Source organism: Antedon mediterranea, chromosome 10, assembly GCF_964355755.1.
Source record: "Antedon mediterranea chromosome 10, ecAntMedi1.1, whole genome shotgun sequence".
In the NCBI taxonomy this organism is placed as follows: domain Eukaryota; kingdom Metazoa; phylum Echinodermata; class Crinoidea; order Comatulida; family Antedonidae; genus Antedon; species Antedon mediterranea.
Window position 1 is genome coordinate 3,249,224 of NC_092679.1, and position 129,024 is coordinate 3,378,247.

The window sequence follows — 129,024 nt, forward strand, 5'->3', positions numbered from 1 at the left end:
GGTAAAGGTGACTTAACTGCTCAAGAGGATTCCATGACCAAGTCTGAATATGACACATCAGTGGATGCATGGAAGAATCTAGACTTGGATGGATGCAACGGGAGCTCATCTCCACCATCGACGCCAACGTCGCCCTCTAACTTAAAAAGCCTTCTTAGAAGGAACCGCAGACGAGCTCATAAATCGGTAAGCTTCTGCGAAGAGGTCGAGGTTGAGACGCTTGTAAAGAAGGGCAAAGGTAAAAAGGGGCAGCAACCTAAAATGAGGCGGGCTTTGTCCTACGAGAGGATCAAAGACAACTCGTGGAATTCTTACAGCGATTCCGAGTTTGTGTTAAACTCTGACAACATCAAAGTGAACATTCTAAAAGCGAGAGAAACAGGTCATAACAAAAGAAGGAATCGGAGAGCTCAGAAATATAATCTTGCTAGAAGCAGTGACTCGGAACTGGTTGACGGAAAAGGGGAATCTCCAAGAGAGAGGCCAAAGGTCAAGTTGTCTAAGAAACAAATGAGAAGGCAGAGAAAGTTGATTAATAAGAACAGTAAGGTTAATGAGAGTGCTAGCGATCGATCAGAAACTTCTGAGGAAGAGACTTCTGGTAACGGAAAAGAGACTGGTAACAGTATGACGGAACCATCAGAAACTTCTGAGGAAGAAAGTTCTGGCAGTGGGAAAGAATTCGGCGAAGAAGACACTTCTGGTATGACGAGTAAAGAGTTTGGTGGAGATGATGGTGCTTTAGAGGTTTTTGAGAATGGCGCAAGTGCAGATTCGGAGCCAAAACACAATAACAATAATGTAGAAAAAACGAAAAGCAAAGAATTTCTTGAAGAAGAAGATGACAAAAATGAAGACAAACCTCTTGAACTTCAAAATCATAACACTACAAGTGCTGTCAGCTTTTCAAATGTTTTAATTCATGAATTGGATTAAAAGAGATATTAAGTTTATTCATTTATGTATAGTTTGTCATGAAGAGAGTAGAGTTGTAAGAGTATACCTTACAGAAAACATTGAATAAAATGGTAACTTCAATCGTATGTATAATTTGACCTTTTCAAAAATACACTATTTTGTGCCTGATAAATTTATTTAGAAAACTATAATATTATGTTTGTCAATATTATCCTGTACTGTAATAAATACTGTGCTGTCCCATGTACTGTTAAATATTAAATATTTTTTTAGATTTATGCATTAAGCATTACTAAGTAATAGTAATTGTGTTATTTTGATTAAATTAATTTATTTGTTAAATATAAAATTGCATTTAACATATATTTCTGTTTTCTCATTTAATGTTTAAATTCAACTATGTGTATATTTCTTTATTGTATAGTATTATTTTCCTGAAATTTAATTTCGTAAAATAGAGATCTCTGTTTAAAAGCTTTAAAATGAATGGTTGACTACTTTATATCTTTTATCATAAGTGTCTTTTCAATTCCGTATTAATTGTACTAACCTTAATTCCGCAGTGCCTCAATTTTAGTTAAGTGCAGGCATCGTTAGCTTGTTGCCTTGGAAACATCTGTTACCTTACAAACAAATTATCATTTGTTATAAAATTCATATTTTAAAGTTTAAAGAAATTTGGGATTGTTTATCAATTTTGAAGCACCTTTGAAATAATTTTTGTAGATTTTTAATGAAAAATCTGAATAATATGTTATTAAAATGTATTTGATCTGCAAATTGGCAGGAAAACCTGTTTGATGGTCTTTTTTCCGTTTTGTAAGTTTTGAGACCAACTATGTTGGTAATACTATAAATCCTTCGTGTGAGGGAGATTTTTTAAATTGTGTAAACTATTAAAAAAATTAAAATTTGCGTTCTGTGATTCCAAAGGCATTGTACTTCAATTTCAAGAATACAATGTAAAACTTCTACCACCAATTAAGCTAGTACTGCATGGAAGTTCTATGTTTCCAATACTATGGCAATACTGACGGCCACCGTCATCGTCCTCCTCAGCAGCTGCTCCCCTCCCTCTCCCCCCTCCCCAAAAAAGAAGGATCGAATGGTTTTTATCAAAGAGTTCTTTGTTTTTATTTGAGGGCTATCGTGTGCTATATACTAGTCTTATTAAGACAGTGCGTTCTTGGGAAAAGTTGACGTGTATTTGTTAAACAATGGGACTATAACAATCGGGGAATTCCCCAGTGTTATAAACGTAACGTATACGTACTTCATAGAAAAAGCCTGAGTCCCCGGTGTATAGGTCATGACTTCTTTCTGTTAGCCCTACTGAACTATTCTATGTTTTTTCCCTCTTACAAAATTGAGGCCGTTCCTATTTTGCGTAAATAAAATTAAAACTCATTATAAAAAAAAGTTTTCGCACTGTAGGCCTATATTTAGTAGGAGAAGAGCGCATGCTTTTAGACCAGAGAGAACTTTATTTCGGTTCGCATTTCTTTGTCTAATTTGTTTGTTTAATATATACGTTGCCTAAGGTAAAAGAAAAAAAAAGTTGGATTTTCCAGTGCGGTTAGTTAACAATAAACATGTTATTTTTAAGTAATCAGATAAGAAAACAAATTAACGTTATTCCCATCATGCTAAGCGCAGCGTGTTCCGGTTGGCAATTTACTAGAAACTTCCAGAAAACATTGTATTACCGCAGAACTATTTCGCGGATTTTACTTTTAATTAGGTGAAAAGTAATATATTGCCAGTTATTTTTTATGATTTCAATTCAGATAGACTATATATAAAATGTATTTATAATAAGGAAAAACAAATTTGTAAATAAATATAGTTAACATCTAATAAATGTACCCAGAGTAATAATATACAAATGTTAGCGTCCTCATGAATATTCATTACATGGTTTTTCTTTTGTCGCAGCACCGGGAAAATTCTCGATCACTTCGTTTGGTCACCCCGGTCTTTTAAATTCGGCGAGATATCGCAATCACTACTCATTTTCACACAAAAGGCAAACAGAACTAATAAACGTAAGTATTCCGAATTAAACTTGACACTTTTTGTAAATACATTCCGTGCTATACGGATTTGGTCTTTTAGGCCGCTTTAAAATCTTATTTTCGAATGTACGACCGAGTTTGGAGTGTATGTTGAGCACATGGCAATTAAGGCCATTTATATACTGTGTATAGTGTGGGGACCACCGGGAAAGGACGCTTTCTTCCTCGTGGTGTGTCCGCCGGGCACACAAGTGGTATTTTAAAAACGCACAGCTAGGCCTAGAATGGGTTCAATGTTATGCGATATATACTAGGGCCTAGAAGTAGGAGGGTAATAATAATAATTTTAATTTTATTTATCTAGGCAAAAAATGGCTGAAACAACAGAAAATGTACAACCAATGGAAGAGGATGCTGAAGTAGAGACCTTTGCATTCCAGGCAGAAATTGCACAATTGATGAGCTTAATCATCAACACTTTCTACTCAAACAAAGAAATCTTTCTCCGAGAACTGATCTCCAACTCATCTGATGTAAGTATGGGCTTGTTAATTTCCTGGTTTCACAAACAAATTTGAACGACGCGCCCATCCATGACGACCACAAACTTGTCTGTGTTGTATAACAAAATGATTTGATTTATATTTATTACATCCTAGGCCTATACTGCCTACCCATATAAACTAAACTACCAAAATTACCAATTTTCAATCAATTCAATTTATCATTTGTTTTTAGGCCCTTGACAAAATCAGATATGAAAGCCTTACAGACCCAAGCAAGTTGGACAACGAAAAGAATCTCAACATCCGAATTATTCCCGACGTTGCCGGCAAAACGCTGACCATCCAAGACACTGGAATTGGAATGACCAAAGCTGACCTCATCAACAACCTCGGAACAATTGCCAAGAGTGGAACTAAGGCTTTTATGGAAGCTCTTCAGGTAATTTAAAGTGTTCAAGATGATATAAATCTGCTTTACAATATTAAAGATGTATTGTCCCCCAAAAAAATAAAAAATGAAGATTAATAAAACCAGACTTTGACTATGCCATTTTGTAGTTTTAACAAAGAAAGAAAAAATAGAACAAAATAATGTTTTCTCATAAAATTCCTAAAAATCCATTGGCTGGCAGCCAATTTGACCATTTTTAATCTTTAAATTACAGTTTTTTAGGTAAATACATTGTTTTTTTATTCAATCTTTGTTCAAAGTGGATAACTATTATTCAACAACAAAAATTTAGAAAAATATTTTTTTCGGGAGACAATACATCTTTAAAAGTTAAAAAACAACTAGTATACAAGGAGTGGGAGTGGAGTTGTGGTCTGGTGGTTATGATGCTTGGCTGCCAGTCCAAGGGTCCTGGGTTCAAGTCCCGTCATATGTCTGGATTTTTCCTAATGACAATTTACAACTCCACTCCCAAAGACTTGTAATAAGACTTTGTTAATGTAGAGCATTGTGTGTATATGTTTGTCTTGTGAACTGGATTGCCACCTCTAAGAAGGATAGTGAATGAATTCGCTTATGGTTATCCTTGGCAATTTGCCTAAATATATAAAAAAAGAAAAAGAAAAAACAAGATTGTGTATTAAAAAATAATTTATCTGCACATATTAGGCTGGTGCAGACATCTCTATGATTGGTCAATTCGGCGTTGGTTTTTATTCGGCTTATTTGGTAGCAGACAAAGTGGTAGTCACCTCCAAGCATAACGATGATGAGTGCTACACTTGGGAGTCCTCAGCTGGTGGTTCCTTTACCATCAGAACATGTTCAGGTAAGCATGACGTTGCCCCTTGAAGGCCACAAAATATTCCACAAAAACTGGTTTCTTTATTACTGTCCCATGGTGGTTGGTAATTACCATACATAGTCCTTAGGGTATGAAATTTATGGAATTGATTGTGCTTGGTTATACAGTATGGCATAGGTTTTTTCTTTTCTACGCATCCAACAGCGAGTAACTCGCCAATTGCAGGGTGGATATTATTTATAATTTGTCAGCTTATAAAGTCTCATTTGAGGCTTAGTGTCTAAAAAGTCATTTACAACCCTGGCACTAGGTCTGGATTGAGCCCCGGACCTTAGTATTGGAAGTTAAGCATGTTAACCACCAAGCTACAGCTCCACTATAGCTGTTGCTTTACCATAAAGGACGTGGTATGTAAAATATAAACTTTTGATTTTTTTTTCTCTGAACAAACAGATGAAACTGTGAAAAGAGGAACACAGATTGTTTTGCACTTCAAGGAAGACCAGGCCGAGTATCTAGAGGAAAAGAAAGTCAAAGAGGTTGTCAAGAAACACAGTCAGTTCATTGGATATCCAATCATCCTACAAGTGAGTGTACATTCTGATGACCCAGCCACTTTCTTAGTTTAGTTTAAAGGCTAGAGCGATAACGATCGACTATAAATTGATATGCATTTTTCATACCTGAAACAAGAAATGAAAACATTTTCTTCCTAGAAGAATAGGATAACCATCTATGCTGCCGTTGATAGAAATAATATTTTCACACATCCAATCAAATCGCGTCATGATTGGTAAGAGCAATAATGTTGTGACAAAACCATTTTATTGTTTTTATTAATCATGTCATGGATTTTTTAGAATATCATTTTATCAAAGACAGCATAAATGATTATCCTATAGTTAAAAAAACACAACACTTTCTAATTTCTATTGTTTTATGCAAGAAAAATATTTCAAATAGCTAATCACTTTTTGTTTTGATTTCAGTGTGAACGAACAAGAGACAAGGAAGTCAGTGATGATGAAGAGGAGGAAGAGGAAGAAGAAAAGAAAGATGAGGAACAGGAAGAAGACAAGGATAAACCAAAAATTGAGGATGTTGATGAAGATGAAGAGGAAGAAAAGAAGAAGGAAAAAAAGAAGAAAACTATCAAGGTAAAGATTTTCTAAAAACCCAATTATTCCACGATTTTATTTTTGGGATATACGGTAGTATCCTACTAGAGACGCAACGCAATGACGCAATACAACTTAAAGGATTTGACCAATCACAAATGATGGATTATATTTGAACTGTCCCTTGTCATTGGTCAACTTGCTTGCGTTGTGTCTAGGTCCTTGCGTCCAAGTAGTAACCAAGCTTTAGGGTCATCTCTATTTAGGGGAAACTTTGTTAAACTTTTACTTTATATATATATCAAAAGTATTCAATTGACTTAGATACAAAATACCTCGCATGTCTATGTAGCAGTGCTTGCTTGGCCAGCAAGTTAACTTTTAAGTATTTTTTTGGATATTGCAGGAAAACTATGTAGAAGACGAGGAATTAAACAAGACCAAACCACTGTGGACACGCAACCCAGAAGACATCAGCACAGAAGAGTACGGTGAATTCTACAAGAGCCTCACCAATGACTGGGAAGATCATCTTGCTGTTAAGGTATGAATACTTGATTGCAAGTTATTGTTCATCTTCTACGTAGACCAATGGTTACTGCTTTACTGTACTCTCCAATGAATTGGTTGTACCAAGGCATTCTAACAACAGGATGCTGAGCTCTGGAGATCAAAGTGTTTATCTGTGGCTGCGACATGATCAGTTTTATGCCCCTTAACAGACACTAACGGAACTAATATTCATTTGTTTAAATTCCAGCATTTCTCAGTTGAGGGACAACTTGAATTCCGAGCACTCTTGTTTGTACCGAAGAGGGCGCCATTTGATTTATTCGAGAACAAGAAAAAGAAGAATAACATCAAATTGTACGTCAGACGTGTGTTTATCATGGACAACTGTGAAGAGATCATGCCAGAGTATCTTAGTAAGTAGATTAAAGACGTCTTAAAATAAGTAGCAAAATGGTTCTTGATGTGATAGTCCCTCTTGCTGCTTGAATGAAGCTATACTAGAATATAGAGCTCAGGTGATAGAAACACGCCCCTGTAACTCTCCCTGTAATAAAAATATAGAATATATGTTAATAATAATATCTATGACCGTGGAGCGCACGGACAGTTTCACTCAGGATAGATAGATTCTATGTGGGACAAGCTACATGGTTTTTTCGCTCACCGTTACAACTTGTCGGTGTAAATTGGCCTTTATAGGCTCCATAAGAAAATTGTTCAAATTGAGTATTTTTGTTTAATCATATGAAGTAGTGTATAAAGTGCAATTGTTTTATTTCAGACTTCGTAAAGGGCGTCGTCGATTCCGAAGACTTGCCGCTCAACATTTCTCGTGAAATGTTGCAACAAAGCAAGATCTTGAAAGTCATTCGTAAAAACATTGTCAAGAAATGCATGGAACTGTTCAACGAGGTCGCCGAGGACAGAGACAACTACAAGAAATTCTACGAGCAGTTCAGCAAGAATTTGAAACTCGGTATTCACGAGGATTCAACGAACCGTAACAAGCTAGCAGAACATCTACGATACTTTACGTCGCATTCTGGAGATGAGATGTCCAGCCTGAAGGAATATGTATCAAGAATGAAGGAAAACCAAACACAGATTTACTACATCACCGGTAATAAATGATATATCAATTAAGATTTCCCCTAACAATAATTTAAATTTGTATTTAAATTAACTCTCCCAATACCCGACTCTCTGAAATATAGAAACACTCCCAATACCAGACTTTTCTTGAGGACCAAAAGGTCCCAAATTCATTTTTACCATTAAAAACACATTTAGAATACCAGACTTTCCGGATAACCAGACATATTTTGTCAGGTCAAAGGTGTTTTGGAAAGTTCACTGTATAGTGATTGAGATTATAAAATAGAAATAATAATAATCATAATGAAATTTATTGTAAGTTTGTTTTTTTTAAATTTTTGCAGGAGAATCAAAGGATCAAGTGAACAACTCGGCATTTGTAGAGAAGGTCAAGAAACGTGGATTTGAGGTCATCTACATGACCGAACCAATCGACGAGTACTGCGTACAACAACTCAAAGAGTACGACGGCAAGACTTTGGTGTCTGTCACAAAGGAAGGCTTGGAGCTACCAGAAGATGAAGAAGAGAAGAAACGACGAGAGGAACAGAGATCTAAATTTGAGAACCTGTGTACCGTCATGAAAGAAATCCTAGATAAGAAAGTAGAAAAGGTACGCTGATTATTTAAGATATATATTTATTCGTTTTATTTTTTGGAAATTTGCTCTTTCTTTGGCATTGACCCATTAAAATACTTAAAATACAGAGCTCATAAAAACAATTATTATACATAAAACAGTAAAAATGATATTGATAATTCATTTGTATTTAAAATTATTGTTACTGTTTTACATCTCCTTTGCATTCCATGTCCCTCTCTGTAGAAAAGAATGCTGTTTTTCCTAAGTGGTTTTGATTTGGTCATTTTAGGTAGCGGTTTCGAGCAGACTCGTAACGTCGCCGTGTTGTATCGTAACAAGTCAGTACGGTTGGTCAGCAAACATGGAGAGAATCATGAAAGCACAGGCGCTGCGAGACAGCAGTACAATGGGTTACATGGCGGCCAAGAAACACCTGGAGATCAACCCCGACCACGCTATCATAGACATGCTGAGAGTAAAAGCTGATGCAGACAAAAACGATAAATCTATGAAAGATTTAGTTATGCTGTTGTTTGAAACATCATTATTGTCATCTGGATTCTCATTGGACGATCCTCATGTTCATGCAGTACGCATCCACAAGATGATCAAACTTGGTCTCGGTAAGTTACATTAGTTCAAACTTGTTTAATTGTGCTCGGCTTGTTTCGTCTGGATTCAACTCGAACAGTACTGACGAGTCAAGGGTTCGTCATACGATTGCTGTCCGAGTTGGCCTTTATGAATATGAATATAACTTGCATACCTATTACAATTGTTTAATTTTCTTGTATAAGGTTATATTTTAACTGTTTGTATTGAGTGCAGAATCTGTTTAGGCTTTTAGCCTATTCTCACTCCTGGTTATTGGTGACCAAATAAATATTATAATTATAGTAAATATATTTAATTTTTTTTCTACCAGGAATTGATGAGGATGAGGCTGCCACAGAAGAAGGAGCAGAAGACGAAGAGTTACCACCACTTGAAGGAGACGAGGATGATTCATCCCGAATGGAAGAGGTCGATTAAACAACTCTTTTTTTCTACACACATTCACCATCCATCCACCACGGCCCCCGCACAGTGTCTGATTTTATTAAATGTTGTTAATACTATATGCACTTGTCTGTAAATGATGACAAAATTATCCGATACTTAGAATATCTTAGCAATTTTGATTGAATTCCATCTCGGTGTTTTCTTTGTATGATGTATAATACTTACATAACATTTACTTTAAAACCAGTCGGACCAGACCTAAAAACACTACCTTTATATAATGTAATTGTAAAAAAATATATAACCGATATGGAATAATTTACTGAAAGATAATGATATCAATTCAAAACAGAATATGAATATACAGTTGAAATGGATATACATAGTGTGGTAATATTAGCTTGTTCGTTCTTTGTGAAACTTTTTCCATATTAAAACAGGCAGATGTTGATGTTTAACGTCTAATGGTTGTATTAAAACTTGAAAATAAAAACATTGCAATAATATACACTGTTATTGTGTTTTAATTAATAACTTGGTTCATATTGTGCAAATTTATCATTATAAATCAATTTCTAACCCATAAAAAATAAAGGGGTTGAAAGATGGCCAAAATATCTACTTTTTAAATTCAATAATATTGCCATATATGCGCATATATTGTGTTATCATCATCTTATAGTACCATAGCCACCAGTTATGTCGAAAAATAAAAGGGTCAAAATTGGCCATTTTTGAAAAAATCCCTGAAATATAGTATAGGGATTTTTTCGAAAAATGGGAAAAATATCCACTTTTTAAAATTCAATAATTATGCCATAATATTGCCATATTTGCGCATATATTGTGTTATAATCTTATAGTACCAGAGACACCAGTTATGTCGAAAAGTAAAAGGGTCGAAAATCTGGTTACTGGTTACTATAGCACAATTGGCATGCGCAGAACCCATTATATTATTCGCATCTGCGCATGTTTATTATGCTATAGTAACCATTTATGTCAGAACTGGTTACTATAGCACATAAAAAAAATCGGCCATTTTTACTAAAGCATAATAAACATGCGCAGAGTGGAATAATGGGTTCTGCGCATGCCAATTGTGCTATAGTAATCAGTTTTATCGAAAAATAAAAAGGTCGAAAATTGGTCCTTTTTTTAAAAAATCCCTGTACTATATTACAGGGAAATTTTCGAAAAATCGCCAATTTTCGACTTTTTTATTTGTTGACTTTAATGGTTACTATATAGCATAATAAACATGCGCAGAGTCGAAAAATGCGTTCTGCGCATGTCAATTGCGCTATAGTAACCATTTTTGACATAAATGGTTACTATAGCATAATAAACATGCGCAGAGTGGAATAATGGGTTCTGCGCATGCCAATTGTGCTATAGTAATCAGTTTTATCGAAAAATAAAAAGGTCGAAAATTGGTCCTTTTTTTAAAAAATCCCTGTACTATAGTACAGGGAAATTTTCGAAAAATCGCCAATTTTCGACTTTTTTATTTGTTGACTTTAATGGTTACTATATAGCATAATAAACATGCGCAGAGTCGAAAAATGCGTTCTGCGCATGTCAATTGCGCTATAGTAACCATTTTTGACATAAATGGTTACTATAGCATAATAAACATGCGCAGAGTGGAATAATGGGTTCTGCGCATGCCAATTGTGCTATAGTAATCAGTTTTATCGAAAAATAAAAAGATCGAAAATTGGTCGTTTTTTGAAAAAATCGCCAATTTTCGACCTTTTTATTTGTTGACATAAATGGTTACTATAGCATAATAAACATGCGCAGAGTCGAATAATGCGTTCTGCGCATGTCAATTGTGCTATAGTAACCACTTTTGACATAAATGGTTACTATAGCATAATAAACATGCGCAGAGTGGAATAATGGGTTCTGCGCATGCCAATTGTGCTATTGTAATCAGTTTTATCGAAAATAAAAAGGTCGAAAATTGGTCCTTTTTTGAAAAAATCCCTGTACTATAGTGCAGAGAAATTTTCGAAAAATCGCCAATTTTCACTTTTTTATTTGTTGACATAAATGGTTACTATAGCATAATAAACATGCGCAGAGTGGAATAATGGGTTCCGCGCATGCCAATTGTGCTATAGTAATCAGTTTTATCGAAAATTAATAAAAAGGTCGAAAATTGGTCCTTTTTGAAAAAATCCCTGTACTATAGTGCAGAGAAATTTTCGAAAAATCGCTAATTTTAACTTTTTTATTTGTTGACATAAATGGTTACTATAGCATAATAAACATGCGCAGAGTGGAATAATGGGTTCTGCGCATGCCAATTGTGCTATAGTAATCAGTTTTATCGAAAAATAAAAAGGTCGAAAATTGGTCCTTTTTGGAAAAAATCGCCAATTTTCGACCTTTTTATTTGTTGACATAAATGGTTACTATAGCATAATAAACATGCGCAGAGTCGAATAATGCGTTCTGCGCATGTCAATTGTGCTATAGTAACCACTTTTGACATAAATGGTTACTATAGCATAATAAACATGCGCAGAGTGGAATAATGGGTTCTGCGCATGCCAATTGTGCTATAGTAATCAGTTTTATCGAAAATAAAAAGGTCGAAAATTGGTCCTTTTTTGAAAAAATCCCTGTACTATAGTACAGGGAAATTTTCGAAAAATCGCCAATTTTCGAACTTTTTATTTGTTGACATAAATGGTTACTATAGCATAATAAACATGCGCAGAGTGGAATAATGGGTTGTGCGCATCCCAATTGTGCTATAGTAATCAGTTTTATCGAAAATTAATAAAAAGGTCGAAAATTGGTCCTTTTTGAAAAAATCCCTGTACTATAGTACAGAGAAATTTTCGAAAAATCGCTAATTTTAACTTTTTTATTTGTTGACTTAAATGGTTACTATATAGCATAATAAACATGCGCAGAGTGGAATAATGGGTTCTGCGCATGCCAATTGTGCTATAGTAATCAGCTTTATCGAAAAATAAAAAGGTCGAAAATTGGTCCTTTTTGAAAAAATCCGTGTACTATAGTACAGGAAAATTTTCGAAAAATAGCCAATTTTCGACCTTTTCATTTGTTGACATAAATGGTTACTAAAGCATAATAAACATGCGCAGAGTCGAATAATGCGTTCTGCACATGTCAATTGTACTATAGTAACCACTTTTGACATAAATGGTTACTATAGCATAATAAACATGCGCAGAGGCGAATAATGGGTTCTGCGTATGTCAATTGTGCTATAGTAACGAGTTTTATCGAAAAATAAAAAGGTCGAAAATTGGTCTTTTTTGAAAAAATCCCTGTACTATAGTACAGGGAAATTATCAAAAAATCGCCAATTTTCGACCTTTTTATTTGTTGACATAAATGGTTACTATAGCATAATAAACATGCACAGAGTCGAATAATGTGTTCTGCGCATGTCAATTGTGCTATAGTAACCACTTTTGACATAAATGGTTACTATAGCATAATAAACATGCGCAGAGTCGAACAATGGGTTCTGCGCATGCCAATTGTGCTATAGTAATCAGTTTTTATAATGATATAAGCAGTGAGTTAGGCAGATCATAAGTCAGCTCTCCTTAATTGCCTAAGTCACACAGCTGATTTAGGCAGAAACACAAAAAATATAGTATATTGATATAAGCAGTGAGTTAGGCAGAAAAAAAAAATTATGACTTAGACAATTATGTTATGAGGCTGTCGATATCATCTATATACAAAAAATGCTACCTTTAAGTAACAAAATGTAATAGCATTAGCTCTTCAGATTAAAATTAACACTGATGATTTTAGAAAAGGAAAGTAGCAATAAAAGAGAAAGAATTTGTAACACATGGGTTAAAAAATATACTATAAAAATGTATTTCTTATTTTATTTAAAAAATCATGAGTCTCCTCTCCTTAATTGCCTAAGTCACACAGCTGACTTAGGCAGAAACAAACGATCTGAGCATGTGCAAATAAAAGCACTCAGATTGTACAGAGGGCAGTATAATGATATAAGCAGTGAGTTAGGCAGATCATAAGTCAGCTCTCCTTAATTGCCTAAGTCACACAGCTGACTTAGGCAGAAACACAACAAATATAGTATATTGATATAAGCAGTGAGTTAGGCAGATCATAAGTCAGCTCTCCTTAATTGCCTAAGTCACATTGCTGATTTTGGCAGAAACACAACAAATATAGTATATTGATATAAGCAGTGAGTGAGGCAGAAAAACAAAAACAAAATTATGACTTAGAAACTTTTGTTATGAGGCTGTCGATATCATCTATATACAAAAAATGCTACCTTTAAGTAACAAAATTTAATAGCATTAGCTCTTCAGATTAAAATTAACACTGATGATTTTAGAAAAGGAAAGTAGCAATAAAAGAGAAAGAATTTGTAACAAATGGGTTAAAAAATATACTATAAAAATGTATTTCTTATTTTATTTAAAAAATCATGAGTCTCCTCTCCTTAATTGCCTAAGTCAGCTGTGTGACTTAGGCAGAAACACAAAAAACGATCTGAGCATGTGCAAATGTATATAAAAGCACTCAGAAAATGTACAGAGGGCAGCTGCAGTATAATGATATAAGCCGTGAGTTAGGTAGATCATAAGTCAGCTCTCCTTAATTGCCTAAGTCACGGAGCTGACTTAGACAGAAAAAAACAAAATATAGTATATTGATATAAGCAGTGAGTTAGGCAGAAAAACAAAAACAAAATTATGATTTAGACACTTTTGTTATGAGGCTGTCGATATCATCTATATACAAAAAATGCTACCTTTTAGTAACAAAATGTAATAGCATTAGATCTTTAGATTAAAATTAACACTGATGATTTTAGAAAAGGAAAGTAGCAATAAAAGAGAAAGAATTAACAAATGGGTTAAAAAATATACTATAAAAATGTATTTCTTATTTTATTAAAAAAATCATGAGTCTCCTCTCCTTAATTGCCTAAGTCACACAGCTGACTTAGCCAGAAACACAAATAACGATCTGAACATGTGCAAATAAAAGCACTCACAGATAATGTACAGAGGGCAGTATAATGATATAAGCAGTGAGTTAGGAAGATCATAAGTCAGCTCTCCTTAATTGCTTAAGTCACACAGCTGATTTTGGCAGAAACACAACAAATATAGTATATTGATATAAGCAGTGAGTTAGGCAGAAAAACAAAAACAAAATTATGACTTAGACACTTTTGTTATGAGGCTGTCGATATCATCTATATACAAAAAATGCTACCTTTAAGTAACAAAATGTAATAGCATTAATAGCTCTTCAGATTAAAATTAACACTGATGATTTTAGAAAAGGTAAGTAGCAATAAAAGAGAAAGAATTTGTAACAAATGGGTTAAAAAATATACTATAAAAATGTATTTCTTATTTTATTTAAAAAATCATGAGTCTCCTCTCCTTAATTGCCTAAGTCACACAGCTGACTTAGGCAGAAACACAAAAAACGATCTGAGCATGTGCAAATGTATATAAAAGCATTCAGATAATGTACAGAGGGCAGTATAATGATATAAGCAGTGAGTTAGGCAGATCATAAGTCAGCTCTCCTTAATTGCCTAAGTCACATAGCTGACTTAGGCAGAAACAAAAAAATATAGTATATTGATATAAGCAGTGAGTTAGGCAGATCATAAGTCAGCTCTCCTTAATTGCCTAAGTCACACAGCTGATTTGGGCAGAAACACAACAAATATAGTATATTGATATAAGCAGTGAGTTAGGAAGAAAAACAAAAACAAAATTATGACTTAGACACTTTTGTTATGAGGCTGTCGATATCATCTATATACAAAAAATGCTACCTTTAAGTAACAAAATTTAATAGCATTAGCGCTTCAGATTAAAATTAACACTATGATTTTAGAAAAGGAAAGTAGCAATAAAAAAGAAAGAATTTGTAACAAATGGGTTAAAAAATATACTATAAAAATGTATTTCTTATTTTATTTAAAAAATCATGAGTCTCCTCTCCTTAATTGCCTAAGTCACACAGCTGACTTAGCCAGAAACACAAATAACGATCTGAGCATGTGCAAATAAAAGCACTCACAGATAATGTACAGAGGGCAGTATAATGATATAAGCAGTGAGTTAGGAAGATCATAAGTCAGCTCTCCTTAATTGCTTAAGTCACACAGCTGATTTTGGCAGAAACACAACAAATATAGTATATTGATATAAGCAGTGAGTTAGGCAGAAAAACAAAAACAAAATTATGACTTAGACACTTTTGTTATGAGGCTGTCGATATCATCTATATACAAAAAATGCTACCTTTAAGTAACAAAATGTAATAGCATTAATAGCTCTTCAGATTAAAATTAACACTGATGATTTTAGAAAAGGTAAGTAGCAATAAAAGAGAAAGAATTTGTAACAAATGGGTTAAAAAATATACTATAAAAATGTATTTCTTATTTTATTTAAAAAATCATGAGTCTCCTCTCCTTAATTGCCTAAGTCACACAGCTGACTTAGGCAGAAACACAAAAAACGATCTGAGCATGTGCAAATGTATATAAAAGCACTCAGATAATGTACAGAGGGCAGTATAATGATATAAGCAGTGAGTTAGGCAGATCATAAGTCAGCTCTCCTTAATTGCCTAAGTCACACAGCTGACTTAGGCAGAAACACAAAAAATAAATATAGTATATTGATATAAGCAGTGAGTTAGGCAGATCATAAGTCAGCTCTCCTTAATTGCCTAAGTCACACAGCTGATTTGGGCAGAAACACAACAAATATAGTATATTGATATAAGCAGTGAGTTAGGCAAAAAAACAAAAACAAAATTATGACTTAGACACTTTTGTTATGAGGCTGTCGATATCATCTATATACAAAAAATGCTACCTTTAAGTAACAAAATTTAATAGCATTAGCTCTTCAGATTAAAATTAACACTTATGATTTTAGAAAAGGAAAGTAGTAATAAAAGAGAAAGAATTTGTAACAAATGGGTTAAAAAATATACTATAAAAATGTATTTCTTATTTTATTTAAAAAATCATGAGTCTCCTCTCCTTAATTGCCTAAGTCACACAGCTGACTTAGGCAGAAACACAAAAAACGATCTGAGCATGTGCAAATAAATGCACTCAGATAATGTACAGAGGGCAGTATAATGATATAAGCAGTGAGTTAGGTAGATCATAAGTCAGCTCTCCTTAATTGCCTAAGTCACACAGCTGACTTAGGCAGAAACACACAAAGTATAGTATATTGATTTAAGCAGTGAGTTCGGCAGATCATAAGTCAGCTCTCCTTAATTGCCTAAGTCACACAGCTGATTTGGGCAGAAACACAACAAATATAGTATATTGATATAAGCAGTGAGTTAGGCAGAAAAACAAAAACAAAATTATGACTTAGACACTTTTGTTATGAGGCTGTCGATATCATCTATATACAAAAAATGCTACCTTTAAGTAACAAAATTTAATAGCATTAGCTCTTCAGATTAAAATTAACACTTATGATTTTAGAAAAGGAAAGTAGCAATAAAAGAGAAAGAATTTGTAACAAATGGGTTAAAAAATATACTATAAAAATGTATTTCTTATTTTATTTCAAAAATCATGAGTCTCCTCTCCTTAATTGCCTAAGTCAGCTGTGTGACTTAGGCAGAAACACAAAAAACGACCTGAGCATGTGCAAATGTATATAAAAGCACTCAGATAATGTACAGAGGGCAGTATAATGATATAAGCAGTGAGTTAGGCAGATCATAAGTCAGCTCTCCTTAATTGCCTAAGTCACACAGCTGACTTAGGCAGAAACACACAAAATATAGTATATTGATTTAAGCAGTGAGTTCGGCAGATCATAAGTCAGCTCTCCTTAATTGCCTAAGTCACACAGCTGACTTAGGCAGAAACACAACAAATATAGTATATTGATATAAGCAGTGAGTTAGGCAGAAAAACAAAAACAAAATTATGATTTAGACACTTTTGTTATGAGGTTGTCGATATCATCTATATACAAAAAATGCTACCTTTAAGTAACAAAATGTAATAGCATTAATAGCTCTTCAGATTAAAATTAACACTGATGATTTTAGAAAAGGTAAGTAGCTATAAAAGAGAAAGAATTTGTAACAAATGGGTTAAAAAATATACTATAAAAATGTATTTCTTATTTTATTTAAAAAATCATGAGTCTCCTCTCCTTAATTGCCTAAGTCACACAGCTGACTTAGGCAGAAACACAAAAAACGATCTGAGCATGTGCAAATGTATATAAAAGCACTCAGAAAATGTACAGAGGGCAGTATAATGATATAAGCAGTGAGTTAGGTAGATCATAAGTCAGCTCTCCTTAATTGCCTAAGTCACACAGCTGACTTGGGCAGAAACACAACAAATATAGTATATTGATTTAAGCAGTGAGTTCGGGAGATCATAAGTCAGCTCTCCTTAATTGCCTAAGTCACACAGCTGACTTAGGCAGAAACACAACAAATATAGTATATTGATATAAGCAGTGAGTTAGGCAGAAAAACAAAAACAAAATTATGATTTAGACACTTTTGTTATGAGGCTGTCGATATCATCTATATACAAAAAATGCTACCTTTAAGTAACAAAATGTAATAGCATTAATAGCTCTTCAGATTAAAATTAACACTGATGATTTTAGAAAAGGTAAGTAGCAATAAAAGAGAAAGAATTTGTAACAAATGGGTTAAAAAATATACTATAAAAATGTATTTCTTATTTTATTTAAAAAATCATGAGTCTCCTCTCCTTAATTGCCTAAGTCACACAGCTGACTTTAGGCAGAAACACAAAAAACGATCTGAGCATGTGCAAATGTATATAAAAGCACTCAGAAAATGTACAGAGGGCAGTATAATGATATAAGCAGTGAGTTAGGTAGATCATAAGTCAGCTCTCCTTAATTGCCTAAGTCACACAGCTGACTTAGGCAGAAACACAACAAATATAGTATATTGATATAAGCAGTGAGTTAGGCAGAAAAACAAAAACAAAATTATGATTTAGACACTTTTGTTATGAGGCTGTCGATATCATCTATATACAAAAAATGCTACCTTTAAGTAACAAAATGTAATAGCATTAATAGCTCTTCAGATTAAAATTAACACTGATGATTTTAGAAAAGGTAAGTAGCAATAAAAGAGAAAGAATTTGTAACAAATGGGTTAAAAAATATACTATAAAAATGTATTTCTTATTTTATTTAAAAAATCATGAGTCTCCTCTCCTTAATTGCCTAAGTCACACAGCTGACTTAGGCAGAAACACAAAAAACGATCTGAGCATGTGCAAATGTATATAAAAGCACTCAGAAAATGTACAGAGGGCAGTATAATGATATAAGCAGTGAGTTAGGTAGATCATAAGTCAGCTCTCCTTAATTGCCTAAGTCACACAGCTGACTTAGGCAGAAACACAACAAATATAGTATATTGATATAAGCAGTGAGTTAGGCAGAAAAACAAAAACAAAATTATGATTTAGACACTTTTGTTATGAGGCTGTCGATATCATCTATATACAAAAAATGCTACCTTTAAGTAACAAAATGTAATAGCATTAATAGCTCTTCAGATTAAAATTAACACTGATGATTTTAGAAAAGGTAAGTAGCAATAAAAGAGAAAGAACTTGTAACAAATGGGTTAAAAAATATACTATAAAAATGTATTTCTTATTTTATTTAAAAAATCATGAGTCTCCTCTCCTTAATTGCCTAAGTCACACAGCTGACTTAGGCAGAAACACAAAAAACGATCTGAGCATGTGCAAATGTATATAAAAGCACTCAGATAATGTACAGAGGGCAGTATAATGATATAAGCAGTGAGTTAGGCAGATCATAAGTAAGCTCTCCTTAATTGCCTAAGTCACACAGCTGACTTAGGCAGAAACACAACAAATATAGTATATTGATATAAGCAGTGAGTTAGGCAAAAAAACAAAAACAAAATTATGATTTAGACACTTTTGTTATGAGGCTGTCGATATCATCTATATACAAAAAATGCTACCTTTAAGTAACAAAATGTAATAGCATTAATAGCTCTTCAGATTAAAATTAACACTGATGATTTTAGAAAAGGTAAGTAGCAATAAAAGAGAAAGAATTTGTAACAAATGGGTTAAAAAATATACTATAAAAATGTATTTCTTATTTTATTTAAAAAATCATGAGTCTCCTCTCCTTAATTGCCTAAGTCACACAGCTGACTTAGGCAGAAACACAAAAAAAGATCTGAACATGTGCAAATGTATATAAAAGCACTCAGATAATGTACAGAGGGCAGTATAATGATATAAGCAGTGAGTTAGGCAGATCATAAGTCAGCTCTCCTTAATTGCCTAAGTCACACAGCTGACTTAGGCAGAAACACAAAAAAATATAGTATATTGATATAAGCAGTGAGTTAGGCAGATCATAAGTCAGCTCTCCTTAATTGCCTAAGTCACACAGCTGATTTGGGCAGAAACACAACAAATATAGTATATTGATATAAGCAATGAGTTAGGCAGAAAAACAAAAACAAAATTATGACTTAGACACTTTTGTTATGAGGCTGTCGATATCATCTATATACAAAAAATGCTACCTTTAAGTAACAAAATTTAATAGCATTAGCTCTTCAGATTAAAATTAACACTTATGATTTTAGAAAAGGAAAGTAGCAATAAAAGAGAAAGAATTTGTAACAAATGGGTTAAAAAATATACTATAAAAATGTATTTCTTATTTTATTTAAAAAATCATGAGTCTCCTCTCCTTAATTGCCTAAGTCACACAGCTGACTTAGGCAGAAACACAAAAAACGATCTGAGCATGTGCAAATAAATGCACTCAGATAATGTACAGAGGGCAGTATAATGATATAAGCAGTGAGTTAGGTAGATCATAAGTCAGCTCTCCTTAATTGCCTAAGTCACACAGCTGACTTAGGCAGAAACACACAAAGTATAGTATATTGATTTAAGCAGTGAGTTCGGCAGATCATAAGTCAGCTCTCCTTAATTGCCTAAGTCACACAGCTGATTTGGGCAGAAACACGACAAATATAGTATATTGATATAAGCAGTGAGTTAGGCAGAAAAACAAAAACAAAATTATGACTTAGACACTTTTGTTATGAGGCTGTCGATATCATCTATATACAAAAAATGCTACCTTTAAGTAACAAAATTTAATAGCATTAGCTCTTCAGAGTCTCCTCTCCTTAATTGCCTAAGTCAGCTGTGTGACTTAGGCAGAAACACAAAAAACGACCTGAGCATGTGCAAATGTATATAAAAGCACTCAGATAATGTACAGAGGGCAGTATAATGATATAAGCAGTGAGTTAAGCAGATCATAAGTCAGCTCTCCTTAATTGCCTAAGTCACACAGCTGACTTAGGCAGAAACACACAAAATATAGTATATTGATTTAAGCAGTGAGTTCGGCAGATCATAAGTCAGCTCTCCTTAATTGCCTAAGTCACACAGCTGACTTAGGCAGAAACACAACAAATATAGTATATTGATATAAGCAGTGAGTTAGGCAGAAAAACAAAAACAAAATTATGATTTGCTGATAACATCTATATACAAAAAATGCTACCTTTAAGTAACAAAATGTAATAGCATTAATAGCTCTTCAGATTAAAATTAACACTGATGATTTTAGAAAAGGTAAGTAGCAATAAAAGAGAAAGAATTTGTAACAAATGGGTTAAAAAATATACTATAAAAATGTATTTCTTATTTTATTTAAAAAATCATGAGTCTCCTCTCCTTAATTGCCTAAGTCACACAGCTGACTTAGGCAGAAACACAAAAAACGATCTGAGCATGTGCAAATGTATATAAAAGCACTCAGAAAATGTACAGAGGGCAGTATAATGATATAAGCAGTGAGTTAGGTAGATCATAAGTCAGCTCTCCTTAATTGCCTAAGTCACACAGCTGACTTAGGCAGAAACACAACAAATATAGTATATTGATATAAGCAGTGAGTTAGGCAGAAAAACAAAAACAAAATTATGATTTAGACACTTTTGTTATGAGGCTGTCGATATCATCTATATACAAAAAATGCTACCTTTAAGTAACAAAATGTAATAGCATTAATAGCTCTTCAGATTAAAATTAACACTTATGATTTTAGAAAAGGTAAGTAGCAATAAAAGAGAAAGAATTTGTAACAAATGGGTTAAAAAATATACTATAAAAATGTATTTCTTATTTTATTTAAAAAATCATGAGTCTCCTCTCCTTAATTGCCTACAGAAACACAAAAAACGATCTGAGCATGTGCAAATGTATATAAAAGCACTCAGATAATGTACAGAGGGCAGTATAATGATATAAGCAGTGAGTTAGGCAGATCATAAGTAAGCTCTCCTTAATTGCCTAAGTCACACAGCTGACTTAGGCAGAAACACAACAAATATAGTATATTGATATAAGCAGTGAGTTAGGCAAAAAAACAAAAACAAAATTATGATTTAGACACTTTTGTTATGAGGCTGTCGATATCATCTATATACAAAAAATGCTACCTTTAAGTAACAAAATGTAATAGCATTAATAGCTCTTCAGATTAAAATTAACACTGATGATTTTAGAAAAGGTAAGTAGCAATAAAAGAGAAAGAATTTGTAACAAATGGGTTAAAAAATATACTATAAAAATGTATTTCTTATTTTATTTAAAAAATCATGAGTCTCCTCTCCTTAATTGCCTAAGTCACACAGCTGACTTAGGCAGAAACACAAAAAACGATCTGAACATGTGCAAATGTATATAAAAGCACTCAGATAATGTACAGAGGGCAGTATAATGATATAAGCAGTGAGTTAGGCAGATCATAAGTCAGCTCTCCTTAATTGCCTAAGTCACACAGCTGACTTAGGCAGAAACACAAAAAATATAGTATATTGATATAAGCAGTGAGTTAGGCAGATCATAAGTCAGCTCTCCTTAATTGCCTAAGTCACACAGCTGATTTGGGCAGAAACACAACAAATATAGTATATTGATATAAGGAGTGAGTTAGGCAGAAAAACAAAAACAAAATTATGACTTAGACACTTTTGTTATGAGGCTGTCGATATCATCTATATACAAAAAATGCTACCTTTAAGTAACAAAATTTAATAGCATTAGCTCTTCAGATTAAAATTAACACTTATGATTTTAGAAAAGGAAAGTAGCAATAAAAGAGAAAGAATTTGTAACAAATGGGTTAAAAAATATACTATAAAAATGTATTTCTTATTTTATTTAAAAAATCATGAGTCTCCTCTCCTTAATTGCCTAAGTCACACAGCTGACTTAGGCAGAAACACAAAAAACGATCTGAGCATGTGCAAATAAATGCACTCAGATAATGTACAGAGGACAGTATAATGATATAAGCAGTGAGTTAGGTAGATCATAAGTCAGCTCTCCTTAATTGCCTAAGTCACACAGCTGACTTAGGCAGAAACACACAAAGTATAGTATATTGATTTAAGCAGTGAGTTCGGCAGATCATAAGTCAGCTCTCCTTAATTGCCTAAGTCACACAGCTGATTTGGGCAGAAACACAACAAATATAGTATATTGATATAAGCAGTGAGTTAGGCAGAAAACAAAAACAAAATTATGATTTAGACACTTTTGTTATGAGGCTGTCGATATCATCTATATACAAAAAATGCTACCTTTAAGTAACAAAATGTAATAGCATTAATAGCTCTTCAGATTAAAATTAACACTGATGATTTTAGAAAAGGTAAGTAGCAATAAAAGAGAAAGAATTTGTAACAAATGGGTTAAAAAATATACTATAAAAATGTATTTCTTATTTTATTTAAAAAATCATGAGTCTCCTCTCCTTAATTGCCTAAGTCACACAGCTGACTTAGGCAGAAACACAAAAAACGATCTGAGCATGTGCAAATGTATATAAAAGCACTCAGAAAATGTACAGAGGGCAGTATAATGATATAAGCAGTGAGTTAGGTAGATCATAAGTCAGCTCTCCTTAATTGCCTAAGTCACACAGCTGACTTAGGCAGAAACACAACAAATATAGTATATTGATATAAGCAGTGAGTTAGGCAGAAAAACAAAAACAAAATTATGATTTAGACACTTTTGTTATGAGGCTGTCGATATCATCTATATACAAAAAATGCTACCTTTAAGTAACAAAATGTAATAGCATTAATAGCTCTTCAGATTAAAATTAACACTGATGATTTTAGAAAAGGTAAGTAGCAATAAAAGAGAAAGAATTTGTAACAAATGGGTTAAAAAATATACTATAAAAATGTATTTCTTATTTTATTTAAAAAATCATGAGTCTCCTCTCCTTAATTGCCTAAGTCACACAGCTGACTTAGGCAGAAACACAAAAAACGATCTGAGCATGTGCAAATGTATATAAAAGCACTCAGAAAATGTACAGAGGGCAGTATAATGATATAAGCAGTGAGTTAGGTAGATCATAAGTCAGCTATCCTTAATTGCCTAAGTCACACAGCTGACTTAGGCAGAAACACAACAAATATAGTATATTGATATAAGCAGTGAGTTAGGCAGAAAAACAAAAACAAAATTATGATTTAGACACTTTTGTTATGAGGCTGTCGATATCATCTATATACAAAAAATGCTACCTTTAAGTAACAAAATGTAATAGCATTAATAGCTCTTCAGATTAAAATTAACACTTATGATTTTAGAAAAGGTAAGTAGCAATAAAAGAGAAAGAATTTGTAACAAATGGGTTAAAAAATATACTATAAAAATGTATTTCTTATTTTATTTAAAAAATCATGAGTCTCCTCTCCTTAATTGCCTAAGTCACACAGCTGACTTAGGCAGAAACACAAAAAACGATCTGAGCATGTGCAAATGTATATAAAAGCACTCGGATAATGTACAGAGGGCAGTATAATGATATAAGCAGTGAGTTAGGCAGATCATAAGTAAGCTCTCCTTAATTGCCTAAGTCACACAGCTGACTTAGGCAGAAACACAACAAATATAGTATATTGATATAAGCAGTGAGTTAGGCAAAAAAACAAAAACAAAATTATGATTTAGACACTTTTGTTATGAGGCTGTCGATATCATCTATATACAAAAAATGCTACCTTTAAGTAACAAAATGTAATAGCATTAATAGCTCTTCAGATTAAAATTAACACTGATGATTTTAGAAAAGGTAAGTAGCAATAAAAGAGAAAGAATTTGTAACAAATGGGTTAAAAAATATACTATAAAAATGTATTTCTTATTTTATTTAAAAAATCATGAGTCTCCTCTCTTTAATTGCCTAAGTCACACAGCTGACTTAGGCAGAAACACAAAAAACGATCTGAACATGTGCAAATGTATATAAAAGCACTCAGATAATGTACAGAGGGCAGTATAATGATATAAGCAGTGAGTTAGGCAGATCATAAGTCAGCTCTCCTTAATTGCCTAAGTCACACAGCTGACTTAGGCAGAAACACAAAAAATATAGTATATTGATATAAGCAGTGAGTTAGGCAGATCATAAGTCAGCTCTCCTTAATTGCCTAAGTCACACAGCTGATTTGGGCAGAAACACAACAAATATAGTATATTGATATAAGCAGTGAGTTAGGCAGAAAAACAAAAACAAAATTATGACTTAGACACTTTTGTTATGAGGCTGTCGATATCATCTATATACAAAAAATGCTACCTTTAAGTAACAAAATTTAATAGCATTAATAGCTCTTCAGATTAAAATTAACACTGATGATTTTAGAAAAGGTAAGTAGCAATAAAAGAGAAAGAATTTGTAACAAATGGGTTAAAAAATATACTATAAAAATGTATTTCTTATTTTATTTAAAAAATCATGAGTCTCCTCTCCTTAATTGCCTAAGTCACACAGCTGACTTAGGCAGAAACACAAAAAACGATCTGAACATGTGCAAATGTATATAAAAGCACTCAGATAATGTACAGAGGGCAGTATAATGATATAAGCAGTGAGTTAGGCAGATCATAAGTCAGCTCTCCTTAATTGCCTAAGTCACACAGCTGACTTAGGCAGAAACACAAAAAATATAGTATATTGATATAAGCAGTGAGTTAGGCAGATCATAAGTCAGCTCTCCTTAATTGCCTAAGTCACACAGCTGATTTGGGCAGAAACACAACAAATATAGTATATTGATATAAGCAGTGAGTTAGGCAGAAAAACAAAAACAAAATTATGACTTAGACACTTTTGTTATGAGGCTGTCGATATCATCTATATACAAAAAATGCTACCTTTAAGTAACAAAATTTAATAGCATTAGCTCTTCAGATTAAAATTAACACTTATGATTTTAGAAAAGGAAAGTAGCAATAAAAGAGAAAGAATTTGTAACAAATGGGTTAAAAAATATACTATAAAAATGTATTTCTTATTTTATTTAAAAAATCATGAGTCTCCTCTCCTTAATTGCCTAAGTCACACAGCTGACTTAGGCAGAAACACAAAAAACGATCTGAGCATGTGCAAATAAATGCACTCAGATAATGTACAGAGGGCAGTATAATGATATAAGCAGTGAGTTAGGTAGATCATAAGTCAGCTCTCCTTAATTGCCTAAGTCACACAGCTGACTTAGGCAGAAACACACAAAGTATAGTATATTGATTTAAGCAGTGAGTTCGGCAGATCATAAGTCAGCTCTCCTTAATTGCCTAAGTCACACAGCTGATTTGGGCAGAAACACAACAAATATAGTATATTGATATAAGCAGTGAGTTAGGCAGAAAAACAAAAACAAAATTATGACTTAGACACTTTTGTTATGAGGCTGTCGATATCATCTATATACAAAAAATGCTACCTTTAAGTAACAAAATTTAATAGCATTAGCTCTTCAGATTAAAATTAACACTTATGATTTTAGAAAAGGAAAGTAGCAATAAAAGAGAAAGAATTTGTAACAAATGGGTTAAAAAATATACTATAAAAATGTATTTCTTATTTTATTTAAAAAATCATGAGTCTCCTCTCCTTAATTGCCTAAGTCACACAGCTGACTTAGGCAGAAACACAAAAAACGATCTGAACATGTGCAAATGTATATAAAAGCACTCAGATAATGTACAGAGGGCAGTATAATGATATAAGCAGTGAGTTAGGCAGATCATAAGTCAGCTCTCCTTAATTGCCTAAGTCACACAGCTGACTTAGGCAGAAACACAAAAAATATAGTATATTGATATAAGCAGTGAGTTAGGCAGATCATAAGTCAGCTCTCCTTAATTGCCTAAGTCACACAGCTGATTTGGGCAGAAACACAACAAATATAGTATATTGATATAAGCAGTGAGTTAGGCAGAAAAACAAAAACAAAATTATGACTTAGACACTTTTGTTATGAGGCTGTCGATATCATCTATATACAAAAAATGCTACCTTTAAGTAACAAAATTTAATAGCATTAGCTCTTCAGATTAAAATTAACACTTATGATTTTAGAAAAGGAAAGTAGCAATAAAAGAGAAAGAATTTGTAACAAATGGGTTAAAAAATATACTATAAAAATGTATTTCTTATTTTATTTAAAAAATCATGAGTCTCCTCTCCTTAATTGCCTAAGTCACACAGCTGACTTAGGCAGAAACACAAAAAACGATCTGAGCATGTGCAAATGTATATAAAAGCACTCAGAAAATGTACAGAGGGCAGTATAATGATATAAGCAGTGAGTTAGGTAGATCATAAGTCAGCTCTCCTTAATTGCCTAAGTCACACAGCTGACTTAGGCAGAAACACAACAAATATAGTATATTGATATAAGCAGTGAGTTAGGCAGAAAAACAAAAACAAAATTATGATTTAGACACTTTTGTTATGAGGCTGTCGATATCATCTATATACAAAAAATGCTACCTTTAAGTAACAAAATGTAATAGCATTAATAGCTCTTCAGATTAAAATTAACACTGATGATTTTAGAAAAGGTAAGTAGCAATAAAAGAGAAAGAATTTGTAACAAATGGGTTAAAAAATATACTATAAAAATGTATTTCTTATTTTATTTAAAAAATCATGAGTCTCCTCTCCTTAATTGCCTAAGTCACACAGCTGACTTAGGCAGAAACACAAAAAACGATCTGAGCATGTGCAAATGTATATAAAAGCACTCAGATAATGTACAGAGGGCAGTATAATGATATAAGCAGTGAGTTAGGCAGATCATAAGTCAGCTCTCCTTAATTGCCTAAGTCACACAGCTGACTTAGGCAGAAACACAAAAAATATAGTATATTGATATAAGCAGTGAGTTAGGCAGATCATAAGTCAGCTCTCCTTAATTGCCTAAGTCACACAGCTGATTTGGGCAGAAACACAACAAATATAGTATATTGATATAAGCAGTGAGTTAGGCAGAAAAACAAAAACAAAATTATGACTTAGACACTTTTGTTATGAGGCTGTCGATATCATCTATATACAAAAAATGCTACCTTTAAGTAACAAAATTTAATAGCATTAGCTCTTCAGATTAAAATTAACACTTATGATTTTAGAAAAGGAAAGTAGCAATAAAAAAGAAAGAATTTGTAACAAATGGGTTAAAAAATATACTATAAAAATGTATTTCTTATTTTATTTAAAAAATCATGAGTCTCCTCTCCTTAATTGCCTAAGTCACACAGCTGACTTAGGCAGAAACACAAAAAACGATCTGAGCATGTGCAAATAAATGCACTCAGATAATGTACAGAGGGCAGTATAATGATATAAGCAGTGAGTTAGGCAGATCATAAGTCAGCTCTCCTTAATTGCCTAAGTCACACAGCTGACTTAGGCAGAAACACAAAAAATATAGTATATTGATATAAGCAGTGAGTTAGGCAGATCATAAGTCAGCTCTCCTTAATTGCCTAAGTCACACAGCTGATTTGGGCAGAAACACAACAAATATAGTATATTGATATAAGCAGTGAGTTAGGCAGAAAAACAAAAACAAAATTATGACTTAGACACTTTTGTTATGAGGCTGTCGATATCATCTATATACAAAAAAATGCTACCTTTAAGTAACAAAATTTAATAGCATTAGCTCTTCAGATTAAAATTAACACTGATGATTTTAGAAAAGGAAAGTAGCAATAAAAGAGAAAGAATTTGTAACAAATGGGTTAAAAAATATACTATAAAAATGTATTTCTTATTTTATTTAAAAAATCATGAGTCTCCTCTCCTTAATTGCCTAAGTCAGCTGTGTGACTTAGGCAGAAACAAAAAAAACGATCTGATCATGTGCAAATGTATATAAAAGCACTCAGAAAATGTACAGAGGGCAGTATAATGATATAAGCAGTGAGTTAGGTAGATCATAAATCAGCTCTCCTTAATTGCCTAAGTCACACAGCTGACTTAGGCAGAAACACAACAAATATAGTATATTGATATAAGCAGTGAGTTAGGCAGAAAAACAAAAACAAAATTATGATTTAGACACTTTTGTTATGAGGCTGTCGATATCATCTATATACAAAAAATGCTACCTTTAAGTAACAAAATGTAATAGCATTAATAGCTCTTCAGATTAAAATTAACACTGATGATTTTAGAAAAGGTAAGTAGCAATAAAGAGAGAAAGAAATTGTAACAAATGGGTTAAAAAATATACTATAAAAATGTATTTCTTATTTTATTTAAAAAATCATGAGTCTCCTCTCCTTAATTGCCTAAGTCACACAGCTGACTTAGGCAGAAACACAAAAAACGATCTGAGCATGTGCAAATGTATATAAAAGCACTCAGATAATGTACAGAGGGCAGTATAATGATATAAGCAGTGAGTTAGGCAGATCATAAGTCAGCTCTCCTTAATTGCCTAAGTCAAACAGCTGACTTAGGCAGAAACACAAAAAATATAGTATATTGATATAAGCAGTGAGTTAGGCAGATCATAAGTCAGCTCTCCTTAATTGCCTAAGTCACACAGCTGATTTGGGCAGAAACACAACAAATATAGTATATTGATATAAGCAGTGAGTTAGGCAGAAAAACAAAAACAAAATTATGACTTAGACACTTTTGTTATGAGGCTGTCGATATCATCTATATACAAAAAAATGCTACCTTTAAGTAACAAAATTTAATAGCATTAGCTCTTCAGATTAAAATTAACACTTATGATTTTAGAAAAGGAAAGTAGCAATAAAAGAGAAAGAATTTGTAACAAATGGGTTAAAAAATATACTATAAAAATGTATTTCTTATTTTATTAAAAAAATCATGAGTCTCCTCTCCTTAATTGCCTAAGTCAGCTGTGGGACTTAGGCAGAAACACAAAAAACTATCTGAGCATGTGCAAATGTATATAAAAGCACTAAGAAAATGTACAGAGGGCAGTATAATGATATAAGCAGTGAGTTAGGTAGATCATAAGTCAGCTCTCCTTAATTGCCTAAGTCACACAGCTGATTTTGGCAGAAACACAACAAATATAGTATATTGATATAAGCAGTGAGTTAGGCAGAAAAACAAAAACAAAATTATGACTTAGACACTTTTGTTATGAGGCTGTCGATATCATCTATATACAAAAAATGCTACCTTTAAGTAACAAAATTTAATAGCATTAGCTCTTCAGATTAAAATTAAAACTGATGATTTTAGAAAAGGAAAGTAGCAATAAAAGAGAAAGAATTTGTAACAAATGGGTTAAAAAATATACTATAAAAATGTATTTCTTATTTTATTAAAAAAATCATGAGTCTCCTCTCCTTAATTGCCTAAGTCACACAGCTGACTTAGGCAGAAACACAAAAAACGATCTGAGCATGTGCAAATGTATATAAAAGCACTCAGATAATGTACAGAGGGCAGTATAATGATATAAGCAGTGAGTTAGGCAGATCATAAGTCAGCTCTCCTTAATTGCCTAAGTCACACAGCTGACTTAGGCAGAAACACAAAAAATATAGTATATTGATATAAGCAGTGAGTTAGGGAGATCATAAGTCAGCTCTCCTTAATTGCCTAAGTCACACAGCTGATTTGGGCAGAAACACAACAAATATAGTATATTGATATAAGCAGTGAGTTAGGCAGAAAAACAAAAACAAAATTATGACTTAGACACTTTTGTTATGAGGCTGTCGATATCATCTATATACAAAAAATGCTACCTTTAAGTAACAAAATTTAATAGCATTAGCTCTTCAGATTAAAATTAACACTGATGATTTTAGAAAAGGAAAGTAGCAATAAAAGAGAAAGAATTTGTAACAAATGGGTTAAAAAATATACTATAAAAATGCATTTCTTATTTTATTTAAAAAATCATGAGTCTCCTCTCCTTAATTTCCTAAGTCAGCTGTGTGACTTAGGCAGAAACACAAAAAACGATCTGAGCATGTGCAAATGTATATAAAAGCACTCAGAAAATGTACAGAGGGCAGAATAATGATATAAGCAGTGAGTTAGGTAGATCATAAGTCAGCTCTCCTTAATTGCCTAAGTCACACAGCTGACTTAGACAGAAACACAACAAATATAGTATATTGATATAAGCAGTGAGTTAGGCAGAAAAACAAAAACAAAATTATGATTTAGACACTTTTGTTATGAGGCTGTCGATATCATCTATATACAAAAAATGCTACCTTTAAGTAACAAAATGTAATAGCATTAGCTCTTCGGATTAAAATTAACACTGATGATTTTAGAAAAGGAAAGTAGCAATAAAAGAGAAAGAATTTGTAACAAATGGGTTAAAAAATATACTATAAAAATGTATTTCTTATTTTATTTAAAAAATCATGAGTCTTATCTCCTTAATTGCCTAAGTCACACAGCTGACTTAGGCAGAAACCCAAATAACGATCTGAGCATGTGCAAATAAAAGCACTCAGATAATGTACAGAGGGCAGTATAATGATATGATATAAGCAGTGAGTTAGGCAGATCATAAGTCAGCTCTCCTTAATTGCCTAAGTCAAACAGCTGACTTAGGCAGAAACACAAAAAAATATAGTATATTGATATAAGCAGTGAGTTAGGCAGATCATAAGTCAGCTCTCCTTAATTGCCTAAGTCACACAGCTGATTTGGACAGAAACACAACAAATAGAGTATATTGATATTAGCAGTGAGTTAGGCAGAAAAACAAAAACAAAATTATGACTTAGACACTTTTGTTATGAGGCTGTCGATATCATCTATATACAAAAAATGCTACCTTTAAGTAACAAAATTTAATAGCATTAGCTCTTCAGATTAAAATTAACACTGATGATTTTAGAAAAGGAAAGTAGCAATAAAAGAGAAAGAATTTGTAACAAATGGGTTAAAAAATATACTATAAAAATGTATTTCTTATTTTATTTAAAAAATCATGAGTCTCCTCTCCTTAATTGCCTAAGTCAGCTGTGTGACTTAGGCAGAAACAAAAAAAACGATCTGAGCATGTGCAAATGTATATAAAAGCACTCAGAAAATGTACAGAGGGCAGTATAATGATATAAGCAGTGAGTTAGGTAGATCATAAGTCAGCTCTCCTTAATTGCCTAAGTCACACAGCTGACTTAGGCAGAAACACAACAAATATAGTATATTGATATAAGCAGTGAGTTAGGCAGAAAAACAAAAACAAAATTATGATTTAGACACTTTTGTTATGAGGCTGTCGATATCATCTATATACAAAAAATGCTACCTTTAAGTAACAGAATGTAATAGCATTAATAGCTCTTCAGATTAAAATTAACACTGATGATTTTAGAAAAGGTAAGTAGCAATAAAAGAGAAAGAATTTGTAACAAATGGGTTAAAAAATATACTATAAAAATGTATTTCTTATTTTATTTAAAAAATCATGAGTCTCCTCTCCTTAATTGCCTAAGTCACACAGCTGACTTAGGCAGAAACACAAAAAACGATCTGAGCATGTGCAAATGTATATAAAAGCACTCAGATAATGTACAGAGGGCAGTATAATGATATAAGCAGTGAGTTAGGCAGATCATAAGTCAGCTCTCCTTAATTGCCTAAGTCAAACAGCTGACTTAGGCAGAAACACAAAAAATATAGTATATTGATATAAGCAGTGAGTTAGGCAGATCATAAGTCAGCTCTCCTTAATTGCCTAAGTCACACAGCTGATTTGGGCAGAAACACAACAAATATAGTATATTGATATAAGCAGTGAGTTAGGCAGAAAAACAAAAACAAAATTATGACTTATACACTTTTGTTATGAGGCTGTCGATATCATCTATATACAAAAAAATGCTACCTTTAAGTAACAAAATTTAATAGCATTAGCTCTTCAGATTAAAATTAACACTTATGATTTTAGAAAAGGAAAGTAGCAATAAAAGAGAAAGAATTTGTAACAAATGGATTAAAAAATATACTATAAAAATGTATTTCTTATTTTATTAAAAAAATCATGAGTCTCCTCTCCTTAATTGCCTAAGTCAGCTGTGGGACTTAGGCAGAAACACAAAAAACTATCTGAGCATGTGCAAATGTATATAAAAGCACTCAGAAAATGTACAGAGGGCAGTATAATGATATAAGCAGTGAGTTAGGTAGATCATAAGTCAGCTCTCCTTAATTGCCTAAGTCACACAGCTGATTTTGGCAGAAACACAACAAATATAGTATATTGATATAAGCAGTGAGTTAGGCAGAAAAACAAAAACAAAATTATGACTTAGACACTTTTGTTATGAGGCTGTCGATATCATCTATATACAAAAAATGCTACCTTTAAGTAACAAAATTTAATAGCATTAGCTCTTCAGATTAAAATTAAAACTGATGATTTTAGAAAAGGAAAGTAGCAATAAAAGAGAAAGAATTTGTAACAAATGGGTTAAAAAATATACTATAAAAATGTATTTCTTATTTTATTTAAAAAATCATGAGTCTCCTCTCCTTAATTGCCTAAGTCACACAGCTGACTTAGGCAGAAACACAAAAAACGATCTGAGCATGTGCAAATGTATATAAAAGCACTCAGATAATGTACAGAGGGCAGTATAATGATATAAGCAGTGAGTTAGGCAGATCATAAGTCAGCTCTCCTTAATTGCCTAAGTCACACAGCTGACTTAGGCAGAAACACAAAAAATATAGTATATTGATATAAGCAGTGAGTTAGGGAGATCATAAGTCAGCTCTCCTTAATTGCCTAAGTCACACAGCTGATTTGGGCAGAAACACAACAAATATAGTATATTGATATAAGCAGTGAGTTAGGCAGAAAAACAAAAACAAAATTATGACTTAGACACTTTTGTTATGAGGCTGTCGATATCATCTATATACAAAAAATGCTACCTTTAAGTAACAAAATTTAATAGCATTAGCTCTTCAGATTAAAATTAACACTGATGATTTTAGAAAAGGAAAGTAGCAATAAAAGAGAAAGAATTTGTAACAAATGCGTTAAAAAATATACTATAAAAATGTATTTCTTATTTTATTAAAAAAATCATGAGTCTCCTCTCCTTAATTGCCTAAGTCAGCTGTGTGACTTAGGCAGAAACAAAAAAAACGATCTGAGCATGTGCAAATGTATATAAAAGCACTCAGAAAATGTACAGAGGGCAGTATAAATGATATAAGCAGTGAGTTAGGTAGATCATAAGTCAGCTCTCCTTAATTGCCTAAGTCACACAGCTAACTTAGGCAGAAACACAACAAATATAGTATATTGATATAAGCAGTGAGTTAGGCAGATCATAAGTCAGCTCTCCTTAATTGCCTAAGTCACACAGCTGATTTGGGCAGAAACACAACAAATATAGTATATTGATATAAGCAGTGAGTTAGGCAGAAAAACAAAAACAAAATTATGACTTAGACACTTTTGTTATGAGGCTGTCGATATCATTTATATACAAAAAATGCTACCTTTAAGTAACAAAATTTAATAGCATTAGCTCTTCAGATTAAAATTAACACTGATGATTTTATAAAAGGAAAGTAGCAATAAAAGAGAAAGAATTTGTAACAAATGGGTTAAAAAATATACTATAAAAATGTATTTCTTATTTTATTTAAAAAATCATGAGTCTCCTCTCCTTAATTGCCTAAGTCAGCTGTGTGACTTAGGCAGAAACACAAAAAACGACCTGAGCATGTGCAAATGTATATAAAAGCACTCAGATAATGGACAGAGGGCAGTATAATGATATAAGCAGTGAGTTAGGCATATCATAAGTCAGCTCTCCTTAATTGCCTAAGTCACACAGCTGACTTAGGCAGAAACACACAAAATATAGTATATTGATATAAACAGTGAGTTCGGCAGATCATAAGTCAGCTCTCCTTAATTGCCTAAGTCACACAGCTGACTTGGGCAGAAACACAAAAAATATAGTATATTGATATAAGCAGTGAGTTAGGCAGAAAAAAAAAATTATATCTTAGACACTTTGTTATGAGGCTGTCGATATCATCTATATACAAACAAGGCCATATAGATGGCTGCAGTAGCGTGCTCATTAGTTTTTACCGACCGACCGACCAACCTACCAACTGACCGAAATTACTGAACATGTTTAAAAATGTTGAAATGTTTAAAAACATTTATATTTTTTTAATTTACACGTGCGTAGCCTGTCACTTTTGGAAAATTTGTCCTTTTTGAAAAAATCCCTGTAATATATATAGTACAGGGAAATTTTCGAAAAATCGCCAATTTTCCAATTTTTTATTTGTTGACATAAATGGTTACTATAGCATAATAAATATGCGCAGAGTCGAATAATGGGTTCAGCGCATGCCAATTGTCCTATAGTAACCAGTTTTATCGAAAAATAAAAAGGTCGAAAATTTGTTCTTTAAAAAAAAAATCCCTGTAGGCCTACTGTAGTACAGGGAAATTTTCGAAAAATGGCTAATTTTCGACCCCTTTATTTTTTGACATAAATGGTTACTATAGCATAATAAACATGCGCAGAGTCGAATAATGCGTTCTGCGCATGTCAATTGTGCAATAGTTACCACATTTGACATAAATGGTTACTATAGCATAATGAACATGCGCAGAGTCGAATAATGGGTTCTGCGAATGTCCATTGTGCTATAGTAACCAGTTTCATCGAAAAATAAAAAGGTCGAAAATTGACCATTTTTAAAAAAAATCCCTGTACTATAGTACTTTATAGAAATATAAAGGTCGAAAATTGGCCATTTTTTGAAAAAATCCATGTACTATAGTACAGGGAAATTTTCGAAAAATGGCCGATTTTCGACCCTTTTATTTTTTGACATAAATGGTTAATATAGCATAATAAACATGCGCAGAGGCGAATAATGGGTTCTGCGCATGTTTATTATGCTATAGTAACCATTTATGTATCTGGTTTTCAGTTTAAAACCAGATACAGAAACCATACGTCTTCATTCCGGAATGAAAAACTAAGAAATGCAACGGAACTCAGTAAATATATATGGACACTTAAAGACTCTAAAACAAATTACTCAATTAAATGGAAAATTATTAAGAAATGCAAACCTTACTCAAATATTAACAAAAGATGTAATTTATGTATATATGAAAAGTATGTTATTATATGTCAACCAGAGCTATGCTCACTGAACCGTAAGAACGAGTTAGTCTCTACTTGTAGACATAGGAAAAAATTCTTACTAAATTGCAGATCCAAACAGTTTATCTAAAACAATAGGCTATTGTATACGACTTCCTGATGACTCACTTTTATTAAGCACTATGAGACAACTGTGTCACTTATGTTTTAAATTTCACCTGAAGAGTGCGGCCAGCTACATACGGTCGTACGAAACAAATTTGTAGTGATTAAAACAATGAAGTAACCAAGTTTTCTGCTGTTATTTTATTTATTTATGCTCTACCTTGGTATTGAGCACTCTATCCAAACGGTCTGAAAATTTCAACCTGAATATATATTTTATATATCTAAGTAGACTCTGGTTATTTGATTCAAATTGAAGTTTCTGTTGCACATATTTTGAAAGCTTAACAATCATGGTTTTATATGTTTTATTGTGTTCTTTGAAGATCTTACTTTGCGATATATACACATAAATTTTAGCCAAGAAGTGTCGGCCTAGTCCATTTTCATTTTTAAAAACTGCCATAAAAGCAGTTAATAATCTATCGAATTTAAGTTGTTCCGATTCTGTTTTAAAACGAATAACGGAAAGGAACTGACATGAAGATTGTCATACGATTTCAAAGTCTTTACACTGTGGATTATGTTCATCGGCATTGAATATTGGTTGTACTGCTATTGATATAATACCATCGGCAAGTTTTGGCAAAAGCTTTCTGAGAAAAAAAAAGATTTCTTAAAATGAATTTTCTTCTACAACAATGTTAAATGTCCAAATCCTATTGTCTTCATTGTAATCCCAGAAAGTAATTTAATTTAATATTTAAAAGGGTACCTAAAGCTCTGTCTACACTATCAAACTAGTTTGACAAAAAAACTGTGATGTGCACAAATATGGTAGTGATATGCTTAAATATGGTAGTGATATGACATCATCATATCCATATATGTGCACATCAATTTTTGTTGTCACATAAAGTTTGATAGTGTTAGACGGAGCCTTAGTTTGATGTTAAAGAAAGTTGAAATTAATCTGATTATGATTATTATCATTATCTATGTACCTTTATTTTTCTATTTATATAATTATTGTACAGTAATCTCATTGTAATGTTTTTTCTATTTGGTTAATGGCCTCTGTTTAAAGTCTATAGACTTATTGTGATCACCATCCACATTTATAAATATTTAAAGATTTATTATTTATTATTTGTGGAAAACTAATAAACAAACAAAGAAACATAAGGTGTATAACGTTTCTAACCAACTGGACTTAGTCAGTGGTAGCTCGTTTCAATAAACAAGTCAGTCTTTTTCATATATTATAAACTAAGGGGGGTTCCGGGTTTACCATTTATATTTTATTATGTAATATAAACATTTGCCACAGCATTGATGTTAACCCCACTCATATTTTGACAGCGGTGAATCAGAACAATTTAACAAGCAATATAAATTATAAAACCAGGAGCTACCCTTTAAGTTGAAATGAAGACAAAACTGCAAAATTAAAAAAAAAATTACTTAGCACAAGCTGGTGCCCCATTCACTTCCATCAGCCACACCCTTAGCGTGTCATCCAAAATGAAATCAAAACCAAATAACTGAAAACTGTGGTATGGCAGGTCATGCGTGTCCAAGTTCTATAACATAAATAAATATTAAATAAAATCAAAAATAAAATATCGTGCAGAGCGTCACATATTGAAGAGAAATATAATACAAACTAGAATTTAATTCGTCACTTTGACGAATTATAGGTGATCATTTTTATCATTTTAATGAAATTAACATTTTTTAAACATGCATGTACGTTAACATGCGATCGTAAAAAGTTGATGTACGCCATCCTATGACATGATGCATATACACTTATAGTGCTGAGTTGTACCTATTATGTGTCCGAGTGTCATATACAATATGTACAGTATATACTGTATATCTATATACAGTGTAGCATAGGTGAAATTATGGGACCCACATCATGTTCTAATTTTTTGGAATGATGGAATTATCGTAATAAACTCCAAGATGACAATTTCGAAAGATAATGAATTGAGCAAATAAATATACGGATTGGAAGAGAATTTGACACGTAGAAGCGCAATGCGCGCTCTTTGAAATTTGTATAAATTTGACGAAAGAGAGAAAAAAACTACTTTTTAACTTCAACTGACCATTTCATAATGTCACAACATCCGATAGGCCTAATTTTTATATGAATTCATATCTACATTTCATCAGCTTTTATAATAAATTATAATCTTCAAGGTCACCTTTAATTCTGAAGAGCTGTAAGATATTCAAATGTATGGTGTAGCTGAAAATACACGACCTAGGTTATTCAGGTTTTTACGCATGATGCCGTCATCAAAATGAAAATGTTGACAACTCATGAGAAAGTTAATTAATTGAGCAAGCACATACTAAAATTTGTGCGAAAATTGGGTTCAAATAACGGAGATGCGCTCTATTGAATGTGATAACCCACACAAAAAGATAAAAATTACTAATTTTTTAATTCAAGTGGCCTTTTGATGACGTCATATCATTTTGTACGTCTAATATGTATATACATTTATATCTACAACTCATTTGCTTTCATATTAAGTTAAAAAAATTGGGGGTCATCTTCCATTCTGAAGAATTATATTCATTTTAAAAAGGCCCTACTTTTTACCATTTTTAGCACTTTTGTACAATTAATGTGCGCATTTTGTCATTTTTAACGTGCTCGTATAGCGTTATTTTAGGTCTAAATGGACTAAAAAACGGTGAATGTACTAAGGATGGTGCGTAAAATGGGATTTATACATCAAATTTTATTTTTTACGCTTTTTAAGTAACGCGCGTGCAAAAACATGTTTTTGCGCAGTAATTTTTAGGAACACGCAAATGGCCTAATTCATGCCCTAAATAGATCAAAACTCAATTTTGAGCTTTTTAAATTTTAAATACGCAATTTCACGTGGATGACCTTGTAACACGTAAGTTTTTATTAGATAATGTTTTTACCCTTCACCTGAACTTTACGTATAGTGAATTTTATTGATATGTAATAAAGAGTTATCGAGATATGATTGATAGTGTAATTTCACAAAATCGCGTATTAATGACATCACGGTTGAGTGATCACGCTGAAAAGCTTATTATGGCTAAGTTAAAGTATTTGAAAGACATTGTGAAATTTTTGTGATCGTTGCCTTTCAACTTTTTGAGATATTTGTTACACAAATTTGTACAGAGAGAAATAAATAATAAGAAAGAGAAGAACTAGATTTGAACTCGTCACTTTGACGAGTTCGGGTTATCCGCGCATACGCAACATGCACATACTTTAAACTATATGAACCTCGACAATTATTATGCCATCCTATGACATGAAATAAATATGTTTACAGTGCTGAATTGTACCTATTTTGTAGCATACATCATGTTACAGTATTTACAGAATACACTGTATGTTATATACAGTGTAGCATAGACGGAATTTCGAGACCCATCTTTTAAATCCAATTATTAACACGATGACATCATCAAATTGACATAAAAATAACAATTTTAGAAGATAATTATCTAATTAATTACATTAATACAAATTTAAAGAATTTTGGTCACGTAAAAGTGAGATGCGCTCTCATTTAAACGCAATGAACTTTTACGCAAGAGGTGAAAATATGACTTTTTGAATTCAACTGGCCATATGATGACGTCACAACATCTGATTGACAAAATATTCACATGAATTCGTATCTACAATCCAATAGCTTCAAGAAAACGTTTTAATAATGATTATCACTTATAACTCTGACGAGCTATAACCGATTGAAATTTACTGTAAAGATAAAAATAAGTGACCCACGTTATTTACATTTTTAGACATGATGACGTCATAAAAATTAAAATATTTTTAACTCATGCGAGAGATAGTTGATTGACCTAGACAGTATTAAATTAAAGATTATTATTATTATTTAAAGATGACGTCATAACATCCGAGGGGTAAAGATTCTGCATGAATTCATATCTACAACATATCTGCTTACATATTAAATTTTAAAAAATGGGGGTAACGGTTGATCCTGAGGAGCTATAATAGATTCAAAGTAGGCATAATTTTGACAATATTTTGTCTTTTTTGCAACTAAAACGCACGCAAATTGTCTAAATCAACGTGTTCGTATGACGTCATTTTAATTTGAAATGATGTCAATCTTTTTTAAAATGACTAGGAAAGGCTGGAAAATCATAATTCAAGAGAAAAAAACATGATTTTCATGCACCGTGCGCACCATACGCGTAAATTTTTTCGCACGCGCGGGAATTTTTGACATGCTAAAAATGTCATGATCAGCGTAGAAAGTTGATTAGAAATTAATTTTGCGCATTTTTAAACTTTAAATGCGCGTGCGCGCGTAACTTCTTGTAAAACATGTCATTTTTAATCCATAGAAAATTGACCCATGATATGAATTATAATTTTATTAAGTTTCATGAAACAATATTTGTTGGTTCTAAAGTTATGATCAGTTATAGAAATTCTAAAATCGCGCGTAACTTACGCAACGCGTATCTGACATCGTCCAAAAGCTTGGCTGCACATCTACCCTTCAATGTCAATCTTTTTACCAAGTTATACAAAGTTATGTTCACAAGCAATAGAGATATGCTGGTCACAAAATCCGGGAAAGAAAGAATAACAAAGAAGATGAAAAAAAAAGATATTTACAATCACATGGGTTATCCTGCAACTAAGTTGCGGATAACCAATAAAGATTTCATACAATAACAATAGGTGATCATTTTATTCTAAATGATCACCTAATTATTAAGCTTTTGTTGAGTTACAAGTATTTACTGTATATATAGATTTTTGAATGAAAATCAATAGGTGATACTTTTTTTCGAAATATATATTTATACTGGGTAACCTCTTCAGTCAAAGACTGGTCTCCCAGAGGGCCCAGTTATGATCAGTGGCTGTTATGTACTAATACACCGGGGTAACCCCCCCTACTCGTCTTGAAAGATGTACTAGGTTCTTTAAAGTGCACATGAGCTAGATGTGTACACTGGTTTATAGTCCTTATCCGAGAAGACTCGTTCTACCACCAGAACCATGGAGTGAGTGAGCCTTGAACCCCTGCCGATGTTATGGCTACATAATTACGGTTCCACTGTCTTAACCGCTCGGCCACTCGCTCACTACATATATATACAGTCAACTCTCCCAATACCGGACTTTCTGAAAACTGAAAACTCTCCCAAAACCAGACTTTTCTTGAGGTTCACAATGTCTCAAATTCATTTTAGCATTAAAAACTCATTCCGAATACCAGATTTTCCAGAAAATCAGACATATTAGGCCAGCCCAAAGGTGAACGGTATTGGGAGAGTTGACTGAATATATACTTATTCGTGGAAAAAATGATACAAATACTGATTGTGAGGGCCTGTATATTTAGTAACACATTTCCCAATTTATAATTCAACTTACTTACATCTTTGCAAGCCAGTAGGCAGTGTTTTGTAATGTGTCTAATTTGAGGTAGAATACTGGACTCAAGTGATGTCTTGTGGTACTTACAAAGAAATCTGAAAATAGAAAAAAAATATATAAAAAAGAAAATAGTCACAAGTGGTTTATGAAACACAATCAATTGTTCTGGATACTAAGCAAAACATTTCATCATGGGTTAAAAGCTCTGCCTATACTATCAAACTAGTTTGACAAAAAAGTTTGCCCAAATTTGTTAGTGATATGCTTAAATATGATAGTGATATGACATCATCATGTCCATATATGTGCACATCACATAAAGTTTGATAGTGTAGACAGAGCTTTAGGAATGCCAGACATCTGATTTTTGCAACCTACACTTTTGACAGCTAAAATGAAATTATATCTATTTTTGAAAGACTATTATAGTATATGTTAGCTTTCCTGGATGTTCTCTTCCCAATCTTTCATTTTTTCGATGTAGTAAGTTTAAGTTTAATAAAAAAATTAAAAATAAAAATGCCCTGAATTTAATTACTTGTTGAATTCTTCATAGAACATTTCGTTCCCTTCTTCATACTTTCCAAAGTTTTCAGAATGTTCTTCCTGTTAAAAAAAATACATATACATTTTTTCTTTTAAAAACAAAACTAAACCAATTACAATTGAATTACAATGAATGAAATAAAACTGCTCTTGTTGTGTGGTTTAGGAAGTTTTGACAATGAAGAAAGATCCAGGTGCCTGACAGAGCCAGCATTTTATATTAGGACTATAATTATCAAGGATTAAAACAGAAATAAGCTAATAAGCTTTTTTGGCTATCCTGGAAAATCTTTTACTTTTATTTGTAATATCACTAATTTATGTTATCACTTTGTATGTATTTTTTTGATGATTTTCCAAAAAAAATCATCAAAGTTAAACAGTACTGTACTACCTGTATGCAGTGGTTAGTAATATGGCTAACTGTATCTGTGACATCGTCAAAATTGTAACTATCAGAAGAAGTCCTCAACACGCCTTCTTTGAACAAATGAATTGTGTAAGTGTGGTCCAGTAATACCCAGCATCTAAATTAAAGCAAAGATTGAAAAATTCAATTTTATAACTTGATTCACAATTTATAGTGGACATTAGTAATGGATGTCAACATTAGTAAGATGTTTTAATCACACACACGGATGTGGCTAGAGAAGTAAAGAGACTGGTGGGTGTGTCAAACACCAAAGGGTGGTTGGAAAAAATCCAGATGTTTGAGTGAGTGCTATCTTGAAATTAGAATGGGTGGAAGACCTTAAATAAGATTTAGTGACTGGATAAGAATTACATCCATGATATAGAGATGGATAGGCAGATCCAAGAGGGAACCTAAGCCCCTCTAAATTGACAATGCAAAAGCCTATAGGACATTATGTTCAGTTTAGCATATCATACCATTTTTAGGCTCCCATTTCATGCCACTGAGTACCAATGACTTAAAAGACCTGTTGTTTTTGTTGTTGTAGGATTACAATTAAGCATAAATTAAATTTAATAAACCTGATATCAAATTTTCTTGAGCCTGGTAGTAGCAAAAGTGGTCTTTCTATGTATTTCTGAATAACATATGAAAACGATTGTGCATCGATGAAGCTTAGTAATTCTTCTGGATTGTCTGACACAAACAGACCTTTGCCTAAAAAAAGAAAATTTACTATTCAATTTAGCAACATCTGAGACGAAAATAATTAAATTGATTGTTGTTTCAGAGAACATTAAAATGAAGTTCACATACTGCACTAGAACATTATGTTTTAAAATTGGTGGATGGGAGAGAGGACTGACTGATGGGGAAGAGAAAAAAAAAGAAGACAGGATGGCTTTGTGTTTATCATTTTATCCAGGAATGTAGGCTACTTGGTAATTTCTTTCAGACCTTTTGCTCCGGCGCTTGATTTCCCTATCCACAGAGAACCTTTTCCATTTTCTTTCATTTCCTTGTGAACTCTAATGAATTCCTCTCTTTCATCTTGCCTCTGTCTATGAGCCATCATCAACTTCTCTTTGATGCCAAGAGGTTTACTGTCGTCCGATTTCTCCTCCATTCTTGAGTGGATCACGAAAGTGGCTGGATACCAATTGCGGCTGCAGACATACTGCTCGTCCAATTCAACTCCGTCAAAATTTGTATGCAGTAATTTCTCATGTTCAGAGTGCTCTTGTGTTTTAGGCTCATGTTGTTCATGTGTGTCTATCTCATGCTGCTCATGTTCAGAGTGCTCTTGTGTTTTAGGCTCATATTGTTCATGTGTGTCTATCTCATGCTGCTCATGTTCAGAGTGCTCTTGTGTTTTATGCTCATGTTGTTCATGTGTGTCTATCTCATGCTGCTCATGATCTTCAGTATCACTTGGTTTCCGCTCTAATGGACTACGTTCTTGCTCATGTAAATGACATGAGCAAGAAGACCTCAATGTTTTTGTTAGTTGTACTTTTCTGCATATAAGTCCATTTCCTCGATAATAGTTGACAGCTTGTAAAAGTCCTGGTTCGTGCCCTGTTTGATGAATTTAAAAATCATTAAAAAGTCTGATAACCAAGTAAACGTTCATTGTCAAAATGATATCCCCTAAATTGTACTTGGCGCGTCACAGAGCAATTAGTAATTCGTGGACCTACAGTGGGTGAGTGGCCGAGCGGTTAAGACAGTGGAAACGTAATCACGTAGCCATAACATCGGCAGGGGTTCGAGGCTCACTCACTCCATGGTTCTGGTGGTAGAACGAGTCTTCTCGGATAAGGACTATAAACCGTAGGTCCAGTGTACACAACTTGCTCTTGTGCACTTTAAAGAACCTAGTACATCTTTCGAGACGAGTAGGGGGTTACCCCGGTGTATTAGTACATCACAGCCACTGATCACCAACTGGGCCCTCTGGGAGATCAGTCTTTGACTGAAGAGGTCACCCAGTATAAAGATAAAACAAACAAACAATTATCATATCAAGGTGAAGGTTTAATCATGGAGGTATAATACCTACTAGTATATAATAATTATATATTATCTATATTTCTTCCAAAACGATTACATTTTTGGAAATCTGAGCAATTAATGTCTGAATGCAGAGTTAGTTAACCACCAACAAATAGGAGAGGCTGCCTTGTATTGGTTGGATGAGAGGTAGCATTTAATTTAGTATGCTCTAAATGCATTACTGTAGGCTACAGAGGGCCTAACCAAACAATGATAATGATACTGTAGTGGTTAATACAAATAATAATTCGTACTTGTTGTAGGCCTACTAACTATCTATCTAGCCTATAATACTTACCAAGTGTACCAAACTTAAGTCCATTCCTTTCCCCCAACATTAAATTAAACTTTGGTGTGTTTTTATTCTTAGCCTTGGTCCATATAGCACTTTCTAATAGTAACTCAGATACTGCAGCATATACAGTACTTTCATCGTCTCTAACAACAAATATTAAGTTCGCCATTTTATCTTAAAATCATACTCAAAACAACCGCTTTCTTCCAATCACCACAACAAACATTACGTCATTACCCTCTAGTCTCATTGAAGCAAAGTACATAAAACATACCGTATTGGTACGTTCACAATGGTTGACTTTTCAGCCATAGTACGTCTGTATCATAGCCTAAACACAGACGTACACAACTTTGTTAACTTAGGGGGTTAATATGATTACTGAATGCTGATTGGATAGTAGACAACTTTGTTAACTTAGGGGGTTAATATGATTTCTGAATGCTGATTGGATAGTAGCCCACTTAAAGATACATTGTCCTAAACATCATTTTCTTTAAATTTTCTGTTGAATATGCTATTTTGATGTTCCATAATAGGTATTCACTGTGACTGAAAATTGGATCGGGGAAACAATGATTTACCTGAAAATCTGTAATTAAATGCAGAAAATAGTCAAATTGGCTGCCAGAGCAAATGGGGTTTTTGGTTGAATATGTCTTTTTCATAAGCAAAAACATTTAAATTTTGTGTTTGTTTTATTTTCTTTAGAAGTGATTAACTTTTATCAAAACTACAAAATGACCTATTACAAATCTGATTTATGATTTTGGGGGACAATACATCTTTAATAATTAGTTCTTAAGGTCTGTCTACACTATCAAACTATTTTGACCTCATCATGTTCTGGGCACATCACATTTTTTGCCACATAAAGTTTGATAGTGTAGACAGAGCTTTAAAATATTTACACATATGAATAAGTTTTCCCTCCATGGAATGAACAAATAAAACAATCAAAGACATGAAAAATATTTAATTATTGTTTTGATACAAAATTTTGATTACAACTTTTAATTTCATTTCCCTTTCCCACATGGTTTTACAAATAGTATTGAGTAACTTGCCAATCTCAACAGTGGCAAAATATCTACAGACACTTTATACAGTAAGAAGTAGGTACAGAATACATTGCCACGATATAAGTATTTACTTAACAAATGACGACAACAGTGGCAATAATACTTTAACATTAATATCATAAAAACAATATAAATTGTAATAGTAATCATAATGATAAATAAAAATAAACAATGATATATTAATAATAAAAAATAACAATATTAAAATAATCTTAAACAAAACATTGATCAAATTCGCCTTTATCTTCCTCCAGCATTTAAATCAAAAATATACATTAGGAATGTTACTGGCATAGTTTAACAATATATTTTAATATAATATTCTAAAATAAAAATTCACACAATATCAACATTTATCTATGTTTCTTCTCTATACATATTTAAAAAAAATATTGTATGCATTTTAACAAAACTTAAAAAATAATTGTTTAAAATGCGATGTAGATTTAAATTACAGAAAAATATTTAAAAAATGTGCAAATCATGATTAGTTATCATGAATACTGCAGTATGTAATTTTAAAATCATACTGGATTGAATTACATTAAATTATCAAAATCAGCATGTTAGATAAAGGTTTTTAGAAATCAGGTTGCAATCGACACTGTCCCTTTAATTTGTAATATTAAAGTTTATGGAAAAGTATTAGAAATGGGTAGATCAACACTGTCCCTTTAATTTGTATTATTTAAGTTTACAGAAGAGTATTAGAAATGGGCAGAGCAACAATGTCCCTTTAATTTATAATATTTAAGTTTAAGGAAGAGTATTAGAAATGGGTAAATGCTGGAATGTTATTAAATAGATAAAAAGTTAGAAAACATCGAAAGACAGATTTACAAGAAAAACTGGTGTCGCCTTATTAAGTGTACCATAAATTGTCAAATTTAAGGTACACGAAAATAAAGATTTCTGTAACTATGAATATGAATAATAATAAAAATCAGCGAAAATTAAAAACCCAATAAAACAATTATTTTAGCAGGAAATTTTTTATACATAAATTTACTTTCTTTCACTATTCTGTACCTATGTCATAGTTATTCTTTTGCAGCCTAGAAATGTATTATTAGTATGCATACATGTACATTTTAAAATCCTGAGCTAAGCATACTGTGATTGGCTGTAAAATCTAGTATATAGTAAATATGAAGAAGAAATTTAACGCCTTTTTACCAACAATTGGGAACACAAATATTTATAATATTTAATTAGCTTCGCATATTCTTTCTGGCCGTTTCAATTCATCACTTTTTCCAGTTATTTTTCATTTTGATTTATAATATTTATTTAATAAATATGATATGTGATATTTCTTAATTTGGGGTTTGCAATACAAACCCTTATTAGCCCGCCCAAATTGCATTTCCATGGAAATCAGAGAATTTCCTTATTTTAGGAAAGGAATACTATGAAGGATGAGACGATAATACATTTTTATAATATCTACCTGTGTATACACTTTCATAGTGGACCTTTTGGTAATCATAATAATAATAATAATAGTTCATTCTTATATAGCGCATATAAGCAAGCTCTCAATGCGCTGAACATTATTACCCCAGTCATTTTTGTTGTTGATCAAAGACGTATGGAAACATGCTTCCATAATCCAGCTAGTAATCAGCGCAAAGTTTGGTCTTGATCTAACCGGGTACCCATTTATACACCTGGGTGGAGAGAGGCAAACGTAAGTAAAGTATCTTGCTTACGGATACAAGCAATGTGGCGAGAGTTGGATTCGAACCTCGGTCTCACGATCAGTAGTCCAACGTCCAAAACACTGCGCCACACGCCCTCAAAATAATCATAAATATAGTAAAGCTTTGTCTACACTTTCAAACTTTATGTGACAAAAATGATGTCCCAAAATATGGACATGATGATGTCATATCCCTACAAAATGTGGGCACATCACTACCATATTTGGTCACTACTAGTATGATAGTATAGACAGAGCTTAATGTTCCTGAACATCCTCAAAAGGTATTTACAATTTGTTTTTATCAGTAATAAATTAGTTGGATAACGACACAGAATGTTCATTAAATTAAACCCTACATAACTATCTTTGGCTAGTTTTGTTTTCCTTCAAGGTTGATATATATTATACTTTCGACCCACTTTTTGGTGGAAAATCCCCAAAAATGTTTTTGATAATAAAGTGGTTAACTTTCTCAAATTGGACACTTAATAACAATTTTGAAAAAACAGGACATATTAGTTACCGGAATAAAGCGCTTTCTGGTAGTGGGATAGAGGTTATTTATACTTTGCAATATATTTAATGTAACAATCAAGCTATGTACTGTAGGTATAACCTGTTCTTTGTTGTTATTATTGCTATTTTTTTGCATTTTTATTTCCATATTAGGCATAATATATGGTGTATCACCAAGTGTCCAATAATTACATTTTAAAATATAGCTTCATATATTGGATCACAGTCGACATGCTTCCAGATATTATCATGAAGCATGTACATGTTTCTGTTGATATAAAGTTTGCGGTACACCACGTATATTAGTTCTGAAAAGAACTGTTGAGTTTCTTGACGTTTCGCTCAATATGCCTTGATCGTCCTCAGGAGTGTTTATTTTGATCATTCTCACTCCTGAGGACGATCAAAGCATATTGAGCGAAACGTCGAGATACTCAACAGACGTGGTGTGCCGCAAACTTTATATCAACATTTGATTTCGCCATGCAAACCATCAAACAAATGTGTTTCTGCACAAACAATGCATCTTCTATTTGACATTGTGTCTGTGAAACGGTGACACGGATTGGAACAAGACCGTAAATTCACGTGAAGGGTGCGGCAATCAGGCCGCTACATCATTGTGTGATCAACGGCGATGTATTGGTACTAATTTATACATTGAGATATACTGTCTCGCCAATTTAAAATTCGGTATATGTATAAACTGAAAAAACAGCCAGTTTACTTTCACATAATATAATTATAATTATCAGACTACAATAAACTGCTTTGTAAGTAAGCAACAGCATTGCTGAAAGTACAATAATTTAAAAACAGAATTCTAAATACTGTTTCTGACGATCTACTTATAAAACGTTGATATGGAATGGTGTTTGTCTTGGTAAATATTATTTTCCTCTCATAACTTTTGACTTCGTACAAAATCATGAGACAAACATTGGAAGATTGTCTACTAAAAATATTAAGTTACCAACAATTTATTAACATTATTATAATTTATTTATTCTTTATTTCATTTATTTATAATAGACTTGCATTACAAATACTTGTATAAATTTATAAACATGATAAATGTAAACTTTTCTGTTGAATTCCTCAGCCTAAGAAACACAGAAATACTGGTAATGATTTGACACAAACAGACGTTCTAACCCTCAATTTTGGGCGTTTACATTTACCGGCACCAATGTTTATTTGCGCGTTTGCGCCTTCTAAACTAAAATACCTTGAAAAAATCAGTATTTCAACGTGTACCAGTGGTGCACTGTGATATTCTAGCAACTAAAAGGATAGAATTATGTATTAGACAGAAATAACCTCTACAAAATTACGAAAGTGGGTTTAAACCAATATTGTTTTAATATTTGGGAGATCGGGAGTTTGGATTAAATTTTGGGAGGCTCCTGGAAATATCTGGAGGGTTGGAACGTCTGCGTAAATCGTCATAGCCCATCATCATACAAACTCGTTTTCTAATTCAGATATGGATAATTGTCGTGGTCGCGGTTCTAACATCGGTTTTGTGTTGTCCCTGCGTTGACCTTCGATGTCTGCATCCAGAAGAGTTGCTCTGTTTACCGTGAATTGACTCTCCGGTGAGAATGAGGTAAGACTGGAAGAGGGCGTGCTACAACTGTTGTTGCGGGATTGATTGTGAGTATGGGTGGGGGTAAAAGAATCTGCAAAACCTGTAAGAAAACAAATTGTCATATTAAATACAATTGTAACAACTGTATAATAAGGCATAGCTAAGCCCAACACAAACACACACTAACAAATCTGACCCTTACTACATACACAATACAGAATAACAGACATTATATAACACCTATATAAATTCCTGTCATTTGATTGGACGAATGTGGGTCACATGGCGTGCAATAGTACGCACTATTCAACGATCGTTAAATAGTACTTTTTGAAACATTTTTGTGTACGAAAAAAAAAACGTCTCGCGGATGAAAAAAATCTAGTACACAAATTATCCTATGATATGGCTATGTACTGTGAAATACAACAGCGCCACCTGTCGTCTGGTCTCAGTTTCATTTGTAAACACCACCGCGAGATATGCAACAGCAGCAGATATTTGTGTACGATTTGGACATTATGTACTAATTTCATTCAAAAAGGCATTTAAATTAGCTTTAGATCGTTTTTAGGATTTTGATTAATTAATGGGGACATCCCTACAAGACGTGGAATTGTTGGAAAAACCATAATTAGCTTAGATAAGTTCCAATTGTCTGTCGAAGTTTTGCCTTTCAGCCAAGCTAGTACTAGGCTACTAGGTCTAGCCTAGGCCATTCTAGTATTAGGCTAGGCCTAGCCTAGGCGTTTTAGCCTTGCTAGGCCTAGGATTGTTTGGTCGTTTGTTGACATAATTAACACAAAAGTAGGTGTGTTTACGAAATCCATATAAATATAACATTTAATATAACATTATTAAAAACCAAATGTTACTGTTTTTAATCAAATGTGTGTGAATGAAATGTAGTATGCTTTGGCTAGGGCTACCTTTTATTTGATTCAAATAACTAGAATTTATTTAGATGTTATATAAAACAAATAATGAATGTTTTGTATTCGTGTAATGGTACAAATAATGGCACTTGGTGAATGATGAAAGGTTATATCAACTCGGCTTTGCCTCGTTGATATAACCTTTCATCATTCACCTCGTGCCATTATTTGTACCATTGCACTCATAAACATTCATTATTTGTATATTATTAATGTTTGAAATAAAGTACCTATGGATGGTTGGGTGCCTGGAGAATGGTAATGACCTTTTGAAGGGCGTGGTCGTGGTGATATGTCTAAGGTTTTAGGACGCTCGGCTTGACCATCGACACCTGTCAATTGAAAAAAACAAAATATATATTAGCTTTCTATCGTTTGTATAAAGCTCTGTCGACACTATTAAACTTTATGTTTAAAAAAATGTTATGTGTCCATATTTGGATCCTAGATGGGCACATCACCATTATTTTGTCAAAAAAGTTTGATAGTGTGGACAGAGCTTAATTGAACCCAAAAAAGAATAACAATAGTGAAATAACAATTGTACTAACCAAGACTGGTCCTACGAGGGGGTGGTTGAGGAGGAGTTGGAAGCCTGGTTAACTCTGGATGATTATTTGTCCAAGGGTCATTCTTATTTGTCAAAATGGAATCATTGGATGACGTTCTTCTACTGTACGTTGGCGTTATCGTATTGAGGTTATCGTCTGCCGATGCAGTTCTCCTATGAGTCTTCTTTGCCGCCTTTTGCTCCTGTTGAAGGATGGTGGCGTCACTCATAGAATACCTATTATTCTCGCGCGACGACGTTGTCTCTGCCGGTTTGCCTATCGTAAAATCTCCCATCGAATACCGAATGTTTTTATTTTTTGAACTAGTAGGACTAAACACTGGGTAAGAATCTTGTCGGTGTGGTGTACTTCTACCGGATGACTGATTATCAGACGGTATAAGTCGAACCGTGGAAGCTATGGAAAAATCTGACGTGTAGTCCGACTCGTCATCATCATCGTAATATCCATACTGACCAGGGTCAGACGATTCACTTGTATGCCGCGTACGCTGATTATTGTCCTTCATTTGGTCCAACATTCCAGACTGATAAATTGATAAATTCGTCCGCCTAATATCAAATCCTAATGCGACGGACGACAGAATCGTGGCAGCACCATACAGGCCTATATTAGTCCTTTTACGATTCTCATCGCGGGCGGAGTTTCGGCCCGAAAGTTTTGAGTGGCCATTACTGCCCTCGTCTGATTCAGGTTCTTTGCGAACATCTTTCCAGTGAGGTTTAGGAGCAAACAGCTCTTCTGGCCATCCATCTTCTCCAAAAGCTGACAAGAGAAATAAAATAATGTAGTCATTATACAGTCAAAAAGTGTTTTGTTTTAAGTGAGACAATTATCTACTAGGACTCATAAAAATAATACTCTCTACTCTCTTTTTTCTCTTTGCCTTCGTATATTTTGTGTGCGTCATACTATTACACTTTTCACATACAGGCCTATACACACACTTGCTCAAAGATGCACAGAGTGGAGAACACAGGCAGAGCGTGAGATGTCTAGCGACAACTAGCGTTCAGAGCTAACATTTTAAACAAAGATAATTTAAATAACGAAAGTTGTCTTTGAAATATAACCAGCCCCTATTTGTCATCTTCCCCATAAAATCAATCAACCTCACCTATTAGGGCCAGGGGCCGTATTCACCATTCACACTTAGGCTAAGGGAAACAATTAGAATTTAAAAAAAATCTGCTATATAAGTGAATACAATTTAAGGGAAACACTTTTATTGAGTAAAGTGAAATACTTAATATTTAGGGGAAATATCTCAAATTAAGTGTTGTTGGTGAATACGGCCTCATGGACTGAGGTTCCTATGCACCTAACTTACAATGATCTCTGCTTCTGTCCAGACTTGAGATTTTTGGCCAGTGTGTATGAATAGGTTTCATTAAGTTGGGTGTACTGCTGAATTTGTTGCCAGTAGCAACAGATAATGACCTCGCTTTGTTCTTTTTCTCTTTTATCCTGTCCTTCTGCTGGTGTACAGAGCTAGGTCCCCATGTCTTCCCTTTTGGTTTTTTGGGTACTGTGGAAAAAATAGATAAAAATAAAATATTTAGAAATAATGATCAGTTTAAAGAAGTATTGTCTCCCAAAAAGATTAATAAAATCAGACATAGGCCATTTGGCAGTTTTAAAAAGTTATTCACTTATAAAAAGACAAAAGGAACCAAAAAACTAAAGAAGTATTCTTTGCTTTAAATTACATTTTTTCAGGTAAATATTTTGTTCAGATCCAGTTTTTGGTCAAAGTGAATAACATTACATGACATTAAAATGGCATATCCAACAAAAAATGTAAAAAAATTATTTTTTTTAGGGTGACAATATATCTTTAAACTGATCATTATTTCTAAATATTTTATATCTTCTTTATCTTCTTTATGCAATAAAATGGAAATACTTACATGCAAGAACAACACGTAACCTTGGCATGGGACTATTTGGCGGACTTTCAGGACTAGTGGGTGACCTAGGGTCATTCTTGTAACCTAACGACGTTGCTTGTACTGATATTTTGTGTTGAAAATCTGAGAAGAATAAAAAACAAATATGAATTAAAAGATTACATAAAAAAAAGGTACTGTATATTAAAACTCTACACTATCAAACTTTATCTGACAAAAAAAAAGGTGATATGCCCATATATGGATATGATGATGTCATATCACTACCATATTTGGGTATATCACTAGAGTGAGTGAATGGCCGAGCGGTTAAGACAGTGGAACCATCATTACGTAGCCATAACATCGGCAGGGGTTCGAGGCTCATTCACTCCATGGTTCCGGTGGTAGAACGAGTCTTCTCGGATAAGGACTATAAACCGTAGGTCCAGTGTACACATCTAGCTCGTGTGCACTTAAAAGAACCTAGTACATCTTTCGAGATGAGTAGGGGGTTACCCCGGTGTATTAGTACATCACAGCCACTGATCACCAACTGGGCCCTCTGGGAGACCAGTCTTTGACTGAAGAGGTTACCCAGTATAAATATATATTTCAACCAATATATCACACTTTTTTGTCAAACTAGTTTGATAGTGTAGATAGGTAACTTGTTTAGTTTTTATAGTCTAGGCTCTGACTTAAGATCTGGAATAGTTGGTCTGATGGTCTAAGCAGGCAAGAAAGCAGTAGATTTTACATATATTGTATAGTGGGCTTTCACTGGTGTGAATATTAAATTATGACAATGAATATGTCAATTTTGAGATACAAGAGACAGGAAGCATGTTTTATTGCATAGAAACCAAATGAATAGGTAACACCTCTGCACCAGTAACCACAAACACCACATCTATACTGTACCACTCAATTACAATCTTGTATACAAAATTAGGAATTCAATACAAACAACCACTAAACCCTGTTGACATTACCATTATTTTACTGACTGATTGATTCTATTTAAATGGTCTTTTTTCAGCTCAGTTTACTAAATAAGATTTAATATTAAAAACATGTTTATTTTATTTTTATTGTATGTCTTTAGGCACATGTGGGCTAGGATTACAAATAGTAAATTAATCACGGTCCTGAACAGATAGGTGGTAATCACACTGATACAGGGGCTATTTTGTGAACCAGTTCACCAGGGTAACCCCCTACTAAGGATTTGAACAAAATACCTAAATGCATCTCTCACATGTGGCCAAGGATTCGCAATAGTAAATTAATCACTGTCTTGAACAGATAGGAGGGGTAATCCCTCTGAACTAGTTCACCGGGGGTAATCCCCTACTAAGAATTTGAACCAAAGACCTAAACGCAACTCTGTTGTGCCACTTACCAGATGGCATGCTTATTCTGTTGTGCTTCTTTTTGGGTAGTCGTTTCCTTTTCTTAGGCTGCGGTTTATTTTCACTTTGTTGTTGGAACACAATGTGTAGCTCCCTCTCTAATAGATCAATCTCCCTTTGTGCTAACTCTTGCTCTCGTTTCTTAAGAACCATCTCTTGTTCACGCTGATGCAACGATGCCCTCCTCAGGTCTTCCTCCCTACTTCTTAATTCCTATCGTAAACAAAAATAATTATAACCAAGTCTCCAAAATTTTAAAATAAATGTTTTCTAACACTTTCTAGTTTTGGTATATTTACTATTTTTTCAAAATTAGGAAAAGACTATTATCTGGTTTCAACAACTGATGAAGTCTAGCTGACAGCTTGACGAAACATAACACGCAAGTTATTTTAACCTTTTTAATTTACTTAATTTTCTTTCTATTTAGGCAAATTGCCAAGGATAACCATAAGAGAATTCATTCACTATCATTCTTAAAGGTGGCAATTCCAATACACAAGATGCTCTACATAACCAAAAACTTATTACAAGTCTTTGGGAGTGGAGTTGTATATTGTCATGACAGGACTTGAACCCAGGACTCTTGGATTGGTAGCCAAGTATCATAACCACCAATTACTTTTACTGGTTTACAATTCATGAACTCTGTCATTTTCCAAATTACCTTTTCTTTAGACCGTATAACACTAAACATCTCTTTGATCTCCAACTTCCAGTCTTGTTGAAGTTGATGGAATGAATTCTGTGGCGTGTCCATAAACGAGGACTCGGATGCGTTTTGTAGTCGATCAAGAATTTCAGGAAACGTCACCCTCTGGTGTGGGTCTTCATGCCAGCAATCTAACCAACAAAATAATTTTATGTTTTTTGTTAAGTTCTGTCTACACTATCAAACTTTATGTGACAACAAAATGTGATATGCTCATATATAGACAGGAATAACCTGCGACTTGCAGTCTCCTGGGATGAATTGCGCACAGGTGTGGATGACACATACAACAACTTTCTATTCCCCTAATAAGGGTCCCTTCGTGTCGAGTGCTGACACTAAACGGCGCATATTCATCAGTCCACAACAACAGTAGACCATGGCATACTTTTAAGTGCCTTGAACCTGTGCCGATTGTATAGCTATGGTGTGCGGCACCCTTAACCGCTCGACTAGTTTTTTTTATTTGGTTGTGAATTTAGTGTTTTTGAAGTCTTAAAAGTGATCTAAACTGAAAGAAGACATTATCGTTAAACTTCTTTCAATGTATGACTTTTGATGATTTTTGACTATCAGACTGTTTTTCTTACTGTATTTCCTGAGATTGATTTAGTTTTAAAAACTCACATATTTTCACATTCTCCAACCAATAAATCATTTAAAATAAATTGCAACATTTCAAGTAATGTATTATAGTTTAATATCAACTTTCGATATATAAGAAATACAGTAATTTAAAATTCTTGCAGATGACAGATGAGGATATCTAACATAATATTTTATTTATGATTTTGTTAATGTGTTTCTCCCTACACTATACAGCCGTAAGTCCCTATTAATTTGTGTTTTCAAATTTTAAATTCTGACATTTATATAGAATTTAACTCTTTTAAATTGCATGTTTCTTGTTTTAAAAAGTTGAGCTATATTTTCTGGTCGTGTCAGTAACATTTTGTGTAGATTTTATGCCCAATTTTTTAATCTCAATTGAATTCAATTCTGAAAATCAATGGTTATTTCAAATACCATAGGCCGCCTTAATTCAGAAATTACCCCAACATTATAATTTCTTAATGTGTACACAATAAAGCTCATATGGACTTTTAAAGAACCTAGTACATTTTTCGAGATGAGTGGGTCGGGAGTTAACACGGTGTACTAGTACCCACACAGTTACTGCCGTGGACAGACGAAATCGCACATAGCTGACAGCACCGACATGACGTACCTCTTAGGGGAGAAAAGCGTGTAGATAAAAAGTGTAACATCTAGGAGCACAGCGCAGATACCATTGTTAATGTTATTGAAATATGCTATATAAATACAATTAACAATAACACTAACAACAATAATCGTTGAATGGTTAAATTTAAAAGCAGCAGCCAAATATGTTATATTATGCTTTACCTTCCATTAATTGTGCGAATTCATCAGGGCATGTCGTTGGAATGGGTAACGTTAGCTTATTCACTGCTACTCCGTACGCTACTGCCAAACCATCAATACCTTTATAAGGCGTCTCACCAGTAAGCAATTCCCATAAAAGAACACCGTAGCTGTAAAGAAAAAATACAACAATAATTGCCGGTGACAGAAACTTGTTTTATTTCAAATTTTATACGCATCCAACAGCGAGTAACCCACCAATTACAGGATGGATAAATTATTTTATAATTAATTTAGTTTTATAGTACTATAAACTACAGTAGAAGTCTCATTTGAAGCTTACTGTAGGGAATTGTACTGAGTTACAACCCTGGTACTACTACTGTAGGTCAGGATTGAACCATGGACCTTGGGATTGGAAGGCAAGCATGTTAACTACCATACCACAGCACCACTAGTTCTCTAAGCAAAAGCATACTGTACACAAATGAATTTCTTTCCTCAGTGTCCAGTTTAAAAAAAATATATATTACTATTATTACTTAATATTACTATTTTATAACTAGAGTACATTGAAACCAAACCAGCCACTATTATTATCTCTACAATTATTAATAATATTTATTATGTTTTTTTTCTTTTATTTAGTTGCTCTTTGCTATATTATTTCCTTTTAGAATAAAATGTTATTGAACTTAGGGAATTTTTGCTAGTGTAGCAAATGCTATACAATACGCATGATTTATCAAATGGTAGTTAAAATACAAATTTATTTCCTACTTGATCAGCAGTTGGCTAATCAATGACAATTTTCCCAGCAACTTATAGAAGTTAAAAAACTATTAAAAACAGTGCTAATATCACTATCAGTATCAAATATAATTCTAATTTCTAAATATAATATGGCTTACATCAATACATTCCTTACATAATATCGGATTAAAGTATTTAAACAAATTATCTTGTCAATTGTTACAATACCACACCTTGGAGATGCATATCCACACACTATTCAAATTCATAATTAAATTCCCATAATACAATGTGGATGCTAAAGTTTGAAGGTTTTCAGGCCCACTCATGACAACACTGTGTAGTGATAAAATATGTATTCATTTGGTTATAAAGTCTACCTATACTATTGGTAAATGGCTACCAGTACCATAAAGTTTCACCAAATATGGAATAAGTTTCACCAAATATGGAGAAAGATTCACAAAATATGGAGAAAGTTTCACCAATATGGAGAGAGTTTCAACAAATATGGAGAAAGTTTACCAAATATGAAGGTTTCACCAAATATGGAGAAAGTTTCATCAAATGGAGAAAGTTTCAAACAAAATTGTGTGATCCACACAATACTACACTGGTCCACACCCTACAATATAATTCCCCTACCAAATGTTGAGTTGCAGTTTTCTAACTGTATGTTTGGTCCTGGGTGCAATTTCACTAAATTTTGTGTGCAAGGTTTTGACATCGCAAAATGTTAATGGCTGTGTATTACATTGCATCACTATGTTATTTTAGGGGTATGGAACCAAAGTTGACGTTCGCTTGTACACTAGGTCTCTCTTCAAAGGCTTGGGCCATATTTTGGTTTATCCAGGTAAGTAGGCTTTCAAAAACTAACCATTAAAATTTATCAAATAAATAATACTGTACCTCCAGACATCACTGCTCTTGGAATAAGTTGAGGATTTTATGACCTCTGGTGCCATCCATGCGTACGTACCAGCCGCACTCATTCGCGTCGTTTTGTACATCTCGCGAGCAAGACCCAGGTCCGTAATCTTCAGGGTCTTTCCATATAAATCATTATTATCTATTTTCTCACTAATCAATACTGTGGATGATAAAAAGTGTTAAAAACAAAGTAAAACTAAATGAAATTACAAATGATACTACAGCTGTCAATAAAATAACCATTATTTTGCGCTGCAGCTAAGGGTCCGTTTCTGCTGCATAGCGCCGCCGAGTAAAACGTTTATTTCAAGATAGATATAAAATTTAATAACTATATGTACTCAAAAAATCCTTAGAATTACCCAAAATGCAATTGGTCCTGCCGGTTTATTCAAACGTTACTGCAGTGTAGTTGACTCAAGGTCAGAAGCTGTTAATCACCGTTATTTTGTGTTGCAGCTAAAAGTTGCCGAGCAATAAACGGTGTTCCAACACTGAATTGAATGGGTGTTTTAAATTTATTTTTGTGCTGCCATTTAATTAACCGGTTACTAAAAAATTTTCCTATTTCTGGTCAGAAGAAATTGGGGTTAATTTATTTCCACCGTTTTCAACCGGTTATTTTTATGCAGCAGAAACACTAACAGGACCTAAAAGTTATGCAGTGATAACTGGTTAAACTGGTTTTTATTTAAATTTTCTCTTGCTTTTGCTGCTAAGAAATTAGGGGTAATTTATTAATGCAGTTTATTTTTTCATCCAGCAGAAACAGGACTTACAAGTGTTTTGTTTGTAATAATAATAAGCTAATAATATTTTTGTCTGGCTGGTGGCATTGAAAAACAAGTGCAATGGAATGCCTAAATATTTGCCCATCAAAATTGCATAAAGCAAATAAATCACTCAATGAATAAACACATCAGGTGTTCACTTAGAAGTTACCTTGTCTACAGTAGGTAGCACTACAATACAAACTCAGATGAAGTCATGTTCTATTTATAGAACATGACTCATGTTTAAAGTCATCCCCCATTGATAAACTGTATCAAAGAACCAATCGTATCAATTGTATGTTGATGGAGCACGCTCAATGGCTACTTGGCGGAGGGCAGGGTACAGTAGCCTGGAGATGAGTCATCAGTCTAAATAAAGGCGGTATGCCCTGCCAGTTTTGTAGTATTTACATTATAACAATATAACCCGTCAAAAAAATATTTGTCAAAAACTGTTGATTGCCACAACTAATATTAACACGCGGTTGTGGCGGATTTTAAAAAGCAATCGGTGATAAAACATTAAATAAATATTGAGAAGATAATTGTTAGTGGAATGTGTAATAATAAATAATGAATTAACTAATCACAGTAATGTTGCAACCATGGAGTGATTAAATAGTAATTTAAATCTAGTGGTACAAGTTTATTTAGATGGAATTTTATTTATGAGTCATATGATTTTGAAACATACATTCTTTCTATTGTTCTTTTTTTTTCTCTCACCCAGGTGGATAACAATGTTTGAAAGTAGCCTATTATTATGACTTAAAGGTCAAACTCATCATGCTATTAAAATAGCAATATTAATTTTAGGAAATTCCAATTTTATCACAAAATGAAAGAAAAATGTAATGATATAGACATGGTTCTGACTGTATTAGATACAACTATATAGCATATAGAGGACCTGAACTATGGAATCAACTTATAAGAAATATAAGAGAGAGTGAAAATATATCAATATTTTAAAAAATATTACTAAATAAATGCATTAATAGTTATAAAGAAACAATATATCTTTGCGAAAACAACATTTGTAAAATATGTCTAACTTTAACTTAATTAATTATATTTTCGTATATATTCTGAGACTGTGAAGTATATATATATATTATATTATAGTACGTTGTATTTTCCTTCATTTATTTACTACATGAAAACATTTTGTAATATATTTGTAAATTTATATTTTAAGTTAGGGTGCCACAGATTAAAAGCTTTGCTTGCTTGTGGTTATCCTGTTTTTCACACTTTATTGTACTTAATCTTTTATTTATATTTTTATGAATGTTGTGTGAAAAATAAAAGAATCAATCAATCAATCAATCAAACTTGAAATGGGTGTGGTCTCACTTTCCAAGGTCTCAGCAAAATCATTAACATTTTTTATATAGTGAAGAAATATGTACTAATATCAATAAATACGAATCAAATAAATTGTCTAGGCTGATTTGACATCTGTCATAGAATTAATGTTGGGTGTGGCCCCTTAATGCATATTCTCCTGTCGTCAGTGCTTTAATTTATACTATGATAATTGTACAGCTACACAAGTACAATGAAAGATCCATTATCAATATTATCTCATGCCAAGCAATTTCCACTACTTTATGCAAATCAAATCTAGATCTTGTTGACTTAAAATTACTGTACCTGAATAAATTTAATTGGGTGTGGTCCCATAATATGTATCATCTGACAGTTAATTAATAATAATAGACAATTTGTGCAGGTTAGTTACCGAGGTCTTACATACTGGCTTTGTTCAATTGACATCTGTCATTTAGTGGAGTTTCCATTAGCAGGATTTCAAATCATATTTAGTTGGGTGTGGTCATAATTGAGTGCTTACAATAGTAGATAATTGACCTATTTATAATGTAGATCTTTAAATCTGTAGATTTTGACATGATTCTGTTATATTTTATATCTCTTATTAATTGTGAAGTCTTATTAACTGTGAATATGGCAACAATACAAGCATCCATGGTTCTGGTACATCTTTTGAGATACACTACTGTAAGTAAAGGTTACCCCGGTGTGCTAGTTAACACAGCCACTGCAAGTCTCGGATTTAGGCGGGGATAAACAGCCCCCCACCTAAAATTCAACATCCATGTCTTTTTAAAATAAAATAATAATTATTTAGTTTTTATCATATATGAATGAAATATTTATCTGGACAGATGAGAGAGCGTCTTACTTGGCTGCATGACGTGACCAGGGAAGAAGGATTACAGTAGTTGAAAAAACATTCAAGCCCACAGCTCCAAGAGCAATGATCCATTCATTGGAATGGCAATGGCGGATATACAAAACTCGATTATCGCTCTCCATTAAAAAAATATTTGTACTGCAGGACACATGTAATTTTAAAATACATGTAAAGTGTTCATTTACACTACAGTAATGTCTTATAAAAAATAAATCTAATATAAATATAGAAAAATACTACTTTATTATTTTATACGTATTAATATTTAAATTAGCAATCTTGTTATTGACATTTCTGTCAACTAAGAATAATTATAATGTATTCATTGGAATAGGGTGTGGTCACAATCAAATGAGTTCACTGACCTAGTTTTGTGCATTTTACCATTGTAAATAATATATTTAACTGCAAACATGTTGAAATACCATGTCAGTGAACACAGTATAAAACATGTATAAAGAAACAATTTAATTAAGATATTTTAATGCATTATTGCTTACCGGTATTGCTAAATTTGATTTATAATTTGATTTATTTATTTTATGTCTTTAGGCAATGTGGCCAAGGATTACCAATAGTAAATTAATCACTGTCCTATCAGATAGATAGTAATCTTCCTGATACAGGGGCTATTTTGTAAACCAGTTCACCGGGGTAAACCCCTACTCTTCTCTCGAATAATGAACTAGGTTCTTTAATGTACACACAGGATATAACTGTGTACACTGGACCTATGGTTTATAGTCCTTATCCGAGAAGACTTGTTCCACCACCAGAACTAGGAGCAAGTCGGCCTCGGACCCTTCCGATGTTGTTAGGAGCGAGTCGGCCTCGGACCCTTCCGATGTTTAGGTACGGTAAACACCACCCCTGCCTTAACCGCTCGGCCATTTGACTCGCAAATGTAAGTTGCTAATTTAAAAAAAAAATGTTATTTGCTAATTAGTCTGCAGTTTTGCAAAGTTATACCGGATGATAATTGTATTCATTTAAATAGAATAGATTTTCTGCAAATGAAAGTTCTTAATTAAGTCCTCAATCTTAACTTATCGAAAACATGGAGGGATAATAATTTCCATCTTTTTTATTACAAAATAATGAGTAAATTTTTAGGGTTCAGGCATAAATCAAAGTTTATGCAATCTGACTAATGAGAAATAAAAGTGTGTATTTTGATAATATTTTCCATTAAAAAAATTTCCAAACTATTTTAAATCTAGTACCGAAAATTACACCACCCACCCTAACATGTTTGCAGGGCTGTATGTTTTGTTTGCTATACTAAAGTAAATGAACGTGAAATGTTTAATACTATACAGTACTATACAGACATTACGAACATTAAACAAATATACTGTACTGTACACACACATATTTCACTGTACTTGTTTGTATTTCTATCTACATACAAGACACAATTCTACAACAGTTCAGAGTCCACCAGGCTTTTTGAAGTATAGAGGTCTACTCTATTGACCCAAGACGGTGAAGAAACTGGCGAAAAACAGACCACACCAATTACAGCTGTCTACTACAAGCGGTTACCGATTTTCAAAAAATGTAAAATATTGAACCAATTTGAGTAAACTTTTGATATATGTTTTTTGAGACAGACCATGTTTTATTGTAATAGATGAAAAACCATTTTCTTGTAATTTTTTTTTTGGGGGTAATTAAACAGTTTGATCGACTACAAAAAATGTTTTATCCGTGTAATATAAACCTGCATTGTATGCAAGCTTAAGCTAAATACTTCCGCGTTAGGTGCTCTTGTGACAAATAAAAACCACCGATAAATCGCAATTTATTAATGTTATTCCAATAGAGGAAAAAAGGCATGTAAAAAAATGTCATTGTTGTTGTTTTGTACAATATTATAGCTGACCTTGCAGGAATTAAAAAAACATTTAGTAGTAAGATTACAAACAAAATATGCTTGGAATGTTTACTACTTTATTATGGATTTTAAGTTCAAGTTGTTTACTTGAAAAATTGAACGCATCAGGAGGAGGCTACAGGTAGTTGGCAAAATGTTTTTTTTAATACTAATAGATCGCTAAATATAGACATGTTTTTTTAAAATATATTTATTTTGTATCGTTCTTTAATTAGACTTTTAAGTAGAAACCTTTTAAGTAGATTTTGTCATGACTATCCTCCAAGTATATATTACAATACCTTGCATATTCACCTTTTTCATAAACAACTTTTTGTTTCTTTAAGGTCTATAGTCTCACAAAACCATAAAGTTATTCAAATGCAAATAGGGTGATTATAACAGGAATCAGAAAAGGCAAGAATACACTGTGTTAGAGGGTTCAAACTCAGCTGATATCGTGAATGCAATCGCTGGAGCGTGACTAGGATACTGCCCACCACTAAAACGTTATTGTACTATATGGTAAATTATCATGCAGAACTAACTCAAATATTAAGCTCTGTTACACAAATACTATAAAGCTTTGTTTTGCTATCAAGAACAATTTTCAATTCAAAGTCCCAAACATAAGTTTCTTTTTTTGGACCCGTTCAAGAACTGCGGAAACCGAAAAAAATATAGTAGTATTAGTAAATCATCAAGTCTATTTTCTTTATCAATTTTTTTTCGCCATTTTATTTTAAAAAACCAAATAACTAATTTATATAATATGTTATTGGATTTATTTCACTATTATTTTAGTAATAACTTTTAAAAGGTGATTGTACTTTACACATGAAAACACTAAATTGACGTCAAAAGATTTGAATGGTACCAGCCCCAGGAGGCAGCGAGGCAACTGTACTATAATGGTCTATTTAATACTGTAAGTGATGTGTTGGGCAGTCTCCCACCCAGCCTATAAGTTCATTGCAAGTTCCTCAACACCTGCTTCATATTCAACTATGATATCCCATTCTTAAGCTCTGTTTACACTATCAAACATTATGTGACAAAAAATGTGATGGATGGATATGATGATGCCATATCACTACCATATTTGCGCATATCACACTTTTTTTGTCAAACTACCTGGACTTTGATAGTGTAAACAGAGCTTTAATCCAGTCTCAAAATGTTGGTTACTGAACATCCTACTGTACAGTAGGCCTACTGTACAGAAAGATATACTCTGTACAGTACTATATTAAAATTAAAATTTCCAAATAAAATTTTAAAAACTTATAATTAATCATCATTAAATTTTAATTTTTTTTTCATTGTACTGTAATATACTCAACTTAAATTAAAATAAAAACCATTTAGCTAACTCAACTCATAAATTAGTATGATATTGAAATCCACTCAATTTAGCAAATTAATGATATCGACATTAACCAACGAAGCCTCTGGGTACAGTATGTTATTACCCTGGTCCAACAACTCCCAGGGGGATTAACAAAGTGTCAGAATGCTTCTTGAGTTTCAACAGTAAGTGATCAATGCTAAAATAGATAAGAGTTAAATAGAATACTTGGAAAAAATGTACTGTCTATGTTTACTTTGTAGGTTCAACGACTTAATTAATTAGCCTACAGTGCTATTGTTTGTGTGTTTTAAACAGCTTGATGATTTCTTGGAAACTATAATGCTAGCTGCAGTTTACACCTAAATGATAAATCTTGTTTTGTTTTCTTCTAACCTTGATCAATTCCAGGATTTTTTTTTAATGTATCAGATCAAAATATGCATCCAATTATGAGTTTTGTCAGCAGGGTCTTGTCATGGTTTGCATGGGTAGTAGTAAGTTGTAGCCTCTCGTCGTTTACAGTACCGTAGTATGTATGTTATATGTGATGATAATTGATAAATGATAGACAATAAATATAGCTGTTGCCATCATGTACACTAACCTATGATAATATCTAAAGCTTGGTTCCCACTAGAATGTAACACATGGGGTACTGTAAGTGTATTGCAAGAAATGTGAGCAATTTGTATAAAAATATCTGCATTTATGTCCAATTGGGAACCAAGCTTTATGTGGAAACTGTATTTCTGCACTTACGCGTTACAATAACTACGAAAATGTGAGGTTACATAAAAAGGAATCGGTAAATTAATGTAAAGTGTAAAAAGTACAGTACTAGATTGTATTAGCTTGTTGCATTGTTGGGCATGGCTTAAACAGTACAAAGTTATAATGGTTCTGTCAAAATAATAATAATCAGGCTTGATAGAGCGCATTATGCTAATTAATAGCAACAGTGCGCTTTATAATTACAAAAACAGAGAGAAATTAGTCAAAAAATAAAAATCATTTATTTATAATTATTTTAAATTAATTAAAATTTAAACTTACCATTGCTGGATTTCAAATCTCTATGGATGAGCGGCACGACTGCTTCATTATGAAGATAGTTCATTCCCACCGCTATCTGCGTAGCCCAATCAACTAAAACCTCTGGCGGAATTTGTCGGCCAGTTAATGCCCGATTTAAGGCGCCGCCTCTTGCATAATCCAAAACTAAACAAATGCATGGTTCTTTTGAACAAATTCCTTTCAAAGAAATTATATTTGGATGAGATAACAAACTAAATAGTCGCGCCTCTTGTTTAACGTTCGATATTGTCTCATATACGTCCTCATCTGGATCAAACTTGGCCGCTTTCACAGCAACTTCTTCGCTTTTCCACAACCCTCGATAAACTTTTCCAAATCCGCCTACACCGATAACTTCCGATAATATTAACTCCTTAAAATCGATCTCTTGCAGGGCGACGTTTTGCTGGTTGCGTAGTATAACATGCGGTTGACTAACGTAATTGCTCGGAAATAGTCCCTCTTTATCTTTCACGGTTCCAGTCCACCATCCATCATCACCCGTAACGTTATAATCTTGAGATATAACTTCTACAAGGTCGCCTTGACGGAGGGATATTTCATCGTCGTTCGATGCATCAAAATCGTACATGGCGGTACACAGAAGGCTTGACCCTTCCTCCTTTTGTACCCCATTACCAAGAAAAGATCTTGTAAGTGTAGACTGATAATTTGGTAATTCCATAACGGAAAGTGTTTTGACTTCACACTCACAACACGGCATTCAGACTTTGATATCTTCATTAAATTCAGCTTTTACTTTATTCTATTTATAATCCCGATTTGAAAGGTAACGAATGAATAATAATTTAGTATGTAATATAGGCAATTGCCTTCCAATAACTGGATATAATATTTCCATTTAAATAAAATACCTAGCCCCTACGTACCCAACAACAAAGTAATTCAGCTGAACAAAGTGACGGGAGATCAACGCCTATCCATCGTCGTAGTAGTGCAAGGCTTCTTTCTAGCGATCATATTTTCTAGGCTAGAACAATTACGTGTCAAAAATACAGCATAAATGATAGTTAACTACTACAAAGGTATACACATATAACGTATTTTCCAAAGCACATACGAATATATAACACTTAATAAATAAAGCCCGAGTAGAACGATGTTGAAAAAGCACAACAATAGCAAAATAAAATCGAATTTATGGACAGGTCTTTTTTATCTACCTTGGCTTGTCCCCGAACTTCAGTCATTTCGACTCGGCGGCGAGATAGCGGAGTTTAGCAGCACTAGCGCTTCGTTTGACAATGTACTTTGACCCCGCCGAGTCGAGCGAGCGAAAAAAAATATAATAAGAATCTACAAAATGACGTATTACTGCGCATGTGTATACATCGTATAGAGATGGTTCTGCTAGCTATTGAGTTGTGATAACTTCTCCATGCGACAACAAATCACGGACTCAGTTCAGTAGTAGCACATTTTATTCCACCAGAATTACACTGCAGCGGAGAGTTTTGTTCTTCAAATAAATATCATACCATATATTTTCCTGAAAGTGGATTGTTTGGTTAAAAAATTCAGTCATTAACATACTCCAAAATTATATTCAACATTACTAATGTAATCAAACTCCCTCACTATCTACTACATCATGCATTTTTTGATTGATTTTGGACTAGAATTAAAATAAATATTTGTTCACCGGCATTGGTTTATTACAATTCTGAATTTACAATTTTTAGAAAGTTTTTCAGTTTGAGAAAAAAAAAGTGGTTGAAAGGTGCTCGTGGAACCTTTCATAACTTGATAACTGTCATTATCAATGGAGACACAACTTAGGAATTAATTCTGGTATCTTCGGTAGTTTATTTATTTATTTATTTGGAATTACACCTTTAGATCGGTGGCACACTTAGCACAAAGGTGCATCCTTCACAATATAAAATATAACAATTAACAGAAAAGTAAAAAAAGGCAAAAGCAACTATCAACCCCTATCCTACCCCCCCCCCCCCCCCAATTTACATCGATACATACAGTAGATCATTACTTTACACAATGAATACAAAACAAGATATAGTAAAAGTGTATAAAATAAAATAAAATCAGCTGATAAACACAGCTTATTACGAAAAACCCCCAACTCCTCCCTCCCCCCTCCCACTTTTTTTTCAATTTACTTAATGTAGCAATGTAGATAACATAGTTATTGAGTCATGGAATTCAGTGAATCATTTCGAAATTGCCATGCTTGTTTTAGGTATCTTTTACAAAAACTATCTAAAATATTTTCACACTCTTCATCAATTAAATTATCTGAGTATCCCAAAATATATTTAAGTTTGTCATTTTCAGGAGAAGTATAAAAAGTATCAAACATATCTTTGCTGCCATTTCTATACATATCCACATATAAATTAAATAATTCCTGATTACGTATATTATTTAAAGCTGGACAATTAAGGATGAAATGATGGATGTCTTCGTCCGAATTTGTACCGCACAATTTACATTTTTTATTATTATCAATATTCCAATTTGCAGTTCTATCATTCAAAGGTAGAGTATTTGAACGAGCTTTAAATTTTAATGCAGCACCTTCAAAATTAGTTTTATCAATTAAGTAATTTTCAAGTCCAGGTTTTGATTTTAATGTTTCATAGATGTGGAGACTTGATTTATTTTGTAATTCAATTCTCCATTCATCTATCATTATATAGTTAAGTTTTCTTAAGATTTCAGAAATTGGAAAGTAGACTTCTTTATAATTTGAGAGAGTGGTGAAAATATTTTTGGATTCACAATTACACTTCAAGAGAATATCGTTTATACAAGATAGAAACTTATACCTTAAGTCTTTAAATTCACAATTAAGTTGTAGCATTCCAATAAACATAATTTTTGGCCATCGATAGTTTTCCATCTTTATAATTCTATGGAAGTATTTCATACGAAGAGCGTTATGAATCTCGTTAATTGGAGACCAGCCAAGCTCTCCATATAAGGCGGCACAAGGTGTATTTCGAGGTGCTTTTAAGATATAACGTGCCATTTGGAGCTGGAGACGCTCTAGTTTATCTATATCTATTCTACTTAAAGAGCACCATACTGAACAACCATAGTTGATAGATGGGAGAACTATCGATCTCCACAGAGTATCCCCATAATATACTCTGTTAAAGTTATCAAAGCTACTGATAATTGATTTAACGTACGCTATTAATCTTTGACCTTTTTTTATAACATTCTCAATTTGTATATGGTCATTTAATTTACGAGAAATATGTACACCGAGATATTTATATGATTCAGTTTCAGATATAAAGCCATTACCTAATTTCCATTGTCTTACTTTATCAACACGTTTACCAGTTATCAGTATATTTGACTTTTCAAAATTAAAGCATAATTTCCATTCCTTAGCAAAATTTCCTGCAAGGTCTAACATTCTTTTCATTTCCAGTTCATTGTTAGCTAATAATACAATATCATCAGCCCAAAAAAGGCTACCCATCCATGTATCATTTATTCTAATACCTATATCCTTGGATCTTAACATTTTGGTAAACTCATTTAGTGTATTCTGCCTGTATCAAAGAATGTGTACATCATGTTTTCTTTCCATGGGGGCGCTGTGTAGAATCTGTACGTCATATAAAAGATAGTGTACATCTTTGGTCATATCAAAGATATACTTTCCAAGATCTTTGGTCAAATTTTCTCCCGTCATGGGGGCGCTGTATAGACCTCAAACAAAATGGTATCGATTGTTATTTTTGTTTTATGAAAATTTAATCTTTTATCATTGCCAAGAGTTACTGGAATTCTCTTTTCCCAACTTCAAAGTCTCAAAATCTTGAACAACTTGTCGTGCATACCCAGTGCCGTACATTTTTTTTTTCTAGATATGACCCATATACATTCTAGGAGTGTATCATTATAATAAAGATAAATCACTTTTACTTAAATATTAAACATATCATTTTTGTTTTATATATTATTATTAGTATTGATGCTTTATTATTCCCACTTTTTCTTATTATTTTTTGTAACCATGTTAAAGGGTCAACTGAGACAAGTTTACAGCTAGGTTGGTCCTCACTTTTATGCTCTGTATTTTTTTTGTAGGCCCTAGCGGAATTTGATGAAATAAATGTTTGTTGAATTTGGAATTATTAATGTTGTAAACAATCAATAGATTATATCTTTTTTCTAAGTTAAGTTAAACCTATTTGAACACGATAATTGCGGGAAATATTTATAGGCCTAACCATAATGTAATGCTACCAAAGGTCTATTTGTGTACAGTAGTAACTGTACATGAACTGTACATGCTCTTTGTGACAGAAACAAAAATGCCAATGGCGCCCTCTATACCGGTTTTAAAACTGTTCATTGTACTTTCTAGACTTTTATCATTTCGATGTATAATATTATTGCACAATACCGGAACGCTCTACCCACAAATGTAAATACTGTAATACCATGGAGAATTATTTCTCCATGGTAATACATATTCATGTTCTTTGTGTTCCTATGGACCTTTCTATTGCGTGAAAAGAAAGATACAGATTAAGGTATTTTTATTACGGAAAAACATCAACATGTACACCATCAACAGAAGTCATCCAAAATTCTTCAGACAGTGAAAAAAATACGATGAAAAGTTACAAATTATACATTAGGAATTAAACATATATAGTATTTAAAAATATCTGTAAATACGCCGCCGACGCCACGAATAATAGAAATATTAGTAATTATGATACAGTGTAGGCTTAACTATCTTTAATCTATCTTTAATTTGTCATATATTCAACAACCGCAGTCAACAAAGGCATTGTTCGCCATTCATAGCGATGTGTTTAAAAAGGGTGCAGTTAGACCATGGAGGGTACATTATTTATATATAAATGATTCTCCCATGGTTTGACAACGACCCGAACCGAACGGATTAACCCAACTTTTGTACAAAAGAAAGCATGCTTTTATATTCTTGCTAGTTGCTAGTTCGACGTCAACACTTTTGTTATTACACGAAAAAAATGAAAGAAAAGGACGAACCATAAAGATACACGTTTTATGTTTAGTTTTCTATGACTAACACAAATACTTAATATAGGCTAATATAAGCTTTGTTCCCACTAGGACGCACCAAAAGGACGAGAACGCAACCGAGTTGACCAATATGATAGCGATGGATGGAATCGCTTGACTGAGACGCAACACGTAAGATCAACGCAAGTGAGCTGACCAATCACAAGCGATGGATTATTCGAACTTTCTCTTGTCACAAACCCACCTGCGTTGGTCTATCTTACGTCCTTGCAATGCGTCTCTAGTGGGAACCAAGATACGTTGCGACGTACCGTATGTCCTTGCGTTGCGTCTGGGGGAACCAAGCTGTACGTTGCGAATTACGTCCTTGCGTTTGCGTCCAAGTGGGAACCAAGCTGTTAGCTTGGTTCCCACTAGAACGTAACGCAAGGACGTAAACGCAACGCAAGCGTTTTAACCAATGACAAGCGAAGTTATAGACAGTTAGCAATCACAAGCGAATAAGCCATCGCTTGTGATTGGTCAATTCACTTACGTTGCGTTACGTCCTTGTGTTGCGTCGCTAGTGGGAACCACGCTTTACGTTGCGACTTACGTCCTTGCGTTGCGTCCTAGTGGGAATCAAGCTTTATGTGACAGAATTTAAAACAATGATGATAGAATAAGAATAGGCCTACTGTACAGTAAAGTAGCAAAACAAAAATGTTATATCTTATTCCGAAGGTTTAGAATTATCCATACTAGAGGGTGAGCTCGCTTCGCTCGCTCCCCCTCTAGGATGTGTAGACGATGGTTCTCGGAATGATAATGTTCTCCTTATACGTTTTCTGTCGGTTACCATTATTGAAAATGCTTGACATTCGTAAAACTAAACTACTTTGTTTCACAGTGTTTTAGATGATTAATAACATTTTAAAGTATAGTTTTTATTGTTTGGTAGGGCCCTTTGGGGAGGCGGAGGTCATTTGAGGGAGGTGCTTATTCGAGGGATATATGTTAAATTTTTTAGTTTTAATAATATGGTAAAATTTATAATCAAATGAGATCTTCTAATAGATATGAAAAGTGCTAAAAAAGAATAACAAATGCTTGGTAAATTGTAGATAACAGTGCGGTGAATTCTACTACAAATAGTATAATTTTGTTATTATAAATATGTGGATGGACGTTTATTAGATAGTTGGGTTGGGGGGGGGGGGGGTTTATTATTCAAAGTGATGTTTTATTGGAGAGGCGTTTATTCAAATGAATACCATCCTAATAATTATTAATACATTATTTAATTTAATCATCTCTTGAAACTGCCGTAACAGAGTGGGCCCAAGAAAGAAGACATTACGGCTTGCAACATGGGCAGACATCTCGGTCCTAACGGGACACAGGAAGATAGCCTACAGTTATTCCTGCAAGCTTACTCAATAAAACTCAGCTATCGGGATTTCACTCGAAAAATGTCTTATCATCAAATCTCCCTATGTAATTTTATAATACATTCCCCACAATATATTCTGATTCTTTATGACGTATATTTAATTTCATCTTTATTAATTTGCAGTATAATTTAACTACTGTACCTTCACACACGCGTGGTATGTTTTAAAATAAACAAAAAACTGAAATGGCTGTGACTAATGGCCAACCACTCCTACTATCTGATTTTTTTTTCGTCTTCCAAAGGGACACTGTATTGATTGATGGAAAGTGCCTGTTTCCAGTCACCTTTAGGGTCAAATCTATTATTTTAACTGCTCCCTTGTGTTTAAAAGAGAGAAAATATGTGAACTTATCTTAAACCCGGAAATTACTTTGACCGAGAAGAATTGAAATTGAGAGGAAAATCTAATGTTGAAATCATAAATGTTGTTAAAAAACTCTTTATAATATCTTCCTAAGATATAAATATGGAACAATAGCGTCGGCGTGCACACTAATGTTATCAAATCTACGTTTCGCGGTACATCTCGGAGATTTGTACCGAAGTTTTTGCATTGTGCTCGCCTATGTCAGAATTAACCATAATTTATATATAGATATGATAACCACCACCACGTCATCGTTATCATCAGTTAAAAAAAAACCACACAATTTAGTTTCGATTTTGCTCGGGTTACAGAAATTTTATTTTCAAAAATTAAATTGTCATGTTATTCAGGTAATGCTGGGTTTTGTCACGTGTCACATGTTTACTTATTTCTATCTATTCAGTATTCATAAAAAAAACCATCAATATTTTAAATTTACATATTTATTAATAGACAACAATATCACAATGTATAAATTGAGCAGATAGTAATTAGTTGAGCTTATTTAAGAGGGGGTTCATTGAAGCACTCCCTTGCTTTCCCCAAATGCACGAATTGGGCCTAAAATTCTTCTCCCACAATTTGAGTAAAAAATCGCATCATTCGATTTCACTCGACCTCCGCCATGGTTCAGTCTGCTCGCTCAGTGTATGGTGGATTATTCTAACACTAAGCTTATGCATATTCATTAGCCGTAATCGTGAACGCCATACACTGGGTGTGTCGCCTGGCCGCTTCTCTCTGTGTTGAACTAGCTGGCATCATTTAAACCACGCACGGAGATCGTTAACCGCCTTTCATTTAAAGAATCCGAATTATCTAAACAAAGTAAGTTCTTGCTTTAATTCATCATTTTGAAATCAAAACCATTTTAGATATTTTGCATTTAATGAAATCATAGTTTGTTTGCGTAATCGAAAAGTTTAGTTTAGGATTGTCAAATCGTCTCAGGTATTGGATGAGTGCGAAGGTTAACAAGTTGGGGGAAAAAGGAGCAAATGTAATGCACACATAAGATTGTATACCACACGCAGAGTGCACAAAATACGGATAAGAAAGGATGTAAAGAGGATGAAAATGCATAAGATTACATAACTTATCGTTTTGCTATATAATTAATAATCTAACGAAGTCATATGGGTATCTTTGTTGACATGACGGTAGCCTCTCCCAGTTTAAGACAATAAAACTGAAAAGAAAATAAAAAATGTAGAAAAATAAGATTTATACCATGTTTTGTATCTTGAATTCATTGATGTGTTCAGTTTGTCAAGATGAGCCGCAAATATTGTCTTTCTGCCGATATTAATGAATGATGAAATTGTCGTTTTCAAGCCTAAAATATGGTCAAAAACGTTGGTTTTTCGTAGAATTGCTGTTTTGGCCTAGTCTTAAATAAATACCAAGCCCTCAATTATGAGTTTTCTCAATTGTAAGCAAGCCTTTTTACAGCGATTTTGTTGTAAAAAAAGTTGAAAATTGTTGTGTTGTTATTGATTAATATACAATAAACACTCTGATATGACCTATTATTTTATTTTATTTACACTTTATACTGATGGGGCTTGGTATTTAGTAGGATCCAACAAATTGTTTTACAACTTTTTACACAGAAATAATAACACTGCTCAATTAATGTTCGTGGGCACCAACTTACATTGTTACAAGCAGATTACGCAGGTCTAATTCCGCTTTTGTGGGTTAACTTTACACTGTGCATTTTTTAAAGACACATCCCTACGTTAACAAAATAAGTGTATTGTATGCATTGAGGAGGTGCACACAAGAATGAAAAGGCCCAACCGACCAATGGACGCTTTTTGAAAGGTGAAGGAATGACATCTTTGTATGTCACAGAACAGTGTTTATTTGGAACTATTGAAACTCTGTCATGCACGGAGCGCAGTCCGTTGTTCGCTTTATATTACCCGAGGGTGTTGATGTATGTTGACCCCGCTGCTGCTCAGACGATTCACAATGAACCAATCAAATCGCAGGAATTAACTGGAAAATGCATATTTTCACTTCATAGCATCTATTCATTCATCCATATAAATAAAGTCATCCAGGCTCCCAACCAATACGTCGTCAACTAAACGTAAAAACGCGTTATTTGATGATGTTGACAATGTAATTTTTGTTTACCATATTTATTGAGGGTGATCCATCCAGCTATTGCTGATCATTAGGGACCCTCAGTGGTTCACAAGACAAACATGCACAAGATACTCTACATAAACAAACAAAACAAAGTCTTTGGGAGTGGAGTTTTAATTTAGTCCTGACATGTGACGGGACTTGAACCCAGGACCCTTGGAGTGGTAGCCAAGCATCATAACCACCAAGCCACAACTCCACTCCACTTCATGATAATATCTTCCAAATCCCTCTCTACGCATGTGTTTAAGCTGACGCTTTCGATTCGCGCAAACAAATTTGCATGGTGGAAAATCGGCATTAACGTAATCGAATGTTGCCATATAAATAAAACAACTTAAGCAAGAATAAGTTTTTGCAACCATTCGGGATTGTTTTCACAATTCACTCAATCAAGATGCTTTCCTTATTGATAGGAGCAAACCCTTTTGGCTTGTTAATATAAAGCATTCAGTGCAACATATCGACCGTAGCATTTACACGTGTTAAAGCTCAGGTGGTACAGGCATGACTTTTAAATATAATATCTGGTTAATTGTACATAAATCAAATATTTGTAATAGAAATCAAGACGAAATATTATTTCCCTTAAAATGGTCAAATACAAAATTTAGCAAAATTCTGGACCAGGAAGACATTTTTTCAGTAGTTAGGTAGTTTAACCTAATGTAAACATGTCTGGTGACTCCCTAGTAGAAGGTGAAAAAATGTACAAACGAATAGAGATTTTACTGTGTAATTTAAACTACCCCCCACTGTTAAGAAGGTGATTATTTTCAACAAGTTCGTGTAGCACAAATAAAATCCCCAAAAGTATGAAACAGGGGAAACTATTATAGATCGATATTTATTGAAAATGTATGAGCATAGACATTTGTTTGCCCGCAATTCTTAGGAGGAGCAACCAATTGAGGTTAGGAATTAAGCAGGAAATACTTAAAATCGGTAACAATAATAAAAGGCAAAATTCGTGATGAGGAAATACAATGAATTAAGAATGTCGGAAAAGTACTGTCAAGTTAAAAAGTATTCCTATCAAAATCTTACTAGACCTAATAATAACATTCTTCATAAACTTATTAGAGCAATGTAGGTAATTTGATGGCGTATTCATCTGTGACAAGACAACAATTGATGTTTACGGTTTTCCCCAGGTCAGTCAATAAATCCTTCGTTTTGTCACAAGAAACCTAAAAAGTGAAATTCACTAACATAATGAAGAAAAATACCAGCAACACAAAACTACTGTGTGTGCAATGTTGCATACTTTAAATTGTCACTGAAATCGACCAAACGTTTAGAGAATTATTCACTCATGAGAAACGATGAATAAAAACATGCCTATTGATAGAAATCATATTTGTTCAGGGTTCGAGCTTATTTCTATAGTCAAATTGTCAGTATATAATGTCCTTTGGGACATCTCTATTCAGACGCCATGAAAACACTTTTTTTTTCAATTGTGAACCGAACGACCAGGGGAAATATTGTTTAAATAATTAAACCATAGAGGTCGACGCACAAGACCAATTTACACGACGAGCGGTACCGTAAGCGGAAACCGCGTAGCTCGTCCCCACGTAGAATCTGTATCTCTATCCTGAGCGGAAACCGCCCGTCCACACTCCGCGTTGTGTGTAAATGGTCATAATAAGGAATATTCTATATTATTATTTGTATCCGTTTACCGCTCGTCTGTGTAAATTCGCCGCCTTTACGATAAATTCTTATGCATGGGAGTAAGGGGACACTTCATTGGATCCCGAGTGAGTTTTTTTAATATACTTTCTACTTTATAAGCAATCGGTTAAATACACCGAATTCAGTGGAAGTTTTTAACCGGTTATTTTACGCTGCCTTTTAAAGTGGAGCTCCACCCAGAAAATTACTATTTTTCATACATTTCAACTATTATTTAAAAATATCATCCCTTATACTTCATATTTTTTTGAAATTTTTTTCAATGAGTACGATTTTCTTGAAAATCACGCCTTTTTGCGTTTTGGGGGGATACCTTGTAATTTCCTATTCTTTTACATGCAAAAGGGGGGTATATTTGAATAATCCTAAAAAATTCATTTCTTCACCAAAAAAAAAAAAGTAAAATGTATATTTATGTAATTTTTCCAGATCTTTCTATTTCTGGTATTTTTATCACGTATACATTGCGCAATTTTGCGTAAATAGACACTTTCCCCCGTTCGGGTCCAATTGGGTTTTTCATTTTGCTAGGGAGTACGATCACGTGACATTTTTCACAATCACACTACTGCAGCTGGCGATCTGTTATTTTGTCGCGATGTTATTTTTGACGGGCGAAAAGTATATTAAAACATTCTGAATGTGACCCTATTATGTTTCACAGTGTAATAATGTGATTATGAGACTATTACTAAAATGTCAAATTTAACGAGATTTGAGAAAGATGTGGCTATATATTCAATAAAGCTAGGCCTAGGCCTACTACTAGAGTGTAGGTATGTACCGATGCTGCTCAGTGGCTTGGCCTCTAGCTAGGCTAGGCTGACAGCAGTGAAGTTTGTTTTGCTGTCACCCGACCTTGGCCTACCCATGGGCCATGATAGGGTGCCTGAATAGTTGCTTTTCAGTCAGGTCTAAGCTTGCACATCGCTTTACTATTCTTTACTACTCTTGTTCTGTATAGGATTTTGTGTTCCACAATTCTTAATGTGCAAGAAAACCCAGGAACGATAAATGGGGCGAAACGACCATGTCTATGAATACATAGGCCTCTAGACAAAAATTCAAGGCTAGCTAGGCTGAGCAGACGGCTTAGCTAGGCCTAGCCCTAGCTTAAAGTTAAAAGCAATCTGATAAGATTATGCTGTTGTTGTACAGTGAAAATCATGAGGTTACATGTAAATTATACTGACATTCTTATCGGAAATATTAGTTAGGCCTAAACAAATCGTATTAATTGTGTGTATAAAATTTATTCCCCATTTTTCGACACATAATTTACCAAAGGGGTGACATTTCCACAATGCGTTGACCAGCGACTAAAACGCGTCAGTCGCTAAGTGTAACGCGTTTCGCGACGTATTGTAAACTAATAACCCCTAAGTTACTGAAAAACTGTAATTTGTTAAAAAACACTATTTTCTGACCGATTTTTTATAAATAAGTTTTTGGAAAATATTTCCGTATTTTCCCTGTTTTTTTTATGTAATCACTTTCAATTAAACATACTTAAACATAATATAAGCTGAGAAAGTCTGAGTGTAGCTCCACTTTAATCAATCCTGGATATTTGCATTTTCACTTGGCATGCTGAGTAATTATTTAACATTATAAACTGACTGTATTAACAACAAACAAAACTTAAATACATACCTGTAATATTCACAATTCATATCAGTTTTGTTGGAAACTACATGATTATAACAAAATGATATTATTTCATAACTAGGTTATAGTTTCCTTTTCAGTGTTCAATTAATATGATATAATAATACCTGTCGAACCATCTATAATGTTTATTGTTTCTGTAGTACATATTTGGTCATATGTTTACACAATCTTTAATTGAAACCTATGATTTAATGAGTCAATAAAAAAAGCCGAATGCAATAAACAAGCTTTATTATATTTAGTATATTTTGTTCTTTCTTTTTTACATCCTACTGTTGTGCCATATAACACTCCTCAAAATGCCACAGATATTTTAAGCTTTCATTACAAATGTATAGAACGATTCTATAGTGATTAGTTGAGTGTCATGTAAATAAAATGTAGGCCTACAGTACAAGGTTTTCTATGCCGCCGGCCTATAAAAACATTCTCAGCCGCCACACCCACATCTCCACTCATTTATATTTAAAAATCCTGGATCCGACTGCCTGTACTACAATACTATGCCACATCGCGTGAAAAAAAGTGTATGATTGATAAGCGAGATGTTGGTACGGTGATAAGGCCAGAATCATTAGGGATGTACGGAGGGGCGACACGTGATCCATTCTCCAACAAATTTATCACAACCATGGAGGTATACCTCCATGTCACAACCAAGGCAATCTAACAACAGGACATTGAGCTCGCCTTGGCAAGATATAGGAACAGTCATTTGACCTTATGTCAGGCTGCGAGAAATACCGTATTAACAGTACTGTGTACAGTACTTTCAACTTATAGTGCATGGGGGATGGGGGGGGGGGAGAATGCTTTGTTAGATGACGATGATGACAGTAATATTGAAGATGATTCTGATGGTGATGACGTAGGGTTTCTATCATATGAAAATGTTTTCGAACAAGTAGTGGATATCAGTGTGGGAACCATTATTATTGTTCATTGTTAACTGCATCGGCCATCATAACAATTTCTATTGATTCTAATTCATACACAGCTGTTGTGATGATCTAAAGAAAAATCGAATGTGTTATTGCTTTTAAATTCATAAATATAAATAGTGTAGAAATGGTACGTAATCACGACAAATTATAAATGCAAAGAATTTTCTTGAATTGTGATTTACTTTCACACTTTGTCGAGTTGACAATTACTGCTTGCTTTTTTTTTTTCGTTTGAACTTGTGTTTGACCTTTGTGTTTGACCTACACATTTAATATTAAGTTATTGTACTATACTATATCGGGGGAAAAAAAATTCATTTTAAAATCTTGTTTAGCAATATTGCTAATCAAACTGATTTTGTAGTCGAGAAACATAGTTTTGTATTGTATTTTGTTCCTATAACATTTTAGAAATGTGTAGCAATAAAGGTTGTTTTGTTGTATAGCTATGCACACTGGTGAAATTATTCCCCGACTATTTTTATTTTTAAAAACCTCGATGAAATCAATTCGAGAATGGAAAGAAGAAAAGGAGAAACCGGTAAAACTGAATCTAAGGATTTTTTAACTGCGAGAATATTAAAAATGTCGTCTAGTTTTTAATATTTTATTCTCATTTTTACACAAATTTCTTTGAATTATTATGAATTGTAATATGTGTAGATATGCTTCTGAAAAGTGTGTGAATATTTAATTTTGTGACTATCGGTTGCTGGTACAAACTTTAAGCGTTAAGTTCACGAATTTACGGTTATCGTATACATTATTTACGAGCCTACTAGCTTTATATGACGATTTCTGCATATTTTGTAGGAAAAAGTGTAGTGCCCTTAATGTGGAAAAAGTGGCTTTTTTGTTTAAAAAAAAATGTCCTGTAAAAATTCTGTTACGGGTTGGAGTATTAGATGCCAATTATCAATTCGTTATCGGATATTTTTCATTATTCGCGGTACTATACGTATCATTTATTTGTTTTAACAGAATATAATATACAGTATTAAGTTTAATCTAAATCATAATGAACGGAAAACGTATTTGATACAAAACAGGTATGCAATGAGCCGAAGCTCCTAAACGCATTACCCTATAATACAGATATCTAATTAGCAAATAAAACAATAAAAGTACAAATAGAAATAAAAAGTAAAAGTAACAAAAGTGAACTCTACATGAGTGAATATTTATTACGAAACAATTGGTTGTTTGTTATCAATTAGACAGATCAAGGAGTTACTATAAAAGTGGTATAATTAAAGAAATGTGTATATATATGAAGGGCTAGTGTTGCCCGAAAGCTCTGCTAACTTTTCTGGCTGTTTACTTTATCGTTTTGATTTAGCTTTTCGCTTTTTATTTTTGTATCTCCATTGAGATCCAGCCACTGATACCCACAGCATTGTCATTTTTTTCAGTAATTTGCCTTTGGATTTATATATATATACTGTAAAACTCAAAACGATAAAGTAAACAGCTAGAAAAGTTAGCAGAGCTTTCGGGCAACACTAGCCCTTCATCAGTGCAAGTGAGGGAATTTGGATAAAGTCATAGCATATGAGTTGGCAAGTACTGCCTGGGTGGACAGGAATAAAAGAAATATAACAATAGAAACAGCGTGTTGAATAGTGGGTGGAGATTGAATAAGAGTAGAAAACAATGAAGGTAGCTTGGTAGAGATATAAACAATTTTGGAATGGAACTAAAAAAGCTAAAATGGTGGTTAATATTGAAACTTAAATTTTGGTAGTCAATGGAATAATTTTACCGATCTGCTATAGTATATATATATATATATATACAGACCGTATATACAGACCGTAATACGATCATTGACCCGGCGCGAAATATGCATTTTGATAATAAAAAAAAAATGGGAATAAATTAAGACGAAACTAATGACTACGAAGCATAAATCGCATACCTGCTGCAAACGAGTGAATTACCATGAATAATAGATCAATTCATTTCAGGGCGCGGCGTGCATAGAAAAATAAAACGTCTGAGTAGGCCTATTTATTATATTCGCTTTATATAGAACAAATAATGGTTTTCCTAAAAATTATAAACCACGCGCCGATTGGATAGCTTTCAGGGATCACACTGATATAACCTCCTTGAGATTAATACATTATCTAGTAGTACTGTAGTAAGATCTCAGAGAGGTATAAAATACCTTCCTGGTGGTTTGATCAGGGAAGAGTGAATTCCCTGTTAGATTGAAAACACTCGGTCACCCGGAAGTAATTAAAACGCAAACTACTTGCAATATATCCTTCAATCGGGATGGCGGAGATATCGACAACAACTACACCGGAAACACTCCCCGCATGCATACATTACCCAGCAGCATTCATTTATTACACACAGTAGTACAACACAACACTTGTTCTCCGTACGTACTGCTGTTGCCATTTTATTTGTGTTAATTTACTTATTTAAAGGAGTCGATCTTCGTCTTACGTCTTGCAAGATTAAAGATGGATTATAACAAGGTAAGGCTAGACATAGTCAAGCTGTCTACACCATCCAGTGTTACACAAACTTGAAGACTAAGCAAACGGTATTCGCAAAAAAACATGCTTATTAATAATTTGGTGGATGGGTGTTTGAAGATGTAGGCCCGACTGATGATATTGGTTGAGGCAGTTTACGCGAAGATATCGCCTCCAGCACGACCGCTACAGTTGGTAGCATTGGTCAGCACTGTTATTAAATGTTTATTCTAATAATAATCATCATAAATTGTTTGTTTATATATTTCAGATGACTACCACTGTTGTTACTCATCAACCAGGCGTTGTTCAAAGCCAAGTAGTGGTACAGGTACGTTAACAGTGGACGCGGAACTTGCCAAGCACATGTTGAAGTCCGCGGGCGATTATGTAACACTAAGATAACGAAGATGGTGTAGGCATGCGCAGCTGTATGTCACGCTCTATTGCTTCTGCATTTGCTTAAACAAATTATTCGTCAACAAATTATGTGCACTGATGATTGGTTGAATTACTGTTGTAATTGATTGCAGGTGTAGTTTTAGAGAAGAAGTGGAGTTGACCCCCTTTTTGGGGTACAGCAACCTCCTAATTATTGCCTAATTTAATTTCAGGTTACTGAACGTGATTGGAGCACAAGTCTCTGTGGCTGTTTTGAAGACATTGGTTCATGTAAGTTATTTGTTACACAGGTTTATTTTATAATAAAACAATCATGAAACAATACAGAGGCTACTGTATTTTCTAACCACACAATGTATTCCCATTTAAACATTCAGAGACAGATGCAGGGGCTTCAGCTTGATTGGGGCAACTAAAATAAAATGTTGATATCTATTTTTGGCACAGACAATGAATATATTTAAAAATCCTGTATTCACTGTTAACTGTGCTAGTCAGTGAAGAATTAAACAGGACATTAAAATATAATTTTTAATTTATGTAAATTATTTTTAAGGCTTGTGTGGTTGGTTCTGTGGGCCATGTTTCGCCTGCCAAGTATCCGCCAAGGCCGGTGAGCACTGTTGTGCACCATGTTGTGTTCCAGCCGCCATGATAGCCATCCGGATGAAGGTCCGAACTCGTCTTAACATCCAGGTATGTTGTTTACAAACATAAATAATTTTAAACTAATTGAATAAACTTAATTGATTAATTAATTTTTATTAATAATAAATCAAAGCTTTCCTAGAAACACTTAAACAAAGGAATATTTTAATAATAGTAGTACCTCTGTAGTGACCTTTTTGACAAGCCACGCCCATTTCCAGCTATTGACAAGACTTGCCAACTGCTAGATTATAAAAATCTGGAGATTAAAAAAAATAACGATGCGAAAAACACAAGATTAATATCTGCTGCCATCTATCTGTTCGATTTTTGCTTGTTCCAGACACCAGTAGTAAACTTTATATTTTTTCAAACATATGGTCACGGTTTTCTTTTGTTTCGCAGGGTTCGTTGTGCAACGATTGCATACTAGAGACATTCTGTGGCCCGTGCTCAGCTTGCCAGATTTCGCGTGAAATTGATAACTCATGCAACGGTCACCTGATGTAGAGATCGGAGGCAACCAACTGGCACCAAGTTCAATTAATATTTAATGTTCATTCAAAGACATTTTTTAAACAAACATATTTTGATATGTATTTCGATATATATTGGTACTCTTGCCATCATATATAGGCATCTAGTGACCGAACTAGATTTTTATTAATTTTAAATGTTTTTTAGATTTCTTAATCTTGATATTCGTTAAGTCATTAACTTCCAATGACTGGCTTTAATCAATATATATATTTTATAAAAGCGTTGTTTAATACGCAGGGTATGTTGTTTGTATTTATGTCAACATTTAATATTTAGATTCGTATTAATATACTAAATATATCTGTTTAGTACCAAATTCATAGTAGCTCTTGGAAACCATTTCAAATGTAGCTTTAAAATTTCAGGAAATCTAGATATTCAAAGGACTCAATTTAAACAAACTACAATATATTGCTGTTCCAACGGCATCCTTGGTATAATACTGTATGTATGTTTTTCTGGTATTTCAAATACATTTTTAATGTTTACAAAAATATTTGGACTTTAAAAATCTGTTTTCGGGAGGGTTGCCGTTTTTCAATCTATGACACAGCCTGATTTTGAATAAAAACATTCCGTATAATAAATTGATGAATTAGTGACATGGAACTTTCAACACGCAGACATTGACACATTATATATATATAACATTCCTGCAGTTGTCTTGTAAACAAAATTCCAACTACTACTATTCAGAATAAAAAAAATCCTCTTGTTTCGCAATCCATATTCCTATTCTGCTTTTTTTGTAAGTTGACTTGCATTTGGCAGTATATTTACACAATGAGGGCATTGGCTGTGAAACGAGAGAATTGTAGTCATGGTGTGTGTGTGTTAGTTGTAGTGTAGTCATTATGTAGTGAACTGTTGTGGTATTGTTTGTACATAATTGTAGTTGAGAAATTCTACAATGCATGCAGTAGTCTTTTTAATAAATCTCTTGATAATACTAAACTTGTTGGTTGTTTGATTATTCAGACTTATTTTTTGTGAAAGCAGTTGGCAAAACCAGAGATATCATGTTCATAATAATATATCGTTGACCAAGAAGATAGTGTTACTGATGAAAGAAAAATGGCATATTGACGTGTTACCTTATATATTTGAATAAACAACTCAGGAGGGTTTAGTCGAGGGAAGAGGGGTTTTTTTTTAGATGTAATATGGTAGGTAACATGTGTAATGAAATAAATACCCCTTAGATATGAAAAATACAACACAATATCAAGAAGTAACAAAATGTATTTTATCACATCTCAATATTGTGTTGTGAAATGCATGGTAAACTGTAGACCATTTCAATCAATGAATTCTACTACAAATAGAAATGTGTTGTAATATACGGTGGGCATTTATTCAAGGAAATAAATAAAGGCCCAGGCGATTATTCGAGGGGGTTATTTTCTTGGGAAGGTTGGGGTTTATTCGAGGGAGGCGTTAATTCTTCACGACTGAACAGCGTTACGAAATCTATTATTTTATAGGCTACCAATAACAAATTGAATAAATACACTGCCTTGGTAAATTTCATTTCAATAATTTTTTAATGCCAGGCTTTCACATATGGTTAATGCATTTATTATGAGAACTGAACGTTTACACTTTAGTAAATACAATTTATAACTGCAAAATTAATTAAGATTAATATAAACATTTTTATGCATGATTTTAATAAATTAAAAGCTGATAATTATACCATAACAAATGATCTGTTTTATAATTCATTCATAATTTAGAAAAGTTGCTACAAACAAAATACTGTACTGTATACTGTTATATTATAGAGGGAGATTATAGACTTGAAGTTACCAAACATAATTCAACTTATATGTGTTTATTGGTTTGACCTTGACACTGAGGTCAATGATCAGCATTAATATGAACATGGATATGCAAGAACTATAATTATAGAGGGCGACAGACAAGTTAAAAAACAGATGTTTTATTGTTACTTTAATAATAACTTACTCTAAAATTTCATGATTTAAATTATTTAATTTAATTAATGATTTAAATAATCTAACTGATTTACTAATTGATTACATCATTTAATTTTATTATTCATGATCTTAATAATTTATTGAGAAGCTTACATATATAATATTATAAGCCAATAACCATTTATGCAAATATTAAAGGTATAAATATATGATTTTACTTGTTAAATTTAAATTACCATATGGCATACATGATTATAATTGTCTTCTTGAGCTTCCATGATGAACAAACAAGAAATTCACATTAAAAAATAATCCTAGTAATTATAAACCATGAAAAATAGATTTTAAGATTGTTTTGATTCGTGTAAGTAGCCGTATATCCAAGCATCCAAGTTGTTTTCTTGATTAGAATTGTCGTAGTCCTGATTGGTCATTCTGTTTGATGTCATATATCACATTATTTTCAGTGTTAATCAGTGCATTTATCTAACATGTTACGTGTTTTCACTAGGATTAGTGTGGACCATTAAAAATGATCACTCCTGTCGCATTTACATATAAATCAGTTTTAATCGATACATCATATTTCTACTAGAACATTTTGATGGAAGTTTGTGGTTGTACTCATGGAAGAAGGAGGTGATATTCCAGGATAGGACTGGCAGTTATTCTGATCACAAAGAGACAATATTTCATCACGATGGGATCTGTGGTTGGTTCTGGTTGCTGAATATTACTATTAAAGTTTGGTTGTATTGTGGAGAAGCGCACTAAGAAAACAGTCCACTGGCATTTTGTTGTAAAACTCTATAATTTCTTAAGATTCCATTTTCTTGTAATTCTCTACATTCATTAGGATGTAAGCTGGTACAGTGCAAAATCCAACAAAAAACACGCCCAAAGCAACAAAATTTTCCTGCAGATAAATATAGTTTTTAACTAAAATAATGCCTTAAAAATCAGTTCTTTTATCTACTTTCTATGCATAGTTGGTTATTGTTATTTTTATAGTTAAAAAACTGTTTATTGTTTTGTGTGTTTGGTGTTCGGGGCAGCATCATGACATGGACAGAACTATAATACTTAGCAAATATTACACACTTTTTGTTTGCAAACTAAATATTGCTACAGTAGTAGACTTCTACAAAATTGTTTCTGCATTGCCAAAGTTTGTCAACTTATCAAGTGTTTTAGAGTGATGTTGATACAGATTATGTGGGCTGTATAAACCAGTGAATGCACTGAAGACAATGCAATGAATGGAACTACTGCAGACCTGGGCCTTCCAAATTCTCTGGGAGCCTCCCGAATTTTCATCCAATCTCCCAAATATCTCCTGAAAATTTTGGTTTTAGATACAAATATTTAACGCTTACTGTCTGAATTCTGTTTTTTTCAAATTTTATTTTTGTATTTAATAATTAGTTGCTAGAGAATGTGTGGTAAACTTTAAAATGTAGATTATGCGAGGTATCTTTTTATTTGTTTAAAACCCGTCAAACATGCAAATATGTTTAAAACATGTCAAATTTGTTATGGCTCGGGTCAGGTGAAGTCGGATCAACATATTGTAGATAAGCCAAACCGGTATGTCCAGAAGGAAAAACTCCCTCCTGTGTGTAAATACCGCGTAATGGGAAAACAAAATGATTAGATTACCAGCCAGTCACTAGCTAGGCATGTCTACAACAGAAAATTAGGCCTACTACTAGGCCTAGTATATACAAATATATTATTATACCTGCACTACTATTTTATTTATAAAGCAGGAAGGGCAAAAAAAGGCTGCAACAGTGCAAGCAAATCTAAAATTATTAGCGACTCAGAGTAGCCTAGCCTAGATAGGCCTAGCTAGTAGTAGTAGGCCTAGCCTATATGCCTACTAGCTAGGCTAAATATAGCAGTAGTGAGGTCAAATAGTACTGTAGTGAGTAAGGCGAACTAACTAGGTCTATAATACTAAGTAAATAGGCTAGCCGGTACCTAGCCTGGTCGCCGCGCGGCGACTGGTCTGTCCAGAAAAAATACCGGCCCTACTACCTAGAGGCTACGTTTAGTAGGCCTCTAACTAGGGAGGCCTCTATCTAGGCCTGGCCCTAGGCTAGACTAAGACTAGCCTAGGCCTAGCACTCTAGGCTGTAGCTAGGCTAGTCCTCTATAATTTGCGGTATATACTCACCCAAGGTTTGTTCGGTCGTGTTGGAGCAGTTAAATGTACGGATCTAGATTGTTGCATCGTGTTTCTCACAGCAGGGCTAACCCGCACGAAAGCATTTCTTAGGATTCCAGACATTTTTTTAAGTGGTGTGGAAAGTGGAAACAACTTCTTTTTAGAACAAAAATGGATGCTTGTAACAGAGCGCCCTCAATTGATAAAAAAATTCCTTCTCACAGCTTCAATAGCATGCAGCTGGTACGGGTGGCGTCTGACCATGGAGGTATACTATTTTTATATCTCCATGGTCTGACATTAGTTTTTAAAGTGTAGGCCCTAATATAATCTCAATATTAATTTATTAAATTTAAATAATTATTAAGACTGTTAGTCAGAAGATTCCCCATAGCTACTCAATAAAGACATTCATTGCAACTATATAAATAAACTCCATGCTCATTATTCAAGTATTTATTTATTTTTATTTTTATTTTTTTCAATTTACGAGGGTGGTCCATCCAGTCGAAGCTGATCATTAGGGACCCTCACAAAAATACAATATGAATGCAACAATAAACATTAAATTAAAATAAATATAATTTATAAAGTATGGCGGATCGGAAATGCAATGTAGGCCTACTAATAATTATTGATTATGCAAAGTTTCGTTTTCATTGAATTGTACAAACCGGGCTATATACGTCCACCACATCTTCATAATATATACATTTTTTTTAATGTATCTTTTATTTGAAATCAATTATGTAAGTTTTTACATACTAGCCTTTGAATTTCAGTTTTACTATTGTGTACATAATTGATTTTTTTCATTTGTACACTATTTTACGTATCATAAACGTGCGATAGTCAATAGAAAACTCATCCCTTAATTCGATTTAATATTTCAGTGCATACTAATCAGGTCTATAAAATGCTGGTTCTAAAAATGAGAATGGACATGTGTAGGTCGTCACTCGGTGGTATAATGCATTGTGTAGGCCTACTATAGTTTTGATCCTATATCCCTCTCATGTACAACCATAGGCGAAACAATTTCTTTCGTCGTGGAGCAACCTAGAAATGATAACAAGTTAGGCTTATAAATGAAATACATTGCACTATAATGTACGGAATAATGCTCGAAAGGCGCTGCGTGTACGTGTTGATAAAGCTTGGTTCTCAATTGGACGCACGCAAGTCTGAGTTGACCAATCACAAACGTTTATTCGTTCGTCTATCACGTCACGATTGGTCAAATTACTTGCGGTGTGCTTACGTCCTTGCGCTGCGTCCAAAGTGGGAACCACTGCTTTAATAATACTATACGGTGGTACGTGAATAACAACTTACCCATAAATGCCATAGCTGTTGAAAACTCGTCTTTGAGAATATCAATAACTTGACTAACGCCCTCATGGCCCTAAAAACGGATAAGAAACATGTAGCTTTTTTCCGTACGTGAATTCGTAACTCAATCGCAACCGTGTTAATTACCGTGACAATATAGATCAACGAATTTTGAATTAAAAATAAAGGTAGTTAGTGTCAAAGTGAGTGAATAACAACAACATAAAATAATAAAAAACATTAAAAATATTAATATAAAACAACTGGTCTCTTAATCTTACGTTGCACGCGAGGCCCCAAATTAGCGGTCGTCCAATGAAAACCGCTCTTGCACCGCGCGCTAAAGCTTTAAGAACGTCAGTTCCGCGTCGTACTCCTCCGTCCATGTATACCTCAACGCCAGATCCCTCGACGGCAGCAACGACCTCAGAAAGAACATCAATCTATAAATATTCAATCCGTTATAATCGATTAAACATTTATCTATATTCGCCCCTCAATCCCATCGCTCTAATTTTGAAAGTAACGATCGGTGTGCATGGCCATAAAAAACAATCGACGTTAGGTGAAAAGTAGTGGACACAGCGCAATGACGTCGTAAGCGCTCCGCAATCAAGAATATCACATAATAATTTGCTTTTTATTGATCAACTCACTTGCCTTGCGCCTACGGAGACGGACGTCGTTGCGTCCTAGTGGGAACAAAGTTTTAAGATCACTATGTACGTTATTGCTTGTATGCTTCGTTCCCAACCACGCAACACAAGAACGTAAAGCTTGGTTCCCACTAGCGACGCAATACAAGGACGTAACGCAACGCAAGTGAATTGACCAATCACAAGCGATGGTTTATTCGCTTGTGATTGCTAACTGTCTATAACTTCGCTTGTCATTGGTTAAAACACTTGCGTTGCGTTTACGTTCTAGTGGGAACCAAGCTTTAGTAAGCACAACGCTTTGCTTTTGGTTGGTCAACTCGCCTGCGTTGCGTCTACGTCATTGCGTTGCGTCTCTAGTGGAAACCACTAGTAGATAACGTACCGTAGCAGGTAGGTAATCGAATTGTCTGCCCCCATGATTTGAGACAAGAATTGCATCAGCACCGTTATGTACAGCACGTTTTGCATCAGCACCTGTCATAGAAAATTCAACCATAATATTATAAAGTTATTACTATAAAATATTCAAAATCTACCATGTGAAACCACCGTAAATCTATTCTACCGGGAATTTAAAAAATAAAGATTGTAGTTTTAAATATAAAGTTCTGTCTACACTATCAAACCAGTTTCACAAAAATGTGTGATGTGCCCAAATATGGAAATGATGTAATATCACCGTGTCCATATATGGACACACATTAAATTTTTTGTTACCTAAAGTTTGATTAGACAGAGCTTAAGAGATATAATGGTTTTGAATTTAGGTCTAAAACGCCTTAATAGAACCAAGGCATTACAACAGGACACACTGAGCTCCAAGATAGGAACTCGTAACAGTCTTTTGATCTTACGTCTGGCTGCGACAAATACCAACAGTACTGTACTATAATTTACATATTCTCTGTTAAAGCTTGGTTCCCACTAGTAGGACGCAATGCAAGAACGTAAGCGCAACGTAAGTAATTTGAACAATCACAAGCGATGAATTATTCGAACTGTCGCTTGTCATTGTCCAATTCGGTTGTGTTTCGACTATACGTCCTTGCGTTATGTTCTAGTGGGAAACAAGCTTAAGGGGCGTTGAACTGATCGTGTCGCAGCAACAGATAAACCCTTTGATCTCGGGATCATGTTAGATTGCCTTGATAACATACCAGTGAGAATACCCTTGACGACTATCGGTAGACTAGTTATAGATTTCAGCCATCTAAGATCTTTCCATGTAGCCGTACCGTCAATTTGGTTGTCTATAACTTGGATGTCTGCTGTGTCTATATACTTCAAATTTATGGGTCTAGAAATACAATACATGGTAGGGTGTAAAAAAAATGTTTAGTGTCGTAGTTCAGTGGTCGTTTAGAAGCAAGAATCAACTAATTGTTCGTTTCTCTCAGTTTCACCAATGCGTCACCAACCTGCGCCCTTCATCATTGCCTAAACCTCTAGTACGGGGCAATGTAAAAACATTACTAAAATATATCTCCGTTAAATGGCCATGGAGTACGAGGAGCCGTTCGGGACATTGCTAATTTTGTCGTCAGTCTGCACAGTTTTTGTCCTAATAGAATCAATTATGTGTTTAATTTTGTCGACGAAATTATTAATTTCCCGAACGGCGCCCCGCTCGAGGACTATTCACGTATACAATATATTTTAGTCCGTTTTTTCTCCTGTAGAACCGACACGACTGAAGTGATGATGTGAACATCGTCGCTTCGAAAACGGCGACACAAACAAAATGAATGAACAACCTCAAGTGTGATTCTAGTTGAATCCCTAGGCCCTGCTTGTCGTACTTGGTTGTTAATTTTCTCTTTGGTATCGGCTGGTCAACGGTCACAACGATGGCTTTAAAACCAGCAGCAACCGCTCGTCTTACGATGTTTTCTGTGATTCGTTTATCCTTCAACAACTGAATCTGCATCCAGTAAAGACCGTTTGGTGCCACATCTACAATATCCTCAATTGTATTTGTTGACCATATGCTCAAAATCATCACTATGTTGCTTGGTATTGAAGCTGAAAATTAATTAAACTTATTATAGGTCCCCACTTGGACGCAATAAAAGAACGAGGCGCAACCCACTGATATACGTTACTTTACTTTACGATTTAAATGGCATTCTTCAATATAACAATACATCATACCTTTAGCTAAGGCCTTCTCACCATCTTCATGTGCCATTTTGAGGAAACCAGTTGGTGACATGCCAATGGGACACGCCACAGGTTGCCCGAGCACAGTGGTCCTAACATCAATATTTGAGACGTCACGGAGAACTTGGGGTAGAAAACGATACCTGAAAGAGTACGGATTTTGGGTCAAGTTCACACTAACGAGGCAACGTAGCGCAACCTACGCAATGTAAGAAAATGTCCTTCCAATAATTTGTGTTTGCCCGCCTGCGTGAAATAAAAAATCTGTGATGTTTGTAGAACTATTGCGTCGTCGGCCACGCAATAAAGCACTTTGCGTCAATACGTCGTAGCGTTGCGTCGCTATGGGAACCACGCTTTACGACGTAGGCACAACACGCACGTGAGTTGACCAATCACAAGCGACAGTTCGGATGATCTATCGCGTCGATTGGTCAAATGAGTGCGTTGCGTCCAAGTGGATATCAGGCCGACCTTTAAGAGCAGAAATAAGTAAAAAATAACGGACCACCACAACAGTTCATTCACCAGCAAACAGACGGTGTCAACATAAAAAGTTCGAGATCAACATAAAAAAACAGAATGTTTACAAAATTAACTGTAAAGCTTGATTCCACGCATCGCAAGCGACTTGACCTGGTTAAATCACTTACGCCCTTGCGCTTTGTCCTAGTGGGAACCAAGTTTTAAAGCGTGTTGCGCGTACGTGCACTCCTTGCGTGCGGCGTCCAAAAGCTAGAATTAAGTAATTAAAACTTCATAATAACCTTCGAAAAGCTTCTACGTTATCCTTCATTGTGGTCATTTCGTTACAACCACCAAAAATATATCCCTTGTAAGAACCTTTAATTTTAGAGAAAGCTGCTTTTTTAAAGTCTTCCAATGAAGCATACTTGGTCTGCTGGGGCCTAGCCATTTCAGATGTTGTCGACAACGATGTACTGTATCACGGGTTCCCCCAAACAAATCCGCTACCGTTGTGACATTAAACCATTAGGACCGTTCCATTGCTGGATTCAGCTATTGTTAAGAGTGGGGTCGAAATTATGTGCTTTAGTATTATACAATTTTCATTAATGTAAGATGTCAAGGGCGTTTAATACATTGGAAGGCTAAGACCAATACATTTTTAAATTCATCGTTTGTTATTTTTCCTAGATTATGGGAGCAACTTCCCATTGAAATCAAACAATGTGCTACAATTTTAGACTTTAAATCCCAACTCACAAAACAAATTTGATCTCAAAATATTAAGTTGTAATTGTTTATTCAATGCAGCTTATTCTTAATTGGTGTATCCCATAGTAATTGTTTTGTTTTTAATTAATTTGTACCGAAATGACCAATGAGGTTCAGCGCCCCAATTGGCAGTCACTTCGTCGTACGCAAAGGCTGACCTGACCAATAAAGTCAATTACTACCGGCAGATATCGAAGAATAATTTATCTGTCATTGGAAAAGGTAACGATTGTGTGTAATAGTACATACAGTATACTGTATTGTGTGTAATAGTACATACAGTATACTGTATTGTAAAATAATAATTTATTAAATAATAAACCGAACAAAAATCATAATACAGTAGCTATATACAGTAGCCTATTTTCCTCGTTTTTGTATACAAAAATTAAAAGAACGTTAGGAAATTAACCAACCAACCAACCACTGGTTGCAATGTACAACCACTGGCTGCGATGTGCGACCACTGGCTGCCGCGTACAATCACTGGCTACGATGTGCAACCACTGGCTGCGATGTACAACCACCGACTGCCGCGTACAACCACTGGCTGCGATATACAACCACTGACTGCCGCGTGTGCAAACACTGGCTGCGATGTGCAAGCACTGTCTGCGATCTACAATCACTGACTGCCGCGTGCAACCACTGGCTGCGATGTGCAACCACTGGCTGCGATGTGCAACCGCTGGCTGCGATATGCAACCGCTGACTGCCGTGTAAAATCACTGGCTACGATGTGCAACCACTGGCTACGATGTACAACTACTGACTGCCGCGTACAACCACTGACTGCCGCGTGCAACCACTGGCTGCAATGTACAATCACTGACTGCCGCATGCAACCACTGGCTGCGATGTGTAACCGCTGGCTGCCACATGCAACCGCGTGCAACCAATGACTGCCGCGTACAACCACTGGCTGCCGCGTGCCACCACTGGCTGCCGTGTACAACCACTGACTGCTACAGTATGTGCAACCACTGGCTGCCGCGTGCAACCGCTGTCTGCGATGTGCAACCACTGGCTGTGATGTGCAACCACTGACTGCAATGTACAATCACTGACTCTCGCGTCAACCACTGACTGCAATGTGCAACCACTGGCTGCGATCTACAACCACTGACTGCCGTGTGCAACCACTGGCTGCGATGTGCAACCGTTGGCTGCCACGTGCAACCGCTGGCTGCAGCATGCAACCAATGACTGCCGCGTACCACCACTAGCTGCCGCGTGCCACCACTGGCTGCCGCGTGCAACCACTGGCTGCCGCGTGCAACCACTGACTGCTACAGTATGTGCAACCACTGGCTGCCGCATGCAACCGCTGGCTGCGATGTACAGCCACTGACTGCAATGTACAGCCACTGACTGCCGCGTCAACCACTGACTGCGATGTGCAACCACTTGCTGCGATCTACAACCACTGACTGCCACGTACAACCACTAGCTGTCGCGTGCAACCACTGGCTGCGATGTAAAACCACTGCCTGCCAAATGCAACCACTGGTTGCGATAAATACAACCACTGACTGCTATGTGCAACCACTGGCTGCGATGTGCAACTGATGGCTGCCACGTGCAACCGGTGGCTGCCGCATGCAACCACTGGCTGGGCTGCAATGTCTAACAATTTCTACTACAGATAAGCTGCATACTTATATATACTTAATATTTTACTTAATTTTTGCCCATAAACAAAATTGTAAAATTAATTTGTATAAACTTCAGTCTTAAAAGAGAGAATCTTAATGCAAACCTACAATAAGTACAAAACTTTTATTGAAAATGATATTAATTACACCTACCAGTAAGTTTAGAAACTAAATAATTATGTGTGATTAAATAATACTGTATCTGAAGTAGGCACCGTATTACTCTACTTAATATAAAAGAGGAAAAATGAAGCCTAATTTTGAATAGGTTATTTTGTAGTTTTGATAAAGTTATTCCCTTTCATAAGAAAAATCCCGAAAAAAATTGTTTTCTCATATAAAATGACAAAATAGTCAAATTCAACCAAAAACCCTTTGGCTGGCAGCCAATTTTACTATTTTTTCTTTAATTACAGTTTTTTCAGGTAAATAATTTTGTTTTCCATTCAATTTTGGTTTAAAGTGGATCACTATTATGTAACATTAAAATGGTATATTGAACAAACAAAATTAAAAAATTATATTTTTCAGGGGGACAATGCATTTTCAAAGAGTTCATATCGAAATTTGAAATTTGTTATATTTATTTTTCTAAAGTAAAATAATAATTCTTAAATCTATCTTGTACTGTATCTCCTCCTATATTCAAGCTGGGGTACCTTGTAATTCCCTGTGACACTAGATTGGTGATTTACCCCAAAACATGCACTTTTAAAACAATTTCTTTGAAACAGCCAAACATAAATAGAAATGCACGTAAAGAAGAGCTAGTTAGCGTAAATGAGGCATTTATGAGTTACCAAACTGGAAATAGTTTTGAAATTCGAAAAGTTATAGGCGAAGGTGACATGCTTGGATAAATGACATATTTTGGATCTAGGATCGGTAAAAGAAAAAAGATGTCAGAAATACAATACACGTGTAAAGCAGTAGCCCCACATTAAATCGCTGAGGTATGGTGGATAAGGAATAAATAGTTGATTTATACAATTTGGAAAACTACATTATACAACCTTAAGCTCTGTCTACACTATCAAACCAGTTTGACAAAAATGGTAGTGATATGCCCAAATATGGTAGTGATACGACATCATCGTGTCCATATATGGGCACATCTCATTTTTTTTTCACATAAAGTTTGATAGTGTAAACAAGGCTTTAGAATGAATAATGACTATTCTACTATTATAAAAATAAGTTAAATTTCCATTTGTGGTATATGTACAACTTTTACAAAATATTATCAATATTATATAAAGTTTATTTCTTGTTATTTCCAGTGATTTTGAAGTATATGGAATGCTGCCCCCAATGCCCAACTGGTTTCAACATTGTTTATCTTGTCTTGAATCTAAAAAAAAATAATATTTAAAATTTTAATTATTGAGAATCTTAATTTAACTAGATCTACATACCAGACTTTCTTTATTGATAGGATGTATAATCTATAAAATGCATGAAGACTGAACTCTGACACTAGGTCAGGATTGAATCCAGACGACATTAGGTCAGGATTTAACCCAGATGACACTAGGTCAGGATTTAACCCAGATGACACTAGGTCAGGATTGAACCCAGACAACACTAGGTCAGGATTTAACCCAGATGACACTAGGTCAAGTTTGAACTCTGACACTAGGTCAGGATTGAACCCATATGACACTAGGCTAGGATTAAACTCTGACACTAACGCCCGTATTCTTAAACCGGACTTTAGTCGTAGTTCGAAGTTCGACTTGGAAAAGTCGTAGTTCGAGCTATTACTTCAAATTCGATTCAAAAACGAAGTAGTCGAAGTTTGCAGTTCGACTTAATGAAGTCGAGCTTTTAGTCGAGTTGCACACGTCTGGGTAACAAAGGCTATACATTGGCCAATGACAAGAGAGTATTGAGGAGCAGACGAAATTTTGCGCATTGATATCACTTTCCATTTCTTACAACACGCATCAGGACTATATACATGAAAAATAATTTTAATCGTTAATTATTAAAACAATATCAGTATTAATTTAATAGTGAAGTATATTTGATTAACAACAAATAAAATCTTAAAAATATATTTAGGAACCATGGCGGTACGGTAACTTTTATATTTTCTAGGCCCCCAACAAACTATGATCGCCACGAGCCACGCACTTCATAGCGTGACAAGAAAGCGCTAGGCCCCCTAAACATTCCATCGCGTGGTGAATTGCCGCATCTCCCATTGTCGCTATGGCGTGACGTAGCTCAAGTCGGACTTGCGCGAAGAAAATAATGTAATTTGTATACAGTTGTAAATAAAGATGATTTTCATTATTATAATTTATACCAATGTATATTTAATTAAGCTAATATAAATATAGATATTTCATTCTTCAATATCTAGCCAATATAACAACTCAATGACTGTTACGTTTTTTATAAACATCGTTTAAAAACCATTTAGTCGACCATTTAGTCTGCCCCCTTCAGGACTAAAAAAATCGATCAAAATCCGTCTCGATTTAGTCAAGGTTGGCCTGATTTAGTCGGTGATTTAGTTGAAGTTCGGTTTATGAATTAAAATGACGTCATTTTTTTAGTTTTAGCTCGAACTACGACTAAAGTCCGGTTTAAGAATACGGGCGTCTGTCAGGATTGAACCCAGATGACTCTAGGTCAGGATTGAACTCTCATACCAGGTCAGGATTGAACCCAGACGACACTAGGTCAGGATTAAACCCAGACAACACTAGGTCAGGATTGAACCCAGTCAACTCTAGGTCAGGATTGAACTCTCACACTAGGTCAGGATTAAACCCAGACGACACTAGGTTAGAATTGAACGCAGACGACACTAAGTCATGATTGAACTCTGACACTAGGTCAGGATTGAACCACCCAGACAACACAAGGTCAGGATTAAACCCAGACGACATTAGGTCAGGATTAAACCCAGACGACTCTAGGTCAGGAGCGAACCCTTGACATTGGGAAACTCACCAAAATCTGAGCATTATCATTTAAGCGAAATCCATAAGACAACAGTGAGGATATGTAGGCTAGCTCAATACATTCAAATGGATTAGAAAAACTCATATTATTGCAAGCTGTGGAAAGAGAAAAAAGATATGCAAATTAATATTAATACTGTTTTCCACTAGGACAATTTATTTGAATAAAAGCGAATAAAAAGCAACAGCTTATACATTCATGTTTCATCTGTTATATGATGAATTTTAGTTTTCACTTTAGCGAAATTGTTAGAATAGCTTCTACAAATTGCGCAACCAATCAGAGCTCAGGAAACGATTTCAGCAGACATGTGAGCGCAAAAGCTAAATAAGATGGGCTAGTCGGTTCGCTAAATTACGCTAAAACTAAAGTTTTTCGTTATACAGCGTACCTTGTTTTGCATGTTCTCTGATTTCACCAACTGTGATGCTGATTTTTCCAATTGCTATTTTATAGAAAAAAAAATTAAATAAGCGAAGGAGAGGATCTACTGTATACTTCAGTGAATTTAATTTTTTGTAAAATACAAAGACATGTAAATGTAAATACATGTTTTTATCCACCGCCCACAGCCAAAAAAAAAACCCACATATATATGATTAATAAAATCAGACTTGGATTAGGCCATTTTGTACTTTTAACAAAGTTAATCACTTCTGTAGAAAAAACTAAAATAAAAATTATAAATTAAAAAATAAATAAAAAATACTGTATTTAAGAAAATGATTTTTTTTCAGGAAGATAATATTTCATTCATTTTATGAACATTTATTAATTTCAATAATGACAAAATAACATGATGTATAATTAAGACAATATTAAGGATCCTTTAAAGATGTATTGTCCCCCAAAAACATGAAAAATGAAGATTATTTAAATCAGACTTTGAATATGTTAGTTTTAATAAAGTGAATCACTTCCGTAGAAAAAAAACACGGAAAAATAATGTTTATACTTATAAATAACATGATAAATGGTTAAATTCAACCAAAAATCTATTTTTTTAATTCAATTTTTGGTCAAAGTCAATAACTATTATGTGACATTAAAATGGCATATTCAACAACAAAAATTTAAAAAAATTATTTTTCAGGGGGACAATATATCTTTAAAAGAAGAAAATAAGTTTCTTGTCACATGCAGGATTCCAAAGAAAAAGATAACAAGCACAAACAACTAAAAAGCAACAATTTTCATTTAAGAAAGAACTTTGTACTGTATTATTTATATAATATATTTATGAGGGAAATAAACATTATTATGATTGAAATGAAAGTAATAATTTGAAACAGATTAAAACATTTTATTATACACATTAAACCAAAGTACTTACATTCATCTACCAGCTTATGTTTAGTGCCTCGACTTATAAAATATCCCGCGCCAACGAACGAACTTGAGCGAGTGGCCTCGGGTAATGGCTGGATAGACTTTGAATCTAAAAACTTGTTTGCATAATATGTACATTGTTCATACTGCTCGTATAAAGTGTTTTCGGACGATGATGGTGGACCCATTACAATCGTGTCTTTATCTCCAAATTTAAGTTTGCCGCTGAATGCGTGCGGAAGACAGATGCTTTTGTAAAAACCCTGATTTTTATCTGAAATGTTATAAGAGTTATCTAGTTTTATAATAATACCTCTATGGGAGTCCGTACAATTTCAGCCAGCCCAATGGTGTCTATTTTGGCACAATGTAGTGTACTTATTCCATTAAGATGTAAAAATCATCCACAATTAGAGAGCTATAACCCAGTACCAATTAAAATGATTGGTGTTTTTGTTCCATTTTTATCTGTACTTGTACTTGTATGATATTGAAATAAATCAAATCAAACAATACTATTATTTGAAAATTCATAATATAATTCAGTCAATACTGAAAACCACACCTTCTGGAAAACCCATAGAAGTATTAATAAACTAGAGAGCTAACTATGCAACAGAAAATTGATGCAGAGCCACATTATTTGTTATAACCTCCGCCAGTAAAAAGTGTTATATAATATATACATTTTTATGAAAAGTCATAATATATCTCAAACAATACTGAAAACCACAAATTCTGAAAAAACCCATAGAAGCATTAATAAACTAGAGAGCTAACTATGCAACAGAAAAGAGTTATCAAGTTTTATAATAATACCTCTATGGGAGTCAGTACAATAGCGCCTTGAGCACTTTGTGGATATGTGCGCTCTATAAATCTTATTATTATAATTATTATTATTAATGGTGTCTATTTTGGCACAGTGTAGTGTACTTAATATTCCATTAAGATGTAAAAATCATCCACAATTAGAGAGCTATAACCCAGTACTAATTAAAATGATTGGTGTTTTTGTTTAATTTTTATCTGTATTAGTACTTGTATGGTATTGAATTAAATCAAATCAAATAATATTATTATTATATCAAATACTTAAATTTAATAAAAATAAAAACAAACCTTTATTTGCTGATTTGGAATGTATTGCACCTTCAATTTGTAGAATTCCCTGTAGGGCAACAAGTAGGCCGTTACCTAAATAACTGCCAAAAAAACAAGTTTTTATTCATATCTATTCAACTTTAACTTCACTGATGAAGGGCTAGTGTTGCTCGAAAGCTCTGCCAATTTGTTTGGCTGTTTTACTATGTCAGTCGGTTGGTTGGTAGGTCAGTAAACACTACCGCAAATTTAAGCACACGACTGCAGCCATGTATTTGGCCTTGTTATTCTATTTTGTATCTTCATTTAGATCCAGCCACTGATACCACCAACATCATTGTCATTTTTTCAGTAATTTGCCTATATTTAATGTTTATTTTTTATATATTATTCACCCCTAATTGAGGAAATTTGGATCAGGCCTTCTAAAGTGCAGCGCTTACTATGAATGGGGCCGAGACTGACCAGTACAACAGACTGACATGACGCACACTAAACATACCTATGAACAAGGAGGAAATATGATTTTCCAAAAATATTAATTTCTCTGATATCCCTATCGTCGACTTTATCAATTACTGATTTCAGCTCTTGAGGTGAATATGTGATCTGTACAGAACCGCCACCTAGGTCGATGACCCCTGACGTACCATCAGATTGAGAATACAATGTACCTGCAACAAACGATACATAATGATAATAAGTAACTGTGGTGAGGGCGCTATACTGAAAATAAATGACAATATGATAAGTTATTGCTTGAGATCATGGATACTCCATGTTGAGATCAAGCAAAAATATTTTTTTTAAATGCCATTGTATATCCTCTGGTATATTGCCACCCCACTAGAACACGAAATTGGGTCTATAGCCAAGGAAAGCCTGGGTCAGGAAAAAAAATCATTGGTAAGCATCTGAACTGGCTAGAGAGAGGCCTACATCCAGACAAAAAGTTAATACTGGGACTATACCAAGGGATATGCCTGTTTGTGAAATCAGACAAAAAGTAGGGGATGGGATTAGACCAGAAGTGGGATTATACCTGAGGATATACGGTATTAATAAGTTAATAATAATTATTAATAAGTTAATACTGGGACTATACCAAGGGATATGCTTGTTTGTGAAATCAGACAAAAAGTAGGGGATGGGATTAGACCAGAAGTGGGATTATACCTGAGGATATACGGTATTAATAAGTTAATAATAATTATTAATAAGTTAATACTGGGACTATACCAAGGGATATGCCTGTTTGTGAAATCAGACAAAAAGTAGGGGATGGGATTAGACCAGAAGTGGGATTATACCTGAGGATATACGGTATTAATAAGTTAATAATAATTATTAATAAGTTAATACTGGGACTATACCAAGGGATATGCCTGTTTGTGAAATCAGACAAAAAGTAGGGGATGGGATTAGACCAGAAGTGGGATTATACCTGAGGATATACGGTATTAATAAGTTAATAATAATTATTAATAAGTTAATACTGGGACTATACCAAGGGATATGCCTGTTTGTGAAATCAGACAAAAAATAGGGGATGGGATTAGACCAGAAGTGGGATTATACCTGAGGATATACGGTATTAATAATTATTTTGTTCATACCTTTTAAGAAATTTATGGCCTGCCATAAGTAAATACCTTCATATGCACCATCTAAGATGGTTACTGATTGGTCAAAAGGCTCAACAAAGAGTGGAGAATTTAAAAACAATCGATATACCTGAAATTAGAAAAATCAATATTAGCTATCGCAATGTACATAATCTACAGTGTAATCTAGTAAATTTATCTCGCGTTAAGTTCGATATGACCAGGGATAATAATTCATTAACTGATTCAAAAATCAATACCAATTTAACATACAAAAAATTCCAACTGAAAATATAAATTAAAATAGATGCATCAAATTTAGGATCATGTTTTATTATTATTATTCTACTGCAGTTACTGCAGTTACTACATTTTTTTAACTGCAGTAACTAAATAATATTTTAATTTGTTTTAATGTACAAGTTTATCAGTAGTCACTGAAATGAACAGCATAATGATTACCTGACCCCCTCCCCCCCCCCCAAAAAAAAGCATGATTATGAATGAAACATTGTTGTTACAGCAGTAACTGCAGTAGAATAGTGGTATGCTCCTTTAAGAAAAACAAATAAATACCCAATGGTATAACAAGTCGTTAAAGATTGTATTGAACATTTATCAAGACTTTCTTTAATTTTCTTCACAAATTGACGGCCATATTTCAAAATTAGCGAAGTAATAAACATCACTCTAAACTGTAGCGTTGTAATTCAAATTCAACTTGTTTCTAGTAAAGATAAACTGCCGGAAAATCGCAATACTAAGATGACAAATTCGATTTAATAATCAATAACGAAGTAATTGCTAGTAATAAACCTTGACAAAATATAAATATATTGATACAAAATTAGAATGTATTCCTTATAGTAAGTAGCCTGCCTAATGCATTTCACTAAAATTGTGACATTAATGTATAAAGCTTATATATTTTCACGCAATCCATCAAATGTTTGCACAGCTAATCTATTTCAGTTTGATTGTAAAAATGTATTGGATTATTATACATTATGTTAATATTTCAAAATCAAATATCAAAGAAACAATATCAATATACAATCAGGTTTGTATATATTTTTAAATATTTTAGATATTACTGGAATTATTATTAAAAATATGATTATATGTTTACCTTGGTATTGACAAATTATAAGCTGCTTAGTAGTGTTTTAATTATTACAATTTACATACTGTATTTCAATAAACTAATTAAGTTAGAAATTATTCAGTAGGTTTGATCAATAAATTCAAAATTTATTTTCACGATACTATTACCATAATTCTTTCCAAATCTGGATACCCCAAAAAGGGTAAATCTGTTACATAACAGAATCATATAAAAAAAACAAACTAGATATTCAAGTCCCTCAACAACTTTTTTCGCAAGTTTGCTCAATGTGTTTAGTATAAAGTACAAATTACGTCAGAGTTGGCAAAACATCTGACCACCAATTACTCAACCTACATATTATCCCATTTAAAAAAATGTTTACAAAGATTGACAACCAGTCCAGCATAGAGTTTTACTTACCTCGCTAAGGAGGTTGCCTGCCTCTTGTTGTGGTAGCAGTCTAAGTCCTGCGGTTGCTTTCAGGGCTACTGGAGTTTTACCCCATAGTTGTTCTGGAATAGTTGATAACGCTTGTGATAATAGTCCTTGTAAGCTTACGGCCCCCTACAGAAAGGAAAAGAAAATCCAATTTTCATTAGAGTGTATAAACGATCCACAGACATATACAAAAATAATTTTTTTTGAGTAAATAAGATTGAATTTAGGCAGAAATCTTTGATAACAGGGCATTATGGTATGGTATTACTGTACACTTGGCTATTCCTCCTCACCTTTGAAATAACCTTGAGGGCTTACCTTTACTGGATTCTGTGCATATGCTGATAATCCAAGCCTTGTAAAATTATAAGTCTCTTTTACCAAATAAGGCAACAAACCTGAATGAAACAAATTAATATATTTAATTAATTTTTTAAAATATTACAACTAAACTTCAATATTTAACATAGAATATACAGTCAACTGTATCAAAAACAATATTTTCTTACAGTTCAAACTCATTTCAAAATTTATTCAAAAAGTAAAAATCAGATGTTCTAAAAATGAGACAAAATGGCCAATCATTTGTTCTACTTCAGTGAAAGCTTATTTATTATATTAAAAAAAAATTTATTTTGCCATTTTTTTAATTTGGCACTATGACCTTTAACAATCAATATGCAAAAACACCTTGTTCATTTCTCTTGCAGGAAACATACATACTGTATATACCGGTATATATTTTGGAACAACCTGACTTTAGATTAAAGACTTTTAAGTCTAAAAAAGAACTTTTATTATCAAGAGAATGATTTATGGTGGCCCATCTCTTAAATGATTTTTGTTTTTTTAAAAAATATCTTTATTAAATGTTGTTTATTATTATTTTAATTTTATTGTTATGCTAATGCTATTATTTGTACTGAATACAATGTATTTGTACTGTACGTATGGGCCAAACCCTTGATTAGCAATTAAGCCATTTTTGTCTGCTCCTAATTTGCTATTGGTGAATAAAGAATAATAAATTAGAATACCCTGATTTTGATCTATTCTTTACAGAGTACCACCACTGACAACGTGGCAAAAAAAAACACTATAATACTTAGAATAGAATAGAATATTTAATTTCATTAATTATTAATCAGTAGAGGATAAATAATACAGAACGCACCATATGTGTTTTTATATGTAACATGATGAAATAAACACAAAACGAAAATCTAATAAACACAGCACCAAGTTAGAATTATTTTTCATCACAATCTAATGGGTGGTATAGAATTATTACAATTGTGAAAGTTATTAATGTACCACTTTTACTAATACAGCCATATTCAAGATGTATTGTCTCCCTAAAACATGAAAAATAAAGATTATTAAAATCAGATTTTGAATAGGCCAATTTGCAGTTTTAATAAGGTTATTCACTTCTGTAGAAAAAAAAATAAATTATTATTTCGCTTATAAAAAGACAAAATAAACGATTAATTTTACCCAAAAATTGTCTGACAATTTAGTTATAATTTGCTTTAATTTAAAATTACATTTTTTTTTCAGGGAGATTTTTATTTTCCGATGCAGTTTTTGTTCAAAGTGATTAACTATTACATGACATTAAAATGGCATATTCAACAAAACAAATTTAAATAATAATATTTTTAGGGCGGACAATATATCTAAAAAATACTAAATATACTAGTTGTGAATAAGTACTGCAACAGTTAAAAATGCTAATACCATTTTATGCATAGGTGTTTATTTGACTACTTACAACAGTACTATAATAGATTATAATTTAATCAATACATTGCAATGCAATACATAAATTAATATTTTAAAGTAAATTTATATGGTTGAATTTGAATACCGAAATTGTTCATATCACAATAATAATATTTAAATAAAATACTGTACATACTGTACAGCAGATGTGATGATAAAAAATATTTATTTCTGAAAAGAAAGTCTGCATTTAATTTAATTCGTTTTTTCCTATTTATTTTTTATGTTTAATGCAGTAATATTAATCAGCCTAAAATATTTATCTTTGCAATATGGGCTGAAATTAAGAAATTATGAATAATTTATTAAACACTGTCAGTACAAACTTACCATGTGAGTTTTTGCGAAAGTGAAAAATATGAACACGCGAACCTGTGCTGCCTCCATCAAATATAACCGTGTAGAAGTCCGTAGATTCGTTGGAATCGTTCAAATCTGCTTCGCTTGAACTACTATCCGGATCAAACAATATAATATTATCCAAGTTGTGTTGTTCCTGCACAACATCTTTAGATTTTAACATGGAAAAAATTCCACAAATTACAATGATGGATAACAACAAAAATGCGAGAAAACGAGTCTTTTCCGACATCTGTATGATCTTTTTTCTGTGATCTTTCGATGTATCTTCCACAATCTCGATTAGTAGAGGACTATTGGTGGCAGAAGTCTGTACTGGTTTTCCTTTACCTTTACCATTGTTACGGTACATTAAGTTTCTGAGAAAAAAGTAAAAAAAACTTTTAAATAAAGTGAACAATTTTTTAAAAATGAGTTCCAAAAAACATAAAATTCCATTCATAAAAATATTCTAGAAAATTCATATTCCTAAAGTATACCTACAATGCTCGATCCATTTTAAAAATTAAAAATGAAAGGAGACATTATAACATAAAAAAAAAAGATTTTACTCGTACACAACACAATGATCATTGCTTGACATTGCAGCACCAGAATGGCTGTGAGAACACATCATCTTGATGTTGAGAACCAACCGAATTGAATTCGAAAACTTCAGCGCGCCTGCTCCACACTCTGTAGGAGGCCTGAGCTAGCCCGACTTGTATTGTTTGTCGGAGAGGTCAAAACAGCTTCCTTACCCACTCAATGTCATGAGACAGTTGGTTTGCCTGACTGCTGATGCCTACTCTCTAGCTAGCTAGCCATCATCATATCACCAACACTTTTATCATTTATGATGCCTAAAATCATATTTCAACTAGTTTATTGTTAATAATAAGCTAAATTACATACCTGCTATTTATTTTATTCTATCGATAGACCCACTTGACATAACTTAGACTAAATTAATAAGTAACTCAAAAACTTGACACGTCAAAATCACCCACACAGCAAAAGTTGTTACTTTGTTGTTGTTTTTCAACCTAAACTGACAGTGCGCCCTCTTTATTTTGCAAGATGGCGGCCTCCATGGGACGTCTTGGGTTCTCAAATTTCTACAGAATGTGTTTAAATTACACATTTTATTCTAAAGCTATTAACATTGGTCACTGGTACAGGTGTTCTAGCCCATCATTCCATACTTCTGCTTTTTTAAATTGCACAGAAAGATATAGAAAAGGTTATATACAAAAAAAGTGTTAGGGTAGGCTAGTCTAGTAGTAGGCCAGACCTCGCGTTACTTGAGGGCGGAACCGCAATTGGTTTGTGCCCAACTTGAAATTTTTTCTAGACGATTCATCCCGCTTTTTTTTAAACCTCAACGAAATTGATATACAGTAGTAGTGTACCAATATACAATACATATTCAATACACTACTATTACAGAAAAGTAATTCAGTTGTATAAATTAAAAGTTAAAATAAAATCGGTTTCAATATTTTATTACCATTTCCTAGAGAAATATTTTAAACTAAAATTAAAAACAATTTTATTTTTTATTATAGTTATTGAAACCACTGATGGCGATGTTACTACAGTGAGTATTATTAAAACATGTATTAAATCCAGGAAAAACACATTTAAAACGTTGTATTTACCTATTTGCAGCTTTATGTTACATGTAACATTTATTTCTGTTTATTTATTTTTTGCACTCTACTACTACTTACAGATAGAAGCAGAATATGCAATACCAGAAGCAGGAACCCAGCCTCTTCGAGAAGAATATAAAGATGCATGTCCCATCTGTAGGCTTAATTTACGAGTAACATACAAGGTAAAACATTATAAATTGGTCAGATGCTTTGCCCTACTGTGTACTGCTGTTGATAAAACTGGGGGTGGGTTAACTGAATCCTTTTTTGGGGATTGTGGAAGTCTCTACCTCTCTCAAACTTTTAAAATTAGATTCTTGTATTAATTTCTTTCTTTCAGGATGTTTTGATATTAAAACAGTTTGTAAAAGAAGACGGTTCGATGTTGCCAAAGCGCGTCACAGGCGTCTGTAACAAACAACATAACATTCTTGTAGAGTGCATTAAAAGAGCTAATAAATCAGGTATGAATGATGTTTGATATGTCGTCAGATTTTTACAAATAATTATGGCACCATACTCAAAAATAAAAAAAGGAAGATTCGTATTATATTTGCCTCCGTTTTGAGCTTTGTCTACACTATCAAACTTTATGTGACAAAAAAGTGATATGGTTATATATGGATATTATGATGTCATATCAGTACCATATTTTGGCGCATCACTACCATATCACTCTACCATATTTCGCCAAATCACACTTTTTTTGTCAAACTAATTGATAGACTAGATAGCGCTTAATCAAACTAGTTTGACAAGAAAAAGTGTGATGTTTCCAAATATGGTAGAGTGATATGATTTCATCATGTCCATCACAATGTTGTCGCATACAGTTTGATAGTGTAGACAGAGCTTTACACTGCCAAGCTAAAACAAACCTGTTACATATCTATTCTTGTTTTTCCAGGCTTATTACCAGACCATAAACCAAAAGAAAAAATGATTTTGCCACCAGGGGTCAGAGGAAAGAGGAAAATACGTTTACCACGATTCTAATAGTGTAATAGTTTTCAAGGAGAAAGACTGTACAAATACACCAGAAACAAATACTTTATATAATCGTTGCCTACCTAGTAACTGGATTCTAAAGCTCTGTCTACACTACCAAATTTTATGCGACAAAAAAAATGTGATGTGCCCATACATGGACATGATGATGTCATATCACTACCATATTTAAGCATATAAGTACCATATTTAGGCAAATTACATTTTTTTGTCAAACTACACTTATACCATAAGTAGATATTGGTTAGTGACATTTTGTAAGTAGTGAGGTACTTGGGCCTATCTAAATTGTCACATTTTGGTTGGTGACAATTAACCACCCACTAATGAATATCAGTGATAATAAAGTACTGAAACAAATCTATTGTGACTGGTTAAAAAAAAAAAACAGCTGTACTATAATTGTTTGAAATTGATATTGAGATGAGCTCTGTTAAAAGACACACATTTTAAACCTGGAGAAATTGAATGCGAAACACTTGAAAATGAAAGAAAAACAAAGTACTCGGAATAGTGTTTATCGGAAAAGTATAATTACAATTTATTTGCAGAAAACATTCTAATTATTGATGAAGTGTTTGTAATTGACTGCTGCTATGGCGTTTCAATGAAGAAAATAACAAACAAAATAGTTTTGTTTTACATATTTCATAACCAAAACAGTTTGGTTACAAAATAGTGGTAAAATACTACCCATCAACAACATGACTAAAAAAAAACTTTCAATAAATAACAAGTGTAAATTGGTTATTTCAACACATATTTGTGAACATGTATTTACAATTTAGTATATACATTTATTTCATGTTACTTTATATTATAAAGTTATAAAAACAGCATTGACTGTAAACTGTGTTTTGTTTCCGTGTTCACAACATGAACGGAAGGTCTTTGTTTTTCTCTCCGGTACCGAAATAGACGTATCCAAACTGTTTGGACGAAGGCACGTGATAAAACATCATACCGAGCCAGAGGAGGCTACGGATTATCAATAGACCACTTCCACGCTCAAACTGAATAGTGTACGACCGTCCTGTCAACAAATATAAAAACATACAGTTACAAGAATTGAAATAACAATTGATTTTAAAAATAATATAGACTTAAGCTCTGTCTAAACTATCAAACTAGTTTGACGAAAACATGTGATGTGCTCATATATGGACATGTTGATGTCATGTCACTACCACATTTAGGCACATATTTTTTGTTGTCAAAGTAGTTTGATAGTGTAGACAGATCTTAAAGGATAAAATAGGCTTAAACTCTATCTACACTAACAAACTAGTTTGACAAATATTTAAATGTGCCTAAATATGGTAGTGATACGACATCATCTTGTCCATATATGGGCACATCACACATTTTTTTGTCACATAATTTAATAGTGTAGACATAGCTTTATTTACGCAAGTTGGTTTCATGGGAACAGTTACAGTTATAAACTTTGGTGGGTATGAACCAACTTGCAACACGGGAAACAAACTAAAGTTGAATAGAAAAGTTTACCTTGTGGTATATCTTCGCTTATGGGGTCTAGGAAGTCTATTGAAGGATCCATGTCTGCCTTTTCAAGCAGAGATTTCTCTTTTAACTTCTGTGGTTCACGAAAATGGAAATAATTCTGCAGTTTACCACTTTCCACAACACTAAGACCTGTAATGAAACATTTAATGATGTAAGAGAAATAACTAAAATAACTCATTGAGAATTCGCTCTAAAACTGATATAAATTCAAAACAATATAAATCTCTTGTTTAAACTTATAGCACCCTCTACTAAAAAGATTGAATGCAACAATAGTGACCCGAGGTCACTTTGAATTTTATCTAATGATGTAAGAGGAATTACCAAAATAACTCATTGAGAATTCACTTTAAATTTAATTTAAAACAATATAAATTAAATTCAACAATAGTGACATGAGGTCACTTTGAATTTTTTTTTTTCCATACACCTCCACTTCCCATATTTTCATTTAATTTAATTCATCATATTCAATGTCTGTACCTTCAAACATTCTGTTCATCTGAACGGTGCCATGGGGTGTTTTGAAGTAAGCTCCTCTTGGTACCATGGCAACATCTTCATCAATATTTACAACAACTGATGCTAGTCTATCCTCCTCCTTTATCATGATCTGTAAATAAAAATAAACAATCAAATCAAGTCATACAACAAATGATTATTCATATTCTGGTAATATAAAGGAAATTTTAAAAAGTGTTCATCAAACCAGTGTCATTGTTAATGCTTGGTTCCCACTAGAGACGCAACACTACGACGTAACGCAACGTAAGGAATTTAACCAATCACAAGCGATGGATTTACTCGACTGTCGCTTGTAATTGGTCAACTCGGTTGGATCATGGAGGTATAAAAATATTTATATTTATCTATTTTTATACCTCCATGGTTGGATTGAGTCTACGTCCTTGCGTTAAGTCCTAAAGGGAACTAAGCTTAAGGTTGCATTGCGTCTACGCTTTTGCATTGTGTCCTAGTGGGAATCCAGCTTAACCACAATGCAGGTTACTACTGTAAAACGAAAATATGACGTACTGTGTTCTCTTCTTCCGTGGCGTCATCTCCTTCGCCGATTCTCTTTATCTCGATGTGTTCATACTCGTGGGATGGATCTCCAATAAACCTTCCTTTCACAACTGAGCATTGTTCCCTCATTGCTGTCGTTGCATGCGGCAACAAACCCCATGTTAAGCAATCTGAACTGTGGAGAAACGAATTAACAAAATTAAAGTTATATCATTATAAACCATCTCTACTTACTAACTAGCTAGGTCTAGCCTAGGCTAGAACTTGAAGGAAGTATTAATATAGGCCTATAATACTAAATAGGCTGCAACATCAGACAATAAATATTATTATCACACACTCCTGACACTTTCTATTAGGGGTTGATTGTTGTTGATTTATAAGAATAAGATTATTTTATTAATAAATACACAGTAGGCCTAGACCTACTATATATATAGGCCTATTTAATAATGCCTACTGTATAAAATAGGCCTATCAATCATCACCATATAATACGACATATACAGTACATAGTAGGCCTTACCTGTAGAGAGTTTTTCTATCAACCATCTCATCATTCCCACATCCCTGCACGATGAAGTAGTCGCCCTTGATGCCCATGATTTTTCCCCAGAAGAAAACACGGTGGAACTTGTGATCATGTTGTAAAATGACAAGAGAACTTTGAAGTGTTGCTGCTTGTTCTGGGTTTAAAATTACACCACTTGAACCAAGATAATTTATGTGTAAATGTAATCCTTCGGAATTCATAATGAACTATAAAGAATACGTTTTTTTCCAACGAAATTTGGTGGATTCTACTCAGCAGAAACACGAACAACGACGAAAAATTGGCAGATTGAGGCCAAGTGGTTGTTATGGTTGTTGTCAAGGTGATTGCGCATGCTCCTAATTACAAACGACCTCAAATATTGAACTTCCGGTTGACATGTAAACATCGCATAATGGCCACGTAGTAAACATTTTATCGAATCGATTGTATTTTTTTGCTTTATTTTCCACTAACTGGTGTTTAGCTGAAAAATTTACACAGAAAAAAACATGATCTGTAAAGCAAATTAATTTCTATCAAACAGTCCTAATTGTTAATTTTGAATTAAAGAGAGAGTTGGGTTTGCAGTTCCGAAAGCTAAGCATACTTTTGCCGAGCCAATCACACTTCGTCGATGTAAAGTTTTAGAGGGTCGCGACGTTTTAAAGTCGATTCGCTCCTATTTCGCAATTACGCAATGCAGAAGTAAATAATGGTACGTCGAACTCATTTTTTTTGCTTAATTAGTAAATATTAATAATAATAATAATAATATTATTCATATAATACTAGAAAATATTTGATTTACAATTTTATTTTAATCAATGATAAAAACGTAGTTACAGTAGTAAGATAAGACCACAGAATACGTATATACAGTATATATAAATCTGAATATATAAATTAATAAATATCAATAATTTAAATAGAATTGAAAGCATACACGCTGTCGTCCATTAAAATGAATTATAATATTTACAATATACAACCATTATAATGCAACAACGGTAAGGTCAAAATAATATAAGAATGCTAATCTTGACAATAAAACTGGCAAAATATTTAAATAATTCTTTTGTTGTTAAAAATTAATGATAAATCACTAATGCTGACAGATCACGCATAAAATTGTAAATTGATGTCTGTTAAATTTCTCATATAGATAGATTATAAATGATTTTGATCGCTTAGAATTGTGTCGCAGACGACTCTGGTGAACACAATGGACGAAGAAGCATCTATCCTTTATCAGGCACCTAGTGGTGGTATACGAAGAAATCAAATAATTATCGCCTTGTCAAGCGAATTTAATCGTAAAATTAACCCAATACACGAACCGTCGATTGATGCAATATGGAAGGAAAAGCTAAAAGAGAATCCCCGACTCTTCAACGGTTCAAAGTTCAGATTGCACCTCGTACAACAGAAGAATCGACACGTGCACCTTCAGATTGGACTAACTGGTTACAAAGATTTCTTAGGTACCAACTGGTCAAAAAATGCCAAAGAGTTATTACGCCTGGGGAAGACAGACCACGGAGACTCGCAGGGGTACATGTCTAACGCGCTCGGTGTTGGCGCTTTTATTCACACTAAAGATGGTTTTGTGGTGTTTATTAAAAGGAGCCAACACGTAGGAGAGGCTCAGGGATTGTGGGATGTTCCGGGAGGACATCCAGAACCAGAGGTAATCAATCATAACGAAGCAGGTTTAACTAAAATGGTTATTATAATAGATAAAAAAATAACCAAACACGTTTAGATAAATCATAATCTTGAATGTCTATCCAAATTGTCGAATACGTTCGGTAAATATCTAAAACTATTCATTGTTCGACATAAATTCAGACACAGATGTAGTTCTTCTGTTGCAGAAAAAAAAGTGGTGAGGTAGGTGGGTGGTGGTTTGGTTCATAGCAGAATGTTTGTTAGTCATATCCATAAGGTGTGACGTAAGAATGTTTGTTCCCTTTTATTTATTTGTTTTGTGTGTATCACTGCTGCGTACCGTCAGTTCATTCTTTGTTTTTGAAATATTACAAATAAAAAAAGGGGTTTAATTAAAATTGTCAGGAATAAATAAATGACAAATTTCTTCTTAATATATTTAATTTTATGCCTTAGGAATTGGTTGGAACTGTTAAAGATCCGGCAGACATTTGTATAGACGATCTGGATCCTTTATCGGTAGTTAATGAAATTTTTGATTCGACTCTTCGGGAGATCAGAGACGAGGTGAATGTACCGATATCGTCTTTATCTGAACCAGTTCTTATGGGTGTTTCGTTAAATCATACCAGTGCTTTTAGGCCAAGTGCAGATTTTCTGGTGAGGTGAGTACTATTTTTAGCGTGCCATATCGACGCATTGTGCTATACCGATTTACGATAATTTCCCATACGAATAGTAGCCGGCCCGTACCGGGCGCGATTTTTGTTCGTACATGATAGATATAGCTTAACCGAACAATCTAAATAATCACTATTAAAGTAAAAAGTAGTTGCTCATGGGATTCGAACCTCATACATCGACATGTAGTCTAATCCATTTGACTCAAAGACGGCTGGCTCGATTGAAAGCGTTATAGAATTGTAGCTATAAGTCTTACGTCACACCTTATGGATAAGACTAATGAATTATTCATGTTTATTTTTCAACGTTTCATGAGGGGTCCCCGACTTAAATGTACGAACAAAAATATCGCGTACCGGGTCCATGCTAGTTGAGAATTTTATGTGATTATTTTGTTTTGAAGGTGTTCTCTGTCTTCTCAAAAAATTAAACAACTTTACGAGTCAGGAGGTTTAGAAGCTGACGAATCAACATCTATTAAGTTTATTCCTGTTAAGGTGAGAAAAATGTTGACGCAACGACGCCGTAAGCGCACCGCAAGTAATTGGAGCAATCACGACGCGTTGGTCATTGGAACTATCGCTTGTGATTGGTCAACTCACTTGCGTTGCACCTACGTATTGAACTCATAAGAAGAACACCTGGATAGACCAAGTGTTTTAATGTTCTTCTTACGTATCATTTGTACACAATTACTATAAACTAGCCTGGCTTTAATCTGGGGGTGGGCTAACAATTGTGTCTCCTGTATTTTCTATGTCGTTTGAGTGCTTCAGACCTACGTTAGGGTAACCTATTTTGTGATGTATGTTAGAAATCATATTTCATTGTTATTCTTTTTAAGGACGTAAAATTGCTACCTGAATCTGAACTTTGGGAACACATGTCCCCATCTGGAAAAGGCTGTGTATTTGTCTACAACCAGACGACGCTATAATCGGCCAGAATTAGCAGCTTTAACAATACAATAGTAATGCATTGAAGGCGTTCCATAAACTGTTACATTTTTGACGTAAAATTACTTCAAACATGGACACAACGCTTACGTAACGGCGTACGCACAACTGAATAGATCAATATCGCGTCGTGATTGGTCGAATTACTTTTACTTTTTACGTCGTTACCTCCAAGTGGGAACCAAGAGTTGGGCTATGTATGTAAAAAATATATCGGTGGTGGGTAAATCGATTTGTTTAACAAATTAATTATTTATTTCGTACAAGCTGCAAACGGTACACGGTACTTTTGTTTTTCCTACAATAAATACACTTCTTTATGAAATTCATTGTTATTGTAAATAATATAGTTAAGCCTATAATAATCCATTGAATAATGTATATATTTTATGATGTAACCACCTCCATCTGGATGCAACGACAACGTAAGCGCACCGCAAGTAATTGGACCAATCACGACGCGCTGGTCATTGGAACTGTCGCGTGTGATTGGTCAACCGGTTCTCGTCAGATCACCGAAGTTAAGCGACGTTGGGCCTGGTTAGAGCTTGGATGGGAGACCATCTGGGAATAACGGGTGCTGTATACGGAGCTGGGGTCCCGTTAGGCATTTGAAATCAGCACTGCTGACTCTTATGGCAGCCCCTGCATCTAGTATCTGCCTCAGACCTCTGGTCAAGGTGGGCACTGGACGAGAGAAGCCCTTGATCAATGTTAGGACCAATCAAGGTGCTTTAAACAGTCCTGGCTTTGTTTGTATCAAACCTGTTAGTGGCGGTAATTATCGCTGTTGATTTCGATTAAATAAAAAAAAAAAAAAAAAAATTTACTCTAATTCTCCTTATTGGTGGTCTGCATCTAGAATTCTGTTTAGCGCCATCATCGGCAGGTAAACTGTTGAGAAGTATGTTATGGTTATAAATGTATCATATCAACTTAGAACTAATCATGGAACTAATACAATAACGAAATTGAAACCAACAAAAACAAACACGAGCATGTGAACAAATATAGGAATTCTTAGGCCTATATAAAAAAAACGCTCTTTAAACTGAAACAAACTTATCTATGTAGGCCTAATTAGGCATTAAAACACAACAATATCAATATTTTAAAGGTGTATTCCCTTAAAAAAACATGAAAAATGAAGATTAATTCAAACAGGATTTGAATAGGTTATTTTGTAGTTTAATAAAGTTAATTCCTTCCATAAAAAATAAAACAAAACAAAATAATTTTTCGCAATAAAATGACAAAATAAATGGTCAGATTCAACCAAAACCCATTGGCTAGCAGCTAATTTGACTATTGCTTTAAATTACTGTTTCTTTCAGGTTTATATATATTTTTTTCGATTAAATTTTTGTTCAAAGTGAATAACTATTATGTGACATTAAAATGGTATATTCGACAAAAAAAATGTAAAAAATAATGTTTTCAGTGGGACAATACATCTTTAAACATCTATAGATAGGCATATAAGATTCGTAAATCCATCAATCAGTTCCAAGTCTTACAGTATTCTAAATGAAAATTGTCACTTTCCTATCAAGCAGCTTGAATTTCATCATCATCTTATCAGCGACCTGTTAGTTTTAATTGGTACTTGATGAGCCCGCCTGCGGCAACTCCTTTGGAACTAATGGGCTACAAGTGCCACTAAACATTAGCCTAGCCTACGCCAACTCTGACAAATAGAACCAGACGGTGTGTTGCTAATTGTTGAATCCGATATGGCGCGATAAATCTCTTTACGCAACAGAACTCATCGTTCAAGAGCACTAGGATTTGTTATTGTGGTTCACAGGGATGATAATTAAAAAGAACATCATTATTAATTACTTTATAAAGAGCTGTAAAGATTTTAAATCCAAGGTGAAACACGTGTAATAATTTTTAGATAATATTGTTGTACGTACGTCTATTAAAACACGTTGCCAAGGAAATTAAATATAGTGTAACAAGTAAACATTAAACAAATAAAATCTTGTACTTGCTGTTTGCTATATCTATAATTTCAAGTACATATTATAAACATATATTTGTGCTTATTTCGATTTATGTAGTAATTTTATCATGATTATGTATTATTTATACTGTTCACCTATCGTACCTTTATTCTGGTTTTTTTTTTTTTTTTTTTTTTTTTTTTTTGTTAGTTAATTATGTAAGTTTTATCATCATTTTCCTTTTATATGTTGTTGTTTATATTTGTATGGACGCACCACCGAAAGGTGTGTGCCACTGATTCGAAAGTGAGTACCAATAAATACTGAAATACTGAAAGTGGCAATAATCAAAATGACGGACCGAATTCCCAATCACAGTTATTTGCATCACCCCCTCATTCGTTCATGATCACAATATAAAATGTGCATGTGTACGAGCGAGTATCCATACTTGCCCCATTCCCCAAGTCTGTAGTTATTTTCGTTTGTTAGTCCATCAGTCGGCGTTTCGATTTTTGTCTGAAAATACAAAATTATGAGCTCAAGAATTATACGTATGAAACGCCATATTTTTTTTAATTAATTTCAATCTAGAACCTGTAATAGTATCCAGAACACATTTTTTGTGTGGGCCTACCGTTGGGTTCGTTCGCTGATATGTTAAGGTGCGCCTACCCACATTTAAATGGTTTATTAGTACAGTATTTGTCATTTTGTCGTCTGATTATTTCTTTATAGAAAAAATATAGTTTCAATTAGTCGAGCGGCGAACCCATAAAATCTATAAGCCGAATATCTTATTGGAACAAATGACATTAAGGTTAGATGTACCGCTGTCACCTCTCACCTGACGGTGATTTTTATTGCCAATTTCATGTTTATAGGCGTTAACGACATGATTTCACACCGTAACGCAAATTCATTATTTTGTCCACGCGCCAAACTTTGCCGACGCGTTACAAAGGAAACCCGCGGGAATTAGATTTCCCGCAAGATTTCGGTTTTTCATGCTTGTACATTTCTCGGTCTACGGAGGTTTTGTGAAACTTTTTTCACCCGTTACGAATGATCTACCCCATGCAGATTGGTGTTGTAGGAATCTCTTTCACGAAGAACACAATGACAATTGCCGCTTTTAATTACCTTGGTCCTCTTGCGTTCTCTAGGGTTCATTTGCGTTACGGTGAACGCAAACTGATGAAACCCAAATTGTAAGCTTTTTCTATTGCTTTCATCTGGAACGAAGTAAGCAGACTACAGTTGGCATAGGGAATAACAAAGGCGCCAAAACTCACGCGTGCAACAAATTTATCATTTAGATAGTTTACACCTTTTTTACCGGTGCATTGTTTGACCTAAAGGAGGTCAAAACATGCTTTTTACGCCATATTTTCAGATAATAAATCATTATGGACAGATTAGACGTAAATTATAAACGAGATTCCTGGTTTTCAGTCTACGAGGAATAAATTCGCAAGAAGGCACGATTCATGTGATGGTGAAACAGAGGTTGAACACACACAAATCACAAAAGGGTTAGGCTAGCATAAGGAGGTTCTGAAAGGTCTCTTGGGGAGATCTATCGGACGGAGATTGTGTCGAAAAATTACTGAACACACACAAATCACAACAGGGTTAGGCCTAAGGAGGCTCTGAAAGGTTTACTTGGATGGAGAGATCTATCGGGCGTAGAAAATGACCAGTTTCTAGGCTGCACTGAAAGTTGTAATAGTTTTTAGATTACAAAATATACCGGTACTGTAAAACACATCTATGAACAAGATAATTTATATAAAAATACATGAAACGAATATGACACAATATTGCTTCTGAAAAAGTTTTTGGGAGTATACATAGTACAGAATATGCATATAATGATGAAATAAAATAAAATATTAATAAAATAATATAAAGAAATTAATAAAGAACTAGAATTTAATTCGTCACTTTGACGAATTATAGGTGATAATTTTTATCATTTTACAGACATTAATTTTTATTTCACATGCACGTACGTTAACATACGATCAGAAAATGTTGATGTATGCCATCCTATTATATACGCTTATAGTGCTGAGGTGTGCCTATTATATGCCATATACAATATGTACAGTACGGTATATAATGTATCTATATATACAAGTGAAATAAAAATAAAAATAGGAACATCTGAGCCTGACGAGAAACATATAGCTTTTGGAGTAGGCTATAGTTCAATGTTTTTAGATAAGATGGTGGTCTGGTGGTTCAGAAATATTGCATTTGACATTTTAGAACAAAGAAACAACGAAATGATTGTATAACAATCCGATTGATTTACTAGATTGTTAAGAAAAGACGAATTGTAACAAAATATTGTACATACATACTGTAAACTCTCGGTTGTCTTTTTTCATCGAAAGAGGTAATGTTACTACCACTGTCATGAAATAATTAAATGCTAACATTTGTTACATTCCTGTATCTGACACATTCACTCAAAGCAAGCCCTGTTCTTAATGCAACACAACATCTCCATTTCATTTTCCAAATAGGCCTATGCTTATGCGGTATTAAATTAAACAAATTAAAAACCTTGTTTATTCAACAAATCTCCATTTCATGTTCAAAATAGGCCTTTGCGTATGCGGTATTAAATTAAACAAATTAAAAACCCTGTTTATGCAACACAACATCTCTATTTCATGTTCAAAATAGGCCTATGCTTATGCGCTAATGAATTAAACATAGTAAAAACCTGTTTATGCAACACAACATCTCCATTTCATTTTCAAAATAGGCCTTGTGTATGCGGTATTAAATTAAACAAATTAAAAACCTTGTTTATTCAACAAATCTCCATTTCATGTTCAAAATAGGCCTATGCGTATGCGGTATTAAATTAAACAAATTAAAAACCTTGTTTATTCAACAAATCTCCATTTCATGTTCAAAATAGGCCTATGCGTATGCGGTATTAAATTAAACATAGTAAAAACCCTGTTTATGCAAAAAATCTCTATTTCATGTTCAAAATAGGCCTATGCGTATGCGGTATTAAATTAAACAAATTAATAACCCTGTTTATTCAACAAATCTCCATTTCATGTTCAAAATAGGCCTATGCTTATGCGGTATTAAATTAAACATAGTAAAAACTCTGTTTATGCAAAAAATCTCTATTTCATGTTCAAAATAGGCCTATGCGTATGCGGTATTAAATTAAACATAGTAAAAACCCTGTTTATGCAAAAAATCTCTATTTCATGTTCAAAATAGGCCTATGCTTATGCGGTATTAAATTAAACAAATTAAAAGCCTTGTTTGTGCAACAAATTTCCATTTCATTTTCAAAATAGGCCTATTCTTATGCGGTATTAAATTAAAAATCCCCCCCCCCCCCTCCAAAAAAAGTTGTGAATTGATAATGACTGTAAAGCTAGCCTAATTGATTGTGTGTGTCTGTGATGTGTATGTGCAGTTATGTTTACATTTGTATATATAAGTATATAATATTCTTACATGGCTTCCCAACATACAAGTTTTCAATTGGATTTTTGTTTCCAATTGATCGATACTTTCTTGGGATTTTTTGCCTCTTTCATTTTATATATAACTGAATCAACTTTGTTCATACATTATGATTTACTGTATTATAACTCTAAAAAAAAAATATATAAAATATCAGAAATTATAATGTTTTACTCAAATATGAATATGAAAGAAAAATGTTTATTTGAATTGAATTGAATCGCCGTTTCAGTACGTGTTTTCGGAAAATTAAATAAACGTTTTCGAGTTAGATTTATTCCGCATTTAAACAAATTAGCCCCGGCAGCAATTATTAATTTACTGTATTTTTTGAAAGATTTAAAAAAAAAAAAATATTCCCGTCCGCAATTATTATGTAATGTATGTTTTCAAAGAGTTTTTTTCTTCTATTCACACCAACTTTTTTTCTCGAGAATTGTGAATTAATATGTATAGGGTTAAAAAGTTGGAATGGCCGTTTCAGTACGTGTTATTTCAGAAATTATACACATTTTCAATCATATATTATTTACTGTAAATATTTTAATTATGTTTAAAGGAATGTCACACGTGGCTGTAAATCTTGCAACGGAGAATCTATTTATCATTCAAAGTTAATTACCAAAATTAAGAAAAGTAGGTTTATTGTTTTAAAAATTCTACAAACACAGACAGTCTAAATTATTAGGCTAAACATCTTGGCGATTTTGTCGCCAATAAGGCGATTCCTAATCATATTATTGACATCTATGATCTAAACGTAAATGGTAATTGTTGAACGGTATAAATAATTTTCAGAAGAAAGACCAAACATGTGGAATTAACCATTCCTAAACGATAGACATGTCGTTTGTAAACTTTAATGAATCACAATATTTTCATGTGAGTTGAAGTAAGAGTACAAGGAGTATGGCACGGTTGGAATATATTAACTTGGGACGAAGATGGATGGGCTTTGAACTTGATTTTGAACGAATTGCGACGTTTACGACGCGACGTAGACGGTTTGAGGCACGTTGAGGCAGCAGCCACCCACGACTCAACCGAAAATGTCATTCTAGCCCTGGTTTCTATCCAAACTCTTGACTTTTTGTTCGACGTTGGAAATTTATAGTTTCGTCGATATTTTTGTATGGCACGCCAGGACGGACATAACTATGTTAAGATGATATTGCTCGTGTTGAGTTAGCGTAGTATATTTATTTATGCGTTTATAATTTTTCGTTAAAAACAGTATATTTGAAAATCCTGTATTTTAGTAACCTACAACCACAGTATCATTCCAAAACATCTTACTTTGATAATTGCTTGTAAATTATTTATCTATCTAAATGTAATAAGTATGTTTTTTTTTAGTTGACTTTGCGTCATTTTGGTTAGCGTCCAGTTTTAGGTTATTTATATATCTTTAAAAAATATTTTCTATTTACTAATGGACAGCGACGACAAATAAAGTATAATGTCATCCAATTGGAAACACTGACATATCGAGGTCGGGTCATGTACTTAAATGGCTTTTCCGTGGGTCTTGTTATTCAACAATATATTAGTTGCTATTCTAAAATAATTGATTTACAACGAACTAATAGATTTGAGTCTTTGAAATAGAACATAACACAATAGGCAGATAACTCACTTCCACCATGGATAGATACGGTGGTATAATAACCTTCCGCGCCAGCATAGTTCATATCTTTTAACTTTATGGCGTTAATGCTTTTTGTTTAATGGAAATGTAAACCTCCTTACAGTAGGATTAATGTTATTTTGACGATGATGCAGATTGAAACTATGTAATTAACCTTATGATTAAAGAGACCAGATTAGAGGAGAAATGCCTCGCGTTTGGGGGTACGTTGATATCACAGCAAAAAATGTTTGATCTGTCAAAACAAAGTCTTAATTTTCTGGGGGGAAACCATCTCTAAACTTTAAGGTTAAAGTTTTCGTTAAATCTCGTTGATAAGATTACCGTCACATACACATAGTTCGATATGCGCGTTCAGACATTGATAAATGGTACGTTTTCTGTACGCGCGTGTCCAAAAACCGCGACAACCATGGTTTCTTGTTTACGCGCGCGTACAAATGATGTTAATAATCGTACGCGTCCTGTACGCGCGCGTCTAAACGGTGATAACATTTTCTACGCGCGCTTCGCGATGTCAATCAACATTCGTTCTATCTTCATTATTATACTTGGCGAGTTCTTTGGACATTTCTTACAGTTAATATCGCTCAACATACTTCAGGACTTAGAGTGAACGAACAAACAAAAGCAAAGATTATTTAACAACAAAAACAAAACATAAGTAAAAGAAAACACCGGAATCACAGTCTGGCACCATTGATCGATAGTATAGAACGATTAGTTTTGGCTTTTGCCCTGCACTCGTTCATCAAAAGACGTTGATAATAAACAAGATTATACGGATGTTCAACTGCTCATAAAATGGGTTAAAAAAAACTGTTATTAAATGACGTAATTTGCTCTTGATTTGCGTATTTTATAAAGTAAAAACAAATTGAGATGACATTAGGAACGATATTTACGTATTTCTAATCGATGTTGATAGAGTATTCATCAGATATATCTTTTTTGATTAAGAGTATACATAGTAATTGATAAAAGAAAGAGCCAGCTATACATTCTAATTTGAAGTGCACATAAACATCGCAATTAAAACTTTAAACTGGCGCCCTCTATACTGTAACAAAGTTTTCATAGACAATTTTTTTTTCTCGTTTGTTTGAAATGGTTTTTTCCTAACAATTCCAATTGGTATAGTATAATCATATTTTGTGCAGGCAACAATGTAACATGGTGTATATCATATTTGAAAGTGTTTTAATTTAGAATTGGTTGTCTGCTGATACGTAACCAAAATGTCACCCACCTATTTGACGAAACGCAGAGGACTAACCAATTCCCCTGTTATTCCAAATTTAATTAGAAAAACGGTATTTTACCTAAACAAAAACGAAGGTTATGTCCAAAGAAGCAAACATTTGAAAACATATAGACCCGTTTATATTAGCAACACTCAGCACCATGATTGGTCAGAGTGAAATATCATTCATCTCAAAATAGTAAATAAATCAGGCGACTGAGAGTGGAAACCCTATCTGTCGCCTGCTAAGAATGCCATGTTTGTTTGCTTTGAGTCAATGAACGTTTTATAATGCCTAGATGAGGCCAATGGCAACACGTCATCAGATCGCGGCTACCCTGTCACTCACAACCCAGTCGTATGGCGCGCCAAGCTGTCATTTATTCGCAAATAAAGATATCTAAGATATCTCAGTTTAAAACTAACATATCTCAGTTTAAAACTAACATATCTCCATTAATAGAGATATCTTTATTTAAAACTAGATATCTCTATTAAAAACTAAGATATCTCTATTAAAAACTAAGATATCTCTATTTAAAACTAATATATCTCTATTGCTTGAATAAATGACAGCTTGGCACGCCATACAGTCGCGTCGTAACGTAATCGACTCTCCTTCATGGTTAGGCCTACAAATAAAGAATAAATATATGGAAAATAATCTATTTGAGGCTAAATAAAACAAGAAATATTTCTTATACAAAACGCCGATCGACCTTTTGATGCAAAAGTTTTAATTGTTGTTCTTTCTCCAGAAATAATGATTTATTATCAATTATTTTTGTTTAACAATCAGTACTAGTAGAGAAATGAAATGACTCTTCCCTGGTACTAGTAAACATTTTGTGTAAATATAGTCTGGCCACTACTCTGTACAGAACAAAATATAATCATAAACTAATGTACATATTCCACTAGGGTAAGGACATTACTCTAAGGTCATCGTATTTGAATTCTTCTTGATAAAACGTTTTATTAATAGCTTTTTAGTTATTTTCGACAAACTTAAAAATAGTGATTGATGATATTTTGAACCATCATTCTTATTTTTGGTTTGTTGGTACATTGTTGGTTCGTTGGTACATCGTTGGTTCGTTGATACATCGTTGGTTCGACCAAAAAAATATGATGTCCGCCAAATTGGCATGATTGCAATGTTGATAGTTTTACAGAACATACAAATCTGATGACATTTTTATCATCCCTTATTTTAAAAAAATTGGACGAAAACAATCATTCGAAAATGAGCAAAAGAAAAGAACACAAAGTTAGCAACACTTTGTTTGTTTCTTTATTTCCATTCACAACAAAAAGCATAAATATACATAAATATTTCATTATAAAAAAATGAAAGAATGGAAATTAAAAACTTCTTGTTTAATAAACATTAAATATACTCACAAGAATATTTAAGTATATAGACAAATATCATAAAGATCATGTAAAAAAAGTTGTTGAAAAATGGCGAATTAACTGGAAAAGTTAGTCCTATTTCAAATTTGTATAGAAAAAAAATCGTACCAAAATATTAGGATGTTTACCGAAACAAAACATGTCACCTCATTAATGTGTCCGTTGTTGCCCCCTGGTGCCTTTAAAACCCCTTTTCCCATTTTTAACAATTTTTTGGGCCTAAACTTTAGGCGTATACACTACTAGCCTAATCTTGCTTAATATTAATTCAGGAAGTGTCTACAAGCCATAACGAATGTGGTACAGTACAGTATATAGTAAATAAATATGCACACTGCGGAATTGTGATTTTTTTAGCCCTTTATTTACATTTTCGTTATCTAAGTTTACGTTTAAAACAACCGCACATGGCCTTTAGGTAGCTTTATGATATACAACTATACATTAAGTAAGCAGATATCGGTCTTAAATACTGCATTTTAAAAACAGTGAATTTTAGGTACAAAGTACATTATTTTGTGGTAAGTGTTTGAAACCTTTCATTTCATAGTTATGCGCCTGTTGTTTCAAATATTATAATTATTAGTTGGAGAAATGCTTGCAAATTAAGTTTAAACATGACTGTGTTGCACGCGCTCAGTGTAACTTTAGGCCTAATCAACAACAAATAGTGTCTTCCACCCGATTCTCAGTGCTGTATTTTAATTTAAACGTATGACAATATTTTCCCGGTATCACGGACATTTCCGTAATACAGCACCCATGTGTTTCACATGTGGTGCTTGTATCATCATAGGCATAGGTTAAAGGCCTATACATTGATAATACTAATAGGCGATACATTTTAATATAGTATATCTATACTAGATATTTGACTAAATTCTGAACAAATAAGATAAGGAATTTAAATTTTTAAGTGGACCAATACTCTTTAAGTTATCGATAAATCCGCTATATTTTAAAGTTTCGTATGGTTAAATCATGTTGTTTAGGTCTACTACCGGATAAGGAAATGTTGAAGTTAAAAAATTAATATTTTTTAAATGATTAAACTTCAACCAATTTATTTCAAATTGGATTTTGATACAGAGGTTATCAAACGTTGAGGTATTCCACTTGTCATATTCAAGTATAGATCGAGTTTTGTTATTTTTCTCTCGTATTATAATGATTGACGGTAACTTTATCTGTGAACTATGTTGTCCTAAAAACTAACGGTAATGAAATTTACACGCTTTGGAAATTAATATCAATCGTGAAGTTTATAAGAGAATCAGAATAATTGAGTTAGGCGCAAACTTTGCGGTTTGATAGCCAGCGACAATGCGTTTGAGGTCGAGGGGAGTAGTGCGATATTGTTCCCGTGCCCACACTCAACTGAACCGTGCTCAAGCAAACTGATTGGGCTTAGGGCAAAAAGAAACAATCTCTTTTTGACTCCTTTGTCTGCTCTGGCTTCTTTATAAAAACCTTGTTTGTTTATTTTAAGTTGCTAAATTTTGGCTATCATGAACCTCATACCGGCTAGTTAATGCGCTGGAAGTCGTGATCTGAGTGGATTGAATGAAGGCTTGTTGAAATTTTGCGTTGAAGCGAACTAAATCGAACCTAACGAGTAAGTTCACTTAGCCACGTTTTCGCAAATCATAATATTAGTGTTTTCAGCAGGCGGTCACTGGATTATTGTGTATGATATAATCTTATGTAAAACTTTTGTCAGTTTAATTGAACCAGTAAAAACAAACTTTGTTCATTCAATTCACGACCGGCTTGTCATTATTGCAACCGATCCTAAAGCCTCCGGAAACTCAACTTATAGCCAAAAAGGAAGACGCGCTCTTAAATATATATTTTATTTTTCTATTGTGTTTTAATCTTCACAACAGAGTTCGGTAATTAAGACGTTAGGGTTAATTAACGGATTATCAGAGCGCTAACAAAATCAGCATCCTATAATTATATGCTGCCTATAAAATGCTGGTAACTATAAAAACCACGGACGTTGGTTTTAGTGGGACGGTGCAAAACAGAAACGACAAAATACATTCAAAATGGCAAGAAAATTTAAAAAAAGTGTAGGCCTATATAGTCTATCATTTATTTATTTAAATATTCACAAATCACAGAGAAAACTGAATTGCTTGAATTTACAAAAATATAGACATTAAAAAATAAAAAATAAATTACTTTACAAAAGTCATGCACAATTGTAAGCGAGTGCAAAGAGGGTAATTCTTTTTTTGAATTTTACTTTTTGTAAATATTAAAGAACCTAACTGTATTATAATTATACAATTGAATGACCACATTCTCAATATCATACTTTTTAAACCCTAATTAAACTTAAACTTTCTAACCCACACTCTCTTGAGCATGCCAAAAAATAGATTTATAATACTGTAAGCGCCTCATCATTTTCGTCATCATCCGTAACGTCTTCCTCTTCAAACTGCAAGTTAGGCCTATAATTAATTTGAAAACCAAAATAGCTTAGCGACAGGCCTAATTAACTATTGAAATAATATTTTTCATTGTTAAGTTTCAGTATGTTTTGTAGGCCTAAATAAATATATAACATTCCGTGTGTGGGTAATTGAGGCGCGGCGAAACACGGTTAAAATACACCGAACAGTGTGCGTCGCATCAGAACCTGTAAACTTCACACCTTCGTCATTATACGCCGCGCATTATCCAGCCGAGATTCTAAACAATTTGTATTTACTTGTGTATACTCCAAATAGAAAAATAGCATAAATATTGACAAAACAAGCGAGAAATGAGACCTTGGAATCAAATAGAAGTCTCTTATTTGGAGTCATAGATGCGTGGCTTAGACCAACCCCTCGAATCGTAATCATACCCGCCTTAGTAGACAGCTTGAATAGGTACTAGCTTTCTAACCATGCCTCGGTTTAATCAGGCTGAGAAACGCGCGCATGCCTCGCACGTTTTATGCAAGATATTATTAGACTGATATGAATAGTTGTTTATTAAATATTTTCTATTTTTTTATAATTATTCTGACAAACGTAACTTCTATTAGGCCCTAAGCGTATTAAAAATCTTTGATTTCAATGAATTTTTCTTCTATGAGATTTCAATAAGATGCCCCGTGCTCCAGAATATAATTGGGTACGTTATTAATAAATATACTAATTAGTAATTGTGCTCACAATGTACCGAAGATGGCTAATCGTTTTATTTTCTCAAAATGTAGGCCTACGTTCGATGATTATCCTACATATAATTTGTTTCATATTTAAGAACACTTTAAAAGAAGGAAACCAAACTTTTAAAATGAAAGTCGCCGAAAATTAGAAAAAGAGTTAAAAAATGAGAGTTAACGGACAATAGGCCTAATTGAGGCAAAAATTAATTTCAAAACGAAATGTGTATATATAATATTATGCTGCTGCAATAGGCCACAAGTTCCTTCATAATTATTTAAATTGATATATTTTAGAAAATTAAATTTTTATATAATTATTATGCTGCTACACTCATTCCGTGAGACTATAATACAAAGTTCCTTCATAATTATTAAAATTGATATATTTTAGAAAATTCAATATTATTTATATTTATTTTATTTTATATTATTATGCTGCTACACTCATTAATATTAAACTATATTACAGTTTCTTCATAATGATTTAAATTAATTTTTTATTTTAGAAACTCTTCTGAAAGATTTTTGACATTTCATTTCATAAGGCGATTTAAAATCGTAACAATTTTTTCTTCGTCTGATGACTTTTGGATGTTCTTATGATTAAGATCCATAATGCAACAGAATACAAAACAATTTATTCCATTACGATGTAATGATGTCTATAAAGCACTTAAATTATTGCATTTACACCTATTTGTTTTTGCAAATGACGTTTTCTGGTTCGGTTAAGTTACATAAAACTAAGTTTAAGACTCTAACAAAAAGACCTGCAGAAAATCGCTCTTAAATCCAGAAAAACAACTCATTGTTATATGTTATGAGCTAAGCCATGGTGTTCGTTGTTTACAAGGGTCTTACATGTTGGAAACAATGGGAGAAAACAGGACTTGTACGGATTACAAGTTGTCGAGCAAACTAAGCCGATGAGGCCTAGAGCGGTTCAAACATGTTATGTATTGTTAAAAGTACTAAAACAAACCGGAGTTAATAAGACTAATAACAGAGAAACAAGGCAACAGTGTGCTATGGTTTAGCGTCTTATTTTAAAAGTTTTTAAGTTATTGGGTGTTGTATGATAAAGAAAACAAGCCCTAAGTAGGTTTAATAGCATAATTACCTCACGGTTTTAAAATTAATTCACCCTAATGTATGTGTACCCGTATGCACAGAACGCAATTGACCTAGAGCTTAACAACTTTTATTTCATAATGATTTCAATGCATTTGTACTTAAACAGAAATGATAACAAATATTAATAAATTTGTTGTCCTCTCAAGTTATTTTATTTAACAACATATTTATACAGGATTAACAGGTTTAAAGGAAAACTGTTTTGCATTGTGGTCCTGTCTTAAATACAAAAAATCAGGAAAAAATGTTTAGTTTTGTGAGAAAAAAAATGAGATCGATATCTAGCTTTGAACAAAGCAATTTTCATGAGTTCCGAAATCTTATTTCGTTCATTTTTCTATATTGTTTTCATTGATTTTAAGTCTAAAATGTAGTTTGAATACTGTAGGCCTAAAATTCTGTAAAGTTCCACCTGTATTTTTTGTAATTTATATTTGTAAAGGGGGTTAAACTCGATTAGAGAAATCTATTTTTTAACCGCCCATTGCCATGCTGTAATTTGTTTCTTTTTTAAAAATATATATATATATATATAAACAAATCAGGCAAAGAACAGTAATTCTAACCACCCAGTGATATACTGAAATTTAATTAATTAATTGTATACGATAAGGATGAGCAAATCTGTGAGAATGAGAAAAATTCGCCCCAACCGAGACTATAGTTCGAGTCTCGGTTGGGGCGACTTTTTTTCATTCTCACAGATTTCCTCATCTTTATCGTATAAAATTAATTAATTAAATTTCAGTATATTACCGGGCGGTTTAGAATTAATGTTCTATGCCTGATTTATATATATATAAACAAATCAGGCAAAGAACATTAATTCTAAACCGCCCGGTGTATATATATAAATATATATTTTTAAAAAAGAAACAAATTACAGCATGGCAATAGGAGTTTAAAAAATAGATTCTCACAGATTTCCTCATCTTTATCGTATAAAAGTTGAAGTAAGTAAGTAAATTTTCCATTTAATTTTGAAGTTACAGTATTTAGGCTACTATTAAAACGGTGCTCATTTTATAAAGAATAATTGTCAAACATTTCTACTTCGAAAAAGAATGGGTGACTGGTCTTTAATATAATATATATAATCATTCGGATTATTTTCAAAAATTTAAAACTAAATGAGCCTAAAACTAGATCACGGACAAGTCACGATATTGTGACCCGCATATTACCTATAATTGATATTGACCAGAAGATTTGACCCATTATCGATTGTCTATGGCATGTTTGGGCCGAAACAAGATCGGTTGCAGGTGGCTGACCAGAAGCTATCTCTAAAAAGACACCCTTAAGTGCCTTAATCATCTTTTTATCTATAAGTGGAGGATGAGAAAATGACTAAAGCTGATCGGATGTTTAAGCTTTGGGTTAGGCTTAGGCCTACACCCAATCAATATATTATCTTCCCTTGAATGTAGCGTTTAGGCTTGCAGCCATGTAACAAGTTGCAAT

The 129,024-nt window shown here is 33.4% G+C and overlaps 9 protein-coding genes and 1 long non-coding RNA gene across 14 annotated transcripts in view; 4 read left to right on the top strand and 6 right to left on the bottom strand.

Annotated features, from left to right (window-relative positions):
- Positions 1 to 9,512, top strand: part of LOC140060913 (uncharacterized) — a 13,464-nt gene extending 3,952 nt beyond the window's left edge. Inside the window, exons 4-16 of the mRNA XM_072107282.1 lie at positions 1 to 933; positions 1,192 to 1,214; positions 3,298 to 3,466; positions 3,672 to 3,878; positions 4,560 to 4,719; positions 5,149 to 5,282; positions 5,685 to 5,852; positions 6,220 to 6,357; positions 6,574 to 6,739; positions 7,108 to 7,446; positions 7,766 to 8,034; positions 8,294 to 8,627; positions 8,930 to 9,512. The exon at positions 1 to 933 is cut by the window's left edge and continues 81 nt beyond it. Of these exons, the coding sequence (XP_071963383.1) occupies positions 1 to 933; positions 1,192 to 1,214; positions 3,298 to 3,466; positions 3,672 to 3,878; positions 4,560 to 4,719; positions 5,149 to 5,282; positions 5,685 to 5,852; positions 6,220 to 6,357; positions 6,574 to 6,739; positions 7,108 to 7,446; positions 7,766 to 8,034; positions 8,294 to 8,627; positions 8,930 to 9,036 (3,147 nt within the window). The 3' untranslated portion in view covers positions 9,037 to 9,512. The remainder of the gene's footprint in view (positions 934 to 1,191; positions 1,215 to 3,297; positions 3,467 to 3,671; positions 3,879 to 4,559; positions 4,720 to 5,148; positions 5,283 to 5,684; positions 5,853 to 6,219; positions 6,358 to 6,573; positions 6,740 to 7,107; positions 7,447 to 7,765; positions 8,035 to 8,293; positions 8,628 to 8,929) is intronic.
- Positions 9,513 to 35,831: 26,319 nt separating this feature from the next.
- LOC140060054 (tubulin--tyrosine ligase-like) lies at positions 35,832 to 44,772 on the bottom strand. Of its 2 annotated transcripts, none has more exons than XR_011847274.1 (8): positions 44,441 to 44,772; positions 43,045 to 43,665; positions 42,669 to 42,804; positions 42,067 to 42,199; positions 41,665 to 41,732; positions 41,124 to 41,221; positions 37,151 to 37,269; positions 35,832 to 36,342 (listed from the first exon to the last, which is right to left on the bottom strand). XR_011847274.1 is itself a non-coding variant. In XM_072106102.1 (8 exons), exons 1-8 carry the CDS (start codon positions 44,604 to 44,606, stop codon positions 36,237 to 36,239), a joined length of 1,443 nt encoding a protein of 480 aa, XP_071962203.1. In that variant the 5' UTR covers positions 44,607 to 44,771; the 3' UTR covers positions 35,832 to 36,236. The 2 variants fall into 2 exon arrangements, 1 of the variants encoding a protein (XP_071962203.1); XM_072106102.1 differs by having other exon boundaries at positions 41,128 to 41,221; positions 44,441 to 44,771.
- Positions 44,773 to 48,223: 3,451 nt separating this feature from the next.
- LOC140060525 (mitogen-activated protein kinase kinase kinase 10-like) lies at positions 48,224 to 66,419 on the bottom strand. Its single transcript, XM_072106781.1, has 10 exons — positions 65,198 to 66,419; positions 57,906 to 58,086; positions 56,262 to 56,410; positions 54,810 to 54,985; positions 54,133 to 54,355; positions 52,749 to 52,871; positions 52,169 to 52,366; positions 50,818 to 51,603; positions 50,497 to 50,598; positions 48,224 to 49,431 (listed from the first exon to the last, which is right to left on the bottom strand). Exons 1-10 carry the CDS (start codon positions 65,940 to 65,942, stop codon positions 49,199 to 49,201), a joined length of 2,916 nt encoding a protein of 971 aa, XP_071962882.1. The 5' UTR covers positions 65,943 to 66,419; the 3' UTR covers positions 48,224 to 49,198.
- A 6,328-nt stretch (positions 66,420 to 72,747) lies between these two features.
- LOC140060259 (placenta-specific gene 8 protein-like) lies at positions 72,748 to 83,545 on the top strand. Of its 2 annotated transcripts, XM_072106394.1 has the most exons (6): positions 72,763 to 72,867; positions 80,951 to 81,001; positions 81,273 to 81,332; positions 81,616 to 81,673; positions 81,960 to 82,099; positions 82,457 to 83,545. In XM_072106394.1, exons 2-6 carry the CDS (start codon positions 80,987 to 80,989, stop codon positions 82,559 to 82,561), a joined length of 378 nt encoding a protein of 125 aa, XP_071962495.1. In that variant the 5' UTR covers positions 72,763 to 72,867; positions 80,951 to 80,986; the 3' UTR covers positions 82,562 to 83,545. The 2 variants fall into 2 exon arrangements, with proteins under 2 accessions (XP_071962496.1, XP_071962495.1); XM_072106395.1 differs by lacking the exon at positions 80,951 to 81,001 and having other exon boundaries at positions 72,748 to 72,867.
- A 695-nt stretch (positions 83,546 to 84,240) lies between these two features.
- Positions 84,241 to 86,919, bottom strand: LOC140060260 (uncharacterized). The gene is made up of 2 exons (XR_011847306.1): positions 86,711 to 86,919; positions 84,241 to 85,447 (listed from the first exon to the last, which is right to left on the bottom strand). It is a non-coding gene; the product is annotated as an uncharacterized lncRNA (long non-coding RNA).
- A 207-nt stretch (positions 86,920 to 87,126) lies between these two features.
- On the bottom strand, positions 87,127 to 91,848 carry LOC140059990 (2-Hydroxyacid oxidase 2-like). Its single transcript, XM_072106004.1, has 8 exons — positions 91,620 to 91,848; positions 90,844 to 90,995; positions 90,447 to 90,714; positions 89,850 to 89,989; positions 89,075 to 89,166; positions 88,315 to 88,476; positions 88,037 to 88,106; positions 87,127 to 87,760 (listed from the first exon to the last, which is right to left on the bottom strand). Exons 1-8 carry the CDS (start codon positions 91,766 to 91,768, stop codon positions 87,690 to 87,692), a joined length of 1,104 nt encoding a protein of 367 aa, XP_071962105.1. The 5' UTR covers positions 91,769 to 91,848; the 3' UTR covers positions 87,127 to 87,689.
- Positions 91,849 to 93,877: 2,029 nt separating this feature from the next.
- On the bottom strand, positions 93,878 to 105,437 carry LOC140059988 (ectonucleoside triphosphate diphosphohydrolase 5-like). Of its 2 annotated transcripts, none has more exons than XM_072106003.1 (11): positions 105,345 to 105,437; positions 104,421 to 104,809; positions 102,624 to 102,703; positions 102,288 to 102,431; positions 100,772 to 100,889; positions 99,658 to 99,829; positions 99,174 to 99,256; positions 98,056 to 98,325; positions 97,114 to 97,167; positions 96,711 to 96,817; positions 93,878 to 95,097 (listed from the first exon to the last, which is right to left on the bottom strand). In XM_072106003.1, exons 2-11 carry the CDS (start codon positions 104,800 to 104,802, stop codon positions 95,017 to 95,019), a joined length of 1,491 nt encoding a protein of 496 aa, XP_071962104.1. In that variant the 5' UTR covers positions 104,803 to 104,809; positions 105,345 to 105,437; the 3' UTR covers positions 93,878 to 95,016. The 2 variants fall into 2 exon arrangements, with proteins under 2 accessions (XP_071962104.1, XP_071962103.1); XM_072106002.1 differs by lacking the exon at positions 105,345 to 105,437 and adding an exon at positions 105,008 to 105,226.
- A 70-nt stretch (positions 105,438 to 105,507) lies between these two features.
- LOC140060154 (large ribosomal subunit protein mL66-like) lies at positions 105,508 to 107,628 on the top strand. The gene is made up of 5 exons (XM_072106248.1): positions 105,508 to 105,672; positions 105,998 to 106,029; positions 106,165 to 106,269; positions 106,428 to 106,551; positions 106,995 to 107,628. The coding sequence occupies exons 1-5, from the start codon at positions 105,510 to 105,512 to the stop codon at positions 107,081 to 107,083; spliced, it is 513 nt and encodes a 170-aa protein (XP_071962349.1). The 5' UTR covers positions 105,508 to 105,509; the 3' UTR covers positions 107,084 to 107,628.
- LOC140060153 (radial spoke head protein 9 homolog) lies at positions 107,612 to 110,513 on the bottom strand. The gene is made up of 5 exons (XM_072106246.1): positions 110,175 to 110,513; positions 109,658 to 109,823; positions 109,106 to 109,235; positions 108,605 to 108,751; positions 107,612 to 108,128 (listed from the first exon to the last, which is right to left on the bottom strand). The coding sequence occupies exons 1-5, from the start codon at positions 110,399 to 110,401 to the stop codon at positions 107,965 to 107,967; spliced, it is 834 nt and encodes a 277-aa protein (XP_071962347.1). The 5' UTR covers positions 110,402 to 110,513; the 3' UTR covers positions 107,612 to 107,964.
- A 44-nt stretch (positions 110,514 to 110,557) lies between these two features.
- LOC140060152 (uridine diphosphate glucose pyrophosphatase NUDT22-like) lies at positions 110,558 to 114,876 on the top strand. Of its 2 annotated transcripts, none has more exons than XM_072106245.1 (5): positions 110,558 to 110,898; positions 111,346 to 111,870; positions 112,308 to 112,516; positions 112,939 to 113,032; positions 113,380 to 114,876. In XM_072106245.1, exons 2-5 carry the CDS (start codon positions 111,406 to 111,408, stop codon positions 113,470 to 113,472), a joined length of 861 nt encoding a protein of 286 aa, XP_071962346.1. In that variant the 5' UTR covers positions 110,558 to 110,898; positions 111,346 to 111,405; the 3' UTR covers positions 113,473 to 114,876. The 2 variants fall into 2 exon arrangements, with proteins under 2 accessions (XP_071962346.1, XP_071962345.1); XM_072106244.1 differs by having other exon boundaries at positions 110,559 to 110,898; positions 111,375 to 111,870.
- The last annotated feature ends 14,148 nt before the right edge of the window (positions 114,877 to 129,024 follow it).

Excerpts from the sequence above, each read along its gene's own strand:
- LOC140060054 (XM_072106102.1), bottom strand. The coding sequence starts at position 44,606 with ATGGCGAACTTAATATTTGTTGTTAGAGACGATGAAAGTACTGTATAT. Across the intron at positions 43,666-44,440 it reads ACTTAAGTTTGGTACACTTG|GGCACGAACCAGGACTTTTA; the intron begins GTAAGTATTATA and ends TTCATCAAACAG. Across the intron at positions 42,805-43,044 it reads ATCAAGCGCCGGAGCAAAAG|GCAAAGGTCTGTTTGTGTCA; the intron begins GTCTGAAAGAAA and ends TTCTTTTTTTAG.
- LOC140060525 (XM_072106781.1), bottom strand. The coding sequence starts at position 65,942 with ATGCCGTGTTGTGAGTGTGAAGTCAAAACACTTTCCGTTATGGAATTA. Across the intron at positions 56,411-57,905 it reads AAGAGCAGTGATGTCTGGAG|CTACGGTGTTCTTTTATGGG; the intron begins GTACAGTATTAT and ends TTTTCTTTACAG. Across the intron at positions 51,604-52,168 it reads GGACAGAAGCAGAGATCATT|CTTTTGGAGAAGATGGATGG; the intron begins GTAAGTTAGGTG and ends TTCTCTTGTCAG.
- LOC140060259 (XM_072106394.1), top strand. Across the intron at positions 81,333-81,615 it reads AAAGCCAAGTAGTGGTACAG|GTTACTGAACGTGATTGGAG; the intron begins GTACGTTAACAG and ends ATTTAATTTCAG. Across the intron at positions 82,100-82,456 it reads GAACTCGTCTTAACATCCAG|GGTTCGTTGTGCAACGATTG; the intron begins GTATGTTGTTTA and ends TTTGTTTCGCAG.
- LOC140059990 (XM_072106004.1), bottom strand. The coding sequence starts at position 91,768 with ATGGCTAGGCCCCAGCAGACCAAGTATGCTTCATTGGAAGACTTTAAA. Across the intron at positions 89,990-90,446 it reads CAACTAGAATCACACTTGAG|ACCCATAAATTTGAAGTATA; the intron begins GTTGTTCATTCA and ends TTGTATTTCTAG. Across the intron at positions 89,167-89,849 it reads CGTCAAGGGTATTCTCACTG|GTGCTGATGCAAAACGTGCT; the intron begins GTATGTTATCAA and ends TTTCTATGACAG.
- LOC140059988 (XM_072106002.1), bottom strand. The coding sequence starts at position 105,066 with ATGATGTGTTCTCACAGCCATTCTGGTGCTGCAATGTCAAGCAATGAT. Across the intron at positions 102,704-104,420 it reads CTTTCGCAAAAACTCACATG|GTTTGTTGCCTTATTTGGTA; the intron begins GTAAGTTTGTAC and ends TGTTTCATTCAG. Across the intron at positions 95,098-96,710 it reads ATGATAATGCTCAGATTTTG|ATTCAAGACAAGATAAACAA; the intron begins GTGAGTTTCCCA and ends ATTTTTTTTTAG.
- LOC140060154 (XM_072106248.1), top strand. The coding sequence starts at position 105,510 with ATGGCGGCCTCCATGGGACGTCTTGGGTTCTCAAATTTCTACAGAATG. Across the intron at positions 106,270-106,427 it reads ATTTACGAGTAACATACAAG|GATGTTTTGATATTAAAACA; the intron begins GTAAAACATTAT and ends TCTTTCTTTCAG. Across the intron at positions 106,552-106,994 it reads TAAAAGAGCTAATAAATCAG|GCTTATTACCAGACCATAAA; the intron begins GTATGAATGATG and ends TTGTTTTTCCAG.
- LOC140060153 (XM_072106246.1), bottom strand. The coding sequence starts at position 110,401 with ATGAATTCCGAAGGATTACATTTACACATAAATTATCTTGGTTCAAGT. Across the intron at positions 109,236-109,657 it reads CCACGGAAGAAGAGAACACA|ATCATGATAAAGGAGGAGGA; the intron begins GTACGTCATATT and ends TTTTATTTACAG. Across the intron at positions 108,129-108,604 it reads AAGCGAAGATATACCACAAG|GACGGTCGTACACTATTCAG; the intron begins GTAAACTTTTCT and ends ATTTGTTGACAG.
- LOC140060152 (XM_072106245.1), top strand. The coding sequence starts at position 111,406 with ATGGACGAAGAAGCATCTATCCTTTATCAGGCACCTAGTGGTGGTATA. Across the intron at positions 111,871-112,307 it reads GAGGACATCCAGAACCAGAG|GAATTGGTTGGAACTGTTAA; the intron begins GTAATCAATCAT and ends TTTATGCCTTAG. Across the intron at positions 112,517-112,938 it reads AGTGCAGATTTTCTGGTGAG|GTGTTCTCTGTCTTCTCAAA; the intron begins GTGAGTACTATT and ends TTTGTTTTGAAG.